Source organism: Electrophorus electricus, chromosome 9, assembly GCF_041902795.1.
Source record: "Electrophorus electricus isolate QZ-2024a chromosome 9, ASM4190279v1, whole genome shotgun sequence".
NCBI classification, from domain to species: domain Eukaryota; kingdom Metazoa; phylum Chordata; class Actinopteri; order Gymnotiformes; family Gymnotidae; genus Electrophorus; species Electrophorus electricus.
Genome location: NC_137505.1, coordinates 8,508,055 through 8,652,233, shown reverse-complemented (window position 1 = coordinate 8,652,233; position 144,179 = coordinate 8,508,055). Strand labels below are relative to the sequence as shown.

Genomic DNA, 144,179 nt, shown 5'->3' with positions numbered 1-144,179 from the left:
TCACACACACACACACTACATTCAGCATTTCACACACAATACAGTCAGTGCCTCACACAAACACACACACAAACTATAGTAAGCGTCTTACTCTCACACACACAAACACACACACACACACACACACACTACATTCAGCGTCTCACACACACTACAGCCAGCATCTCACACACACACTACAGCCAGTGTCTCACACACACACAAACTACAGTCAGCGTCTCACACACAAACAGACAATATAGTCAGCGTCTCACACATACAAGATGTTTAGCATCTCACACACACACAGACTACAGTAAGTATCTCAGACACAGACAAACTACAGTCAGCATCTCACACACAAACACAGACACACTACATTCAGCATCTCACTCACACACACACACTACAGTCCGTATCTCATTCACATACACTACAGTCAGCGTCTCTCACACACACAGACACACACACACACACACTACAGTCAGCGTCTCACTCACAAACACACACAATAGTCAGTATCTCATTCACACACACTACAGTCAGCTTCTCTCACACACACAGACACACACACACACTACAGTCAGCGTCTCACACACACAAACTACAGTCACTACAGTCAGCATCTCACTCACACACACACACACTACAGGCAACATCTCAATCACACACACACACAGACTACAGTCAGCGTCTCACACACACACACACACACACACACACTATATAGTCAGCGTCTCACGCACACACAAACTACAGTCAGCGTCTCACACACACAAAAACAATACATTCAGCATCTCACACACACTACAGTCAGTGTCTCAAACAAACACACACAAACTATAGTCATTACAGTCAGTGTCTCACTCACACACACACACTACAGTCAGCGTCTCACACAAACACTAAATTCAGTATCTCACACACACACACTACTGTCAGCGTCTCTCACACACACTACAGTCAGCGTCTCAAACACACACTCACATACTACAGTCAGCAACTTACACACACACACACACACACACACACTACATTCATTATCTCACACACACACTACAGTCAGCGTCTCACACACATACACAATATATTCAGCGTCTCACACAAACACACACATATTACACTCAGTGTCTCATGCACACACACACTACAGTCAACGTCTCAAACACACACACACACACACTACAGTCAGCGTCCCACTCACACACTACAGTCAGCGTCCCACTCACACTCTACAGTCAGCGTCTCACACACACACAAAAACACTACAGTCATCATCTCACACACACAGACTCTCTACAGTCAGCATCTCACACACACACACTACCTTCAGCATCTCACACACACACACACACTACAGTCAGTTTCTCACACACACACACATATTACACTCAGCGTCTCAAACACACACATTACAGTCAGCGTCTCACATATACAAGACATTCAGCGTGACACACACACACAGACTACAGTCAGCCTCTCACACACACACTACAGTCAGCATCTCATTCACACACACACACACACTACATTCATTATCTCACGCACACACACACTACAGTCAGTATCTCACACACACACACACACACTACAGTCAGCGTCTCACACACACTACAGTCAGCATCCCACACACACACAATACAGTCAGCATCTCACACACACACACACAAAACAGTCAGCATCTTACACACACACACATAATATAGTCAGCGTCTCACACAAACACACACACACACACTACAATCAGCGTCTTACACACTAGCTTCTCACTCACACACACACACACACACACTACAGTCAGCGTCTTACACACACCCTAGCGTCTCACACACTCACAAACACAGACTACAGTCAGCATCTCATTCACATACACACTACAATCAGCATCTCACACACACACACACACACTACAGTCAGCGTCTCACACACACACACACACACAAACACACAATACAGTCAGCATCTCACTCACACATACACACACACACACACTACATTCATTATCTCACACACACACTACAGTCAGCGTCTCACACACATACTCACACAATATAGTCAGCGTCTCACACAAACACACACATATTACACTCAGTGTCTCATGCACACACACACTACAGTCAGCGTCTCACACACACACACACACACTACAGTCAGCTTCCCACTCACACACTACAGTCAGCGTCCCACTCACACTTTACAGTCAGCGTCTCACACACACACAAAAACACTACAGTCATCATCTCACACACACAGAATCTCTACAGTCAGCATCTCACACAAACACACTACCTTCAGCATCTCACACACACACACACTACAGTCAGTTTCTCACACACACCCTAGCGTCTCACACACTCACAAACACAGACTACAGTCAGCATCTCATTCACATACACACTACAATCAGCATCTCACACACAAACACACACTACAGTCAGCGTCTCATTCACACACACACACACACACACACACACACACACACTACATTCATTATCTCAGGCAAACACACACACACTCCAGTCAGCGTCTCACACACAAACACACACTACAGTCAGCGTCTCACACACACACTACAGTCAACGTCCCACACACACATACTACAGTCAGCGTCTCACACACACACACAAACAAACACTAGTCAGCGTCTCACACACACACTACAATGAGCGTCTCACACACACACACACACTCACATACTAAAGTCAGTATCTTACACACACACACACTACAGTCAGCGTCTCACTTATACAAGACATTCAGCATCTCACACACACACACACACACACACTACAGTCAGCGTCTCACACACACACACACAAAACAGTCAGCATCTCACTCACACACACACACACACACACACACTACATTCATTATCTCACACACACTACAGTCAGCGTCTCACACACATACACAATATAGTCAGCGTCTCAGACATACAGGACGTTCAGCGTCTCACACAAACACACACATATTACACTCAGTGTCTCATGCACACACACACTACAGTCAGCGTCTCACACACACACGCACACACACACACACTCACACTACAGTTAGCTTCCCACTCACACACTACAGTCAGCATCTCACACACACACAAAAACACTACAGTCACCATCTCACACACACAGACTCTCTACAGTCAGCATCTCACACACACACACTACCTTCAGCATCTCACACACACACACACTACAGTCAGTTTCTCACACACACACACATATTACGCTCAGCGTCTCAAACACACACATTACAGTCAGCGTCTCACATATACAAGACATTCAGCGTGACACACACACACACAGACTACAGTCAGCCTCTCACACACACACTACATTCAGCGTCTCACACACACTACAGCCAGCATCTCACACACACACTACAGCCAGTGTCTCACACACAAACAGACAATATAGTCAGCATCTCACACATACAAGACGTTTAGCATCTCACACACACACAGACTACAGTCAGTATCTCACACACAGACAATCTACAGTCAGCATCTCACACACAAACACAGACACACTACATTCAGCATCTCACTCACACACACACACTACAGTCCGTATCTCATTCACATACACTACAGTCAGCGTCTCTCACACACACACACACACACACACACACACACTACAGTCAGCGTCTCACTCACACACACACACAATAGTCAGTATCTCATTCACACACACTACAGTCAGCGTCTCTCACACACACACACACACACACTACAGTCAGCATCTCACTCACACACACAATATAGTCAGCGTCTCACACATACAAGACGTTCAGCATCTTACACACGCACAGATGACAGTCAGCGCCTCACACACACATAAAAACAATACATTCAGCATCTCACACACACTACAGTCAGTGTCTCAAACAAACACACACACACACACACTAAAGTCAGCGTCTCACACACACACAAAAAACAGTCACTACAGTCAGCGTCTCACACACACACACACACACACTACAGTCAGCGTCTCTCACACACACACACACACACACACTATATAGTCAGCGTCTCACGCACACACAAACTACAGTCAGCGTCTCACACACACAAAAACAATACAATCAGCATCTCACACACACTACAGTCAGTGTCTCAAATAAACACACACAAACTATAGTCAGCGTCTCAATCACATACACACACACTACAGTCAGCATCTCACACACACACAAACTACAGTCATTACAGTCAGTGTCTCACTCACACACACACACTACAGGCAACATCTCATTCACACACACACACTACAGTCAGCGTCTCACACAAACACTAAATTCAGTATCTCACACACACACACTACTGTCAGCGTCTCTCACACACACACACTATATTCAGCATCTCACACACACTACAGTCAGCGTCTCAAACACACACTTACATACTATAGTGAGCATCTTACACACACACACACTACAGTCAGTGTCTCACTTATACAAGACATTCAGCATCTCACACACACACACACACTACAGTCAGCGTCTCTCACACACACACACACACACACACACAATACAGTCAGCATCTCACTCACACATACACACACATACACACTACATTCATTATCTCACACACACACTACAGTCAGCGTCTCACACACATACTCACACAATATAGTCAGCGTCTCACACAAACACACACATATTACACTCAGTGTCTCATGCACACACACACTACAGTCAGCGTCTCACACACACACACTACAGTCAGCTTCCCACTCACACACTACAGTCAGCGTCCCACTCACACTTTACAGTCAGCGTCTCACACACACACAAAAACACTACAGTCATCATCTCACACACACAGAATCTCTACAGTCAGCATCTCACACACACACACTACCTTCAGCATCTCACACACACACACACTACAGTCAGTTTCTCACACACACCCTAGCGTCTCACACACTCACAAACACACACTACAGTCAGCGTCTCATTCACACACACACACACACACACACACACACACACACACACTACATTCATTATCTCACGCAAACACACACACACTCCAGTCAGCGTCTCACACACAAACACACACTACAGTCAGCGTCTCACACACACACTACAGTCAGCGTCACACACACACATACTACAGTCAGCGTCTCACACACACACACAAACAAACACTACAGTCAGCGTCTCACACACACACTACAATGAGCGTCACACACACACACACTCACATACTACAGTCAGTATCTTACACACACACACACTACTGTCAGCGTCTCACTTATACAAGACATTCAGCATCTCACACACACACACACACACTACAGTCAGCGTCTCACACACACACACACAATACAGTCAGCATCTCACTCACACACACACACACACACACTACATTCATTATCTCACACACACTACAGTCAGCGTCTCACACACATACTCACACAATATAGTCAGCGTCTCAGACATACAGGACGTATAGTGTCTCACACAAACACACACATATTACACTCAGTGTCTCATGCGCACACACACACTACAGTCAGCGTCTCACACACACACACACACACACACACACACACACACACACACACACACACTACAGTTAGCGTCCCACTCACACACTACAGTCAGCATCTCACACACACACAAAAACACTACAGTCACCATCTCACACACACAGACTCTCTACAGTCAGCATCTCACACACACACACTACCTTCAGCATCTCACACACACACACACTACAGTCAGTTTCTCACACACACACACATATTACGCTCAGCGTCTCAAACACACACATTAGAGTCAGCGTCTCACATATACAAGACATTCAGCGTGACACACACACACACAGACTACAGTCAGCCTCTCACACACACACTACAGTCAGCATCTCACACACACACACACACTACATTCAGCGTCTCACACACACTACAGCCAGCATCTCACACACACACTACAGCCAGTGTCTCACACACAAACAGACAATATAGTCAGCATCTCACACATACAAGACGTTTAGCATCTCACACACACACAGACTACAGTCAGTATCTCACACACAGACAAACTACAGTCAGCATCTCACACACAAACACAGACACACTACATTCAGCATCTCACTCACACACACACACTACAGTCCGTATCTCATTCACATACACTACAGTCAGCGTCTCTCACACACACACACACACACACACACACACACACACTACAGTCAGCGTCTCACTCACACACACACACAATAGTCAGTATCTCATTCACACACACTACAGTCAGCGTCTCTCACACACACACACACACACACTAGTCAGCATCTCACTCACACACACACACTACAGTCAGCATCTCACTCACACACACAATATAGTCAGCGTCTCACACATACAAGACGTTCAGCATCTTACACATGCACAGACGACAGTCAGCGCCTCACACACACACAAAAACAATACATTCAGCATCTCACACACACTACAGTCAGTGTCTCAAACAAACACACACACACACTACAGTCAGCGTCTCACACACACACAAACTACAGTCACTACAGTCAGCGTCTCACTCACACACACACACTACAGGCAACATCTCAATCACACACACACACAGACTACAGTCAGCGTCTCACACACACACAAAAACAATACATTCCGCATCTCACACACACTACAGTCAGTGTCTCAAACAAACACACACACACACTACAGTCAGCATCTCACACACACACAAAATACAGTCACTACAGTCAGCGTCTCACACACACACACACACACTACAGTCAGCGTCTCTCACACACACACACTATATATTCAGCGTCTCACGCACACACAAACTACAGTCAGCGTCTCACAAATACAAAAACAATACATTCAGCATCTCACACACACTACAGTCAGTGTCTCAAACAAACACACACAAACTATAGTCAGCGTCTCAATCACACATACACACACACTACAGTCAGCATCTCACACACACACAAACTACAGTCATTACAGTCAGTGTCTCACTCACACACAAACACTACAGGCAACATCTCATTCACACACACACACTACAGTCAGCGTCTCACACAAACACTAAATTCAGTATCTCACACACACACACTACTGTCAGCGTCTCTCACACACACACACTATATTCAGCATCTCACACACACTACAGTCAGTGTCTCAAACACTCACTCACATACTATAGTCAGCATCTTACACACACACACACACACTACAGTCAGCGTCTCACTTATACAAGACATTCAGCATCTCACACACACACACACACACTACAGTCAGCGTCTCACACACACACACACACACACACAATACAGTCAGCATCTCACTCACACACACACACACACAAACTACATTCAGTATCTCACACACACACTACAGTCAGCGTCTCACACACATACTCACACAATATAGTCAGTGTCTCACACATACAGGACGTTCAGTGTCTCACACAAACACACACATATTACACTAAGTCTCATGCACACACACACTACAGTCAGCGTCTCACACACACACACACACACACTACAGTTAGCGTCCCACTCACACACTACAGTCAGCGTCCCACTCACACTCTACAGTCAGCGTCTCACACACAAAAACACTACAGTCATCATCTCACACACACAGACTCTCTACAGTCAGCATCTCACACACACACACTACCTTCAGCATCTCACACACACACACACTACAGTCAGCTTCTCACACACACACACATATTACACTCAGCGTCTCAAACACACACATTAGAGTCAGCGTCTCACATATACAAGACATTCAGCGTGACACACACACACACAGACTACAGTCAGCCTCTCACACACACACTACAGTCAGCATCTCACACACACACACACACTACATTCAGCGTCTCACACACACTACAGCCAGCATCTCACACACACACTACAGCCAGTGTCTCACACACAAACAGACAATATAGTCAGCATCTCACACATACAAGACGTTTAGCATCTCACACACACACAGACTACAGTCAGTATCTCACACACAGACAAACTACAGTCAGCATCTCACACACAAACACAGACACACTACATTCAGCATCTCACTCACACACACACACTACAGTCCGTATCTCATTCACATACACTACAGTCAGCGTCTCTCACACACACACACACACACACACACACACACACACTACAGTCAGCGTCTCACTCACACACACACACAATAGTCAGTATCTCATTCACACACACTACAGTCAGCGTCTCTCACACACACACACACACACACTAGTCAGCATCTCACTCACACACACACACTACAGTCAGCATCTCACTCACACACACAATATAGTCAGCGTCTCACACATACAAGACGTTCAGCATCTTACACATGCACAGACGACAGTCAGCGCCTCACACACACACAAAAACAATACATTCAGCATCTCACACACACTACAGTCAGTGTCTCAAACAAACACACACACACACTACAGTCAGCGTCTCACACACACACAAACTACAGTCACTACAGTCAGCGTCTCACTCACACACACACACTACAGGCAACATCTCAATCACACACACACACAGACTACAGTCAGCGTCTCACACACACACAAAAACAATACATTCCGCATCTCACACACACTACAGTCAGTGTCTCAAACAAACACACACACACACTACAGTCAGCATCTCACACACACACAAAATACAGTCACTACAGTCAGCGTCTCACACACACACACACACACTACAGTCAGCGTCTCTCACACACACACACTATATATTCAGCGTCTCACGCACACACAAACTACAGTCAGCGTCTCACAAATACAAAAACAATACATTCAGCATCTCACACACACTACAGTCAGTGTCTCAAACAAACACACACAAACTATAGTCAGCGTCTCAATCACACATACACACACACTACAGTCAGCATCTCACACACACACAAACTACAGTCATTACAGTCAGTGTCTCACTCACACACAAACACTACAGGCAACATCTCATTCACACACACACACTACAGTCAGCGTCTCACACAAACACTAAATTCAGTATCTCACACACACACACTACTGTCAGCGTCTCTCACACACACACACTATATTCAGCATCTCACACACACTACAGTCAGTGTCTCAAACACTCACTCACATACTATAGTCAGCATCTTACACACACACACACACACTACAGTCAGCGTCTCACTTATACAAGACATTCAGCATCTCACACACACACACACACACTACAGTCAGCGTCTCACACACACACACACACACACACAATACAGTCAGCATCTCACTCACACACACACACACACAAACTACATTCAGTATCTCACACACACACTACAGTCAGCGTCTCACAAACATACTCACACAATATAGTCAGTGTCTCACACATACAGGACGTTCAGTGTCTCACACAAACACACACATATTACACTAAGACTCATGCACACACACACTACAGTCAGCGTCTCACACACACACACACACACACTACAGTTAGCGTCCCACTCACACACTACAGTCAGCGTCCCACTCACACTCTACAGTCAGCGTCTCACACACAAAAACACTACAGTCATCATCTCACACACACAGACTCTCTACAGTCAGCATCTCACACACACACACTACCTTCAGCATCTCACACACACACACACTACAGTCAGCTTCTCACACACACACACATATTACACTCAGCGTCTCAAACACACACATTACAGTCAGCGTCTCACATATACAAGACATTCAGCGTGACACACACACACAGACTACAGTCAGCCTCTCAAACACACACTACAGTCAGCATCTCATTCACACACACACACACTACATTCATTATCTCACGCACACACACACTACAGTCAGTATCTCACACACACACACTACAGTCTGCGTCTCACACACACTACAGTCAGCATCCCACACACACACAATACAGTCAGCATCTCACACACACACACACACACACACACACACAAAAGAGTCAGCATCTTAAACACACACACAGAATATAGTCAGCGTCTCACACAAACACACACACACAAACTACAGTCAGCGTCTCACACACAGACACACACACACACACACACACTACAATCAGCGTCTTACACACTAGCGTCTCACTCACACACACACACTACAGTCAGCATCCCACACACACACAATACAGTCAGCATCTCACACACACACACACAAACACACACACAAAACAGTCAGCATCTTAAACACACACACAGAATATAGTCAGCGTCTCACACAAACACACACACACAAACTACAGTCAGCGTCTCACACACAGACACACACACACACACACTACAATCAGCGTCTTACACACTAGCGTCTCACTCACACACACACACTACAGTCAGCATATCATTGACATACACACTACAATCAGCATCTCACACACACACACACTACAGTCAGCATCTCATTCACACACACACACACACACACACACACACACTACATTCATTATCTCACGCAAACACACACACACTACAGTCAGCGTCCCACACACACATACTACAGTCAGCGTCTCACACACACACACAAACAAACACTACAGTCAGCATCTCACACACACACACTACAATGAGCGTCACACACACACACACTACAGTCAGAGTATCACACACACACTCACATACTACAGTCAGTATCTTACACACACACACACTAAAGTCAGCGTCTTACACACACACTAGCGTCTCACACACTCATAAACACAGACTACAGTCAGCATCTCATTCACACACACACTACAATGAGCATCTCACACACAAACACTACAGTCAGCGTCTCATTCACACACAAACACACACACACACACACTACATTCATTATCTCACGCAAACACACACACACTCCAGTCAACGTCTCACACACACACTACAGTCAGCGTCCCCCACACACACTAGTCAGCGTCCCACACACACATACTACAGTCAGTGTCTCACACACACACACAAACAAACACTACAGTCAGCGTCTCACACACACACATTACAATGAGCGTCACACACACACACTACAGTCAGAGTATCACACACACACACTACAGTCAGCGTCTGACACACAAACACTACAGTCAGCATCTCACACACACATACTACAGTCAGCCTCCCACTCACACACTACAGTCAGCGTCTCACCCACACACACAAACTACAGTCAGCATCTCACACACACACTCTCTACAGTCAGCATCTCACACACACACACAAACTACAGTCTCACACAAACACACACAATATTGTCAGTGTCTCACACATACAGTACGTTCAAGATGTGACACACGCACAGACAACAATCAGCGTCTCACACACACACACAAAAACACTACATTCAGCATCTCACACACACACACACACACACTACAATCAGTGTCTCACACAAACACACACACACACAAACTATAGTCAGCGTCTCAATCACACATACACACACTACAGTCAGCATCTCACACACACACACACACACAGAACAGTCAGCATCTTACACACACACAGAATATAGTCAGCGTCTCACACAAACACACACACACAAACTACAGTCAGCGTCTCACACACAGACACACACACACACACACTACAATCAGCGTCTTACACACTAGCATCTCACTCACACACACACACTACAGTCAGCGTCTTACACACACCCTAGCGTCTCACACACTCACAAACACAGACTACAGTCAGCATCTCATTCACATACACACTACAATCAGCATCTCACACACACACACACACTACAGTCAGCGTCTCATTCACACACACACACACACACACACACACACACACACACACACACACAGACACACACACACACACTACATTCATTATCTCACGCAAACACACACACACTCCAGTCAGCGTCTCACACACAAACACACACTACAGTCAGCGTCTCACACACACACTACAGTCAGCGTCTCACAAACACATACTACAGTCAGCGTCTCACACACACACACAAACAAACACTACAGTCAGCGTCTCATACACACACACACACACACACACACACTACAATCAGCGTCTTACACACACACTAGCATCTCACTCACACACACACACTACATTTAGCATCTTACACACACACTAGCGTCACACACACACACACTCACACATACACTACAGTCAGGATCTCACACACACTGCAGTCAGCGTCCCACACACACACACGCACACTACCGTCAGCGTCTCACACACACACATTACAATGAGCGTCACACACACACACTACAGTCAGAGTATCACACACACACACTACAGTCAGCGTCTGACACACAAACACTACAGTCAGCATCTCACACACACATACTACAGTCAGCCTCCCACTCACACACTACAGTCAGCGTCTCACCCACACACACAAACTACAGTCAGCATCTCACACACACACTCTCTACAGTCAGCATCTCACACACACACACAAACTACAGTCTCACACAAACACACACAATATTGTCAGTGTCTCACACATACAGTACGTTCAAGATGTGACACACGCACAGACAACAATCAGCGTCTCACACACACACAAAAACACTACATTCAGCATCTCACACACACACACACACACACTACAATCAGTGTCTCACACAAACACACACACACACAAACTATAGTCAGCGTCTCAATCACACATACACACACTACAGTCAGCATCTCACACACACACACACACACAGAACAGTCAGCATCTTACACACACACAGAATATAGTCAGCGTCTCACACAAACACACACACACAAACTACAGTCAGCGTCTCACACACAGACACACACACACACACACTACAATCAGCGTCTTACACACTAGCATCTCACTCACACACACACACTACAGTCAGCGTCTTACACACACCCTAGCGTCTCACACACTCACAAACACAGACTACAGTCAGCATCTCATTCACATACACACTACAATCAGCATCTCACACACACACACACACTACAGTCAGCGTCTCATTCACACACACACACACACACACACACACACACACACACACACACACACACACACAGACACACACACACACACTACATTCATTATCTCACGCAAACACACACACACTCCAGTCAGCGTCTCACACACAAACACACACTACAGTCAGCGTCTCACACACACACTACAGTCAGCGTCTCACAAACACATACTACAGTCAGCGTCTCACACACACACACAAACAAACACTACAGTCAGCGTCTCATACACACACACACACACACTACAATCAGCGTCTTACACACACACTAGCATCTCACTCACACACACACACTACATTTAGCATCTTACACACACACTAGCGTCACACACACACACACTCACACATACACTACAGTCAGGATCTCACACACACTGCAGTCAGCGTCCCACACACACACACGCACACTACCGTCAGCGTCTCACACACACACACACACACAATACAGTCAGCATCTCACTCACACACACACACACACACACACACTAGTCAGTATCTCATTCACACACATTACAGACAGCATCTCTCTCACACACACACACTACAGTCAGCCTCTCACTTGCATACACATACTACAGTCAGCATCTCACTCACACACAGAAACTACAGTCAGTGTCTCACACACACACACACAATATAGTCAGCATCTCACACACACACACACTACCTTCAGCATCTCACACACACACACACTACAGTCAGTTTCTCACACACACATATTACACTCAGCGTCTCAAACACACACATTACAGTCAGCGTCTCACATATACAAGACATTCAGCGTGACACACACACACAGACTACAGTCAGCCTCTCAAACACACACTACAGTCAGCATCTCATTCACACACACACACACTACATTCATTATCTCACGCACACACACACTACAGTCAGTATCTCACACACACACACTACAGTCTGCGTCTCACACACACTACAGTCAGCATCCCACACACACACAATACAGTCAGCATCTCACACACACACACACACACACACACACACAAAAGAGTCAGCATCTTAAACACACACACAGAATATAGTCAGCGTCTCACACAAACACACACACACAAACTAGTCAGTATCTCATTCACACACATTACAGACAGCATCTCTCTCACACACACACACTACAGTCAGCCTCTCACTTGCATACACATACTACAGTCAGCATCTCACTCACACACAGAAACTACAGTCAGTGTCTCACACACACACACACAATATAGTCAGCATCTCACACACACACACACTACCTTCAGCATCTCACACACACACACACTACAGTCAGTTTCTCACACACACATATTACACTCAGCGTCTCAAACACACACACTACAGTCAGCGTCTCACACACACACACTACAGTCAGCTTCCCACTCACACACTACAGTCAGCGTCCCACTCACACTTTACAGTCAGCGTCTCACACACACACAAAAACACTACAGTCATCATCTCACACACACAGAATCTCTACAGTCAGCATCTCACACACACACACTACCTTCAGCATCTCACACACACACACACTACAGTCAGTTTCTCACACACACCCTAGCGTCTCACACACTCACAAACACACACTACAGTCAGCGTCTCATTCACACACACACACACACACACACACACACACACACACACTACATTCATTATCTCACGCAAACACACACACACTCCAGTCAGCGTCTCACACACAAACACACACTACAGTCAGCGTCTCACACACACACTACAGTCAGCGTCACACACACACATACTACAGTCAGCGTCTCACACACACACACAAACAAACACTACAGTCAGCGTCTCACACACACACTACAATGAGCGTCACACACACACACACTCACATACTACAGTCAGTATCTTACACACACACACACTACTGTCAGCGTCTCACTTATACAAGACATTCAGCATCTCACACACACACACACACACTACAGTCAGCGTCTCACACACACACACACAATACAGTCAGCATCTCACTCACACACACACACACACACACTACATTCATTATCTCACACACACTACAGTCAGCGTCTCACACACATACTCACACAATATAGTCAGCGTCTCAGACATACAGGACGTATAGTGTCTCACACAAACACACACATATTACACTCAGTGTCTCATGCGCACACACACACTACAGTCAGCGTCTCACACACACACACACACACACACACACACACACACACACACACACACTACAGTTAGCGTCCCACTCACACACTACAGTCAGCATCTCACACACACACAAAAACACTACAGTCACCATCTCACACACACAGACTCTCTACAGTCAGCATCTCACACACACACACTACCTTCAGCATCTCACACACACACACACTACAGTCAGTTTCTCACACACACACACATATTACGCTCAGCGTCTCAAACACACACATTAGAGTCAGCGTCTCACATATACAAGACATTCAGCGTGACACACACACACACAGACTACAGTCAGCCTCTCACACACACACTACAGTCAGCATCTCTCACACACACACACACTACATTCAGCGTCTCACACACACTACAGCCAGCATCTCACACACACACTACAGCCAGTGTCTCACACACAAACAGACAATATAGTCAGCATCTCACACATACAAGACGTTTAGCATCTCACACACACACAGACTACAGTCAGTATCTCACACACAGACAAACTACAGTCAGCATCTCACACACAAACACAGACACACTACATTCAGCATCTCACTCACACACACACACTACAGTCCGTATCTCATTCACATACACTACAGTCAGCGTCTCTCACACACACACACACACACACACACACACACACACTACAGTCAGCGTCTCACTCACACACACACACAATAGTCAGTATCTCATTCACACACACTACAGTCAGCGTCTCTCACACACACACACACACACACTAGTCAGCATCTCACTCACACACACACACTACAGTCAGCATCTCACTCACACACACAATATAGTCAGCGTCTCACACATACAAGACGTTCAGCATCTTACACATGCACAGACGACAGTCAGCGCCTCACACACACACAAAAACAATACATTCAGCATCTCACACACACTACAGTCAGTGTCTCAAACAAACACACACACACACTACAGTCAGCGTCTCACACACACACAAACTACAGTCACTACAGTCAGCGTCTCACTCACACACACACACTACAGGCAACATCTCAATCACACACACACACAGACTACAGTCAGCGTCTCACACACACACAAAAACAATACATTCCGCATCTCACACACACTACAGTCAGTGTCTCAAACAAACACACACACACACTACAGTCAGCATCTCACACACACACAAAATACAGTCACTACAGTCAGCGTCTCACACACACACACACACACTACAGTCAGCGTCTCTCACACACACACACTATATATTCAGCGTCTCACGCACACACAAACTACAGTCAGCGTCTCACAAATACAAAAACAATACATTCAGCATCTCACACACACTACAGTCAGTGTCTCAAACAAACACACACAAACTATAGTCAGCGTCTCAATCACACATACACACACACTACAGTCAGCATCTCACACACACACAAACTACAGTCATTACAGTCAGTGTCTCACTCACACACAAACACTACAGGCAACATCTCATTCACACACACACACTACAGTCAGCGTCTCACACAAACACTAAATTCAGTATCTCACACACACACACTACTGTCAGCGTCTCTCACACACACACACTATATTCAGCATCTCACACACACTACAGTCAGTGTCTCAAACACTCACTCACATACTATAGTCAGCATCTTACACACACACACACACACTACAGTCAGCGTCTCACTTATACAAGACATTCAGCATCTCACACACACACACACACACTACAGTCAGCGTCTCACACACACACACACACACACACAATACAGTCAGCATCTCACTCACACACACACACACACAAACTACATTCAGTATCTCACACACACACTACAGTCAGCGTCTCACACACATACTCACACAATATAGTCAGTGTCTCACACATACAGGACGTTCAGTGTCTCACACAAACACACACATATTACACTAAGTCTCATGCACACACACACTACAGTCAGCGTCTCACACACACACACACACACACTACAGTTAGCGTCCCACTCACACACTACAGTCAGCGTCCCACTCACACTCTACAGTCAGCGTCTCACACACAAAAACACTACAGTCATCATCTCACACACACAGACTCTCTACAGTCAGCATCTCACACACACACACTACCTTCAGCATCTCACACACACACACACTACAGTCAGCTTCTCACACACACACACATATTACACTCAGCGTCTCAAACACACACATTAGAGTCAGCGTCTCACATATACAAGACATTCAGCGTGACACACACACACACAGACTACAGTCAGCCTCTCACACACACACTACAGTCAGCATCTCACACACACACACACACTACATTCAGCGTCTCACACACACTACAGCCAGCATCTCACACACACACTACAGCCAGTGTCTCACACACAAACAGACAATATAGTCAGCATCTCACACATACAAGACGTTTAGCATCTCACACACACACAGACTACAGTCAGTATCTCACACACAGACAAACTACAGTCAGCATCTCACACACAAACACAGACACACTACATTCAGCATCTCACTCACACACACACACTACAGTCCGTATCTCATTCACATACACTACAGTCAGCGTCTCTCACACACACACACACACACACACACACACACACACTACAGTCAGCGTCTCACTCACACACACACACAATAGTCAGTATCTCATTCACACACACTACAGTCAGCGTCTCTCACACACACACACACACACACTAGTCAGCATCTCACTCACACACACACACTACAGTCAGCATCTCACTCACACACACAATATAGTCAGCGTCTCACACATACAAGACGTTCAGCATCTTACACATGCACAGACGACAGTCAGCGCCTCACACACACACAAAAACAATACATTCAGCATCTCACACACACTACAGTCAGTGTCTCAAACAAACACACACACACACTACAGTCAGCGTCTCACACACACACAAACTACAGTCACTACAGTCAGCGTCTCACTCACACACACACACTACAGGCAACATCTCAATCACACACACACACAGACTACAGTCAGCGTCTCACACACACACAAAAACAATACATTCCGCATCTCACACACACTACAGTCAGTGTCTCAAACAAACACACACACACACTACAGTCAGCATCTCACACACACACAAAATACAGTCACTACAGTCAGCGTCTCACACACACACACACACACTACAGTCAGCGTCTCTCACACACACACACTATATATTCAGCGTCTCACGCACACACAAACTACAGTCAGCGTCTCACAAATACAAAAACAATACATTCAGCATCTCACACACACTACAGTCAGTGTCTCAAACAAACACACACAAACTATAGTCAGCGTCTCAATCACACATACACACACACTACAGTCAGCATCTCACACACACACAAACTACAGTCATTACAGTCAGTGTCTCACTCACACACAAACACTACAGGCAACATCTCATTCACACACACACACTACAGTCAGCGTCTCACACAAACACTAAATTCAGTATCTCACACACACACACTACTGTCAGCGTCTCTCACACACACACACTATATTCAGCATCTCACACACACTACAGTCAGTGTCTCAAACACTCACTCACATACTATAGTCAGCATCTTACACACACACACACACACTACAGTCAGCGTCTCACTTATACAAGACATTCAGCATCTCACACACACACACACACACTACAGTCAGCGTCTCACACACACACACACACACACACAATACAGTCAGCATCTCACTCACACACACACACACACAAACTACATTCAGTATCTCACACACACACTACAGTCAGCGTCTCACACACATACTCACACAATATAGTCAGTGTCTCACACATACAGGACGTTCAGTGTCTCACACAAACACACACATATTACACTAAGTCTCATGCACACACACACTACAGTCAGCGTCTCACACACACACACACACACACTACAGTTAGCGTCCCACTCACACACTACAGTCAGCGTCCCACTCACACTCTACAGTCAGCGTCTCACACACAAAAACACTACAGTCATCATCTCACACACACAGACTCTCTACAGTCAGCATCTCACACACACACACTACCTTCAGCATCTCACACACACACACACTACAGTCAGCTTCTCACACACACACACATATTACACTCAGCGTCTCAAACACACACATTACAGTCAGCGTCTCACATATACAAGACATTCAGCGTGACACACACACACAGACTACAGTCAGCCTCTCAAACACACACTACAGTCAGCATCTCATTCACACACACACACACTACATTCATTATCTCACGCACACACACACTACAGTCAGTATCTCACACACACACACTACAGTCTGCGTCTCACACACACTACAGTCAGCATCCCACACACACACAATACAGTCAGCATCTCACACACACACACACACACACACACACACAAAAGAGTCAGCATCTTAAACACACACACAGAATATAGTCAGCGTCTCACACAAACACACACACACAAACTACAGTCAGCGTCTCACACACAGACACACACACACACACACACACTACAATCAGCGTCTTACACACTAGCGTCTCACTCACACACACACACTACAGTCAGCATCCCACACACACACAATACAGTCAGCATCTCACACACACACACACAAACACACACACAAAACAGTCAGCATCTTAAACACACACACAGAATATAGTCAGCGTCTCACACAAACACACACACACAAACTACAGTCAGCGTCTCACACACAGACACACACACACACACACTACAATCAGCGTCTTACACACTAGCGTCTCACTCACACACACACACTACAGTCAGCATATCATTGACATACACACTACAATCAGCATCTCACACACACACACACTACAGTCAGCATCTCATTCACACACACACACACACACACACACACACACTACATTCATTATCTCACGCAAACACACACACACTACAGTCAGCGTCCCACACACACATACTACAGTCAGCGTCTCACACACACACACAAACAAACACTACAGTCAGCATCTCACACACACACACTACAATGAGCGTCACACACACACACACTACAGTCAGAGTATCACACACACACTCACATACTACAGTCAGTATCTTACACACACACACACTAAAGTCAGCGTCTTACACACACACTAGCGTCTCACACACTCATAAACACAGACTACAGTCAGCATCTCATTCACACACACACTACAATGAGCATCTCACACACACACACTACAGTCAGCGTCTCATTCACACACAAACACACACACACACACACTACATTCATTATCTCACGCAAACACACACACACTCCAGTCAACGTCTCACACACACACTACAGTCAGCGTCCCCCACACACACTAGTCAGCGTCCCACACACACATACTACAGTCAGTGTCTCACACACACACACAAACAAACACTACAGTCAGCGTCTCACACACACACATTACAATGAGCGTCACACACACACACTACAGTCAGAGTATCACACACACACACTACAGTCAGCGTCTGACACACAAACACTACAGTCAGCATCTCACACACACATACTACAGTCAGCCTCCCACTCACACACTACAGTCAGCGTCTCACCCACACACACAAACTACAGTCAGCATCTCACACACACACTCTCTACAGTCAGCATCTCACACACACACACAAACTACAGTCTCACACAAACACACACAATATTGTCAGTGTCTCACACATACAGTACGTTCAAGATGTGACACACGCACAGACAACAATCAGCGTCTCACACACACACACAAAAACACTACATTCAGCATCTCACACACACACACACACACACTACAATCAGTGTCTCACACAAACACACACACACACAAACTATAGTCAGCGTCTCAATCACACATACACACACTACAGTCAGCATCTCACACACACACACACACACAGAACAGTCAGCATCTTACACACACACAGAATATAGTCAGCGTCTCACACAAACACACACACACAAACTACAGTCAGCGTCTCACACACAGACACACACACACACACACTACAATCAGCGTCTTACACACTAGCATCTCACTCACACACACACACTACAGTCAGCGTCTTACACACACCCTAGCGTCTCACACACTCACAAACACAGACTACAGTCAGCATCTCATTCACATACACACTACAATCAGCATCTCACACACACACACACACTACAGTCAGCGTCTCATTCACACACACACACACACACACACACACACACACACACACACACACACACAGACACACACACACACACTACATTCATTATCTCACGCAAACACACACACACTCCAGTCAGCGTCTCACACACAAACACACACTACAGTCAGCGTCTCACACACACACTACAGTCAGCGTCTCACAAACACATACTACAGTCAGCGTCTCACACACACACACAAACAAACACTACAGTCAGCGTCTCATACACACACACACACACACACACACACTACAATCAGCGTCTTACACACACACTAGCATCTCACTCACACACACACACTACATTTAGCATCTTACACACACACTAGCGTCACACACACACACACTCACACATACACTACAGTCAGGATCTCACACACACTGCAGTCAGCGTCCCACACACACACACGCACACTACCGTCAGCGTCTCACACACACACATTACAATGAGCGTCACACACACACACTACAGTCAGAGTATCACACACACACACTACAGTCAGCGTCTGACACACAAACACTACAGTCAGCATCTCACACACACATACTACAGTCAGCCTCCCACTCACACACTACAGTCAGCGTCTCACCCACACACACAAACTACAGTCAGCATCTCACACACACACTCTCTACAGTCAGCATCTCACACACACACACAAACTACAGTCTCACACAAACACACACAATATTGTCAGTGTCTCACACATACAGTACGTTCAAGATGTGACACACGCACAGACAACAATCAGCGTCTCACACACACACAAAAACACTACATTCAGCATCTCACACACACACACACACACACTACAATCAGTGTCTCACACAAACACACACACACACAAACTATAGTCAGCGTCTCAATCACACATACACACACTACAGTCAGCATCTCACACACACACACACACACAGAACAGTCAGCATCTTACACACACACAGAATATAGTCAGCGTCTCACACAAACACACACACACAAACTACAGTCAGCGTCTCACACACAGACACACACACACACACACTACAATCAGCGTCTTACACACTAGCATCTCACTCACACACACACACTACAGTCAGCGTCTTACACACACCCTAGCGTCTCACACACTCACAAACACAGACTACAGTCAGCATCTCATTCACATACACACTACAATCAGCATCTCACACACACACACACACTACAGTCAGCGTCTCATTCACACACACACACACACACACACACACACACACACACACACACACACACACACACACAGACACACACACACACACTACATTCATTATCTCACGCAAACACACACACACTCCAGTCAGCGTCTCACACACAAACACACACTACAGTCAGCGTCTCACACACACACTACAGTCAGCGTCTCACAAACACATACTACAGTCAGCGTCTCACACACACACACAAACAAACACTACAGTCAGCGTCTCATACACACACACACACACACTACAATCAGCGTCTTACACACACACTAGCATCTCACTCACACACACACACTACATTTAGCATCTTACACACACACTAGCGTCACACACACACACACTCACACATACACTACAGTCAGGATCTCACACACACTGCAGTCAGCGTCCCACACACACACACGCACACTACCGTCAGCGTCTCACACACACACACACACACAATACAGTCAGCATCTCACTCACACACACACACACACACACACACTAGTCAGTATCTCATTCACACACATTACAGACAGCATCTCTCTCACACACACACACTACAGTCAGCCTCTCACTTGCATACACATACTACAGTCAGCATCTCACTCACACACAGAAACTACAGTCAGTGTCTCACACACACACACACAATATAGTCAGCATCTCACACACACACACACTACCTTCAGCATCTCACACACACACACACTACAGTCAGTTTCTCACACACACATATTACACTCAGCGTCTCAAACACACACATTACAGTCAGCGTCTCACATATACAAGACATTCAGCGTGACACACACACACAGACTACAGTCAGCCTCTCAAACACACACTACAGTCAGCATCTCATTCACACACACACACACTACATTCATTATCTCACGCACACACACACTACAGTCAGTATCTCACACACACACACTACAGTCTGCGTCTCACACACACTACAGTCAGCATCCCACACACACACAATACAGTCAGCATCTCACACACACACACACACACACACACACACAAAAGAGTCAGCATCTTAAACACACACACAGAATATAGTCAGCGTCTCACACAAACACACACACACAAACTAGTCAGTATCTCATTCACACACATTACAGACAGCATCTCTCTCACACACACACACTACAGTCAGCCTCTCACTTGCATACACATACTACAGTCAGCATCTCACTCACACACAGAAACTACAGTCAGTGTCTCACACACACACACACAATATAGTCAGCATCTCACACACACACACACTACCTTCAGCATCTCACACACACACACACTACAGTCAGTTTCTCACACACACATATTACACTCAGCGTCTCAAACACACACATTACAGTCAGCGTCTCACATATACAAGACATTCAGCGTGACACACACACACAGACTACAGTCAGCCTCTCAAACACACACTACAGTCAGCATCTCATTCACACACACACACACTACATTCATTATCTCACGCACACACACACTACAGTCAGTATCTCACACACACACACTACAGTCTGCGTCTCACACACACTACAGTCAGCATCCCACACACACACAATACAGTCAGCATCTCACACACACACACACACACACACACACACAAAAGAGTCAGCATCTTAAACACACACACAGAATATAGTCAGCGTCTCACACAAACACACACACACAAACTAGTCAGTATCTCATTCACACACATTACAGACAGCATCTCTCTCACACACACACACTACAGTCAGCCTCTCACTTGCATACACATACTACAGTCAGCATCTCACTCACACACAGAAACTACAGTCAGTGTCTCACACACACACACAATATAGTCAGCATCTCACACACACACACACTACCTTCAGCATCTCACACACACACACACACTACAGTCAGTTTCTCACACACACATATTACACTCAGCGTCTCAAACACACACATTACAGTCAGCGTCTCACATATACAAGACATTCAGCGTGACACACACACACAGACTACAGTCAGCCTCTCACACACACACTACAGTCAGCATCTCATTCACAAACACACATACACTACATTCATTATCTCACGCACACACACACTACAGTCAGCATCTCACACACACACACACACTACATTCAGCATCTCACACACACTACAGCCAGCATCTCACACACACACTACAGCCAGTGTCTCACACACACACAAACTACAGTCAGCGTCTCACACACAAACTGACAATATAGTCAGCATCTCACACATACAAGACGTTTAGCATCTCACACACACACAGACTACAGTCAGTATCTCACACACAGACAAACTACAGTCAGCATCTCACACACACACACACACACACTACAGTTAGCGTCCCACTCACACACTACAGTCAGCGTCCCACTCACACTCTACAGTCAGCGTCTCACACACAAAAACACTACAGTCATCATCTCACACACACAGACTCTCTACAGTCAGCATCTCACACACACTACCTTCAGCATCTCACACACACACACACACTACAGTCAGCTTCTCACACACACACACATATTACACTCAGCGTCTCAAACACACACATTACAGTCAGCGTCTCACATATACAAGACATTCAGCGTGAAACACACACACAGACTACAGTCAGCCTCTCAAACACACACTACATTCATTATCTCACGCACACACACACTACAGTCAGTATCTCACACACACACACTACAGTCTGCGTCTCACACACACTACAGTCAGCATCCCACACACACACAATACAGTCAGCATCTCACACACACACACACACACACACACACACACACACAAAACAGTCAGCATCTTAAACACACACACAGAATATAGTCAGCGTCTCACACAAACACACACACACAAACTACAGTCAGCGTCTCACACACAGACACACACACACACTACAATCAGCATCTTACACAGTAGCGTCTCACTCACACACACACACTACAGTCAGCATATCATTGACATACACACTACAATCAGCATCTCACACACACACACACTACAGTCAGCATCTCATTCACACACACACACACACACACTACATTCATTATCTCACGCAAACACACACACACTAGTCAGCGTCCCACACACACATACTAGTCAGCGTCTCATACACACACACAAACAAACACTACAGTCAGCATCTCACACACACACACTACAATGAGCGTCACACACACACACACTACAGTCAGAGTATCACACACACACTCACATACTACAGTCAGTATCTTACACACACACACACTACAGTCAGCGTCTTACACACACACTAGCGTCTCACACACTCATAAACACAGACTACAGTCAGCATCTCATTCACACACACACTACAATCAGCATCTCACACACACACACACACTACAGTCAGCGTCTCATTCACACACACACACACTACATTCATTATCTCACGCAAACACACACACACTCCAGTCAGAGTATCACACACACACACTACAGTCAGCGTCTGACACACAAACACTACAGTCAGCATCTCACACACACATACTACAGTCAGCCTCCCACTCACACACTACAGTCAGCGTCTCACCCACACACACAAACTACAGTCAGCATCTCACACACACACTCTCTACAGTCAGCATCTCACACACACACACAAACTACAGTCTCACACACACACACACAATATTGTCAGTGTCTCACACATACAGTACGTTCAAGATGTGACACACACACAGACAACAATCAGCGTCTCACACACACACAAAAACACTACATTCAGCATCTCACACACACACACACTACAATCAGTGTCTCACACAAACACACACACACACAAACTATAGTCAGCGTCTCAATCACACATACACACACTACAGTCAGCATCTCACACACACACACACACACACACAGAACAGTCAGCATCTTACACAGACACACAGAATATAGTCAGCGTCTCACACAAACACACACACAAAAACTACAGTCAGCGTCTCACACACAGACACACACACACACACACTACAATCAGCGTCTTACACACTAGCATCTCACTCACACACACACACTACAGTCAGCGTCTTACATACACCCTAGCGTCTCACACACTCACAAACACAGACTACAGTCAGCATCTCATTCACATACACACTACAATCAGCATCTCACACACACACACACACTACAGTCAGCGTCTCATTCACACACACACACACACACACACACACACACACACACACACACAGACACACACACACACACTACATTCATTATCTCACGCAAACACACACACACTCCAGTCAGCGTCTCACACACACACTACAGTCAGCGTCTCACAAACACATACTACAGTCAGCGTCTCACACACACACACAAACAAACACTACAGTCAGCGTCTCATACACACACACACACACACACACTACAATCAGCGTCTTACACACACACTAGCATCTCACTCACACACACACACTACATTTAGCATCTTACACACACACTAGCGTCACACACACACACACTCACACATACACTACAGTCAGGATCTCACACACACTGCAGTCAGCGTCCCACACACACACACGCACACTACCGTCAGCGTCTCACACACACACACACAATACAGTCAGCATCTCACTCACACACACACACACACACACTAGTCAGTATCTCATTCACACACATTACAGACAGCATCTCTCTCACACACACACACTACAGTCAGCCTCTCACTTGCATACACATACTACAGTCAGCATCTCACTCACACACAGAAACTACAGTCAGTGTCTCACACACACACACAATATAGTCAGCATCTCACACACACACACTACCTTCAGCATCTCACACACACACACACTACAGTCAGTTTCTCACACACACATATTACACTCAGCGTCTCAAACACACACATTACAGTCAGCGTCTCACATATACAAGACATTCAGCGTGACACACACACACACAGACTACAGTCAGCCTCTCACACACACACTACAGTCAGCATCTCATTCACACACACACATACACTACATTCATTATCTCACGCACACACACACTACAGTCAGCATCTCACACACACACACACACTACATTCAGCATCTCACACACACTACAGCCAGCATCTCACACACACACTACAGCCAGTGTCTCACACACACACAAACTACAGTCAGCGTCTCACACACAAACTGACAATATAGTCAGCATCTCACACATACAAGACGTTTAGCATCTCACACACACACAGACTACAGTCAGTATCTCACACACAGACAAACTACAGTCAGCATCTCACACACACACAGACTCACTACATTCAGCATCTCACTCACACACACACACTACAGTCCGTATCTCATTCACATACACTACAGTCAGCGTCTCACACACACACACACACACACACACACACACACACACACTACATTCAGCATCTCACACACACTACAGCCAGCATCTCACACACACACTACAGCCAGTGTCTCACACACACACAAACTACAGTCAGCGTCTCACACACAAACTGACAATATAGTCAGCATCTCACACATACAAGACGTTTAGCATCTCACACACACACAGACTACAGTCAGTATCTCACACACAGACAAACTACAGTCAGCATCTCACACACACACAGACTCACTACAGTCAGCGTCTCACTCACACACACACAATAGTCAGTATCTCATTCACACACACTACAGTCAGCGTCTCTCACACACACACACACACACACACTAGTCAGCATCTCACTCACACACACACTACAGTCAGTTTCTCACACACACATATTACACTCAGCGTCTCAAACACACACATTACAGTCAGCGTCTCACATATACAAGACATTCAGCGTGACACACACACACACAGACTACAGTCAGCCTCTCACACACACACTACAGTCAGCATCTCACTCACACACACAATATAGTCAGCGTCTCACACATACAAGACGTTCAGCATCTTACACACGCACAGACGACAGTCAGCGCCTCACACACACACAAAAACAATACATTCAGCATCTCACACACACTACAGTCAGTGTCTCAAACAAACACACACACACACACTACAGTCAGCGTCTCACACACACACAAAATACAGTCACTACAGTCAGCGTCTGACACACACACACACACTACAGTCAGCGTCTCTCACACACACACACACACACACACACTATATAGTCAGCGTCTCACGCACACACAAACTACAGTCAGCGTCTCACACACACAAAAACAATACATTCAGCATCTCACACACACTACAGTCAGTGTCTCAAACAAACACACACAAACTATAGTCAGCGTCTCAATCACACATACACACACACTACAGTCAGCATCTCACACACACACAAACTACAGTCATTACAGTCAGTGTCTCACTCACACACACACACTACATGCAACATCTCATTCACACACACACACTACAGTCAGCGTCTCACACAAACACTAAATTCAGTATCTCACACACACACACACTACAGTCAGCGTCTCTCACACACACACACAATATATTCAGCATCTCACACACACTACATTCAGCGTCTCAAACACACACTCACATACTATAGTCAGCATCTTACACACACACACACTACAGTCAGCGTCTCACTTATACAAGACATTCAGCATCTCACACACACACACACACACACACTACAGTCAGCGTCTCACACACACACACATACACACTACAGTCAGCGTCCCACTCACACATTGCAGTCAGCGTCCCACTCAAACTCTACAGTCAGCGTCTCACACACACACACAAAAACACTACATTCATTATCTCACACACACACTACAGTCAGCGTCTCACACACATACTCACACAATATAGACAGCGTCTCAGACATACAGGACGTTCAGCGTCTCACACAAACACACACATATTACACTCAGTGTCTCATGCATACACACACTACAGTCAGCGTCTCTCACACACACACACACACACACACACACACACACACTACAGTTAGCGTCCCACTCACACACTACAGTCAGCATCTCACACACACAAAAAAACACTACAGTCATCATCTCACACACACAGACTCTCTACAGTCAGCATCTCACACACACACACTACCTTCAGCATCTCACACACACACACACACACTACAGTCAGTTTCTCACACACACACACATATTACACTCAGCGTCTCAAACACACACATTACAGTCAGCGTCTCACATATACAAGACATTCAGCGTGACACACACACACACAGACTACAGTCAGCCTCTCACACACACACTACAGTCAGCATCTCATTCACACACACACATACACTACATTCATTATCTCACGCACACACACACTACAGTCAGCATCTCACACACACACACACACTACATTCAGCATCTCACACACACTACAGCCAGCATCTCACACACACACTACAGCCAGTGTCTCACACACACACAAACTACAGTCAGCGTCTCACACACAAACTGACAATATAGTCAGCATCTCACACATACAAGACGTTTAGCATCTCACACACACACAGACTACAGTCAGTATCTCACACACAGACAAACTACAGTCAGCATCTCACACACACACAGACTCACTACATTCAGCATCTCACTCACACACACACACTACAGTCCGTATCTCATTCACATACACTACAGTCAGCGTCTCACACACACACACACACACACACACACACACACTACAGTCAGCGTCTCACTCACACACACACAATAGTCAGTATCTCATTCACACACACTACAGTCAGCGTCTCTCTCACACACACACACACACACACACTAGTCAGCATCTCACTCACACACACACTACAGTCAGTTTCTCACACACACATATTACACTCAGCGTCTCAAACACACACATTACAGTCAGCGTCTCACATATACAAGACATTCAGCGTGACACACACACACACAGACTACAGTCAGCCTCTCACACACACACTACAGTCAGCATCTCACTCACACACACAATATAGTCAGCGTCTCACACATACAAGACGTTCAGCATCTTACACACGCACAGACGACAGTCAGCGCCTCACACACACACAAAAACAATACATTCAGCATCTCACACACACTACAGTCAGTGTCTCAAACAAACACACACACACACACTACAGTCAGCGTCTCACACACACACAAAATACAGTCACTACAGTCAGCGTCTGACACACACACACACACTACAGTCAGCGTCTCTCACACACACACACACACACACACACTATATAGTCAGCGTCTCACGCACACACAAACTACAGTCAGCGTCTCACACACACAAAAACAATACATTCAGCATCTCACACACACTACAGTCAGTGTCTCAAACAAACACACACAAACTATAGTCAGCGTCTCAATCACACATACACACACACTACAGTCAGCATCTCACACACACACAAACTACAGTCATTACAGTCAGTGTCTCACTCACACACACACACTACATGCAACATCTCATTCACACACACACACTACAGTCAGCGTCTCACACAAACACTAAATTCAGTATCTCACACACACACACACTACAGTCAGCGTCTCTCACACACACACACAATATATTCAGCATCTCACACACACTACATTCAGCGTCTCAAACACACACTCACATACTATAGTCAGCATCTTACACACACACACACTACAGTCAGCGTCTCACTTATACAAGACATTCAGCATCTCACACACACACACACACACACACTACAGTCAGCGTCTCACACACACACACATACACACTACAGTCAGCGTCCCACTCACACATTGCAGTCAGCGTCCCACTCAAACTCTACAGTCAGCGTCTCACACACACACACAAAAACACTACATTCATTATCTCACACACACACTACAGTCAGCGTCTCACACACATACTCACACAATATAGACAGCGTCTCAGACATACAGGACGTTCAGCGTCTCACACAAACACACACATATTACACTCAGTGTCTCATGCATACACACACTACAGTCAGCGTCTCTCACACACACACACACACACACACACACACTACAGTTAGCGTCCCACTCACACACTACAGTCAGCATCTCACACACACAAAAAAACACTACAGTCATCATCTCACACACACAGACTCTCTACAGTCAGCATCTCACACACACACACTACCTTCAGCATCTCACACACACACACACACACTACAGTCAGTTTCTCACACACACACACATATTACACTCAGCGTCTCAAACACACACATTACAGTCAGCGTCTCACATATACAAGACATTCAGCGTGACACACACACACAGACTACAGTCAGCCTCTCACACACACACTACAGTCAGCATCTCATTCACACACACACACTACATTCATTATCTCACGCACACACACACACTACAGTCAGCATCTCACACACACACACACACTACAGTCAGCGTCTCACACACACTACAGTCAGCACCCCACACACACACAATACAGTCAGCATCTCACACACACACACACACACACACAACACAGTCAGTATCTTACACACACACACAAAATATAGTCAGCGTCTCACACAAACACACACACACAAACTACAGTCAGCGTCTCACACACAAACACACACACACACACTACAATCAGCGTCTTACACACTAGCGTCTCACTCACACACACACTACAGTCAGCGTCTTACACACACACTAGTGTCTCACACACTCACAAACACAGACTACAGTCAGCATCTCATTCACACACACACTACAATCAGCATCTCACACACACACACACTACAGTCAGCGTCTCATTCACACACACACACACACACACACACACACACACACACACACACACTACATTCATTATCTCACGCAAACACACACACACTACAGTCAGCATCCCACACACACATACTACAGTCAGCGTCTCACACACACACACACACAAACAAACACTACAGTCAGAGTATCACACACACACTACAGTCAGCGTCTGACACACAAACACTACAGTCAGCATCTCACACACACATACTACAGTCAGCCTCCCACTCACACACTACAGTCAGCGTCTCACCCACACACACAAACTACAGTCAGCATCTCACACACACACTCTCTACAGTCAGCATCTCACACACACACACACAAACTACAGTCAGCGTCTCACACACACACACACACACACACACACACAATATAGTCAGTGTCTCACACATACAATACGTTCAAGATGTGACACACGCACAGACAACAATCAGCGTCTCACACACACACAAAAACACTACATTCAGCATCTCACACACACACACACACACTACAGTCAGTGTCTCACACAAACACACACACACACAAACTATAGTCAGCATCTCAATCACACATACACACACTACAGTCAGCGTCTCATACACACACACACACACACTACAATCAGCGTCTTACACACACACTAGCATCTCACTCACACACACACACTACATTTAGCATCTTACACACACACTAGCGTCACACACACACACACACTCACACATACACTACAGTCAGCGTCTCACACACACTGCAGTCAGCGTCCCACACACACACACGCACACTATCGTCAGCGTCTCACACACACACACACACACACACACACACACATACACAACACAGTCAGCATCTCAGACACACACACACACACAATACAGTCAGCATCTCACTCACACACACACACACACACACACACACTAGTCAGTATCTCATTCACACACATTACAGACAGCGTCTCTCTCACACACACACACTACAGTCAGCCTCTCACTTACACACACACACTACAGTTAGCATCTCACTCACACACAGAAACTACAGTCAGTGTCTCACACACACACACAATATAGTCAGCATCTCACACATACAATACGTTCAGGATGTGACACACGCACAGATTACAATCAGCGTCTCACACACACACAACACACACAACACAGTCAGCATCTCACTCACACACACACACACACACACACACACACACACACACACACTAGTCAGCGTTTTAAGAGAAAACTGTTCTGGAGAAACAGATCTGATTAAATGTCTTTGATTGGTCTTGTCGTTGACTGGGTGATGAACAGACTGCTGGCTACTGTAGTCAGCATGGGATCTGGTGTCATGACAGTAACACTAATAATCAGCGTATATGTAACACTAATAATCAGCGTATATGTAACACTAATAATCAGCGTATATGTAACACTATCACTGGACAACAGCAAAAATGCTTTTGAGTTAATAAGGTGCAATTCTTAATGATTTCAATGTCCTAAACGCATATATATCATTGTCAGGGCTGGAAACTACAAGGAATTGGTTAAAGACATGTTGTCAATGTATCACAAACTTGGACTGAAATGTCCTTAAAGATCCATTTCCTTCATTCCCATTTGGAATTTTTTCCTGAAAACTGCAGCATGGTAAGCAACGAGCACGGCGAACGCTATCACCAGGACATTTCAGCATTTAAGAAAAGATACCAAAGGAAGTGGTCCACTACTTTGTAGGCTGATTACTCTTGGACGCTAGTCAGAGATGATCCTGAGCAGGTCCACAAACGACAGGCAAAGCAAAGTCACAAATAGACAGGACTTCTGTTACAGTATGTGTTATTTCTAACAATAGCCTGTTTTGTATAGGCTGGCTAGCTGACCACTCCGTGAAATTAAATGTGATTGCTGAGCTTTTGCAGGTGGGTCAATTTATTTTGAGTATATGAGTGAATGTTACTATGTAAATGTATAAGAATATGTAGATAAGTTTATTATGAGATTATTAGTTATAATCAAATGACTACACTACATGACCACAGCTTCCTTTTATTTATATATTTTATTATAATGTTGTTATGGAAGAAGTTGTAACATTTACTGGCAGGTGAATGGCAGAGTGAGACATACCTGCTGTGAGCTTGTTTGCTGACCCCGCAGTGAAATTAAATGTGGTTGCTGAACTTGTTATAGTGTGGAAAATAAAAGGAAACCCCTTTCATCCACAACCTGATGTGCATCATTGAGTGGGACAGAACACAGAGGTCACACTAGCTACTATTTTACAATCCCATTCAACCTGTATAATCAACTATGGTTTCTAGCTAAATACCTAGAGTTAGAGTATTTATTTCAAATCACATTTTGTATGCATGTATATAAAACTGAAAAATTGAAAAAGGTTCTCGCGTCCTTATGTTGAACACAGCCAAAACAAACGTATGTCTATAGCCACTTATAGCAACACACACATACTGTTAGATTTACTCTTTGAGCAAGTAGAGTAAGTAGTATACTGGTTTAATTACATCAGTGGTTTTATACACTAAAGTAGCCTGCACAGAACATGACCTTTGAGAGGTTGGTTACTAGATCACTCAGTTATGCTGCACAAAACAGTACCTTTGACAATAGGAGATGTATTAACTTACTAATATTTCACCTGTGCCATGAGATAGTCCACAGTCTTCATCTGTAGATATAGACAGTGCAGATTTAGCCTCTTCTAAAAACTACATTACACCCACAAGAGCTGCAAACAGAAAGGAACAGAAAGGATAAAACATTGTGATCTGAAAACAGAAGAAAATGGAAATATAATGCTCTGTAAGTGTATGTAATATTTTTTATATGAAAGTACGCTGACCAAACATGCTGCAATGAACAGGTGATGCCTTTAGGATATGCAAATTGTAGGGACATTCTCCTTCATGAATTCTGTTTTCTTTAAATACCTAAATTATTTTATTACTTTTCTATTATTTTTTTTGCACTGTTAGAATAGATCTGTATATATCGATGGTAAACTGTGGACCTCAGTAACAGGCATGCTACAGCCATAGCTACAAAATCCAGCTAATTTGCTGGTATCAGATGATCTAATCTGGTCAATGATGGTCAAAATAGTCGAAAAGCTGGACATCCAGGCAATAGATGTACTTTATGCTGTTAAACCATCTGATTAAACTGGTAGACTAGCAAAGGCTATGTTTTGTTTCAAGTTTGATGTTTTAGCTACAATTTCCAACTGGACAGCAGGTGCAGCAGCATAAACAACTTGACCAAGCTATTCAACCAGTATGATCGAGCACCAGGGTCATACTGGTCAAATCTCAGTCTGATTATACTGGGCGACCAGTTTGGTCATTGACCATGCTGGTCAACTATCTTGTTCTTATCTTATCTGAAGTGTGATGCTTATAGATACATGCATAGAAAACACTCTAACTGTAGGTATTTATCCAGAAACCAGAGTTGTATTATGCAGCATCTCATTAGGTTGAATACTATTCTGTAAAATAGTAGCCAGGTATTTAGACAGAACCTGAACTGTGTTAAATGGGAGTTTTATCAGCATTTTTAAGGATGCAATATGTACAGCCTAGCATAAATAAATACGCAAGAATGTATAGCACGAATAGCCAGCCATGATAAAACCATGGTAACCTAAAAACTCACTTTTCACTTTGTTGTTGCTGCTTCACGCTAGTCTCATTGAAGTCCACCTCGCTGCGTGTCCTCCGGAAACAGCACTTCTGTTGTGTTGTGAATGGATTTGAAGCGTTTCTGAAGTTGCACTGGGTTGTGTTGTCATTTTGATGAATGTGCTTTATGTATTTGAAGTGCGATGGGTCTTCCCTGCAACCGTAGTGGGTGTGGAGTGTGAATCAAGCTCCAACTTTGAAATGAAAATGTAAATAAAATATTTCTCTCTTGGGCTTTATGTATGTTCTTTAGAAAGGCTCTTCGTTCGCCACATTTTCGATTAAGCGCGCGTACTTGAGCACAAATTTCTGTAGCGATGACTTCTTGGAAATGTAATTGAAGTCCAACGGAAACGCATGCTTTATCCTATTTTATATAAAGCAGAACTGATTTGCGGATTGATGCCTGTGTTTTCCAGTGTCAGATCATGTTCTCCATAGTTCAATGCAGGAACATGGTTGAATATTTTCATGAATGGTTTGCATATCCGTGAATGCTGTATTTATGTCTGCCATAAGCTACATGACGATTTTAAAGCTACGTTTACCAAAGTCTGTACCGTTTTCCCCAACTAATGCGTATATGTAATACTATTTGCTATTTGCTATTACAAGTTTGCAGTATATGACCTTTGTTTTTTTTCTTTTTCTTTTCTTTTATTCTCTTCCCTTAGATGTATAGTTTTGTTGATGCTACATTACGGGCTGGTTAAGAAGGTGTTGTCCTTCACAGTCAAACATGTCCTCTTACTAAGCTTGGGTGCTGTGTGTGCTAAGTGTTGAGCAAAACCTGGCTGATCACTGGAGGTGTGGACAGAGAAGGCGAGTGACCTGAGTTTGATCCCAGTGATGAGTCCCTGTCGGGCCTGCGGGGCTGTCTGTAACCCTGGCCCTCATCTATCTGTGCTCGGGAGCTCTGCTGCAGGTGTGGACAGTGCAAGGCAGATGAGCCAGCACTGTAGCAGTGGAGCCGCATAGCCATGTGCACATATCTGTTATGTACATTCAAGTACTTTACAGAGACAGTGTGCTGCAAATGCTTTCATAAACATCAGCACTCATTGCATCATGCAGAAAAAGGAGAGGGATGTTCAGGCACTACATGCTGCGGTCGTTTGTCATAGAGGCACTTGCACAAAATTGCTACATCATTTAAACTTTAGACTGTATGTGTGTGTATGTGTGTTTGACTTTGTGCATGGCACCTACTCCTCTGGATGGGTTTTTATGTGGGCCGGTGCAACACCTATTGCTGGCAGATGTGCAGTGAAAGTGAAAGTTTGGATTGATTGTGTATATAATCATAATATACATACATTGTACATACATTGTTAATATATTTTTGTACATACATAGAATATATATATTTATCTGTATATATATTTTTTTCTCTATGCACCCCTGGTTCTCTTCCTCAGTTTGGACAGAGCACTCTCCACCATTTCACTGCGTGTTGTACTGTGTATGACTATGTATGTGACAAATAAACCAAACTTGAACTTGAAGTGACATGTCGGAGAACGTCAGTCAGCCAACCTCACACTCCAATGTCATATGAGAAACAGGAGGCCAAACTAACACACTAGGCTTAGTGCACCTAATGCTACTGTTCAATTACACATACTGTCAAGGCCACCACACAGAGCATGGTACACCTGGACTTCAGATGACAGTTTGGATGTTGTGCTTACTAATCCTAACTGCAGCAGTTATTTAGGTCATTATATATGGTTTATTAGATGGTTGTTTTTGTTGTGCCCCACACTTAAAAATTCCACACTGTTCATCAGGATGGATGTCACGTTACTGAGACAGTGTTCTGCAAATATCTTTTCATCAAATCAGCACTCATTGCATCACACAGCCAACAGAAAATGGAGGGAATGCTGCAGTCATTTGTCATAGAGAGAAATGTGAACTAAGGCAGTGTACAATGGCACTGAGTAAAGGGACTGATGGACATGATGGAGAGAGAACTGGTCTAAAACATTACAACAGGTAATAAACAAATATCATAGAGCGAAACATTTTATTTGCCAACATATTAAAATAATGTCATTCTTTGTTCAGAATCTAAAGCACTGTGACCACCTAAAACACAACTCTCTACCTCCCATTAAGCCAACCACAGGTGTATGGAGAGAGACACGCACCCTTAATCACTAAGAATGGGAGAGTAAAGTAAAAGGCCCCTACAGGGCAGTACACGTCTCTCGTCTCCCCATAATACATCGCTCTAAAGCCCTTAAATAGATAACCTGTTCCATCTCTAGACCCTAAACCTAAGACCTGACCCCTGACCCCAACCAAAGACAGTTCCCTAACATCAGAAAATGCATCACTTTAACATCCCATCTACATTCCTTTACTTACAAACAACCCCACACCTGCTCCACCTTCTAGCTTGTCAAATGAGAGTAGGGAGGATGGGTAGGTGAGCAGAAAGTGCCCAGACAGGCATGGGTGGTGTCCCGCAAAACCTGGTGGTGCACCTACTCCTTCTGCAAACCTAAAAGCCGCCCTGAAATCATATGATGAGCCACCCCAGCCTTTAAATTCTGTCTCGAGATACCCTAACATAAAATCGATTCTGGTTGAGTCCAAAATGAGAAACCCCAAAACCAGTGGCAATGCTTAACAAGTGCCTTTGACCTTGCTATTCAACCATGCCATCTGATGGACAGCGGCGGGGAAGTCATTTTACATTCTCAAAACCTAACCCCAACAACATATACAATGTGTCGTTGCAGTGCTATTGAAAATCTTGGGATTATGAGTGAGTGAGCTCTCACAGAGCTCCTAAAATTATCCAGTTCAAGGGTGCACTGTGACCTGATCCCGAACTCAAATCAACAAACAGGTAACAGGGTCAGCATGGTCTACTTTGATGCCAGTTCGCTGTGTGTTATCATACTAACTACCTGACCACAGAATGACATTTAGGCAAATCCAGTCTGGTTCAATGATTATTTACTTAGGACCCACTTCCCTTTCAGGAGTCCCAGTTTAGTGTTCCAAAATCCATGGCAGTTCCCTTTTGGCTCTATTTAGTTGTTAATAATTTTTTTTCACTTTCTAGTTTTGTGGTAGCTCAGGGATTAAGATACTTGAATTGTAATTGGTAGATTGTGGGTTCAAGCGCCCCCGCTGCCAAGTTGCCACTGTTGGGCCCCTGAGCAAGACCCTTAACCCGCAATTGCTCAAGTTGTACTCAGTCATAATTGTAAGTCACTTTGGATATAAGCATCTACAAAATGCAAATGTTATTTGTGGTTTTTCTACAACAATTACTATACCTATAGCTTCATTTTAGTTGGTTCCATATACTCAAGCCCTGTTTATTTACTATAAATGTTTATTAACATTTAATTTACCATATAATGCATGATTCACTTTCATTTTTATAATCCCTGTATACGTGATTAGGACTCTGACTAATCATAACTATAACCTGAGTGAGACTGAATTAATATAAAGCTTTTTTAAGCAATTACACTTCAATTATAATTAACACATTTCCCTACATTTAGGATGGTGCCCTGGTTAAAGGTATTTTGACAAATTTAAAACATACATTGCTACTATTTCAATCCACTATCAAAAAACTTGATCGTCTTAGGGAGGACAAGATGCAATATTTTCTATCAAATGTTTCCTGATGATGAGAGTGTTTACAGTGAAATGCATCATACCTTGTGCAGTAGAAATATTAGACTTTATTTGAAATTTGCCTGTTTTGCCATAGACTTCCCATGTTGTTCATGTGTCACTACTGTCAAATGAAACATTTGTAATAATGTATATATGAATTATATTGCGGGATGACTATGAACTTGACTTGGCATGAAAAACTAAAAGCACTGTTAATATTTACTGTAAATGTTTAGGGTTCATCCACATATAAGAAATCATACATTTATTATAAAATAGAATGTTACTCAGCAATATGAATGATGAGGGTTTCATTTTAGGTGCCAGTTGTTGAGCCAGATAATTGAGTTACATGTGAATGTGTTGGTCACGTGTGATGAACTTTGAAATCCAGGTTGCACCAGTGCCTGTGAATTTTTAAATAGTATTTTGCCAATATTATTCCAACCTTGAATGTTAATACTACCCTTACATGTTGAAAGTGAATGCATTATGCGAAGCGGTTCACTGCGCTGAGCTTATGGGGAGAGGGGCTCAATGTGAAGCCCACAGCTGGTGTGAGGTCCAACTGTTCCTCAGACACGCCGGGTGGAGGAGTGAAGCGAAAGTGCTGCAGAAGAGTGGTGAAGAAGAGGAACAGCTCCATCCTGGCCAGACTCTCTCCCAGACACACCCTACGCCCTTAACAGAGACACACAGACAAACATTTAAAGCACAACATGAAATCTGGAGCACCAGATCGATGACAGAAAATGATTTCAGTGCACCTCCAGAGAAGGGCATAAAGGCATCTCTCTTAATGAAGTGTCCCTGCTCATCGAGGAAGTGTCCTGGATTAAAAGTGTAAGGGCTCTCCCACTCATTCTCATCCTTCAACACGGATGTCAAAAGAGGAAATACACAGGTTCCCTGCAAAGAATCACAGTTTTACCTTAAGCAGGAGGCTAGTGACAGCTTTCTCTGGTATGACAACAGTGCAAAATTTTTATTTACATAGCCATTTTGTCATGTCTTTATAAACTATAAAATATTTATAAACCAGTCAGTTTCAGCTCTCAGTCTGCTACGTACATTTAATAAATTTTATTCTATGCATGCTTTTGTTGTATTGCTTTTAGACTCTTCTCAGTTAATCTAACAGCCTGACCTTCTTGATGAAGAAGCCTTGGAAGTTAACATCACAGGTAGTGGTGTGAGGGAGATTCATGGGTACTATGTCTGCCAGTCTCTGTGTCTCATGGATGACTGCATCTGTGTAAGGCAGGTTCTTGCGGTCATCCAGCACTGGCTGGCGGCCTCCAACCACTCTGTCAATCTCCTGTTGCACCTGATCTGGAGCACAACAGAAGATATTGTCTTGTCTTTTTAAAAAGACAATAGCAATCAACTCTTTCAATATTACAATATAAACAAATACAAGAAGCAACCATGGTAAACCCTCAAGCACCTCTTTGTCTTCCTCATTGGAGAAATGTCTTGGACGCTGGATATTCATATTGCAGTTGGAATTCTTACCTTGTATGTGGGGGTACTTGGCCATTAGCAGAATGCCCCAGCGGAGCGTTGTGCTAGTTGTCTCAGTACCAGCAGCAAACAGGTTGGAAATTATGTGAAGGAGATTCTGTTCATGGAACAATGAGTTCTTTTCTCCAGCCTCCTGACCAACAATCAGAAGATCAATTAGTCAGCCAACATAAGAGACCACTTTCTTCCATCAGAGTACAACTGAGTAATACCAGGTACCATACAGAGAGATGTTTGAAAACCATCAAAACAACTTTTTCCATACCAAGACTAATCAGCTGACCTAACAGTGAACCATTTCAACAAGCATGAAAAGGTTTTCTTAATAAGTCCCATTTTATTTATATTTTTAAGGAACCAGTTTTGCTGTGCTAAAACCTATAAAGAAGCTTAAAATCATAGAGTTCCATTTATGCTTGCCAACTTAAGCCAATGTTCATTTGTATGGTGGCCAGGAAGACCCAACATGCTGCAACTACACTAAACACATTCATCAAAACACATGCGCTACATTTCAGAAACATGATGCAAATTCATGAATGTTATACAAATTCCAAACACATTTTATTCAAAATGACAACACATGCTACATTTCAGAAATGCAGTGCAAATTCAAAAAACACATGCTACTTCAGAAATGCTAGAAATCTAGTCACAACACAATGAAAGTGTTGTTTCAGGGGGACACAAAAAGGGGATATTCAACCAAACAGCCAGTGAAAAGTAATTTATATATGTAATTTCCAAGGTTTTGTCACTGGTGGTACAGAATGAACAATTGGCCTATTTGTGCTTTGCATTCTTGCACATTTGGTTGTAAAGAATGCAGCCTTAAAGAACACTGATAAAACAAAATCCCAACTAACACAAATATAAACCTGATCCTGCCAGTTAATAACTAGCTAGATGCATTCAGAGTGTGTTATTATTTTACACTCCAGTTCAACCTAAAGAGATTCTGTCTAATACATCCAAGTTTCTGTCCATATACCTACATTTAGAGCCTCATTGATTTCAAACCATATTTTGTATGTATGTAAAAACAACACATTTGAGATTAACTCGTAAGAATAAGACAATTGACCAGATGGTCACTGTAGCAGACCAGTTAAACTATCAAACCTAAACAAAAACATAGTGTATCCTGTAAATTAGTAACACACTCTGAAGGTAGCTAGCTAGCTAACTAACTACGTATTAAGCCAGAAATGTAGTCGTGTTAAATGGGATTTCTTTTTAAATCAGCACTTTTTAAAGCTGCATTAAAACCTAGCAGAATTAAATATGCAAAACTGCTGAGCATGAATAGATCAGTTCATTCTGTATCAACATAATCCATAACAAACGATATAACCATGGTAATCACAAATATAAATATTTTTCATTAGCTACTCGGTCACCACTGGTCTCATAGGAGTCCATCCCCTCTGCATGTCCTCGGAAACATGTCCGTTGTGTTGTAGCTGTTATTTGCAGGGTTTCTGAAGTTGCATGTGTTTTTTGAATTTGCATCACGTTTCATTTGCAGCACAATGGGTCTTCACAGTCATCGTACATTTGTGTTATTTTTAATGTTATTTTCTGCAATCTGAACAGCGTTACATTTACCTTTCTACTGAATTAAGAGTGTCAATCAAGGACACTGCCAATTGTAAATGCAATGTGTAGAAATACTGCTATTATCAATGTTTAAACACCAGTTAAAGAGGTGTATACCAAGCTTGAAACAGGTGATTGACACGACTGAACTTGCTTTGGAGCAAGGGAAAGACATTCCTTTCTCCCATGAATATTGCCCCTATCTGCATTGTGAATTGTGTGATTTTTGTGTGCTTGGTTTTGTCCCACACAGAGCATCACGCACACATGGACAATGTTCCAGGCCCCATAATAAGAGGTGATAATGGCCTTTTCAAAGCCAATTTTGATGTTGTCATTCTTGTGACATAGGGAATAGGGAATTCCTTTACACAGTGTGACAATCAGGCTTCCGACACTCCTTGTGCAAGTATAGTTAATTAAGCAAAACATGCTAATTTTGTTAGTGTTTCCACTACTGCAGTACTAGCAATTAAACTTCAGATCTAGTAGTTTTCTAGGTAATGCTGTCGGTTATTAGGGATTCCTTTATGACCTTTATTCTCATTTATCCTGTCTGTTATATATATAAACATATAAAAATTGTATTACCTATATGAATCAATACATTATTTCCTTTAGAATTGGTGATTAATTGCTAAACATCCTATCGATTGTTGATCAAACTCACAATCTCCCACTGAGATGCAAACGAGAGTTTTCTGTTTCACCATTTGGCAGCCAGATAGTGCTACTGAAGCACTTTGAATTGCCACAGTGTATGAAAAGTGCTATATAAATTAACTTAAGTTGCCTATTGATTAAACTTCCGATTGAGTCATCTTCTAGTTAGTCCTGTAGATTACTTTTGTTTTCTAAACAAATATTCTCATTTGTTTTATCTGGTTTCTCTCTTTATTCCCTCTATTCTTCAATGTATTATACACTATGTGATTGCTGATTAGTTCAACGTTCCATTAGCTGTCAAGTTTGTGGCTTCACTGGTGACATTTCTAACCTGTTATGGATGATCACGAGTTAGTCAACTTGCGACTTTCAGTTGAGACTGATAGAAATATTTCCATATGCGATGGTGCCCCATTAATTTATTAGAACTATAACAAATTTAATGAGTGCAGAACTCTGAATTAGGAGTTCATACCACTACAGAGGTTATATGGATACTCCAAAATATGAGTGGTTGTATATGCACTATGTACAAGATAAAACGTGACACATTAAGCATTTCTGTATACAAAAAGGACATACCATTTTTTGTTTGCATGCTAGAAAACAGTCAATAATGCCTCTGCACTCCTGAGGGTTCAGGGTCTCCTGGAGGCTGTGCACTATCTGCATTATATCCTTCAGAGTTTTTTCACGGTTTGTCATGATCGTTTTCCTGTCCTTTAGCCAGAGCCCAAACCAGGGGAACATATTGTAAAGCTACAAACACACAGATTAACATTTTGTTATGTGCTTCCTACATTCATCCGTACATCATCCTATCTTTGTGTCTCTTGCTAATTCAAAAACATAGCAGGGTACCTGTATAGAAGCTGAACCAGTGATCCTGATATTCTCATTGCTTCGGTTGACCATCTTTTGGAACTGAGGATCACTGTATTCAAACCTGCTTCCACATACAATGGCTGAGATGATATTTGAGACAGCATAATTCAGGGGCTGTGTGGTATCAAAGGGTTTTCCTGTAAAAAAAAAAATAAAAAAAAAAAAAAATAAAAATAAAAATTATTTATTTATATATATATAGAGAGAGAGAGACAGAACAGGGAAAGTGTACTTTCTAAGTAGTACATTGAAATTTCTCTTTGTCACTGGATTTTCAGAAAGGCATTATATAATGATCTGAATCAGAATCAGGATTTAGTGCCAAGTATGCTCACACACAGAAGGAATTTGTTCTTGGTTACAGTTGCTCTGAACAGTTGTTTGTACACAGTACAGACATTTCCACCACACTCACAACACACACATACAGTCGCACACACACACACACACACACACACACACACACACACACACACATATGCAGTCATACTTAGAACCTTACATGTGCAACAAATGTTAAAATTGTTGAGTGCAGAGCTTGGGAGATGCTGTAGTAGAATGATAAAGTAAGATGAATAAAATAAATAAATATATTTGCAGGTAAAAGGTAGAGCAGAAACGTGCAGATAAAGGATGATATGTTTAGGTGTGTAATTCTGTGTGCTATGGGGAGTTTATATGCATTAAGGTATTCAACTGTTCATGAGTTTGATGGCATATGGAAAATGCTTCTGTCACCGGGTTGTCGTGATGAACGTTTGACTAACGCACCAGCCTGAGGGAAGATCCTGGATCAGGTGATGTCTGGGGTGTGATGGGTCTGTAGTGATTGTTTCCACACACCTACTGATCCTGGATCAGGTGATGACTGGGGTGTAATGGGTTTGCTGTGATTGTCTCCACACGCCTACTGATCCTGGAACAGGTGATGACCCGGGTGAGATGGGTCTGCAGCGATTGTCTCCACACACCTACTGATTCTGGAAGTGAGCAGATCTAGCAGTGTGGGTAGCTTAACACCATTGGTCTCTGCAGACCTGATAATGCGCTGCAGTCTGTGGATGTCATGCTTGGGCACTGAGCTGACCCAGAATGTAATGAACGTAGTGATGACCAGTTCTATGATGGTAGTGTAGAACTGGACCATCAGCTCCTGGGGCAGAGTGAACTTCCTCAGCTGGCACAGGAAGTACATCCTCTGCTGGGTTCTCTTGGTCATGGAGCTGATGTTACTGTCCCACGTCAGGTCCTTGGTGGTTGTGGTACCTGGGAACTTGAAGGACTGCACTGCTGACACAGTTCTGTTAAATATGGTGACTGTTGGCAGGGTCAGGGGACTTCTCCTGAAGTCCATTCTCATCTCCACTGTTTTCGCTGAGTTCAGCTCCAGGTTGTTGTAGATGGTCCAGAGGACAACCTGGTCCACCCTCCATCTGTAAGCAGACTCATCACCTTCATGTATGAGACCGATGACTTTGGTATCATCTGCAAATTTCAGGATGTTGGCTGAGGGGTCCATGGAGGTGCAGTTGTTTGTGTTCACTGAGAAGAGCAGTAGGGAGAGTACAAAACCTTGTGGGGTACCCATACTGATGCTCTGGGTTCTTTATGTGAACTTTCCCAACCTCACCAGCTGCTTTCTGCTAGTGAGGAAGCTGGTGATCAACGGGCAGGTCAAGGCTGGCACACTGCATTTGATGGGTTTGCTGTGTAGTAAAGTATTAAATAGACAAGATTTTGGGTGATGAAGGTGCTGAAGGATTAGATGAAGCCCCATGTTCACTGTATCTACCAACCTGTTGGCCCAGTATGCAAATTGTAAGTGGCCCAGCATGGTGGTTGTGATGTCCTTCAGAGGAGCCAATACCAGTTTTCATGACCACAGAGGACAGGGCGATAGGTCTGTAGTCGTTTAACCTTGTTTTGGTAGCTTTTTTGCATATAGGTATTATTCTGGAGCGTTTGAAACAGTAGGGCACTTCACACAGCTCCAGTGACATGTTGGCGATCTTTGTAAAGACAAGCTGGTCCACACAGGTTCAACGACAAGAGGGTAAAAATCCATCATGGCCAGGTGCCTTCTTCGCTTTTTATTTTTTTGAAGTGTCGGCATCTTCCTCTCAGATTTTCAGGTCAGGCTGAATGGGTAGCTGGGTGTTGATGAGGTGTGTGGATTGTAGTTTAATAAGTGTGTGGTACTGGGCTTTTCAAACCAGCAGTAGAACATGTTAAGTTCATTAGCCAGCTGATGGGAGGTGGCCTTTTGTAGCTGGTGATGTCCTGCAACCTTTTCCAGATGGTTGATGGCTCGTTGGTGGACATAATTCTGCACAGTTTGAGTCATTTTTCTTGGTCACTTTGATTTTTCTTTGGCCGCTTTTGTTCAGAGAATTCCTTGATTGACTGTACAATGACCGATCCCCACTTTTATATGCTTCCTCCTTGGATCGGCGCGACTGTTTCAGCTTGTCATTAAACCAGGGCTTGTGATCGTTGCCCTGGTGATAGATGTCCTCGCAAAAACTGATACAGGATGTCACACTGTCCATGTATTCATCCAGGCTGCTTGTAGCATCGTCAGACACATCCCAATCTGTTAATTCCATGCAGTCTCTGAGTCTGTCTTTAGCCTCATTAGTCAACTTCTTCACAGTACTGACTACAGGTTTGGTGAATTTGATCTTTGGGAGAAGATGGACTACACAGTGGTCAGAGAGGCCCTAAGCAGCACAGGGGACAGAGCGATATGTACCTTTTAATAAAATGTTATTCCCCCTGATGGGGCAGGTCACGTGCTGTATTTGGGCAGTTCGGTGCAAGTTTGGCTCTATTGAAGTCCCCCAAAATTATGAAAGCTGAGTCTGGATGTTTGTTTTTGCCGCTCATGAGCTGCTCTGCTAGCGCTTGCAGCACCTTTCGCACTTATGCATGAGGTGGAACGTAAACTCCTACCAGCACAACAGAGGAGAATTCCCCTGGAGAGTAGAATGGTTTACAGATTATGAAACATGAGTAAGTAAGGGTTGCGTGATTCCGTTAAGCGTGACCTCCATACCCCAACATCTGTTGATGTAAAAACAGACTCCTCCTCCTCCTCTTGTTTTCCCTGAGAGCTCTGTAGAACGGTCTGGTGTGTATATATGCAAACCGTGGAGCTGGAGCACGCCGTCTGAGATAAACTCACTCAGCCAGGTCTGGGTGAAGCACAGCAGAGCCGAGCGAGAAGAGTTCTGGCAGTGAAAGAGTCTATTTTGTTCCCTATAGAGCAAAGGATCATCATGCAGATGCTGCCAGAGTTTAATGAGCGATCCAGCGCGCTTTTCCCATCTGTGTTTCCACCTACATCTGCGTCTGCTGAGTAGAGCAGCTGCCTCCCTGACTAAAATGTCAAGAAAACTAAAAATTAAAAATCAGGAGCAATGCCTTGTGGCATGGACTGCACGATATTTAACAAAACTTCTGCACTGTATGCGAATTTGTTCGGTGCACACGTGACAACACAAATACAGAAAAACAAACAAAACACAAAGGAGCTCCTCAGGAGTGTGGCCAAATATAGTGCCATCTATAAAAATAATAATAGTAATAATAATAATAATAATAATAGTTATTATTATTATACAAAAGTTAATTCATTTCTCGAGGAAGGGGAATGTTACTGGGTTAAGTAGTTCACGTCAAAGAATTTAGGGTTATAAATATATTAATATATAAACATAAAACAGTTACATAGATATAGTCAACATATATATTCTTAAACATGTTCTATACAACATGTATATTCTTGTCACAGAGCTGTTTGGTTTAGAACAAGATAAATTCCAGGTACATTCCACATTTTTATTTTTAACATTTATACAATAACCAATAACAGGACGTTAAATGTTCCCATATATTACATTTTGGATAAATGGATAATTACATTATGGATAATCTGGATAATTACATTTTTGGCTCAACTACAAAAAAAAAAAAGAGTTACTCCTGGTAAGAGTAAAACAGAAAATATATACTGATGTCTCTTACCCTTAAAGTTCTCCACCACTTCCCTTAAATACCACGTCTCTTCTATGATTCTCTCTTCACTCCCTCTCTTGCCCATCCCAAGGTCCCGCAGGGTGCTAAGGGCAAAGCGCCTCATCTCTTTCCAGTTCTCACCATTAGAAAACAGAATTCCTTGATCATAAACAGAAATCATTAAACCTTTGTTGTTAAACAGCTAAATGTCAGCGAAATGCCGTAAATGTAAATGTAAACACAAAATGCAGATTTGTTTTTTCATCTTAACTGTGAGACAACTGCATGTTTTTACAATATTTACATAAAACAGGTATTCATGATGAAACACACATTGGGAAACTGCTTATGATCTATTCCAGTGCAAAACCAAAACAACCACGATTAATAAGGAAAATAACATAAGATAATAATTTTCTTCAGAAAATGGCCTTTTATGAAGAACAGTGCTGGCCTGGCTTCCGTCTGGCTGTTTCACAACAGTTTCCCCGTTTCCCCTAATTCTTCTCTTACACTTTAGTCGTGCTCTTTCACCATGAATCTTGTTCGATTAATGTTTCCTTTGTTGGTGTTGTTTGGCTGTTAAGTAGATTATCCAGTCGGTCATTCCCACAGGTTGCTTTCCTTTTTGTTCTTTCTATTTTCTTTATTAGCCTAGTTACAAACCTTTATTCCTAACAAATCATTCATGTAAATTTTCACTTGGTTGCATTGCTATGATTGTTATTATAGTAATCTGGTTCTGGTGCACTGCAGAATAATTGCACTGGTGAGAGCGCCAAGAAAACTGCAGATTTTCGTGTTTTATCATCTTATTTCTTAGTGTTTTTGCACATACTGCTATTATTCGTTATGATCGACAATCATTTAAACATCTGTTCATCGTTCACGATGAACTACAACACAAACATGTTCAGACACGTGCGGCTCCCCCTTTGCGGTTTCTCTGCCTCTTTGTTTATTAACCTGCACATGCTGGTAGAGCAGGAAGAGGAGCAAGAGAGGCAGACGAGCTGGGACTTTATTTAGGGTTAAGTTAGGTTAGGGTTAGGTTAGGTTAAGTTAGGGTTAGGTTAAGTTAGGTTAGGGTTAAGTTAGGGTTAGGTTAAGTTAGGGTTAGGTTAAGTTAGGGTTAGGTTAAGTTAGGGTTAGGTTAAGTTAGGGTTAGGTTAAGTTAGGGTTAGGTTAAGTTAGGGTTAGGTTAAGTTAGGGTAGGGGTAGGGTAGGGGTAGGGTTAGGTTAGGGTTAGGTTAGGGTTAGGGTTAAGGTTAGGGTTAGGTTAGGGTTAGGGGGGTTAGGGTTAAGGTTAGGTTAGGGTTAGGGGGGTTAGGGTTAAGGTTAGGTTAGGGTTAGGTTAGGGGGGTAGGGTTAAGGTTAGGGTTAGGGTAGGGTTAGGGTTAGGTTAGGGTTAGGTTAGGGTTAGGTTAGGGTTAAGGTTAGGGTTAAGGTTAGGGTTAGGTTAGGGTTAGGGTTAGGTTAGGGTTAGGGGGGTTAGGGTTAGGGGGGTTAGGGTTAAGGTTAGGGTTAGGGGGGTTTAGGTTAGGGTTAGGTTAGGGTTAGGTTAGGAGAAGGCACCCCAACCTTCCACTCCCTAGGATTCTGCTCACAAATGTTCGATCACCGGAGAACAAAGTGGAGGAACTGATCGCTCAGATCAAGTTCCAGTGCGACAGTGTGACTCCTGCCTATTAGCGCTCATAGAGGCATGGCTGTCCGATGCAGTACCAGACGAAGGCATCACTCTGGGTGACTTCTCCTTCAGGATATAAACACCTCCCCTGCCCTTCTTTTGGAAAATCTGATCACACCTCCATCCTTCTGCCTGCATACAGACAAAGACTCAAACAGGAAAAAACAGTTCTCTGATCAGTCTATCAATGGAGCACAGAGGCCATCTTCACACTTCAGGACTGCTTTGAAACCACAGACTGGTGGATATTTTGTGACACAGCTGGCACTAACATCAATGAATACACAGACTCCATCTCGGGCTACATCAGTAAATGTACTGATGACATTGTCCCTAAAATCATTGTCAGATCCTTTTCAATCAGAAACTCTGGATCAATGCTGATGTTCAGGCCAAACTAAGAGCCAGAGCCACTGTCTACAAGTCTGGAGACCTGACAGAACACAGGAAGGCCAGACATGACGTTCAAAGGACGATCAGACTAGCCACAAGGGACTACAGAGACAGAGTGAAGGCCAACTACCTTGACTCCAATCTCAGACATATGTGGAACAGACTTCGCATGATCACTGACTACAAAGGAAGTTGGTACTGTGATAGGGGGTTGACCTCCTCACTTGCAGAGAAGCTAAATGCCCATTATGCTCGGTTTGAGGAAAACACCCCCCCGCTGCAATACTCCCAGTACATCAGGAGAGCTTTGTGTCTGAGGAGGTCAGATCCTTTAAGGCAGTTAACCCACGCGAGGCACCTGGTCCACAATTGGATACTGAACTACCTGATACGCAGACCCCAGGTGGTGAAAGTAGAAAACAGCTTCTCTTCAACACCGATTCTGAGCACAGGGGCTCCACAGGGTTGTGTGCTCAGCCCCCTCCTGTACTCCCCATTTACACATGACTGTGTAGCCAAACACACATCTAACATCATCTTCAGGTTTGCTGATAGCACAACCATCCTAGGCCTCATCACAGGGGGAGACGGGTCAGCCTACAGAGACGAGGTTAGTGCTCTATCAAAGTGTTGCTACAACAACATCCTCCAGCTCAACGTCAGCAAAATGAAGGGGATGATCATGGACTACAGAAATCTGCATTTGGGTGGTCACTCTCGCCTATACATCAATGTATCCAAAGGGGAAAGAGTCGGTTAAGTTTTTCGTTATACACCTCACAGATGACCTCACCTGGTCCCACCACACCAACACACTGGTGAGATCAGCCCAACAGCACCCCTTCTATCTATGAAGGATCAGGAGGTTTGGCCTGCCCCCTGACATTTTCACCACCTTTTATAGATCTAAAACAGAGAGCAAACCCACAGGTTGCATCACTGTCTGGTACTGAAGCTGCACTGCAAGTGACTGAAGGTCCTCCAGAGAGTAGTGAGGACTGCAGAATCCATCATAGGCCACAAACCTCCAGCCTTACAGGACATCCATCAGTCCTGCTGCTTGAGGAAAATCAAAATGATGCAGCTAGACAGTAGCCACCCAGCACACAGCCTGCTCACTGTCTGTCACGGGCATCGCGGTTCCCACGGCGACGTATTTACGTGCTTGGTTTGGTTTCTGTCCCTGGTATACTTGGCTCGGTTTTGTCATGCTCTTGTTTTGGTTTCGTTCTGTTCCACCCCCGAGCCTGTATCCCCAGCTGTAATTATGTTCACCCATGTCTGGAAATGTTTATCTGGATCTTCATCAGTCTTGGTTATTTAAGCCCTGTTTTGCTTTCCAGTTTGTCGGTTATTTTGGTTTGTTCAGTTGTGTTTAGATTTGGTGTTGCTGTTGCTGTCATCGTCTCTGTTACTTCCTGGTTCGTTACCTGAAGTCTACCTCCTTCTGTGCTGATGAACAGTTTCTACCCTCCTATAAGGCTCTTAAACAGGATGTGAAACAGTTAGTCCTTATTATTAGTTAACGGCGGCACACCACTACTTGAACATTTCCACATAGTCACTATTAACATACAGGGTGTAGTTTATCTACAGATTACCCTGGGCTAATATATTCAATCACAGGAGGCTCCTTATTAGGACCCTTCTGAAGTCTATTCACCATCTATACTGAAAAAAATAAAAACAAAAAAGTAAATAAATAATGAATGAAAAACAAATAATTTACCTATTTAAAAATTTAAATAGTACCATGATCAGCTCATGCACACATTCCATCCTAAGGAATCAATCTGAATTGGCTGAATGAGGTTTTCTGATGACTGATAAGTTGTAATTCTCTTACCAAATCCTTCGTTGAAGTCATAGAATATGGGATTGATGTCTCTGTCTCCAAATTCTTCTGCATGATTCACCAGTGCTTGTTTGACAGTTTGATATCCTGTCAGGACAACTACTTTCTTTGGACCAAAATACACAGTGAATATGGATCCATATTGTTTTGACATCTGCAAACACAAATTGGATGGGTAAAAGTTTTCTGTTAATACAATGTACTCTATACAATGGGTTGATGGATTTTTAATTTTTTTTATTTTAAGTAAAGACACTGCCATATTTATTTATTTAGTTAGGGTTTCAGAAGAAATAATCACATTATTGAATTTGTGAATTTATGAGTCAAGACTGATTTAACATAGTCCTTAAATAATAATTAATTCATTAATTTTCCCTGCTAACCAGAGTGGTGCGGTAACTTGCGGTGGCCGGGTGCCGTAGGACGAGGGGCTGGACGCACAGACTCCTCCGAACATTTATTCACATTTAACATGAAACACTAACGGCACTCACAAGAGTCACTCACGATTGACACAAACAAGAAATGATTAAACACATACGGTGAACACTAATACAATGAACATTGACTATGTTACATCCACACGTTATGTCTACAATAACCAACACCCTGCACACGGGTTTATATACACAGAGACGAACGAGGTGCAGGTGTGGTTACACACAAGTCAGTCCTCCCACTGCACGTGTGCGGCTCCCGACGCGCACCGCCAGGTGGCGTGTCAATAAAAAATATTGTGATATTGTTCTTAAATCCCCAGTCAGCTAGTTATAAAATTGAACATTCAAATATAAAAGCCTGCAGAGGCCTCTGCCCTGTATGCAAATCATTCTAAAAGGACAAAGACCCCCTATACTCCCTTATGTTTTACTTTATTAACCCCTATATGTCTTATGCAATGTTAGACCACTTTTGCCTGTTAACACTCTTTTATTACCTCAATATGTAAACACTTAGTGACACTAGTTTTTACTCTGAGATTTTGTGCAATATGATACCTTTTGAGGGTGTAATTGCTGCATGTCATTTTTGTCATTTGTATTGCAGAAAGAAAGGCTCTGAACATTTTCAACAGTACTATTAACTGCAACTGTAAGTTGGCAGGTTGTTTTTAAAAACAGACTATACTGGAGAGCATATAAATGGGACTAGAAATGGGATACTTGCTTATCCAGCTTATGTAAATATCTTGGTCTAATTTCATAGACAGCCTAAAACATGTAAACGTAGCATCAAACGTAAACGTGACATCTTCAGCCAAGAGCTTTGATTAGTGAATTTTAACTATATACTGCTTTTGGGTAGCTTGATGTTGCTGTAACAGGCAAGACTACGACACTGCTGGCAGAATCTTTTACAGTCTCAGACACAACACACCTTACAGTTTTAAAAAAAGGTTGAATTGCTATGGCTGAAAAAAACAATTCACAGCCTGAAACTTTCTACACTCACCCACCTCCTTACTCCTATTAAGCTATTAAATTAGCTTAAATACGTTCTATTACATATTTTCTGTGAAGAAAATTGACTATGGTGATTTCATGACAAGCTATATAGATGTACGCCCTAATACATGTCAATTAAGGTTTAGTCTCTGACCACGGAGGCTTTAGTGCATCATAGGTTAATTCATACTGCATGTTTACATCACAGTTATCTCGATGACATATACTAAGTGAGCAGAACAGTCTATACACTTACTGAACAAAGAGTCACGTAGGGTCTGCTGAGGTCTAGTTGCAAGAGATTTCCCAGGACAGGAAATGGTTTGGGCCCAGGAGGTTCCTTCCCAGTGTCAGTGTCAGAGTCAGAGGAGAAGAGATAAACAACAAGCAGCACCATTAGCACAGCACCGAGTAATATGCCAGTGCTGACAGGCTGCAGAAGAAGCTCTTCCACCAGAGTCATTGGAAGGTCAGTACAAATGAAAAAGTAGAATGAACAGTTTACTGCATGTTAGCAGGGTTGAGAAACAAGTTATAATCCTTAGCACAGTTGGTAAGGCGTGTCCAGAGTTCAGGGTGGAGCTATACTGAGAGAAACAATATCCACAGGGATGTCTTGTGCAATCTGGAGAGAGATTACACAATGCAAATTAAATGATTAACCCCTTATCCCCCAAATGGTGGGTTCAATCTCATTATTCACTATTATAGTTAAATACATTTTACATTAGTTTCAGGTTAGTTACTGAATGAATCAAGGAAGCATGTGACATTGTCAAGCCTCTTGTCGGGTAGGCCGGTCATCCAGCAGGAGGGACACGCCCATTCATTCCCACGCACACGCCACACTTGCGACGTCCCAATCACTTGCCCATTAGAATGCGCACACCTGTTTCTCATTTCATCCCCATTTTTTCCCTTATAGAAGCTCACAGGTTCCTACCGTTGGCTCTGCACATTGCCTGCCAGTCTACATTGAGCTGCCTTCGGTATCTGGATTCTGCATGAACTGTTTTATTACTCTGTTCTTCTCTGTTTATTTTCTTACCATTGCAAACAGACTCTTTTTTAGCCTGCGTGCTAAGCCTTATGCTACGTGTGCAGATAAATGTGTTCTTGTATCTGCAACTCGTCCCCCATCCTGCTTGAAGTGCCTCGTTACATGGTTATGGAGAGTAAAGACTCTTTAAATGCTATAGTTATGGGAAATAAACTTTCTCTCACTTCTTCCTCCATCTGTCACCTCCATAACATTTATCACAGCAATACTCAATATTGACACATTTCATATTGAAATGATCTCTGTACGTATTGTTGATCGTGCACTTATCATTGTATGATGTAGAGCTTATACTTGTTGCACTTCTCCTGGACATCAGCATTGATACCTTTATTTCAGCAACATTCCAGTTCATTGGTATCTTGAACACTAATCTTCTGAACTGCATTGGACACATTCTGTGAGTAAGTGACAGCACTTTTGTAAGTCGCTCTGGATAAGAGCACCTGCTAAAAGACGAAAATGTAAATGTAAAATGTATATGTATGTTTAAATATATTTCAGGTATTCATGTAGGAAAAATAACGTGGCAAATTAAAAAGTGTCTGGGGGAGATGAAACTAAAAAAAAACATTTGGAGGATTGCAATCTCAATTCAGTTAATATTATTTATTTGTATATAAATGCAATTACAATAATTTATTCCATCATTAAAAAATGACTCCATCTTCTCTAATTTTGGTTTCAAAATGTCTAATTATTTCCAATTCTAACATTGTAACCAATTGTAACTTAATTTCCATGCTTTTATAATGATCTTGTATCTCACTTTTACCTGTTTCATGCATAATAGAAGTACTATATTGTACAAATATTAATATGTTTCACTTAAAATCTCTTTTAGTAATCAGAAGGTTGCCAGTTCAAGACTCACTACTGCCAAGGTACTGCGGTTGGGACCCTGAGCAAGGTCCTTAACCCTCAATTGCTAAAAATTGTAATTTGCTTTCTTTAAAGATGACAGCTAAATGCTGGAAATGTAATGTAAAAAGTCAAAAGAGTTAGTTAATGTACTGAATAGTAAGACTCAGTAAGACTTTCCTACTGAAGTGTGATGTTTGGATGTGTGCAATACACCAACAAGGCAGCACAGAGAACTTAACCAAGGCTGTCAGGGGAAAGGGTTTACAAACTCAAACTACTTAAAACAACCTTCCCAAATACCTCTGATTATTGTTATGGCCACTAGGCCATCTTCAGCCACCAGAGGGAGGCATAGAGCGCCCTGTTCAAGTATTAAATAGGCTAGTACACATACATTTAAGATTTAGAAATTAATAATCATTGGACAAGAGACTGATGGGTATGTTAACATCTGGTAAAAAAAATGTGTGAACAGCCCAGCCAGGCGCTGTCCACTAGGCCATTACCAGATGTTAACATACCCATCAGTCTCTTGTCCAATGATTATTAATTTCTAAATCTTAAATGTATGTGTAGTCTACTAGCCTATTTAATACTTGAGTAATTGAGGAATATATTGCCGGAATATATATATATATATATATATATATATATATATATATATATATATATATATTTAGTTTAGTTTAGTTTGCTTGTATTTGTTTATTGGTTGGTTTTTGTTTCTTTATAGAAATTTTTCTTGCTGGTTTAAATGCCAGTGTGCCACATCTACTCTTTGAGGGTCAGGTTTACTGCAGAGGTAATAATTGTGCAAGGCCTCATTCCAGAAATGAGTGAATCATCCCCTTGTTGAGCAGCTGTGCTAGCTGTAAACCTAGACTCTTGACATTAACTAAACAAATTTCAATTAATTTGTCTGTTACTTAGTTACTAAACTATGTTGGTACTGGAAAAGGTAATAGCATGGGTAAATTTGAAGGAACAGCTTTTGAATTTGTGAGGAACATAGAGGAGATTAGAAACTGGCAGTGTAGATCACATTTCTGCAATATGGACCTGAACTGCGAATGCCTAAACCAAGAACAGAGACAGAGAAGGCATGTTGGACTTTGAACTGGAGTGCGACTTCAGGTTTCAGTTGATCTCAACAGTGCACTGTTGCATGTTTGCAAGAGTGTGTGTGTGTGTGTGTGAAAGTTTGTGCTTCTCAGTAGTTACTTAACAAGATGTCTGAGCCACAACGGAAGCGTGATGGACAGGAACTGCACTCGGGAGCTGCAGTCTACTTCTCTAATCCTCTAATGAGTGGTGAGGGAGCTTGCATTCCACCTGTTAGAGCAGGTAGAGCAAGATACTAACAGCAGAGTTATGAGCTGATTCTCCTAATAGTTGTATGCAAGCTGCTCTGGATACGAGTGCCTGCCCTGTTCTGAAGTGGTAAATGCTCATGCATGCTTTTGATCAGATTTCTTCATATTACAACAATTTATAAACATTTAAATAAGTCTCATTCCAAACAGTGGTAAAGGTGAAAGTTTTTTTTCTGTTTTTTGTTGAAGATGCGGAGGCAGACTGGGCTGCGGTACATGATGCTGCTTTCAATGGGAGACTCTTGGTTTTGCACGGCCTTACCAGGCAGGTTAGTGTGCTTGCTTTCAGGACAGTGCTTGCTGCTAATCTTCCCCAGCACATTGGCCATTTTGTGAAACACATTCTGCCACATATTCTGTACTTGACATGCTGTGGCAGATATATTGGGAATGCTTCTCTTTTCATAGAGATGTCTGCTTCTCCAGAAAAAAAAAAGCAATGTTCAGTAAATGTGTGTGTGTGTGTGTGTGTGTGTGGACAGTGTGAGGTGGTAAATCTGACTACACTGGACGGTGTGACCCCTCTCCATGCGGCCTGCCAGCAGGGTCACCGTGCATGTGCAGGTCTGCTGATAGAGCATGGGGCCAGGGTTAGTTTGGGAGAACATGAAGTGCTGTTTACGAGGACTGTTTATTCATGTCCTTTGCCTACAGTAATGTCAGAGCCTCTCTGATTCTTTCTGTAGTAAAAACACATTATTAAAAACAGTTTTAAATCTCCAGCCCCCAACTGTTGTGTGTGTTTGTAGGTGAATGCCTCCACGATGAGTGGAAGTGCTCCTCTCTCTGAGGCCTCCAGCAAAGGCCATGTGACCTGTGTTAACCTGCTGCGTCATCATGGAGCTACACATCAAACCCCTAACCCGTCAACAGAGGAAAAGTTCATCACCCCCAACAGAGGAACAGCTCCCCCCCCCCCCCCATTCTAGTAGCGGTAACCCTCCCACAATCTAGTGTTACCTTACTTTTGCCTGCAGTATAGTTCATCCTTCAGCTAGATAAGACTCATCTGCAGTATGAGTTCTGTTACAAGTAACAAATTTTAGCATCAAACAGAAAAAATAAACTACTGCCCAATGAGGAAATGTTCAGACAGGTATTATTATACTGTTAAGCACTTATAAATTTTACTTTAAAATATTTTTACATTTATTACTGCATTTATGTTGTGTTCTGGTGTGAAATATGTTTTATGTTATATGTTATCCCCCTAAATAGAAAGAAAGAACACAAAGAAGCCATTAGTCTTTCAGCGTCGATACTAACACGTGCAGGTCTTATTCACTTTATCGATCCGTTTGCTTAGTTTTCAGCGGCCTCTTATTTACTGTCCCCTGAAATCTGCTCAGCTCAACTTCAGCTTCCAGCCTGACGAGGAAACAGACTTAAGTGTTTTTATAGTAGATAAAACGAATTTTGAGTAGATGATGCTCACGTTTGCAATTACCGACTTTACGAGAAATTATTGGAAACAGAAATGAAAGTTGTCAGCACTTGTGCGGCAAATATCTCATCTGGTCTTTGTTCGTACTTGGGGGGTTTGGTTTCTAAACTGCTTTTAGTTCAGATTTAAAATCTAAAAACTATGGATCCTAAAGGTTTCTTACGGAGATCTAATGCACCACAGTGTACCTGAAAGAAAATGTTACAACCTGTAATGAGTATACAAGAGTGTCAAAAAATATAGTGATTTCATAACGATTTGATTTGTTTATCGTATAGAACTCAAAAGGTGGTGCATACGGAACCGAAGTTGACATTCCATTAAGTCCAATTCGTATCGTAAAAGTGACAATGTGGGAAATTGTTTTTCAAGAATGCAATGGAGTTATAACTAGTATAATATGGCTTTTACAAGTTCTAATAAAAGAATATTGAACATAAGAATACCATTTAACTAAAACAAATATTTATGTTTACCGTAATGCAGGATGTAGACACGCACAAAACGTTCAACGTCGTTACCGAGGTGTGTCGAAGTGCAGATAGTGTGACTGTGGTCCATTTTTAGGCCAAGCAACGGATCACTCGATCCATTTACCGTGAAATCGAAAGGCACTTGGGGCGCAAACCCCAGACTGCATATACAACGGATATGTCGGTATATACAATGGACGGAACATCACTGTTGACTCGCATTGTTAAATTTGGAAGCCGCCATCTTGGGCACGTTTGCGCAATAGATCAAAATTGCAGCCAGAGCGTGCAGGTAGTTTGACGCTGAGTGCTTCAGCGACGTTACGACAAACTAGCTGGTGAAATTGGGGACGTTAACATCCTCGGTATTTTAGCAAACGTACAAGAACTTCAGCCCAAGCATCGCCTTAATCATCACCCGGCTCCCTCATATGAATGACTGCTGATGTTCTGTGGAAGATGATGTGGCCTTACGCAGCAGCGACTATAACACACCCCCAGTCAGTAGATTCAGCGACCCAAATTCACATCATGACTTTGCAACAACTATTGGTACAGGTGGTTAGGTCACATACCTACAAGACAGGTCTTTATTCTGATTTGATCTGTACATTTGGCAGACGCTGTTATCCAGTGCCTGGGTAGCTTATCATGAGTTTGGTCGAAAAAGAATAAAAAAAATTCATTGTGTAATTTTGCACATACTCATAGGCTACACATTAAAGACGTTATTTAACACTCTTTTTTAATAAACACATTTGCATATTAATACAGTTGGGGGCATGTTTCTGCTGTGTTGCGTGAGATCTTGTTATAGATATTGCAGTCTATCCCTGTGCTGCTCTATGCCATCTCTGCTCGAACTCTCAACTCTAATTGCTCTGATATTTATGTATGCGTAATTAAAACAAGGATCGAAGGCAGTGCCACCAACCCATGGATGTTCTCGGGGAAAGAACATTTTAGTGAGATCTTTCCTAAAGATGTCAGTGTCCTCTTCAGCCCAGTTTACTTCATTGAAAAGACGTGAAAAGGCTACGAAACAGCGAGAACAGCTCATGGCCATACAGGTGATGCTGCAAGTGTGTTCAGGAAGCTGTGCCCAAAAATCACAGCATGTTAAAAAAAAAATACAATATTCACATGCAAATACATAGATATGTGTACATATACATATTCATATTTAAAACCTGTTTAGTCAGACCTGGATCCCCCTCTAAGCATGCATTTTCAACTTCTGCAAGGCCATATTCTCTAAATACCCTATTGGGAAAAACACTCAAAACCTCTCGACAGTCAACACGCATGTTGGCGTGTAAATGAGCTGTTGCCTAAATAACTTAATCTGCCAGTAATTGCACTGCCCTAGTCTCATCCATGACCGTTAGAAGTAGCTCTCACAGAAGACCTTCGAGCAAGAGTACTGCAGGGCTCAGGCAAACACAGACTTGTGCAAATATAATTTAATTTAAATATAATTTCCAGTGTTTTGCCTTACAGCAAAGGTGAAAAACAAATCAAGTCTATTTGAGAAAATGCAAGGGAACAGCAAAGCAATGCAGAATATGTGGACAGCTGCCTAATCCTAACCTTAACCCTACCTCTACTCCAACCCTAGACTATGTGGACAACTGCCTCAAACATAGTGCACAGTCATTTGTATCTGAGAAATTGCTAAACTAAAAATACTAAGCCTATTATAAATATTAATCTTAGTAAAAGTACTAACTACTGTTTATCTTTCAATAACAGAGTAACACTGCCAAGGCTGAAGATTTCTCTGTAGTTGGCATGGTAAGAAAGACATGTTATGTGCATCACCATTGTCTTGAGCAGGATTCTATGACAGTAAATTACACAGGGTGTGTTTCCACAGACACAAATGAAGCTTAAGCCCAGATGTAAAAGGAAGTGCATTATGCAATTATCCCAGCACTGGAGATAGCCTGAAGCATAAGGTAGCACCCAGAAGACAGAAATTAGACTCAGACATAGAAAACCTGCACTTGGGTTAGTGCCAGCCTCCTATGAAGCTGCTGTTAGTAACACACAACTACATGTGTGCCGGACAACTAAACTGAATATTTAGAAACTACATAGGCAACATTTTTTGCAATAACTAACCTATAAACACACATCAAGAGAGGCGTGATATTTATTAAAAAATTATGACATATTATATATATATATATATATATATATATATATATATATATATATATATATATATATATATATATATATATATACATATATATATACTAAAATGTTCAATGTTCATACAATTGATCACAAAGTATTTCTATTGTTAAATAATTACTATACAAGCTACATTACACCACTTATAAATTAAATGTCATTACTTCATGATGAGTAATAAAAATACATGATTAATCTTTAAATCACAGTCTGCTCGCCATGGTTAGATGCAAGAACAGGTGAGAGAAGGTTGCCTTATCCAGCATGCCTGGCGAACGTGGCACTGCTTGGGCAGGAATCGGCTCTTATGACGGTCTGTTTAGTAAGGCACACTGCCACAGCAGCAGACTGACCAGTGTTGCTGCACGGTAAGCTCTGATTGACTGAGCCTGATGGTCCTGCAGTTCTACTGAGGGTGGGGGGAAGAAATTATGATGTCCACAGTAAGTAGATGGTGGAGAAGCTGAAAGCCAGCAACACTGATGCCAGTAAGAGGAGAACCTTCTGCAACCATAAACACATGTCCACCTTCTGCTCCAGGCGGGAGTTACTGGCCATGACTCGCATTAACTAGAACATAGACAGCAAGACAAAACAAGGCTATACAATACAGGTTTGTCAAAGTCTTCATCTATTTACATCTGAAGATGTTACCATAACAAAAGAACCCTTTAAAACTTTTCTTTCCCAATGAGAGACTGCTACTGTCACAGTCAGTAACCTCTGGAGAATAATAAAGAATCCCTACAGAACAGTCTTAAGATTCAGCAGTACATGTTAGGTAATCTAGTGCTGGAAGCACGCCAGTCGAAGTGTCTGTCCACTTACTGTCATGTGGAGATCTTGGGTGTCAGTGGTAGGCGTGCCTAACGAAGTGTCACTCAGATTACTCAGAATAGACTTAGGACTCTCAAGAATATGACACCGAAGTCTGCAGGAAACAGTTTAACATGGTTATGAAGCAGGCTGCAAATCACAGACCTGTCAGCTTTCAGCTGCTCAGCAGTGGACAAGAAGAGCCTGAAATCAGGGAATTTCTACAGTGACCAAAATTCACACATCATCAACCCTCACTTAAACGTCGCAGTTTAGTGAAAGGTTACCCACTGAGATTCCAGACAATCTGAGGAAACCTCACCTGTGCTCCATGATCTTTGCTTTGGGAACTTCCTTCCAGAACTGGGCGAGATCCAGGGAGCCTGCACTTACATTTGCTTCCATCTCAGCAGCCATGACCAGGAAGCGGTCCTGAGGAGAGGCCTGGTAACCTAGGCAAAGCACAAACACGCACACAAACATCCACACACGTGGACAAACACACACGCACAAACACATAGCTACAGTCTCCCTACACTTCAAACCCAACTCTCATTGTCAAGACTGAAAATAGCCAGTAAACTACAACAGAAAGAGCACGCTTGGCACCAGCCATACTTTGAAATGGATTGAATGAATGATTAATAAATAAAATTACAGAGGTCTGAAGCATAACAATTCAGTACGTGGGAGTCTTGTCAGTTCCTGCATCAGAAGCCATGGGGGTTTATGCGAGTGTCTGGGGTTCCTACCTCCATGCAGAGAGACCACAATGTCAACATTGGCCCCTGTCTCACAGCTGCTACTGCTGGGCTTCACACGGTACTTCTCTGGAGCTGTCGTTCGCACCTGGACACAATTCAGCAGTCAACAAAAACTGCCTTAAAGCTACAATTTAATACTGATCTTAAACTTACAATTTTGCTCACCTAGAAGCATCAAGCCATAACCAAATCTGACTGAGGATCGATAATTCTAAACGTCTAGACGTCAGTGGTAATAGACTAGCTCTAACCATAACAGAATTACTCTGTCAAACACTAGTAACATGCCAAACACTAAATGAAAGCTTATCGGTCTATTGGCCTAATTCTGAACTTCATGGTGTCTTATATAGGATGCCTCTGTTTTGGTTTTAAATAAATGTAATGCTTTGGGACAAATTACTTAATTAATTAAGAAAACTTCAGCACACACTGACCGAGTCTGAGGTGAGTGCGTATAGCCACTCACCTTGAACGCCACATGGTTTTTGGTCACGTTGTGGAGGATGACCAGACATTTTCTCTCTGTATCTCTAGAACCAAAACTGAGTTCCTCAGATGGACTAAGAAAAAAAAAGTGAGGCAGAGATGTAAGCGAAGTAAGATGAGCAAATATAAACAAGAAAAGGAGTCAAAGGCATGACGTTAAAAAAGCAGAGTGCACTAGCAGCGTAATCACCAGACGTTTCATTATGCTCTTCATTCACATTCATGGTAAAGGGCTTTTCTGCCACTTTTGCAGTATTGATCTGCCTTAATTTACCAAAGGCCAGTCTCTCCAGAGGAACAGCTGGCTTCTGCTGTGCTTATAGTACCTGCAAGCTGCAATATGTTCCACACACTTTGCAGTACATGATTAAGCAAAGCACACGTGTTTTAGATTTATATGTAGTGAATCAGCAGCACTCTTGAGTCCAGAGTAGCGAGCTATCGGAAGTCAGCCAACACGAACATCATGGCAGTGACTGACCTGTGGTCTGGTTAGAGACCTCTGCAGCATATGGCCTCCACGGCACTGGTTTTATCACCAGTACAACACCAACGATAAGCTTTTTATCTTGCTCCCAAACAGAGGACTCAATGCAGTATGATAAAGACAGGGACTCGAGTTAAGAATCATTTAAGAACATCAAGAGTTGGTTGCTGGCATTTAAGTCAAGAATCTACAGGTCCACCTAATCAAATCAAGCATTAGAAAGTGGTTGCCTGGTTTTGTCTAAATGTATGAAATTACTGATTGTATATTGAATCATATATAAAGCACTTGGTCCGTCCGGTTGGGCTAGAACACATCATGTTGCTCTTTTTGGCATCCTTTTACTGGGACTCAGAACACTGAAACATCCTGCTGGTGCAGAAAGGGTAGATGTGACTGGTGACATGTTCAGTGAGGTTTATTAAATGGGGCTTTTCAATGTTTGAAATATATCATGGTATATAAAATCTGTTTGCAATATTGTACAATATTATCAATGCTGGTATAACTGTTAGCCCTTTCACTTAAGATAGAAAAAAATATGTATTTAACAAAAAAAAAAAAAATTATATACATATATATACACACACACACACACACACACACACACACACAAAATGTATGCAAGAATACAATCTGCAACTAAAAGAGAATGGGCTGATTGGAAAGATCTGCTGTTCATATGACTGTATGGTACCCTTCCTACATGAAGGCATACTGTGGCACACTGAACTGTTCTCCTGTCAGCACTCCCTTAACCCTTGACTGGGTCACAACAGCCTAAATAATGCGAACACTAACACAAAAGGTAACTCACTTTAAATAATCTTTTAAATGTAGAACACAATCTCAAACCTCATCCCTTTTTCTGAACACTTTGCATTACAATCTTGTCACATCTATAGCAAGCAGCCTATATAATTATTTATATGATAATTTCACAAATTATCCATCAATAGGCCCGTCAGCCTACTTCGTTAAAACTGGCAAATTGTATAAAGTTAATCCACTTTATTGATCATTATAATAACCTCACCAGCCATGCTGTAGCTATGAATACATACATACATTTAGACATGCCAATTAAACCACAATGTCATGTTTCTGTGAAATGTCAAAGTACTTTTATGCATAAACAAAGCATTATTGCAACAATGCCCCCAAACAAGAACATAATTTCAGCAGTCCTTTTCTATTATGAGAAGTTATTCAACTTCCTTAACTTGCAACCAAAACTACATCTCCATACCTCAACTCCATCCCTACACCCTTTAAAATACCCCTCCATCCTTACACCCTTTACACTATCCCTAAATCTTGTAGCCTACCCCTACATCCTTACACTCTTTACACTATCCCTAAATCTTGTAGCCTACCCCTACATCCTTACACTCTTTACACTATCCCTAAATCTTGTAGCCTACCCCTACATCCTTACACTCTTTACACTATCCCTAAATCTTGTAGCCTACCTCTTCATCCCTACACCCGTCAAACTCTCTCTCAATATCTAAACATTGCACACCACCTCTACTACTCTTAAGCCTGCACACTACCCCTACAGCACGTCTGTCTACACACAGTATCCTACCTGTTACTTGTATACAACACCTCTACCCTCAAGACACCCACTAGGCCTCTACCCTCTCCCAGGTGTGACCCTGAGCCTGGGTAGTGAGCGCAGTTCCTTACCTGACGTGCAGTAGTGTGCCCTTGAAGGTGGTCAAAGGTCTCCTGGCCCCTTTCTGCCTGTTCGAAATGTCTGCCCTATCTACATCATCTTGCTTTGCAACATCTTCCATGAAATTTACCTGCAACACAATGAGAGAGCTGTCTGACCGTCAGTCAGTCATAAAGCACTTGGAATGTGATCATATGCAGTGGTGCTTTAAGGCCTTCGATGGATTGACAAACTGCACGCATGACTCAAGCTGAGTCCAACGATTATGATACCCATGGGGCCACAGGCCACACCAGTACAGACCAATACTGACCACACCAGTACAAATTAGGTTTTTTTGGGTCCAGCTCCACAGCAAAGCATTGTCTCGCACAACATTCACAACACACGCGCGCACACACACACACACACACAGCTAAACAAAATGCTAAACCAAAATGGGAAATGCTAAACCAAAAGTGCAGAACAATTGTGTTATGCAGTGATTGCAGAAGTAATGCATAAGAAGATGAAGTAATGCTTGGACAATGAGATACAGCTCACACACACACACACATTCACAGGGATGTGGCACAATAAGTATGCCATAGGGGAAAGGTGAAAGGTCACCAGCAGTAATGAGTCAGCATTATAATAGAGTCTCTTTATAATAAGGGTTTATTCAAACAGAGGCACTTCAGGATCTGAAATGTCACGGATCTTTATTTAGCATTTGATTCCAGCCAAATGCCAGTATTAAATATAACACTGCACTTCAGTGGTCAAACACCAAGGAAAATAGCTACTGCTATACACAAATCACTAAAGATTAAGCTCTTAAAAAAATTTCAATTATATAAATTTAGTTCATTTTGAGAGTTGAGATTAAACATAGCATTAGTGATATACAAATCATGATTATAAAGTGTTTTCTGTAGTCTGTGGTAACATCAACAAGATGTCCTACAGAGACTGGGGTGTTCTTTATTAAATATGTTGTTTACTAAATATCGGCAGTCATTTCGCTTTTTTCTTACATTCAGATAAAAATGATAGTTACTGTAGAACCATTAATATCAGACTATTAATATCAGATTTTTTTATGTGCAAGTAACTTGAAAATATAAGCAGGAATGTTCTAAAATGTTATAAAACCTTAATTTAAAACAATCCTTCCATGACAGGTAGATTCCCAATGATTGCTTTTCCAATGAGAAGGTCAGTCATAAAAACATGCCAAGCTAAGATAGCTTCAGCACTAACTAGTTACATTAAAATCAGACATGAAAACGAGGACAAAGAACCTTAGTAAATGAAATCATCTGGACAAAATAATTACTTCATTAGAAAACTCTCCACGATTAAATAATAAATGTATTGATCCATAAACAATCATTAAGTCTTGAAATCTAGAACGCTTGTTGCATTCACTCGTCTTTAAAATCAGTCGTGCTGTGTTTAACCTGATTTTTTAAAAATGGTGCACAACAAACAAAACATGAATGGCAGACAGATGTCAACCTTTCCAGCAAGATCTGGTGAAAACGAGATGAAGACGAGGAGGATGAAGAAGGCACAAGTGATGAAGCATGCTTGTGACTCCGGGGGGCTTTACCAGTCCTTGTTTCAAAACAGAGACACAAAGCAATTAGAGAAGATGAACAACGTCTAGACCTCACTGACACGGAAACTTTTAGCTGAACTTCTAAACTTTAAAAGTGAACCCGCATTTGCACAAACTTTGACTACGATCACATAGCTTAATGAGAACAAAACTGGCTTCAAAAAAGAATAAGCTCTATGATGCGAAATCTAATGGGTTTTTTTGCATTATATATTATCTATCTATCTATCTATCTATCTATCTATCTATCTATCTATCTATCTATCTATCACATGCACTGTGTGTTCTAGGGATAGGCGATATAACAATAGTTATATCAATATATTTGGCTTCTGCAATCAAGAACTTTCATAAACTCATTCAGTGTGTGCACATAATTTGCATCTCAACAATCCAATTTCCAGTTCTAAAATAGACATTTTTATAAAATTCTGACTCATCCCTACTAACTCAAACTCACATATAGCAGTTATCTAAGATTCCATTCTCATGAAACATTTCCTAGAAACTGTTATGATATGCATCATAAACTAAAAGTAGTGCATGCCATAATGTATTGCATTATATTAACAGTCCATAACAAATGTTACTTTACAACTATGAAAGTAATCATACATGCTGTCATTAGAGATTATAGACTATGTAGTGTCATCTTATGTAGTTTCTTAATATCAAGACATTACAAAACAGAGTAAATCATTTTAACCCAACATTTACAAGTACACTGAATATTAGTAATTTTAATGATAAAAATGAGTGTAGTTGCCAAGTTTGACTCTTAGTACAAATTTATAAAGTATCACAAATCTAAAAAATATTAACACAAATTCTTAAGGAAAATCAGAGATCATGCCTTTGCCTGTTGAGAGAGCCAATGCACTGACCTAAACTATCTACTGATACACAATCTACCAATAAACAGTGTACTACAACAAGAACCAGAGCTTGGCATAAACAGAATGAATGATCCCTGCTTGTGCCAGTGGTGATGTAATGATGTGAGGAGTGTTTTCTTGACACTCTGGGCCCCCCCCCCCCAACATCAGTCGAGCATCGTTTGAATGGCACAGTCTGACCGTGTGTATCCCTTTATGTCCACAATTTAACTTATAATGACTTCTGGCACCATTTCACAAAACCGTATTTAGCCCAAACTGGATTCAGGACGAGGAGAGAACGCAGGAACTGGTCCAGTCATCTCCTAGTAATCCCGCTCAGGGTTTGACATGTTCAACCCAAAGACTATGGCTAAACACCCAACAAGAGAACATGACAACCTGACAAGGAGCAGTTTCACCACACAGAGGTCATAAAAACAGTATTTAAAAGAGCAGGATACACAAGGAAATCAGTTTTGAAACTTGATACTAAGATCAAAGCACTTGCACATGTCAACTGGGCACATACGAAAAATCACCACAGATTCAAATTAAGTTAGTTAGAATTTTCAAATTCTTTAGGAAGAAAAAAAATGTTTGACCACTTTAGAAATAAATATTGTGTAACAAAAATACACCAATGAGCATGTGTATGATCTGAACTGTGAGTTCTTTTTGCATTTAAACCAGTAAACATCTTGTCTGACAGCTTTATTATTTTTTAAGTGGCATGAATCAGTTTTAAGATATTTTACTATTTGTGATATTTAACTGTGTTTATATGCATGTGTGTTTGAAGTAAAGTCCCTAAAAGGACAGAAGAACCATTTGATACTTCAAGATCTCAGCATGTAAGTGGTTTCACTCACAAATATAGTTTTGTAAGATGTGTTACAGATTGAAAAAGGATCATCATACCTGCTGACACAGACAACATATTTCCTGTACATGTACTTTTAAAAAGAAACCGAGAATAGCATTACTGTCACTCTTCTAGTCTAACAACACACGATGTAGTCTTTAACTGAAGGCAACAACACAACATATCAGATAAGACTAGAATGACAGCATTTTGGCTAGAGAGGCACTCTAACCTGAAACTGAAGTAGGTAGGGCGTAAAAAGTGCATTCTAATACTAAAGTGCATTAGAACCAAAGTACATTCTAATACTAAAGTGCATTAGAACCAAAGTACATTCTAATACTAAAGTCTAAAGTGCATTCTAATACTAAAGTGCATTAGAACCAAAGTACATTCTAATACTAAAGTCTAAAGTGCATTCTAATACTAAAGTGCATTAGAACCAAAGTACATTCTAATACTAAAGTCTAAAGTGCATTCTAATACTAAAGTGCATTAGAACCAAATTACATTCTAATACTAAAGTCTAAAGTGCATTAGAACCAAAGTGCATTCTAATACTAAAGGCTAAAGTGCATTCTAATGTCAAGGCAAAAAAGTGCTAATGGAGGCAACAACGAGACAATGGAGGCAAAAATGAATGCAAGAATGTCAGCAGCATGTGTTATAATGTATACCAACACTGGCAGTTAGCACAGGCAACATTATGTGAGAAGTTTATGTGATATAAGCAGCTAGCAGAACATAGCGTTGGCATTACATAAACAAATGCATAAAGTTAGCACAATGGGAGCAAACGTCTGCAGTTAGCAAAATGTCAGCTAACGTCAGTAGTCAGTAAAATCTTTTTCTGACCTATTAATTGAAACCAAGCTAAATAAGTAAAAAAAACAAACCAACAGATTAAATTAAAGAGTAGAGCAGGCCTAAATACAGCAGTATAAATGTTTCAAGCTTAGATAAAAGGTACACTGTCTCCAGAGTTGGTGAGTGAAAGGACTTGTACCTTCTTGAGTCTGATGCCATGCTCTGTATTAAAACTCGACTCCAGGCTATCTCTACATTCTGACTCTGCCTCTTTCGCCTCACTCTCATCCTCGCTGACAATTGGTCCATTTTCACATATGGGAGATTGGAAGTCGTCATCAGGGAGGGGTGGGTAGCTGTATTTGAACTGGTCCTACAAAACAATGCAATGCAACATTATACCTGAAAGAATGAACTTACCTCTCTTCACTTGAATTACATATTAAGGAATATTCCATCAGAGCAGGTACTGCGGTTGGGACCCTGAGCAAGGTCCTTAACCCTCAATTGCTAAAAATTGTAATTTGCTTTCTTTAAAGATGACAGCTAAATGCTGGAAATGTAATGTAAAAAGTCAAAAGAGTTAGTTAATGTACTGAATAGTAAGACTCAGTAAGACTTTCCTACTGAAGTGTGATGTTTGGATGTGTGCAATACACCAACAAGGCAGCACAGAGAACTTAACCAAGGCTGTCAGGGGAAAGGGTTTACAAACTCAAACATGGAGAGCAAAAGGAAAACTCAAACTACTTAAAACAACCTTCCCAAATACCTCTGATTATTGTTATGGCCACTAGGCCATCTTCAGCCACCAGAGGGAGGCATAGAGCACCCTGTTCAAGTATTAAATAGGCTAGTACACATACATTTAAGATTTAGAAATTAATAATCATTGGACAAGAGACTGATGGGTATGTTAACATCTGGTAAAAAAAATGTGTGAACAGCCCAGCCAGGCGCTGTCCACTAGGCCATTACCAGATGTTAACATACCCATCAGTCTCTTGTCCAATGATTATTAATTTCTAAATCTTAAATGTATGTGTAGTCTACTAGCCTATTTAATACTTGAGTAATTGAGGAATATATTGCCGGAATATATATATATATATATATATATATATATATATATATTAGTTTAGTTTGCTTGTATTTGTTTATTGGTTGGTTTTTGTTTCTTTATAGAAATTTTTCTTGCTGGTTTAAATGCCAGTGTGCCACATCTACTCTTTGAGGGTCAGGTTTACTGCAGAGGTAATAATTGTGCAAGGCCTCATTCCAGAAATGAGTGAATCATCCCCTTGTTGAGCAGCTGTGCTAGCTGTAAACCTAGACTCTTGACATTAACTAAACAAATTTCAATTAATTTGTCTGTTACTTAGTTACTAAACTATGTTGGTACTGGAAAAGGTAATAGCATGGGTAAATTTGAAGGAACAGCTTTTGAATTTGTGAGGAACATAGAGGAGATTAGAAACTGGCAGTGTAGATCACATTTCTGCAATATGGACCTGAACTGCGAATGCCTAAACCAAGAACAGAGACAGAGAAGGCATGTTGGACTTTGAACTGGAGTGCGACTTCAGGTTTCAGTTGATCTCAACAGTGCACTGTTGCATGTTTGCAAGAGTGTGTGTGTGTGTGTGTGTGAAAGTTTGTGCTTCTCAGTAGTTACTTAACAAGATGTCTGAGCCACAACGGAAGCGTGATGGACAGGAACTGCACTCGGGAGCTGCAGTCTACTTCTCTAATCCTCTAATGAGTGGTGAGGGAGCTTGCATTCCACCTGTTAGAGCAGGTAGAGCAAGATACTAACAGCAGAGTTATGAGCTGATTCTCCTAATAGTTGTATGCAAGCTGCTCTGGATACGAGTGCCTGCCCTGTTCTGAAGTGGTAAATGCTCATGCATGCTTTTGATCAGATTTCTTCATATTACAACAATTTATAAACATTTAAATAAGTCTCATTCCAAACAGTGGTAAAGGTGAAAGTTTTTTTTCTGTTTTTTGTTGAAGATGCGGAGGCAGACTGGGCTGCGGTACATGATGCTGCTTTCAATGGGAGACTCTTGGTTTTGCACGGCCTTACCAGGCAGGTTAGTGTGCTTGCTTTCAGGACAGTGCTTGCTGCTAATCTTCCCCAGCACATTGGCCATTTTGTGAAACACATTCTGCCACATATTCTGTACTTGACATGCTGTGGCAGATATATTGGGAATGCTTCTCTTTTCATAGAGATGTCTGCTTCTCCAGAAAAAAAAAAGCAATGTTCAGTAAATGTGTGTGTGTGTGTGTGTGTGTGTGGACAGTGTGAGGTGGTAAATCTGACTACACTGGACGGTGTGACCCCTCTCCATGCGGCCTGCCAGCAGGGTCACCGTGCATGTGCAGGTCTGCTGATAGAGCATGGGGCCAGGGTTAGTTTGGGAGAACATGAAGTGCTGTTTACGAGGACTGTTTATTCATGTCCTTTGCCTACAGTAATGTCAGAGCCTCTCTGATTCTTTCTGTAGTAAAAACACATTATTAAAAACAGTTTTAAATCTCCAGCCCCCAACTGTTGTGTGTGTTTGTAGGTGAATGCCTCCACGATGAGTGGAAGTGCTCCTCTCTCTGAGGCCTCCAGCAAAGGCCATGTGACCTGTGTTAACCTGCTGCGTCATCATGGAGCTACACATCAAACCCCTAACCCGTCAACAGAGGAAAAGTTCATCACCCCCAACAGAGGAACAGCTCCCCCCCCCCCCCCCATTCTAGTAGCGGTAACCCTCCCACAATCTAGTGTTACCTTACTTTTGCCTGCAGTATAGTTCATCCTTCAGCTAGATAAGACTCATCTGCAGTATGAGTTCTGTTACAAGTAACAAATTTTAGCATCAAACAGAAAAAATAAACTACTGCCCAATGAGGAAATGTTCAGACAGGTATTATTATACTGTTAAGCACTTATAAATTTTACTTTAAAATATTTTTACATTTATTACTGCATTTATGTTGTGTTCTGGTGTGAAATATGTTTTATGTTATATGTTATCCCCCTAAATAGAAAGAAAGAACACAAAGAAGCCATTAGTCTTTCAGCGTCGATACTAACACGTGCAGGTCTTATTCACTTTATCGATCCGTTTGCTTAGTTTTCAGCGGCCTCTTATTTACTGTCCCCTGAAATCTGCTCAGCTCAACTTCAGCTTCCAGCCTGACGAGGAAACAGACTTAAGTGTTTTTATAGTAGATAAAACGAATTTTGAGTAGATGATGCTCACGTTTGCAATTACCGACTTTACGAGAAATTATTGGAAACAGAAATGAAAGTTGTCAGCACTTGTGCGGCAAATATCTCATCTGGTCTTTGTTCGTACTTGGGGGGTTTGGTTTCTAAACTGCTTTTAGTTCAGATTTAAAATCTAAAAACTATGGATCCTAAAGGTTTCTTACGGAGATCTAATGCACCACAGTGTACCTGAAAGAAAATGTTACAACCTGTAATGAGTATACAAGAGTGTCAAAAAATATAGTGATTTCATAACGATTTGATTTGTTTATCGTATAGAACTCAAAAGGTGGTGCATACGGAACCGAAGTTGACATTCCATTAAGTCCAATTCGTATCGTAAAAGTGACAATGTGGGAAATTGTTTTTCAAGAATGCAATGGAGTTATAACTAGTATAATATGGCTTTTACAAGTTCTAATAAAAGAATATTGAACATAAGAATACCATTTAACTAAAACAAATATTTATGTTTACCGTAATGCAGGATGTAGACACGCACAAAACGTTCAACGTCGTTACCGAGGTGTGTCGAAGTGCAGATAGTGTGACTGTGGTCCATTTTTAGGCCAAGCAACGGATCACTCGATCCATTTACCGTGAAATCGAAAGGCACTTGGGGCGCAAACCCCAGACTGCATATACAACGGATATGTCGGTAAATACAATGGACGGAACATCACTGTTGACTCGCATTGTTAAATTTGGAAGCCGCCATCTTGGGCACGTTTGCGCAATAGATCAAAATTGTAGCCAGAGCGTGCAGGTAGTTTGACGCTGAGTGCTTCAGCGACGTTACGACAAACTAGCTGGTGAAATTGGGGACGTTAACATCCTCGGTATTTTAGCAAACGTACAAGAACTTCAGCCCAAGCATCGCCTTAATCATCACCCGGCTCCCTCATATGAATGACTGCTGATGTTCTGTGGAAGATGATGTGGCCTTACGCAGCAGCGACTATAACACACCCCCAGTCAGTAGATTCAGCGACCCAAATTCACATCATGACTTTGCAACAACTATTGGTACAGGTGGTTAGGTCACATACCTACAAGACAGGTCTTTATTCTGATTTGATCTGTACATTTGGCAGACGCTGTTATCCAGTGCCTGGGTAGCTTATCATGAGTTTGGTCGAAAAAGAATAAAAAAAATTCATTGTGTAATTTTGCACATACTCATAGGCTACACATTAAAGACGTTATTTAACACTCTTTTTTAATAAACACATTTGCATATTAATACAGTTGGGGGCATGTTTCTGCTGTGTTGCGTGAGATCTTGTTATAGATATTGCAGTCTATCCCTGTGCTGCTCTATGCCATCTCTGCTCGAACTCTCAACTCTAATTGCTCTGATATTTATGTATGCGTAATTAAAACAAGGATCGAAGGCAGTGCCACCAACCCATGGATGTTCTCGGGGAAAGAACATTTTAGTGAGATCTTTCCTAAAGATGTCAGTGTCCTCTTCAGCCCAGTTTACTTCATTGAAAAGACGTGAAAAGGCTACGAAACAGCGAGAACAGCTCATGGCCATACAGGTGATGCTGCAAGTGTGTTCAGGAAGCTGTGCCCAAAAATCACAGCATGTTAAAAAAAAAATACAATATTCACATGCAAATACATAGATATGTGTACATATACATATTCATATTTAAAACCTGTTTAGTCAGACCTGGATCCCCCTCTAAGCATGCATTTTCAACTTCTGCAAGGCCATATTCTCTAAATACCCTATTGGGAAAAACACTCAAAACCTCTCGACAGTCAACACGCATGTTGGCGTGTAAATGAGCTGTTGCCTAAATAACTTAATCTGCCAGTAATTGCACTGCCCTAGTCTCATCCATGACCGTTAGAAGTAGCTCTCACAGAAGACCTTCGAGCAAGAGTACTGCAGGGCTCAGGCAAACACAGACTTGTGCAAATATAATTTAATTTAAATATAATTTCCAGTGTTTTGCCTTACAGCAAAGGTGAAAAACAAATCAAGTCTATTTGAGAAAATGCAAGGGAACAGCAAAGCAATGCAGAATATGTGGACAGCTGCCTAATCCTAACCTTAACCCTACCTCTACTCCAACCCTAGACTATGTGGACAACTGCCTCAAACATAGTGCACAGTCATTTGTATCTGAGAAATTGCTAAACTAAAAATACTAAGCCTATTATAAATATTAATCTTAGTAAAAGTACTAACTACTGTTTATCTTTCAATAACAGAGTAACACTGCCAAGGCTGAAGATTTCTCTGTAGTTGGCATGGTAAGAAAGACATGTTATGTGCATCACCATTGTCTTGAGCAGGATTCTATGACAGTAAATTACACAGGGTGTGTTTCCACAGACACAAATGAAGCTTAAGCCCAGATGTAAAAGGAAGTGCATTATGCAATTATCCCAGCACTGGAGATAGCCTGAAGCATAAGGTAGCACCCAGAAGACAGAAATTAGACTCAGACATAGAAAACCTGCACTTGGGTTAGTGCCAGCCTCCTATGAAGCTGCTGTTAGTAACACACAACTACATGTGTGCCGGACAACTAAACTGAATATTTAGAAACTACATAGGCAACATTTTTTGCAATAACTAACCTATAAACACACATCAAGAGAGGCGTGATATTTATTAAAAAATTATGACATATTATATATATATATATATATATATATATATATATATATATATATATATATATATATACATATATATATACTAAAATGTTCAATGTTCATACAATTGATCACAAAGTATTTCTATTGTTAAATAATTACTATACAAGCTACATTACACCACTTATAAATTAAATGTCATTACTTCATGATGAGTAATAAAAATACATGATTAATCTTTAAATCACAGTCTGCTCGCCATGGTTAGATGCAAGAACAGGTGAGAGAAGGTTGCCTTATCCAGCATGCCTGGCGAACGTGGCACTGCTTGGGCAGGAATCGGCTCTTATGACGGTCTGTTTAGTAAGGCACACTGCCACAGCAGCAGACTGACCAGTGTTGCTGCACGGTAAGCTCTGATTGACTGAGCCTGATGGTCCTGCAGTTCTACTGAGGGTGGGGGGAAGAAATTATGATGTCCACAGTAAGTAGATGGTGGAGAAGCTGAAAGCCAGCAACACTGATGCCAGTAAGAGGAGAACCTTCTGCAACCATAAACACATGTCCACCTTCTGCTCCAGGCGGGAGTTACTGGCCATGACTCGCATTAACTAGAACATAGACAGCAAGACAAAACAAGGCTATACAATACAGGTTTGTCAAAGTCTTCATCTATTTACATCTGAAGATGTTACCATAACAAAAGAACCCTTTAAAACTTTTCTTTCCCAATGAGAGACTGCTACTGTCACAGTCAGTAACCTCTGGAGAATAATAAAGAATCCCTACAGAACAGTCTTAAGATTCAGCAGTACATGTTAGGTAATCTAGTGCTGGAAGCACGCCAGTCGAAGTGTCTGTCCACTTACTGTCATGTGGAGATCTTGGGTGTCAGTGGTAGGCGTGCCTAACGAAGTGTCACTCAGATTACTCAGAATAGACTTAGGACTCTCAAGAATATGACACCGAAGTCTGCAGGAAACAGTTTAACATGGTTATGAAGCAGGCTGCAAATCACAGACCTGTCAGCTTTCAGCTGCTCAGCAGTGGACAAGAAGAGCCTGAAATCAGGGAATTTCTACAGTGACCAAAATTCACACATCATCAACCCTCACTTAAACGTCGCAGTTTAGTGAAAGGTTACCCACTGAGATTCCAGACAATCTGAGGAAACCTCACCTGTGCTCCATGATCTTTGCTTTGGGAACTTCCTTCCAGAACTGGGCGAGATCCAGGGAGCCTGCACTTACATTTGCTTCCATCTCAGCAGCCATGACCAGGAAGCGGTCCTGAGGAGAGGCCTGGTAACCTAGGCAAAGCACAAACACGCACACAAACATCCACACACGTGGACAAACACACACGCACAAACACATAGCTACAGTCTCCCTACACTTCAAACCCAACTCTCATTGTCAAGACTGAAAATAGCCAGTAAACTACAACAGAAAGAGCACGCTTGGCACCAGCCATACTTTGAAATGGATTGAATGAATGATTAATAAATAAAATTACAGAGGTCTGAAGCATAACAATTCAGTACGTGGGAGTCTTGTCAGTTCCTGCATCAGAAGCCATGGGGGTTTATGCGAGTGTCTGGGGTTCCTACCTCCATGCAGAGAGACCACAATGTCAACATTGGCCCCTGTCTCACAGCTGCTACTGCTGGGCTTCACACGGTACTTCTCTGGAGCTGTCGTTCGCACCTGGACACAATTCAGCAGTCAACAAAAACTGCCTTAAAGCTACAATTTAATACTGATCTTAAACTTACAATTTTGCTCACCTAGAAGCATCAAGCCATAACCAAATCTGACTGAGGATCGATAATTCTAAACGTCTAGACGTCAGTGGTAATAGACTAGCTCTAACCATAACAGAATTACTCTGTCAAACACTAGTAACATGCCAAACACTAAATGAAAGCTTATCGGTCTATTGGCCTAATTCTGAACTTCATGGTGTCTTATATAGGATGCCTCTGTTTTGGTTTTAAATAAATGTAATGCTTTGGGACAAATTACTTAATTAATTAAGAAAACTTCAGCACACACTGACCGAGTCTGAGGTGAGTGCGTATAGCCACTCACCTTGAACGCCACATGGTTTTTGGTCACGTTGTGGAGGATGACCAGACATTTTCTCTCTGTATCTCTAGAACCAAAACTGAGTTCCTCAGATGGACTAAGAAAAAAAAAGTGAGGCAGAGATGTAAGCGAAGTAAGATGAGCAAATATAAACAAGAAAAGGAGTCAAAGGCATGACGTTAAAAAAGCAGAGTGCACTAGCAGCGTAATCACCAGACGTTTCATTATGCTCTTCATTCACATTCATGGTAAAGGGCTTTTCTGCCACTTTTGCAGTATTGATCTGCCTTAATTTACCAAAGGCCAGTTTCACAGATTATCCATCAATAGGCCCGTCAGCCTACTTCGTTAAAACTGGCAAATTGTATAAAGTTAATCCACTTTATTGATCATTATAACCTCACCAGCCATGCTGTAGCTATGAATACATATATACATTTAGACATGCCAATTAAACCACAATGTCATGTTTCTGTGAAATGTCAAAGTACTTTTATGCATAAACAAAGCATTATTGCAACAATGCCCCCAAACAAGAACATAATTTCAGCAGTCCTTTTCTATTATGAGAAGTTATTCAACTTCCTTAACTTGCAACCAAAACTACATCTCCATACCTCAACTCCATCCCTACACCCTTTAAAATACCCCTCCATCCTTACACTCTTTACACTATCCCTAAATCTTGTAGCCTACCCCTACATCCTTACACTCTTTACACTATCCCTAAATCTTGTAGCCTACCCCTACATCCTTACACTCTTTACACTATCCCTAAATCTTGTAGCCTACCTCTTCATCCCTACACCCGTCAAACTCTCTCTCAATATCTAAACATTGCACACCACCTCTACTACTCTTAAGCCTGCACACTACCCCTACAGCACGTCTGTCTACACACAGTATCCTACCTGTTACTTGTATACAACACCTCTACCCTCAAGACACCCACTAGGCCTCTACCCTCTCCCAGGTGTGACCCTGAGCCTGGGTAGTGAGCGCAGTTCCTTACCTGACGTGCAGTAGTGTGCCCTTGAAGGTGGTCAAAGGTCTCCTGGCCCCTTTCTGCCTGTTCGAAATGTCTGCCCTATCTACATCATCTTGCTTTGCAACATCTTCCATGAAATTTACCTGCGTGTGTGTGTGTGTGTGTGTGTGTGTGTGTGTGTGTGTGTGGACAGTGTGAGGTGGTAAATCTGACTACACTGGACGGTGTGACCCCTCTCCATGCGGCCTGCCAGCAGGGTCACCGTGCATGTGCAGGTCTGCTGATAGAGCATGGGGCCAGGGTTAGTTTGGGAGAACATGAAGTGCTGTTTACGAGGACTGTTTATTCATGTCCTTTGCCTACAGTAATGTCAGAGCCTCTCTGATTCTTTCTGTAGTAAAAACACATTATTAAAAACAGTTTTAAATCTCCAGCCCCCAACTGTTGTGTGTGTTTGTAGGTGAATGCCTCCACGATGAGTGGAAGTGCTCCTCTCTCTGAGGCCTCCAGCAAAGGCCATGTGACCTGTGTTAACCTGCTGCTTCAGCATGGAGCTACACATCAAACCCCTAACCCGTCAACAGAGGAAAAGTTCATCACCCCCAACAGAGGAACAGCTCCCCCCCCCCCCCATTCTAGTAGCGGTAACCCTCCCACAATCTAGTGTTACCTTACTTTTGCCTGCAGTATAGTTCATCCTTCAGCTAGATAAGACTCATCTGCAGTATGAGTTCTGTTACAAGTAACAAATTTTAGCATCAAACAGAAAAAATAAACTACTGCCCAATGAGGAAATGTTCAGACAGGTATTATTATACTGTTAAGCACTTATAAATTTTACTTTAAAATATTTTTACATTTATTACTGCATTTATGTTGTGTTCTGGTGTGAAATATGTTTTATGTTATATGTTATCCCCCTAAATAGAAAGAAAGAACACAAAGAAGCCATTAGTCTTTCAGCGTCGATACTAACACGTGCAGGTCTTATTCACTTTATCGATCCGTTTGCTTAGTTTTCAGCGGCCTCTTATTTACTGTCCCCTGAAATCTGCTCAGCTCAACTTCAGCTTCCAGCCTGACGAGGAAACAGACTTAAGTGTTTTTATAGTAGATAAAACGAATTTTGAGTAGATGATGCTCACGTTTGCAATTACCGACTTTACGAGAAATTATTGGAAACAGAAATGAAAGTTGTCAGCACTTGTGCGGCAAATATCTCATCTGGTCTTTGTTCGTACTTGGGGGGTTTGGTTTCTAAACTGCTTTTAGTTCAGATTTAAAATCTAAAAACTATGGATCCTAAAGGTTTCTTACGGAGATCTAATGCACCACAGTGTACCTGAAAGAAAATGTTACAACCTGTAATGAGTATACAAGAGTGTCAAAAAATATAGTGATTTCATAACGATTTGATTTGTTTATCGTATAGAACTCAAAAGGTGGTGCATACGGAACCGAAGTTGACATTCCATTAAGTCCAATTCGTATCGTAAAAGTGACAATGTGGGAAATTGTTTTTCAAGAATGCAATGGAGTTATAACTAGTATAATATGGCTTTTACAAGTTCTAATAAAAGAATATTGAACATAAGAATACCATTTAACTAAAACAAATATTTATGTTTACCGTAATGCAGGATGTAGACACGCACAAAACGTTCAACGTCGTTACCGAGGTGTGTCGAAGTGCAGATAGTGTGACTGTGGTCCATTTTTAGGCCAAGCAACGGATCACTCGATCCATTTACCGTGAAATCGAAAGGCACTTGGGGCGCAAACCCCAGACTGCATATACAACGGATATGTCGGTAAATACAATGGACGGAACATCACTGTTGACTCGCATTGTTAAATTTGGAAGCCGCCATCTTGGGCACGTTTGCGCAATAGATCAAAATTGTAGCCAGAGCGTGCAGGTAGTTTGACGCTGAGTGCTTCAGCGACGTTACGACAAACTAGCTGGTGAAATTGGGGACGTTAACATCCTCGGTATTTTAGCAAACGTACAAGAACTTCAGCCCAAGCATCGCCTTAATCATCACCCGGCTCCCTCATATGAATGACTGCTGATGTTCTGTGGAAGATGATGTGGCCTTACGCAGCAGCGACTATAACACACCCCCAGTCAGTAGATTCAGCGACCCAAATTCACATCATGACTTTGCAACAACTATTGGTACAGGTGGTTAGGTCACATACCTACAAGACAGGTCTTTATTCTGATTTGATCTGTACATTTGGCAGACGCTGTTATCCAGTGCCTGGGTAGCTTATCATGAGTTTGGTCGAAAAAGAATAAAAAAAATTCATTGTGTAATTTTGCACATACTCATAGGCTACACATTAAAGACGTTATTTAACACTCTTTTTTAATAAACACATTTGCATATTAATACAGTTGGGGGCATGTTTCTGCTGTGTTGCGTGAGATCTTGTTATAGATATTGCAGTCTATCCCTGTGCTGCTCTATGCCATCTCTGCTCGAACTCTCAACTCTAATTGCTCTGATATTTATGTATGCGTAATTAAAACAAGGATCGAAGGCAGTGCCACCAACCCATGGATGTTCTCGGGGAAAGAACATTTTAGTGAGATCTTTCCTAAAGATGTCAGTGTCCTCTTCAGCCCAGTTTACTTCATTGAAAAGACGTGAAAAGGCTACGAAACAGCGAGAACAGCTCATGGCCATACAGGTGATGCTGCAAGTGTGTTCAGGAAGCTGTGCCCAAAAATCACAGCATGTTAAAAAAAAAATACAATATTCACATGCAAATACATAGATATGTGTACATATACATATTCATATTTAAAACCTGTTTAGTCAGACCTGGATCCCCCTCTAAGCATGCATTTTCAACTTCTGCAAGGCCATATTCTCTAAATACCCTATTGGGAAAAACACTCAAAACCTCTCGACAGTCAACACGCATGTTGGCGTGTAAATGAGCTGTTGCCTAAATAACTTAATCTGCCAGTAATTGCACTGCCCTAGTCTCATCCATGACCGTTAGAAGTAGCTCTCACAGAAGACCTTCGAGCAAGAGTACTGCAGGGCTCAGGCAAACACAGACTTGTGCAAATATAATTTAATTTAAATATAATTTCCAGTGTTTTGCCTTACAGCAAAGGTGAAAAACAAATCAAGTCTATTTGAGAAAATGCAAGGGAACAGCAAAGCAATGCAGAATATGTGGACAGCTGCCTAATCCTAACCTTAACCCTACCTCTACTCCAACCCTAGACTATGTGGACAACTGCCTCAAACATAGTGCACAGTCATTTGTATCTGAGAAATTGCTAAACTAAAAATACTAAGCCTATTATAAATATTAATCTTAGTAAAAGTACTAACTACTGTTTATCTTTCAATAACAGAGTAACACTGCCAAGGCTGAAGATTTCTCTGTAGTTGGCATGGTAAGAAAGACATGTTATGTGCATCACCATTGTCTTGAGCAGGATTCTATGACAGTAAATTACACAGGGTGTGTTTCCACAGACACAAATGAAGCTTAAGCCCAGATGTAAAAGGAAGTGCATTATGCAATTATCCCAGCACTGGAGATAGCCTGAAGCATAAGGTAGCACCCAGAAGACAGAAATTAGACTCAGACATAGAAAACCTGCACTTGGGTTAGTGCCAGCCTCCTATGAAGCTGCTGTTAGTAACACACAACTACATGTGTGCCGGACAACTAAACTGAATATTTAGAAACTACATAGGCAACATTTTTTGCAATAACTAACCTATAAACACACATCAAGAGAGGCGTGATATTTATTAAAAAATTATGACATATTATATATATATATATATATATATATATATATATATATATATATATATATATATATATATATATATATATATATACTAAAATGTTCAATGTTCATACAATTGATCACAAAGTATTTCTATTGTTAAATAATTACTATACAAGCTACATTACACCACTTATAAATTAAATGTCATTACTTCATGATGAGTAATAAAAATACATGATTAATCTTTAAATCACAGTCTGCTCGCCATGGTTAGATGCAAGAACAGGTGAGAGAAGGTTGCCTTATCCAGCATGCCTGGCGAACGTGGCACTGCTTGGGCAGGAATCGGCTCTTATGACGGTCTGTTTAGTAAGGCACACTGCCACAGCAGCAGACTGACCAGTGTTGCTGCACGGTAAGCTCTGATTGACTGAGCCTGATGGTCCTGCAGTTCTACTGAGGGTGGGGGGAAGAAATTATGATGTCCACAGTAAGTAGATGGTGGAGAAGCTGAAAGCCAGCAACACTGATGCCAGTAAGAGGAGAACCTTCTGCAACCATAAACACATGTCCACCTTCTGCTCCAGGCGGGAGTTACTGGCCATGACTCGCATTAACTAGAACATAGACAGCAAGACAAAACAAGGCTATACAATACAGGTTTGTCAAAGTCTTCATCTATTTACATCTGAAGATGTTACCATAACAAAAGAACCCTTTAAAACTTTTCTTTCCCAATGAGAGACTGCTACTGTCACAGTCAGTAACCTCTGGAGAATAATAAAGAATCCCTACAGAACAGTCTTAAGATTCAGCAGTACATGTTAGGTAATCTAGTGCTGGAAGCACGCCAGTCGAAGTGTCTGTCCACTTACTGTCATGTGGAGATCTTGGGTGTCAGTGGTAGGCGTGCCTAACGAAGTGTCACTCAGATTACTCAGAATAGACTTAGGACTCTCAAGAATATGACACCGAAGTCTGCAGGAAACAGTTTAACATGGTTATGAAGCAGGCTGCAAATCACAGACCTGTCAGCTTTCAGCTGCTCAGCAGTGGACAAGAAGAGCCTGAAATCAGGGAATTTCTACAGTGACCAAAATTCACACATCATCAACCCTCACTTAAACGTCGCAGTTTAGTGAAAGGTTACCCACTGAGATTCCAGACAATCTGAGGAAACCTCACCTGTGCTCCATGATCTTTGCTTTGGGAACTTCCTTCCAGAACTGGGCGAGATCCAGGGAGCCTGCACTTACATTTGCTTCCATCTCAGCAGCCATGACCAGGAAGCGGTCCTGAGGAGAGGCCTGGTAACCTAGGCAAAGCACAAACACGCACACAAACATCCACACACGTGGACAAACACACACGCACAAACACATAGCTACAGTCTCCCTACACTTCAAACCCAACTCTCATTGTCAAGACTGAAAATAGCCAGTAAACTACAACAGAAAGAGCACGCTTGGCACCAGCCATACTTTGAAATGGATTGAATGAATGATTAATAAATAAAATTACAGAGGTCTGAAGCATAACAATTCAGTACGTGGGAGTCTTGTCAGTTCCTGCATCAGAAGCCATGGGGGTTTATGCGAGTGTCTGGGGTTCCTACCTCCATGCAGAGAGACCACAATGTCAACATTGGCCCCTGTCTCACAGCTGCTACTGCTGGGCTTCACACGGTACTTCTCTGGAGCTGTCGTTCGCACCTGGACACAATTCAGCAGTCAACAAAAACTGCCTTAAAGCTACAATTTAATACTGATCTTAAACTTACAATTTTGCTCACCTAGAAGCATCAAGCCATAACCAAATCTGACTGAGGATCGATAATTCTAAACGTCTAGACGTCAGTGGTAATAGACTAGCTCTAACCATAACAGAATTACTCTGTCAAACACTAGTAACATGCCAAACACTAAATGAAAGCTTATCGGTCTATTGGCCTAATTCTGAACTTCATGGTGTCTTATATAGGATGCCTCTGTTTTGGTTTTAAATAAATGTAATGCTTTGGGACAAATTACTTAATTAATTAAGAAAACTTCAGCACACACTGACCGAGTCTGAGGTGAGTGCGTATAGCCACTCACCTTGAACGCCACATGGTTTTTGGTCACGTTGTGGAGGATGACCAGACATTTTCTCTCTGTATCTCTAGAACCAAAACTGAGTTCCTCAGATGGACTAAGAAAAAAAAAGTGAGGCAGAGATGTAAGCGAAGTAAGATGAGCAAATATAAACAAGAAAAGGAGTCAAAGGCATGACGTTAAAAAAGCAGAGTGCACTAGCAGCGTAATCACCAGACGTTTCATTATGCTCTTCATTCACATTCATGGTAAAGGGCTTTTCTGCCACTTTTGCAGTATTGATCTGCCTTAATTTACCAAAGGCCAGTCTCTCCAGAGGAACAGCTGGCTTCTGCTGTGCTTATAGTACCTGCAAGCTGCAATATGTTCCACACACTTTGCAGTACATGATTAAGCAAAGCACACGTGTTTTAGATTTATATGTAGTGAATCAGCAGCACTCTTGAGTCCAGAGTAGCGAGCTATCGGAAGTCAGCCAACACGAACATCATGGCAGTGACTGACCTGTGGTCTGGTTAGAGACCTCTGCAGCATATGGCCTCCACGGCACTGGTTTTATCACCAGTACAACACCAACGATAAGCTTTTTATCTTGCTCCCAAACAGAGGACTCAATGCAGTATGATAAAGACAGGGACTCGAGTTAAGAATCATTTAAGAACATCAAGAGTTGGTTGCTGGCATTTAAGTCAAGAATCTACAGGTCCACCTAATCAAATCAAGCATTAGAAAGTGGTTGCCTGGTTTTGTCTAAATGTATGAAATTACTGATTGTATATTGAATCATATATAAAGCACTTGGTCCGTCCGGTTGGGCTAGAACACATCATGTTGCTCTTTTTGGCATCCTTTTACTGGGACTCAGAACACTGAAACATCCTGCTGGTGCAGAAAGGGTAGATGTGACTGGTGACATGTTCAGTGAGGTTTATTAAATGGGGCTTTTCAATGTTTGAAATATATCATGGTATATAAAATCTGTTTGCAATATTGTACAATATTATCAATGCTGGTATAACTGTTAGCCCTTTCACTTAAGATAGAAAAAAATATGTATTTAACAAAAAAAAAAAAAATTATATACATATATATACACACACACACACACACACACACACACACACAAAATGTATGCAAGAATACAATCTGCAACTAAAAGAGAATGGGCTGATTGGAAAGATCTGCTGTTCATATGACTGTATGGTACCCTTCCTACATGAAGGCATACTGTGGCACACTGAACTGTTCTCCTGTCAGCACTCCCTTAACCCTTGACTGGGTCACAACAGCCTAAATAATGCGAACACTAACACAAAAGGTAACTCACTTTAAATAATCTTTTAAATGTAGAACACAATCTCAAACCTCATCCCTTTTTCTGAACACTTTGCATTACAATCTTGTCACATCTATAGCAAGCAGCCTATATAATTATTTATATGATAATTTCACAGATTATCCATCAATAGGCCCGTCAGCCTACTTCGTTAAAACTGGCAAATTGTATAAAGTTAATCCACTTTATTGATCATTATAACCTCACCAGCCATGCTGTAGCTATGAATACATACATACATTTAGACATGCCAATTAAACCACAATGTCATGTTTCTGTGAAATGTCAAAGTACTTTTATGCATAAACAAAGCATTATTGCAACAATGCCCCCAAACAAGAACATAATTTCAGCAGTCCTTTTCTATTATGAGAAGTTATTCAACTTCCTTAACTTGCAACCAAAACTACATCTCCATACCTCAACTCCATCCCTACACCCTTTAAAATACCCCTCCATCCTTACACTCTTTACACTATCCCTAAATCTTGTAGCCTACCCCTACATCCTTACACTCTTTACACTATCCCTAAATCTTGTAGCCTACCCCTACATCCTTACACTCTTTACACTATCCCTAAATCTTGTAGCCTACCTCTTCATCCCTACACCCGTCAAACTCTCTCTCAATATCTAAACATTGCACACCACCTCTACTACTCTTAAGCCTGCACACTACCCCTACAGCACGTCTGTCTACACACAGTATCCTACCTGTTACTTGTATACAACACCTCTACCCTCAAGACACCCACTAGGCCTCTACCCTCTCCCAGGTGTGACCCTGAGCCTGGGTAGTGAGCGCAGTTCCTTACCTGACGTGCAGTAGTGTGCCCTTGAAGGTGGTCAAAGGTCTCCTGGCCCCTTTCTGCCTGTTCGAAATGTCTGCCCTATCTACATCATCTTGCTTTGCAACATCTTCCATGAAATTTACCTGCAACACAATGAGAGAGCTGTCTGACCGTCAGTCAGTCATAAAGCACTTGGAATGTGATCATATGCAGTGGTGCTTTAAGGCCTTCGATGGATTGACAAACTGCACGCATGACTCAAGCTGAGTCCAACGATTATGATACCCATGGGGCCACAGGCCACACCAGTACAGACCAATACTGACCACACCAGTACAAATTAGGTTTTTTTGGGTCCAGCTCCACAGCAAAGCATTGTCTCACACAACATTCACAACACACGCGCACACACACACACAGCTAAACAAAATGCTAAACCAAAAGTGCAGAACAATTGTGTTATGCAGTGATTGCAGAAGTAATGCATAAGAAGATGAAGTAATGCTTGGACAATGAGATACAGCTCACACACACACACATTCACAGGGATGTGGCACAATAAGTATGCCATAAGGGAAAGGTGAAAGGTCACCAGCAGTAATGAGTCAGCATTATAATAGAGTCTCTTTATAATAAGGGTTTATTCAAACAGAGGCACTTCAGGATCTGAAATGTCACGGATCTTTATTTAGCATTTGATTCCAGCCAAATGCCAGTATTAAATATAACACTGCACTTCAGTGGTCAAACACCAAGGAAAATAGCTACTGCTATACACAAATCACTAAAGATTAAGCTCTTAAAAAAATTTCAATTATATAAATTTAGTTCATTTTGAGAGTTGAGATTAAACATAGCATTAGTGATATACAAATCATGATTATAAAGTGTTTTCTGTAGTCTGTGGTAACATCAACAAGATGTCCTACAGAGACTGGGGTGTTCTTTACTAAATATGTTGTTTACTAAATATCGGCAGTCATTTCGCTTTTTTCTTACATTCAGATAAAAATGATAGTTACTGTAGAACCATTAATATCAGACTATTAATATCAGATTTTTTTTTTTATGTGCAAGTAACTTGAAAATATAAGCAGGAATGTTCTAAAATGTTATAAAACCTTAATTTAAAACAATCCTTCCATGACAGGTAGATTCCCAATGATTGCTTTTCCAATGAGAAGGTCAGTCATAAAAACATGCCAAGCTAAGATAGCTTCAGCACTAACTAGTTACATTAAAATCAGACATGAAAACGAGGACAAAGAACCTTAGTAAATGAAATCATCTGGACAAAATAATTACTTCATTAGAAAACTCTCCACGATTAAATAATAAATGTATTGATCCATAAACAATCATTAAGTCTTGAAATCTAGAACGCTTGTTGCATTCACTCGTCTTTAAAATCAGTCGTGCTGTGTTTAACCTGATTTTTTAAAAATGGTGCACAACAAACAAAACATGAATGGCAGACAGATGTCAACCTTTCCAGCAAGATCTGGTGAAAACGAGATGAAGACGAGGAGGATGAAGAAGGCACAAGTGATGAAGCATGCTTGTGACTCCGGGGGGCTTTACCAGTCCTTGTTTCAAAACAGAGACACAAAGCAATTAGAGAAGATGAACAACGTCTAGACCTCACTGACACGGAAACTTTTAGCTGAACTTCTAAACTTTAAAAGTGAACCCGCATTTGCACAAACTTTGACTACGATCACATAGCTTAATGAGAACAAAACTGGCTTCAAAAAAGAATAAGCTCTATGATGCGAAATCTAATGGGTTTTTTTGCATTATATATTATCTATCTATCTATCTATCTATCTATCTATCTATCTATCTATCTATCTATCTATCTATCTATCTATCTATCTATCTATCTATCTATCTATCACATGCACTGTGTGTTCTAGGGATAGGCGATATAACAATAGTTATATCAATATATTTGGCTTCTGCAATCAAGAACTTTCATAAACTCATTCAGTGTGTGCACATAATTTGCATCTCAACAATCCAATTTCCAGTTCTAAAATAGACATTTTTATAAAATTCTGACTCATCCCTACTAACTCAAACTCACATATAGCAGTTATCTAAGATTCCATTCTCATGAAACATTTCCTAGAAACTGTTATGATATGCATCATAAACTAAAAGTAGTGCATGCCATAATGTATTGCATTATATTAACAGTCCATAACAAATGTTACTTTACAACTATGAAAGTAATCATACATGCTGTCATTAGAGATTATAGACTATGTAGTGTCATCTTATGTAGTTTCTTAATATCAAGACATTACAAAACAGAGTAAATCATTTTAACCCAACATTTACAAGTACACTGAATATTAGTAATTTTAATGATAAAAATGAGTGTAGTTGCCAAGTTTGACTCTTAGTACAAATTTATAAAGTATCACAAATCTAAAAAATATTAACACAAATTCTTAAGGAAAATCAGAGATCATGCCTTTGCCTGTTGAGAGAGCCAATGCACTGACCTAAACTATCTACTGATACACAATCTACCAATAAACAGTGTACTACAACAAGAACCAGAGCTTGGCATAAACAGAATGAATGATCCCTGCTTGTGCCAGTGGTGATGTAATGATGTGAGGAGTGTTTTCTTGACAGGAAAATCCGTTTTGAAACTTGATACTAAGATCAAAGCACTTGCACATGTCAACTGGGCACATACGAAAAATCACCACAGATTCAAATTAAGTTAGTTAGAATTTTCAAATTCTTTAGGAAGAAAAAAAATGTTTGACCACTTTAGAAATAAATATTGTGTAACAAAAATACACCAATGAGCATGTGTATGATCTGAACTGTGAGTTATTTTTGCATTTAAACCAGTAAACATCTTGTCTGACAGCTTTATTATTTTTTAAGTGGCATGAATCAGTTTTAAGATATTTTACTATTTGTGATATTTAACTGTGTTTATATGCATGTGTGTTTGAAGTAAAGTCCCTAAAAGGACAGAAGAACCATTTGATACTTCAAGATCTCAGCATGTAAGTGGTTTCACTCACAAATATAGTTTTGTAAGATGTGTTAGATTGAAAAAGTATCATACCTGCTGACACAGACAACATATTTCCTGTACATGTACTTTTAAAAAGAAACCGAGAGTAGCATTACTGTCACTCTTCTAGTCTAACAACACACGATGTAGTCTTTAACTGAAGGCAACAACACAACATATCAGATAAGACTAGAATGACAGCATTTTGGCTAGAGAGGCACTCTAACCTGAAACTGAAGTAGGTAGGGCGTAAAAAGTGCATTCTAATACTAAAGTGCATTAGAACCAAAGTACATTCTAATACTAAAGTCTAAAGTGCATTCTAATACTAAAGTGCATTAGAACCAAAGTACATTCTAATACTAAAGTCTAAAGTGCATTAGAACCAAAGTGCATTCTAATACTAAAGTCTAAAGTGCATTCTAATACTAAAGTGCATTAGAACCAAAGTACATTCTAATACTAAAGTCTAAAGTGCATTCTAATACTAAAGTGCATTAGAACCAAAGTGCATTCTAATACTAAAGTGCATTAGAACCAAAGTACATTCTAATACTAAAGTCTAAAGTGCATTAGAACCAAAGTGCATTCTAATACTAAAGTCTAAAGTGCATTCTAATACTAAAGTGCATTAGAACCAAAGTACATTCTAATACTAAAGTCTAAAGTGCATTCTAATACTAAAGTGCATTAGAACCAAAGTGCATTCTAATACTAAAGTGCATTAGAACCAAATTACATTCTAATACTAAAGTCTAAAGTGCATTAGAACCAAAGTGCATTCTAATACTAAAGGCTAAAGTGCATTCTAATGTCAAGGCAAAAAAGTGCTAATGGAGGCAACAACGAGACAATGGAGGCAAAAATGAATGCAAGAATGTCAGCAGCATGTGTTATAATGTATACCAACACTGGCAGTTAGCACAGGCAACATTATGTGAGAAGTTTATGTGATATAAGCAGCTAGCAGAACATAGCGTTGGCATTACATAAACAAATGCATAAAGTTAGCACAATGAGAGCAAACGTCTGCAGTTAGCAAAATGTCAGCTAACGTCAGTAGTCAGTAAAATCTTTTTCTGACCTATTAATTGAAACCAAGCTAAATAAGTAAAAAAAACAAACCAACAGATTAAATTAAAGAGTAGAGCAGGCCTAAATACAGCAGTATAAATGTTTCAAGCTTAGATAAAAGGTACACTGTCTCCAGAGTTGGTGAGTGAAAGGACTTGTACCTTCTTGAGTCTGATGCCATGCTCTGTATTAAAACTCGACTCCAGGCTATCTCTACATTCTGACTCTGCCTCTTTCGCCTCACTCTCATCCTCGCTGACAATTGGTCCATTTTCACATATGGGAGATTGGAAGTCGTCATCAGGGAGGGGTGGGTAGCTGTATTTGAACTGGTCCTACAAAACAATGCAATGCAACATTATACCTGAAAGAATGAACTTACCTCTCTTCACTTGAATTACATATTAAGGAATATTCCATCAGAGCAGTCTTCAGTTCCTTTTACAGTGCTGTGCTAACCAGTAAGATGCTTGGCTTTTGCTGCTCGCAAAGTTTGGAGAAACCATGATCTTATGGGTTTCAGTGGGTCGTCCTCATCAGGTAGCACCAAGGAGGTTTTACATAAACATTTTTTGTGCTTGTCAATCATTCTTTGCAATCCTTGCATCTTTGCACCCGAGTGCTCAGAGAGTTTTCATGCCTACAGAATCACCAATAACAAGCTAGCAAGCTGGGCATTTAACAAAACCATTAGAAGAGCAAATCCATTATCTAATTGAACTATAATGTATCATTTTAACAGTCATAATTGTCCATACACACAAAAACATGCATGCATACACTACACTGATAGATCATACCATGCCTCCCATTTGAGGGGGAAGGTGCTCAGGGCTGATGTACGTCTGAATATCACTTTTGGAAACAAACTTCAACTTGCTGATAGCTTCTGGGCCCAACCATGTCTTAACAATCTTCCAGGCAGCTGTCACAAACAGGAAAGATATTCTTCCAAATCAAAAGTACAGCACATTAAATGTAAAATATTAGCCATTCAAAAGATGTATCACCAGTGCTGGTGTTGATTTATTTAAACTTTAAAATAAGGAAAAACAGAGTAGCCTCACCATTCATAATCCAAGGCATCTCATACATGATCATTTTGGCTAAAATGAAAAGAATAAAAACATTAATTAACATAATAAGCATATCTATACATAAATAAAGCAGGGATTAACAACAATAGGTCCCAACTTCAAAGACTAATGAACATCTAAAGATTCATCAGTATCTGTAGTTCTTCTTTGATCATACTTTAAACCAAGCACTCTGACACTGCCACGCCACTATCTGAGTTCAGTTCCCAGTTGTATATATATGCTACCTGTAGCTGGGGATCTCAGTGAGGTGAACAGTTAAGATCCTTAGCGGATCCTTCCACTGCATATACTGGAAACCCTCATGAACACCAGAGGAAGGTATGTAAGAGCGTTCACCTTTGACCAAACAAGAACTCAGTAATAACAAGCAACTCTGAAATGGCCACATAATTCAATTTACACCTCCTTACTGAAAAACTTTGACCGAGCCATCATTTTGACAGCGCCATCATTTTTATAATGACTTATAACCAAGCCAAAAATATAATGAGCACAAATCCATGACCTTGTAGCAGTAAGAAAATGTGTATGTGCTCACGGGTCATGAGTTCATGGGTCAATGCTATATTCCTTTCTGATTTTGGACAGGATTATAACTTTTTTAATGAAAGCTACATGCAACCTTCAACCCAAACTGTCTGCTCTTAACTGCGACACTTTATAGCCGACCTGTTCTTGTAGAATGCTCCAGTTTATAGTTAAGAAGGAATACGTTTGTTCGTTTTTTTCTATCAATGACATTGCATCTCTTTATTAATGCCTCAAATTATTGTTTGATGCTTTTATTATTTTCATTTGCTTGGTACTTTCATGTTTATATCGTCTACTTAGAGCACCTCTATTAGTGTGAACAATGGCAGAATAGGACTGAGTAAAGGGATTGTGCTCTGGTTATATAAGCATGGAGGAGGAAAGGTGGCAAGGGCCAGTCCTTTTAAATATACAGCTGATTTATAAAGAAACATGAGTGTAGAAAAATAAGTGAATGCACTTACACAGAAACTTTGGATAGTACACTTTGAAGCAGCTAATGATATACTTCACAAAGTCCATGTCCTGTGGGGAAAAAGGGTGTATGAGAGAGAAAAGGAGGGGATGATTGCTACGTGCTAAGTGAGGTCTGAGAGTAATGAACAGGGTTTTTAACGGGCATCCAGTGAAGAGACTATTTATCCAAGGTGAGATTATTCAGTGCCTCGAGTAGTAAAAACAACCCCCTTCATCTCACCTAAGATTTTGTCAAGAGATCTTCTGAACTGCGCTACCACTGCTAATTCAGTGTTTCAGACGCAGTCTGAAAGTTTGGTTTTCAGTGTAAAAAGGAGTCAAAGGAAAATAAGTCAAAAATACCATGGACAGGACACACCATGCAGCAAATCTCAAGCACACACAACAGATTTTCACAAGGCCATTTATATCATGTGCTACTGCCAGCCCAAAGATCTTTCGTGGTTCTGGGTGAAAAGTGGCCTTGTACACTAATGCAAGGCCAGCTTTCCTGTCCAAACCTTAGCCTTAATCACCACGGGAGAGCTGGGAGCACAGGGTAAAAGAGCAAAACCAACCAGCCCACATTCAGAGTAGTCACTGGGGGCAATTGTGCAACTCTGCCATTCATAAATGACCTTGGCTTAATGTTGACACACAAACTTATTGTCCATATCATTGCCTCAGGAGATCCAACTCTTGGGTAAATAATATCTATTTTGTTCCTACAAAAGCAGGGTTTTAAATATCCAGTTTCAGGCATTAGATTGGTATATAGAAAATGTAGAAAGAGAAGAAAAACAGGAAAACAAATAATCTGAATTTGAACAGTCTGAAATAAAGGCTGTTTAAAGGCTGTTTTCAAGACTGTCATGCAACACCCGAGAAAACCCACAAAAATGTATTTCAATTACAGTGAAGGAATTACCTTTACAAATATCCTTAAAGTGAGATCCCCAGGAGACAAAGCAAAATATCATTGTCAACAAAGTAGGTAAGGCATCGTAATGAAAATAAAATGTTAAAATCTTAAAAAATAATTAGTCAAGACAAATTTATCACTAACTAATACTAATGAAAAGAGGCAAACTTTGTTTTAAGAAAAATGGAGGACCAATCTATTTCCATATAATGAAAGTAGATTAAAGAGTTTGCTAATCCCTTAATTTGTAGAAGTTTGATTAGGGTTATGGCTTTATCTGCTCTGTGCTATTAAATTGGTCCTATTCTCCTTGAGGCACCAGGAGCAAGCAGAGGAGCAATGTGACAACACAGAGGTCAGAGGAGCCAGTGACTAAGGATTTGGTCCATTAACTGGATTAACCAACAGGATTAGGAGGTTACTTTAATCTGAAAAGCATTAATGCTGAGCATCACCTAACCCTCAGTGTGTCAGCCACGGACAGCTAATAAAGTGAGGAGACATACTTTGGAACCTCAACTTCACATACAACATATACCACTGCAAAAAAGAGAGCGCAGATATGAAATATATTTTTTTCTACAAATGTGTCAATTTAAGTCAAAAAATACCCTTGCAAGTTTGTGACCCTAAGTAAGAAATGGTAATATATTGATATACGTTTTAAATGGACAAGACTAAAACGGACCTGATTCACAGAAACAATTTATAGTAATACTTAACCAGTCTTCTCATAGAAATTTGACATGGTTTCCCTTGAAATTCTACAACTATACAAAACTGTAAAGAAAGCTGCAAGTACCCTACCAAAAATGTAACAACCATATAATAGTAGTAGTTGTATTTAAAATAATTAATCAACATATACACCATGAGGCAACTATGTACATCAGTGGGTCCTTTTAAATATGGTTAAAAAAGGAGAAGTTGCTGAAAGGCGTGATGAGTACATGGGGCGCGGTTAGGGTGGAGGATGTGAAGATGAGTACATGGGGCGGGGTTAGGGTGGAGGATGTGAAGATGAGTACATGGGGCGCGGTTAGGGTGGAGGATGTGAAGATGAGTACATGGGGCGGGGTTAGGGTGGAGGATGTGATGATGAGTACATGGGGCGCGGCTAGGGTGGAGGATGTGTTGAGTACATGGGGCGCGGTTAGGGTGGAGGATGTGAAGATGAGTACATGGGGCGGGGTTAGGGTGGAGGATGTGATGATGAGTACATGGGGCGCGGTTAGGGTGGAGGATGTGAAGATGAGTACATGGGGCGCGGTTAGGGTGGAGGATGTGAAGATGAGTACATGGGGCGTGGTTAGGGTGGAGGATGTGATGATGAGTACATGGGGCGGGGTTAGGGTGGAGGATGTGTTGAGTACATGGGGCGGGGTTAGGGTGGAGGATGTGATGATGAGTACATGGGGCAGGGTTAGGGTGGAGGATGTGATGATGAGTACATGGGGCGGGGTTAGGGTGGATGATGTGAAGATGAGTACATGGGGCGGGGTTAGGGTGGAGGATGTGATGATTACATGGGGCGGGGTTAGGGTGTAGGATGTGATGATTACATGGGGCGGGGTTATGGTAGGGGATGTGTCTTATGATGTGCTCATGAGGCGGGGTTAGGGAGGGGATTTTGTGATGAACTCACTGGGGCAGGGTTAAGGTGGGGAATGTGACTTACAATGTTGCTGATGCCAGACTCAGACATGTCGAAGACAACGGTGAGGGGCGTGCCGGGCTCACGCTTAGCATACCGCTCCAACCAGAACGCCACGTACTTCTTTTTGTCCAAGATCGTCTTTGGGTCCTTGACGTGGAGTTTCACCTTGAACCAAACTGCAAGCAAAAAGCCACATATAAAAGCCCCTTATTTGCACATGCTCAGTTATATGCAGTTAAGTGCAATTTACTTATTGTTGCAACAGAACAAACTCACACTAGCACTAGCTCACCAAGCTTTTGTCTCTGTCAGAACATAGTGAATGAGATTATAAACTTCTGCTTTTGAGGCTCACTTCTAAAAGGCTGAGGAGGAAGTGTCATGTAGCCTGGCTTTGTTTAAAAGTGCAATAACCAGCGCTGTTTGACACTTCTCATGCTTTGTGCTTTACTGTGTGGTTTGTCATGTGTTCTTGTGCAAAGACAGGCAGTTATTTTTTTGTCCCCATTTCTCATTGCACAGCTTCAGATGTTGCCTACATTCAGATTACTGGAATGATTAATCCATTTAATATTTACCTATTATAAATTCTGGGTTTTAGCATAGTAACATAACACAAGAAAATTAGGCCAAATTATGTCTTATACTTTGGCCTGATTCAAACCTGCGTTGAGACTGAAATCAGCATAATGAAACTGCACAGTCAATGTCTAATAATGAACTCAGGCCCCACCAATGAAGTGCACTTAAGTCAAGAACCTCTTAGTGATATATACAAAACATTTTTATTTATATATATATATATATATATATATATATATATATATATATATATATATATATATAAATCAACCAACAGAACAAACAAAACAACAAAAACAGGCGCACACAACAACACAACAGCCCATATAAAAGCTCCTGAAATGTAATAACCACTTTCACATGTGCTCAAAGTGAAAACTTACACAGTTTGTGACCCTCTTTGTCGTAGCCATGAAGGTAGACTGCTCCTGTCTCAAATGTCCACCTTGGAATACTGTTCTCAGTGAGATCTGTGAGAACAACAGGATGCTTCAGTTTGGCACACATCCAAAACCACGGCACTTGGTTATTCCTCAACACCAACCTGAATGTCAACTGAAACAGACCATAATTACATCAGGGCCATCATTTCTCATTGTATTCATTAAGAGTTACAAGCCCAGCTTTGCATAGATCTTGTTGGAGAAAATCATTTTAGTTCAGTTTATTGCATAGCTGCCATTTGACATGTCTTGTAATGACTTCTCTTTAGTTAAAGCCATTTAAAATGATATAGATAAAACTGTGCTACTTTTTCAAGGAAAGTAATTAAGCACTGAACAATAGATGTGACTATCTACACCTCAGGGTGTATAAAGAATCTCACAGTACAAGAACAATAACTGTCTACATTAAGTTGAGACCAAAGAAATCATCCACTCAGGAAAACAAAAAAGCTCCTGATTAATCCTGCTTGCTGTTGCAGAAGAATTGGGCTCTTCATCTTGTCTGTGCCTGTATTAACGCTCCAGAGCAAGGAGTCCACATTCATAAGAAATTGTGTAAAAAGGCGAGATAACCAGAAAGCATCCCTAATCAGTGTTTGTGAAAGACTGCATTTTGTGCTCCATTTTTTACCATAGTATGCTATACGTGTACACAAAAATCCCCATATTTCAGAGGACACGATTTTATAGTAAATGTAAAAATGGAACACAGAACAGGGATCTGGCAAAGGAAAAAACTCTTTTAGCTAATAAATGAAACCTCATTCGCTACTATGTTTTTCTAATCCACCATCGCAGTTGCTAGTAAAACTAGCTTCACAGCCTGCACAGAGCTCTCTTCAAAGGGCTGCAAGGCTTCTGCTACGCCGTGGGGCTGACAGTGGCACAGGACGCGGCAGATGGAGTCGATATGAGCATGGAGTCATGCATATCGAAAGTAACATATGGCCATTACACTGTGATAGTAGTAGCACAGGAACAGATGTCATGCCAGACTAACTACAGCCAAATTGGTAGAAATAAGGAAGAGGAAACCGATAAAGCAGTGGTATTCAAATCTGGACCTCAAACCCTAATCTGGTCCTGGATTTTGTAATACCTTATAGTTGATTAAATGATTAATGTAACTGGTTAGCCACCTTGTCATCACAATTGTCTTCTATATAAAGGGAGGGCCTGGATGACTGAGATCTGAATACCTCTGCTATAAGGAAACACAGAAGTTAAACAAAAGATTTTGATATTAACGTAAATACCATTCACAGTATATTCCTTCCTCCACTGAAAGCTCTCGTCAATCATTTTCAGGGCATCCTCCACAACAAACAGTCTCCATGTTAGGTAGCACTCAACCAAAGCGTCGTCCTTGAAGAGTCTTTCCACATCTCTGGAGTCATATTTGTCAGAAGAATCTGAAATGTTTATTAGTAGTAGTATAACTGGTATGCATTATAGGGTTTTATGGTCAAAATGAATGCAAACTGGTTTCATTCACCTAATTAATTATTTTTAATACAAAATTTATATATCTAAAAATTTCATTCCTGGTATCCGATGGGGTGACTGCTCTAGATTAGGGATCACATCTACAAGATGCAAGACCGGAACAACCTTAATGTTAACCTTCTATGTTCTATTTCTTCTTTCAGTCCCTGTTATTTCTGAAACTTTTCATATTCCTTCCTTTGGATTTTTCCATCATCATTTGAATTTATAATGTGATTTGTATTTACATGATTTGTATTTATATGTACAATGTGTATTTGTTCCTCTGCTGCTTCGGAAGTGAATATCCCCTGAATTCTGAAAGAATGTAGAGGTAAAAAGGTAAAGATTCCATAAAATATGAATAAATCAGAATTCCGTTAATATTATACATGATATGGAGTTCGGCTTGCAAACCAACCCTGACCAATTCAAATACTGATCATACCAATAATGCACTCAGACTGAAGTAGTAGCCTACAGCCTACTTTAAGAAGTGCCAGTTAGTTTTGATGCATGTAGCCTTATCATTAGCATGGGAGAGTTTTCCTACTGTCATTGTGCTACTTTATTCTGTGAATCTGTAAAGGTACTGCGTTGTTATCAGTGCATAATATAAATCAACTATGTTAGATGTGCGTCACTGTCTGCTTGTCCAGTAACGTGAGGTGTGAAGCTGACAGAACTGACTTTTCACCCCTTTCACTGAACAATTTGTGGTGCAATGTTTTGTTAGTTTCAGAGTGGAAATGCTTAACGCTCTCATTCTCAGGACCACCCAATATTTGCATTACAATTAAATAAATATCCTACTTAATCTTGTAATTAATTGGCGTATACTGATTGTTTCGGAACGGAAAACCATGAAAACCTAAACAAAACTGTTACTGCATTTAGCCAAACATACATCTTAGGGAGAGCACAAATGATCTATAATGCTCCTAAACTTCCCCGTAATTATGGAAGTATAAACTAGCTAGCGAGCTAATTTCAGGTACCTAAATTACTTAGTTAGCTTTACGTCTTTCAAGTTAATTACACTTTTGACTAGCAAACTATCCCAGTTTACTATTCAAAAACCCGAGACTGTCTCCATCTGGATCTTAAAAAGTCATCCAGAGAACACTCAGACTAAACTGAAGATAGTGCGGATTCTTGCATAATTACAAACGCCGTTATTGAATACTTATGGCACTGATTATCCGATCTGCGCAGAGGCTACGTGATATAGATAGCGCAGCAAGCAGCTAACTGACACTAATCAATAGGGAAAGTTAGCAGGCTAACGTTAGTTAGCTACCGCTAGCTTACTGACAGCTCACCTTGAATGTATTCGTCCTTGAATCTTTGACGTGTTTCTTGGATCTTGCTGTAGATATCCTTTTAGAGATAATACTGAATTAAACGAAGGCTGACATTAAAAAAAACAAAAAACATTTAGTATATTTCAGTAATTCAAAGACCGCCAACCTGTTCTGCTTCCAGCTGTCCAGCGTCGGCCATGTTTGTACGAACTGACTCTTCACCCTAACAGTGAGCTTGTTTCCTGCACGTAACCGTCTACGGCTGGGAATTCTGTGCAACTGCTGTCCCATGTTCGCCATTTTGGCTCTCGGATGCAAAGGAAATTCAAAAGTACCTCATTGTAACTTTAAGAAACCCCATGACGCAATCTTTCATACGGGGCTTTCTCAGCGACAGGAAGGCGGGACAAACGGCTAGCGTGTAGGTTTTGTGTCAGATGTTACGCGCTTTGAGTTTATCTTCTTGGGGTTGGTCGTATTTCACAATTCCAGCTAGTTAGCTATCTGATTGTACAAACTGAAGACGAAGTTGACTAGCGAGCTTTTACCCTTTTACAACTGGGCTAGCTAACGTTAGCAAGCGTAGGTTAGCTAGCATAGCATATTTAAATAAGTGAAACGTCAGTTATCTTTGTCAATGTTAATAAATTCCTACAGGATTCATTTCTGAAGGCTAAAGTGTGTTATGCATTTCCTTAGCTAGCTTCATAATTTTTCTCAAACCTTACTCCATTGCTTTGCAGCACGTTAACTGAATATCCAGGCAGGTCCAGAGTTCGCAGTACTTGTGTCAATCGTCATCTTACATGCGTGGCGAAGATGGAATCGGAGCGGCATATACGAATAATGGCATGCCGTGGCGACCTTCTCCTCTTCCAGTGCAGACGTTCAAGTTCAACAGGCTCTGAGATTGCATTCTGGAAGATGTCTTTCGAACGAGATCTCGGCAGCTTCTTAAATAATGAGGACTGTAAAACAATCATGTATAAAAACAGCTCCAGAGAAGTTGACATAGTTCACTGCGCCTCTGCAGTGGATCTCAAAACGAGACAGAAGGTACCGTGTGTTTTACTGAGGTTGATCAAAAAGGGATCTCAAGGCTTTAAGTACATGCTTTACTCTTTAAACAATCTGAGCATTGCAAGTCTCCATGTAGAGCTCACGGTGCCTTATGAGATGGTAGATAACATCTCAGTACTGAGTGGGCCCACACTGGTATGGAGTCATGGAAAAACTATTTTCTACACATCCCCACAGACTGGTGGGATTAAGAACGTCCCTGTTCTTTTGAGTGCCATCTTGAGTGAAGAGCTACCACTTTGGAAAAGAGAATTAGTAGTTGTAGGTTCTGGAATGCATGCATCAGAGGACATGGGAAAGCAGGTGAATGTCACTGAAGGAAAAACTCTCCTGTGCTTCTTGGAGGATGGCAAAATGTTTAGTGGAGCATGTCTTTTGCCTGATGCTTACAGCTCACTCATCCAGTGCATGGTCTTGCTGTCAGCTGAAGATGTGGATGGCCTCATGCAATCTACTGTGCTGGCAGCAACTTGCAGGAAACAGTTGCTGTGTTTTGTGAACGGCCTACCAGAAGATATGTGTCTTCTCCCTTATGAAGAGCCTAAAAGCATTGAAATAGTTTACACTGGAGCCAGCAGATGTCTGCTTGCTGTCATTTTCAACCATGGCAATGTCTGCGTGGTGTGGAAAGATACATTTAAGGTACGCTATCTGTGTAAGACACCTTTTAAGGTACTTCTGTGTAGCACAGTTACATTAAAAAGTATTTTTATGGTGCCTGTCTGATATGCTAGGCTGTGGATTGTTTGTGGGTTTTGTTTAAAGCGATTTGGAACTCATAAATGTCATATATAATAAAACCATTGCCATAATTATATTAATACCATACTAACTTTATAACCATTTTCACACTTTACGTATATCTGCACATGGACGGACTGCTTTTAGTAGCTACATGCCTGATTTTTAGGTTTTGGAAAAGAATGACCCTAAACATCAAAAATATCAGTAACATCAATGAAGAAAACCATTCTTTTCTTTATGGCAAGGTTCATTTGAGTCTCTGGGTATTGTAGTGGCCCTGCTTTTTTTTGTCAACAGCCAGCTTGTGTCTGCTCTATTTCTCCATCAGCCCACATGTTGCATCATGCTGTTTGCTTACAATGAGCAGCATGTCCCCCCCCCCCCCCCTTTAAGTACACCCCCAGCATAGCACTGAAAACTCGACCTTTCTTTTTCAAGTCAATCGAGAGGATATTCTTGGTGCATTTGACCACAACGAGGGGGAAGTTTTCTTGGAAGCTGAGGAGTGCACCTTGGATGGAGTGCAGCATGATTGGGTTCTGTGTTGGTCGTGCAATCATCTGCTTGGTGTGTGTTGCCTTCGCTGTCCCCTGATGCTGTATTCTGTAGGAGAACTCTTCAGCTCTTAAGAGCAGCTGAGTGCTATTGCATGTCTGAAAGCTTTACTGTGCTTGTTTATTCCATGAAGATCCACTGAAGACAAACAATGGATCTGGGTTGGCAGTAGGTTAAGATATTGAAATACGACTATTAGCTCTAGAGCTGTTCCGTAATTCTTGTGAGACCTCCCTGTATCGATAGCTCACTGCACCTTTGAAAAAACCCTGATTATGAGGTTCGAATGTCCAAGAAACCTGCACAATGTCCTGGACAACTGACTGTCATTTTCTGCCCATGTTACTACCTTAAACCCACTACACTCTTGTAGCTGATCCATGTTTATGCACAACTCAGATTCACATACATCACTCCACTGCTGCTCTGTTCCCTCTTCTGGCTTCCTGTGCTCACTTGCATCAGATTTAAAATTTTGATGTTTGCCTACAAAGCCAAAAATGGACCTGTCCCTCGAAAGCACCTGTCTCACTGCATCATATCTCACACCCTTCATATTTCAAGTACAGGATGCCTTGGACCACGGTCCCTCAAGAAACAGAGAAGGCATGCCTGAAGACTCTTTTCTGTAGGAGCACTCAGATGTTGGAATGAACTATCATTAACTGTGAGGGTCACCGTGTCCCTTGTAGTCTTTAAATGTAGACCGAAGACCTGCCTCTTCCAGCAGCACTCCATTGTTCACTAGGTACTTGGCTAGGGTTAAGCACTTGATTCAAAATTGTGTGATTGGCAGGGTTCTGGCTAACATGAATCATTAGACTCTGACCTAATGCATTAGCATAAGGATTTTGTCCATGGAAACTACAGCATATACCCTAACCCCCTCATCCTAACAATACAGCATATACCCTAACCCCTAATCCTAACCTTAAACCAATACAGCACTATTGTAAGCCATTAAGGGTAATAATATCTATTAGGGTTACATCTATGTATTTATGAGTTTTTGGCTCTTTCAAGTGTGGTTTTTATGTTGGCAGCAGTGAGTTAAACCAATATGATTCTTTAAAAACATGTACAGTTAGTATGATTTCTAATCCTAATCACTTAAAGGAATCAATATAATTACTAACCTTAACCCTAACCAATATGATTCCTTAAACAAGTGGTTCACGCTGTGTTGTGTGTTTTATAAGACCAGGCTGTAGTGTACAGTTTGTGTCCATGCTGATATTTGAGCTCTACAGGTCGCTGCATGCTGGACAGGGGTCTCCTCACTGCTCGTGGACGACTTCGTGGGCTGTGGTTCAGATCAGATTCTGTTGCTGTTTGATGAGTGTGATTTGGTGGGAGAGTGCCCTGGAGAATTCCTTCTCACAGACCTCTGCGGCATCCATTACTCAGTTAGTCACCATCAGTCCTATTTGTTCAGGGTTAGGGTGACCCTAACAGTCCTCTATCTGCAGGGTTAGGGTGACCCTAACAAAGTCCTGTAGCTGCAGGAAAATCCTGTGCACAGTGTGCTGGAACAGCTAGGCCTGTGTGCTTTATCTGGCTTAATGTCATTTTATATGTGATAAAATATATGAAATATTACATTAATGCTACTCTCCTTATAATACCAAACATTATTCTCCCATTATATAAATATGTTAAATGCTCTGTGCTATATAATTCATAGTGATGTCCCATGATCTGCATAACACCAGCTGTTTTTCTTATAGTGCGGAAGAACAGATGAAGAAGCCATAAATCCGGGCAACCCATCCCAGGATAATGTCCTTCTCACTGTGCAAGCTTTAGACTCTAGACTGCAGGTAGCCTGAGTCCACATCTCTTACAGAAACTTATGAACCAATCTCTGACTGGCTTTGCCAAGGGAGAAAAGATTGAATGAAATGTCATTAAAAGGGTTGGAGTTAGACTAACCCATCCACTGTGAAGCGTGCCAACACCTGGAGAAAAAACTAGGCCATTAAAGTCAAGAAACCGAAAACAGTATGTGACATAGTCAGTGCTTAAGGATGATATGAAAATGTATATATATCAAACATGTATGTGGTCATATAGTACTCTACCTGGAGGCATGAGTTTTTCAGACCTGTTTGTACTTGACCTTTCAGAGTGGCCTGGCCTTCCTACAGGAGCTCCAGAGAGATCTGAGTGTTAAGGATCAGGTTCTCCAGCAGTCTATTAGAGCTCTTGCTGACCTGGTGTCGGACAGGGAACATCTCCCAAGCACTCCGCAGCAGGTCCTTGTGGTTGAAATCCTGCATCTTACATATTTTACATATCCTAAATGTCTTAAATATATAGTTTACCTACAGTCCATGGATAATAGCAGGGATTATTTTGGCCATGTATCTGGGAATGTGATGTCAGATACTATTAGAATACCAAGACCTGCTTCTCCTCAAATCTGCTTTGTGACAATTAAAATAATTACTACAAGTATAGACTTGAATGCTGCACACTCTTTAACTAAGTTTAGTTTACTTAGATCTTTACTGATAACGATCAGCCAGTATCACTGTCACTACTTGTCATCTTTAAATGTTTCTCAGGAGGGGCTGGTGTCTCTCTGGGATGAAGACGGTGAGGAAGAGATGCATGTTCTAAACAAGCAGATGCAGACTGTGGTGGAGGAATGTTCTCTGGTGCAGAGGGTGTGGTACAGAGTGGTTGGCAATAGCCTTGTCTTTGGGCTTCTTCTGACACCAGCTACTGACGTGTATGTTTCTCGTACTAAGAGACAAAATAAAATGGAATAATAAATATTTTGCACTCTCAGGCAGGTCTCTGGCAGTCTCAGCAACACAGCTAAACCAAAGAATGTAAAGTCCAACAGCTGACTGTCACAGTTACACCTTGCCTCAATTTTGAAAATATTGTGAATTCTTTTGGCAATTTGGCATATGCAGATGAAGTTATTTGGCTACTTTCTAGAAACTTGCTTTTAATATTTCATTTAAGTCATATAATGTGAGATTGTCAGGGGTTTTGGGTTCTGAGACTAGGTATGTTATAAATGTAGACTGTTGTAGCAGGCTGATGTGGTCCTGAAGGTAATGGATTACCCATTACTCATCCGAATTATGACAGCATACATTTTCACAGTGCCTGTCGCCTAGCATCTAGCCTTTAGACCTTTAGCTCGACTGTTGACTGGGTATTATTTGGGTGGTAAACCATTCTCATTCCAGCACTGGCAATGATTTGTGAAAACAGCGACACTACTGTTTCTGATACTTCAACTTGTTCAGCACTCAAGCCATTACAATGTCATTATTAATGTTGGGTTGAGAGAAATAATATGATTATAAACCAACCATGAGTGAACACATTACATCACACCCTCACATCTTCAGTTTCACTGCTTCGCCGTATCTTAACCCTAAGCCTAACCGTTACACAAATTATGTGCTGTACTAATTTATCTGGTCATGTGCATACCTCCCCTTAGCACCAATTGCTGTTGGTTTCACTTCTTCCTCAATGTTTTTAGGCACTTCTTTAAGGTTAGGGTTAAGATGGATATCCACTGGAACACTGCAATACTGCTCTGCTGTTTTTATTTGGTGGTGTGGTTTGTGTAGATGTGAACACTGGCCACAGATTTGCTACTAGGCAACTTTTTATACACAGTGACTGCTTGTTCAGATTATGTACTTAACTGAAATACAGGTCTTTTAGCCAAATGCTTTGTGAGGCGGGCTTTGTGTACCAATGTGCTTGTCAATGAGTTGCATTATGAGTTTTGAAAGTTATGCACTTTGTTTTCAATTCTGTTTCAGAAGTTTATCTTTAAAAAAACTTTCACAGTGGCATGCTAGCCTGGTTTCTATAGGAACGGACTCTAAAATAGCCTTTCCCCCAATCTCTCAGAAAGAGCATGTAACAACCCTTAGCTCTGCCATGCTTTATTTTAAACTATAGAACTAAAGTGCCTCAAACCTGTCATCCAAAAACAGAATGGTGTCCAGGAACAGCTTCCCTGTCCTGGCTGTTCTGCCATTGGAATTGTCACTATTTTCTCAAGTTGTGGGCACGTCCTTATTTAGGATCTTACTTTAGCATGGCCGTCACTCTTATGTCGTGTTCACTTTCGATCTGCTCTCCAGAGTGGAAAAGAAGGTGACTGGTTCCATTCTGTGGGAGCCGTGTGGTGGTGGAACGGCCCCTGCTGTAGTTCAGAGCTGGAGTAAGACCCTTTGGTACCCCCAGCCTTCCGCTCCCAGGGGGCCTCCAGCTGCTAAGAGAAGCAGGCCTCCTGGTGGACTGGATGCCCATCAGCCCCGGCAGCAGGTCCTGCTCACTGTCACTGAGGTCATCCCACTGCTCAACTTTGCTACAGTCACCTGCTCCATCTGGGTCCACTGTCCCTCCAGCGGAACAGAACATGCAGGGCACCCGTGTTACCTGGTGAATCTGGACATGAAGGAGGTGCTTCAGGGGAAGCTCCACCCATCACTTCTTAAGGACTGCAGTGCTGACTCGGGTAATGTGAAATTATACTGGCCTCAGATGACAATACTGTAAAACTCTGAATCAAAAGCAAACCAAAAATCCCTGGTGTCTTTGTTCAGATAAGGCCAGAGAAGATCTCATGTGCCTGCTGGCAGTGTTAGACTCCTGGCTTCTGGAGATCAACAGCTCTGGGCACACGGTCGTGGACGTGGGGGCGTGGCTGAAGGAGAGGCTCGGGGCCAAGCACGTGGAGGCCAATCCCCAGTATCTGCTGAACTGCTGCACAGGGTCCTCTGCTCCTAGACTTTTCCACTGGCAGGTCTGTGGGCCCTTCCAGGGGCTGCTGGGTATTCACTGCAGGTGAGGAAGTGGCATTAACCCATGTGCCACCCTAAGGGATTGCAGCCTGTGCCTCTGTCTGTACTACTTTGGACATTTTAACTAAATCAAATGCCATTTAGACCAAAAGAAGCTTTCTATTGTGTTTTATTTATACTAAAACCAAGGTTTTAATAACCATATCCAGTGTTTCTTATAGGAGAGCTTTTTCTTGGTTTGACAGATGCTACATTAATTGCCTTTGTGTTGCTTTTGTCTTTGCAGCGACAAGTTGAGCATGCTGCAGTTTTTGGACTCCCTCCGTAACTTTCTACCTGCCTCCCATCACATTGAGCTTCTTCCCACACCAGCTCCGCAAGGGACCGGCCAGGACCTTGTCCTCCGTCTGGATATGGAGATGCAGACAATAACAGACGGTGTGGCCTCTCTACTCCAGGAGGATGATGTGGAGGGATTTGATGGTGGGGGAAGGTGGGATCCCACCTGCCTGGAACAACTGCAAAGTCAGAGGGAGGAATGGCAGAGTGAGCGTGAGAGGAGCAGGAGGAGGCAGCGCCCCCTGGTGAACGCTGAGCACTACCGCAGCCTGGTGGAGAAGATGATTCAGTCACAACTGGATGGGGACATCAGTGCCCTGGTGCAGGCGCAGGCTGTCAGGGCTCAGTAAGCTAATGACCAGCTGGCACTGGGTAGAGAAGGTGCCACTTGCCTTGATTTGACTCAGTATGGTCACAGTTATGCTTATCTCTTCTGTTGCAGTCTGTAATCTTTTCACTGTATTTGTAGATTGTGCAGTTAATGTTTAATACAAGTACTATTACAATATATATTTTTTTAACTACAGAAAACTGGTAATCTGAATTTATAATTTTTTCAAAAAAGGTGTATTGACTAAGGTAATTTTTTCCTGATTTGTAAGTTTAATAAATAAGGACTATGCTATATTTCTGAAGTTTAAATAAATCATAAGCCTGCTATTTTGTCTTTATTAGTAATGGGAAATGCATTATTAAAATGCAGATCACCTACATTATTAAAATGTGATAATCTTGTCTGTCTCTAGGGCTGAATTTAGTGAGACAGAACGCAGCTCTTGTTTACCTTGGAGAGCTGTAAAGTCCAATCTTTTTGAATGGTTGTTTTGTCTTGTGTGCAGGGAGCATGTTTGTGAAGGCTGGGGTTGGGGGAGGGGAAGGAAAGCTTTGCTGTCTCCCCGGAGCTTCACAGGATATTTTGGTGTCGTTTTCCTTGAAAACACTTAAAGCTGCCCCTGGCCTGTGAGCAGGAGACCCTGTCAATTCGGCTTTTCTGTGTCAGGAGTGAACCGTTATGGTCAACCTCAGTGGTCGACTGCTTTACTGTGGTACAGATTAAGTTTTCTTTGTGAAAGGCTTGAAATGAGGCAGAGCAGAACTAGCACTTCTGAGTAACTCAATGCAACCTTAAAACAGTGCTGGCTGGAAAAGGCATCTAGTAGCTTTGGCCAAAGAAACCATCGGACAGGCTTCTGCATGCTTTGGTGGTAGAATTGACCTGGAGGATAGTTGAGGTGGGCGCTGAAGGAGGTATAGCTGTCCTGCAGGTAATTACTCTATTCTTCATTTTGCCCTCCTTTCTCTAGGATATGGCTGACTTAAAATTATACTTGGACTCCTCAGATGATTCATAACAGCCATTTCTCAAAGAAAGCCTACAACTGACAGCGATGTACAAACTCGGAGCGCTACAGAGCTACATCTGCCATGGCCATTTGGCAACTACTGACCAAGACTCCACAAGGCACCAACACATAAAAAACATGTATTTAAAGAGAAATTGATTTCCCTGTTGGCCAATGAGATCGCCCACATTGTATAGATGAGTCATATTTGCGCATCTCACTGGTTTCTTTCACAGCACCCTCATATGGGAAGCCTGTAAAACAAAACCTTGAAGCACAACAGCACAATTAACAAACTTGTAACATAACAAGGCTCGTGGGTGTTGGAATGCAAATGATACACAGTAGCTAGAAGACCTGCCTGCTTGTTTCAAATTAGCATTGTGCAAAAATGTCTGGTGAACAAACTACAACAGCAATGCACAGCAAGTGATGAATAGATGAGGTTGTTTATGCTTGCTGCATTTAGCAGACACTCTTAGCCAGAGTGACTTACAAAAGTGCTTTGTCATTTACCTATACAATACATCCTAGCCAGTAGAGAAGGTTAGAGTCCAGTATACCAATAAACTAGAATACTGTAGAAATATAAGTACAAAATACATCATCTTCGACAATTATAAGTGCAATTAACAATAAATACTGGGGTTTGTTAGTCAACATCAGTGTAACAAACAATACCCTACAATAAGTAATAGTTTCATGTGCAGAAACACACGAACAGGCTAACATATATTAAACAGCATCATGGGTGTCATTAGGCCTGTTTTAGCCCCACTTAAATGTTCTTTACCACCACCCCCACCACCCAATTAGCATGCATTATTCGTTTAAATCAATAGTTCCCATTCATTCCATCTTATTCAAGCATGCCGTGTGTGTCCAAAGTCACAATCAATTGATTGAAGGGGCACTAGGACCTGGGAGAGGTGCTGCTGCAGTACAACAGCCCTGAAACCTGAACCAGTTTTACTGAAAGATGTAATGTTTGAGCAATGTGACAGAATTATGGATAACTCTGTCTCAGTGTCAGAGAATGGTCCTGAAGACTGTATAACTTCGATATTAAAGAAATTACATAATCTAAATGTCTATTACAATTGTCCGAAATGAAACTAACGGAGGAACCCAACTGATTAATGTTACTTAAAAAGCAAACTAAAAACTACTTTTGCATTAAACAATGCAGCATTTAGGACAGGTGTTAATGGATGGTTATTTTTCATTTTTGCAATTTCCCAGCATACAACATTTGTATTTTGTACTTGTCAGTTTTGTAGCTGACTGTAGCTGGTCTTATGGTTTTTTTTGTTGTTCATCAGCCCTACATAAATCCATCACCTATGTGCTTAATGTACTAGAGGCTGTAACTTGCGCTACTGTCTCCAGAATCAATGTGAAGATTCCCAGCTTTATGCATGTGGTTTTATTGCTTTTTCCCCCATTGTTCAGAACTCATGCTTGTAAACCTGCGTGAACCAAACCATGGCTTCTGTGTACCATTTGTACACCAATTTGTGCAATTCAGCACCTGATATGTTATTTACTGATGGGGATGTGGGATCCCTCTGGAGTAAATAATTAATCATCTCCTTTCTTTAACTCTCCACTTTGCATGAGATTATTATTCGTATTTGGACCCTGTTGCATCTGTTATATTCTTTCTTTGTACTTTATTTTGTGAGATTTTACTTTTTTTAGTATTTGTCATTTAAAAAAACGTAAAATAATATTATCGATAACAATAATAACTTTGTAATTATATGTATTTATTTTTACTCTTATGCATGTTTCCTCACTGGCTGGTTGCTGGGGTGTTACCATGGAAACAGCAATATCTTCCAGACTATCCTGCCTTGAGGCCTAAATTATGAGGATTTTTATTTCTTTAAAAACAGTTCAGGCCAGTGTGCTGCCTTGTGCAGTGCTGATTATGCAGAAGGGGTTTTAAAAAGTAGAGATCAAACAAATGGTAGAGGCTACAGTGGTTTACTAATTGTTGTGGTTGTGTGTGTGTGTGTGTGGGTGTATTGAGGATGGTGGGCTGAGGGTTGTGTGTGTATGTGGAGTAGTGAAGATAAGGTAAGAGTTTTGCCTGTGTGGCCTAATGGGCTGTAAAGATGACAAATGGCCAAGCAGCAAGCTGCTTCCACAAGTAGAGAACAAGCAAAACAGCTTTGGGCCAAGTGTGAGAAAATATAACACCAGTGTGTTATAGCTCACCATCCTCAATACTCACACACACTCTCACACCAAACCATCAGCTCAGCACCCTCCATACACACATACACAATACCCAACCCTCAGCTCACCATCCTCAATACTCTCACTCACACACACACACACACACACACACACACACACACACACACACACACACACACACACACACACACTCACTCACACCCATCAGCTCAGCACCCTCCACACACACACACACACACACACACACACACACACTCACTCACACCCATCAGCTCAGCACCCTCCACACACACACACACACACACACACACACACACACACACACACCCAACCCTCAGCCCGGCACCCTCACTACACACACACACACACACAAAATCATCTTCCTATGAAATGCTTATCTGGCCTTATCACTGATGTATACCTAAAGAAAGTCATTCACAGTTCCTCTGATGTTTAACAGTAACATTTAAGACATGTTCAGGTCAATTGGTTGGTCACTGGGTAGGTATAAAATACTGAGTAAATGTAAATTTATTACCTTGTGTTATCCGTCTTACTAGGGATATTTTAATGCTCCAATCCACAAATGAACATCAAAGACAAATTTTTATTTGTGACCATAAGGTTTATTTTGAGTGTTTTTAAAGTACAAACACAAGCTGCAGCCATTTCTGTAAGCAGTAAAACAAGCTCATTGGACAGAAAAGTGAGGAAATAAAACTCTGTCCTACTGAGCACTGGCCTGTCTATGGGTCAAGGGATTCAACAATGATGATACTTCACTAGCAGCCCTGGATGTGGACTTCACACATTCCAAGGATTTAATATGTGAGCGGTCGCACCATAAAATATGTGTGTCATATTCTCAGTAGAATAAGAGGAAGAAGTTATGACTGAATCCATAGAAATCATCAGGAGTTGAAAGACAACAGTATAAAACTGATAATCATCCTTTGTAAGAAATCTCGTAAAAACTGGGCTTCCCTGGTGGTGTACAAATTGATGGAATGTTATTGTGTTTGAGGCTCATAGAAATATTGTGGCAGTACTGTCACATCAAGAAGAACTATGTTGTTCACTCTGGTTCATAAACAGTTGGAGAGCTTTGTGTTTTGGCTCTGTACTATAGCTAACTGGGTTTGAGTTAGAACAGCGACTATGGGATGATCAGAATGTCAGCTTTAAGAGTATTCGTGACCATATCACATGAGATGTGCAGGAACTACAGTCCTACAGTACATTCTAAACAGTCTGTTGCATTGTGGGAAGAAGCTTTCTGGACAGAATAACTGGTGTGGAAAGATTAAATTGTGTAGAGATTAAAAAAGGACCAGCAGGATGTCAGTTGTGAAGCCCGGTGACATGGACCTGCATTACTGCGAGTGGAACGACTGTAGAAGGGACAACGTTCAAACACACTGCTGTACTACCAATGCAGGTTTTCATGGCAAAAGTGCTGAATGTTATTAACTGGTTGAATCAATCATCCGACCCAAACCCCAGTGAACGTGGGATTCACTTATCGCAGTCAAGAGTAGGAAAAAAGAAAGAACGCTCCAAAAGAAGCTGGATCTGCAACTGCCATCATTACAGGCCTAGATGAGCATCACACAGAGCAAAACCAGCACTGGGTGATATCTGCCCATCACTGGCGCAAAGGATTTGTGGTCTAAGTGCCAGAGATGACATTTTTATTTCTGAAAATATTATGTGTCAAATTGATCCCATTAAGGGAAGGTGGAAATAAAATAATGCTACTAATCCTATATGGTTCACTTTGTATAGATGTAAGCAGTGTCAGGAACGCTTCCCCACCCTCAGTCACGTGGTACGGCCTGCCGTGCAAGGGGTTTGTTTGTTTGTAGCCACACCCTCCGTGAGGGCGCACACCTGTACAGGGTTTAGACGTTAAGTGTTTGTATGTCTATTTAAACCGCTGTCAGTGTGCACCTCGTTGCTCATTGTCAATGTTAATGTTAGTGTTGATGTTGTTTGCTTATGTTGCTATTGGTGTCGATGTTCCGTTTAAGTGTGTTTGTGCTGAATGTTAGCACTATGTGTGAGTGCCACCATTGTCTTTTATGTTTCATGTTAATAAATGTTTCACAGTGTCGAGGGAATCTGTGCGTTCTGTTCCGTGCCCTGCGGCACTCGGGCAAACGTTACAGCAGCTTATCTTTATAGTTATTGTGCCATTTCAAATCCGCTGTGATAGAGTACAGAGCCAAAACATAAAAAAATGTCACTAACCAATTACTTATGGTCTTCATTGTGCTTGTAATAAATAACCTTTCTAAATTATTCAACATGTTAAAATTCTCTGTACCTACAATGTACTGCCTGCATTTGTAACATACTGCACATCTATAATCTTCCATGAATTCTTTTCATGTTTTTTGTCCCTGATTGAAAACATGAAAGCTCCATAAAAATCGTCCAAGGAACTCAGCTCCCTCCCCCAATGAGCTGAAACTGTGGAGACCTCTGGCTCTTCTCGAAGAGCTCAAGGACAATGAAACTGCTAAACTTTGGCGACATTTTCATGTCGGATTATTTTGTATGTGACCCAGTAGAAGATGTTGAAAATAAGGAAGGCGAGTGGGAATGCTGCTCTGGAGATTGTGTCAATCCTCTTGGCTCTGTCCACAAACTTCTTCCGACTCCATTCCACGTCCCTCAGGATGGACGGCTGCTGGACCATGCCAGCTACAGGGCCCTTCGCTGCCATGCCGTCCTTTACACAGGAAGCCACGCCATAACCGGAAAAATGGAAACGACCCTCTCTCAGTTCCTCCTCCTGCACAGGAGGAACAAAACAGGCAACAGCAATACAACCATCATTCAGAACATGTTCACACTCACAGAACCATCATTCTGTCACGGTATGGCTCCTCCTCCCAAGTGTCTCCCCGTGTTTGTGTGTGTGTGTGTTCGTCCGTGTGGTCACTCCCTCCATATGTCACACCTGTTTGTAATTGCCTGTCATTTATGTATGTATATAAACCCTTATGGTTCTGTTGTGTGTTGTTGGTGTTTAATGTTACGTTAGCTTCATTGCTACATAGTACTTGTTTCTGTGTGAATAAACGTGTGTTTGTCTAACGTGCCTTGTCCCACATCCTGCTTAGCCTCCATTCGTTACTCATTCAGAACACATTCACACCTACAGAACCATCACTCAGAACGCACTCACACTCACACAGAACATTTGGCTGATGTTTAGTGGCAAAATGTGGCAGTTGCTCTGTCTTTTTTCAATTTGCCAGATTACTTCTCAGGTACTGTGCCTGGAACTGCCTGAAGCCTTTCATTTGTTATAACCCTAACCCTAACCCTGTCATTTAGCTATTATAACCTAACACTAACCCTTTCCTTTAGTTACTATAATCCTAGCCCTTTCATTTAGCTATTATAACCCTAACCCTGTCATTTAGTTATTAGTACCCTAACCCCAATTCTTTCATTTAGTTACTATAAACTAACCCTAACCCTTTCATTTAGTTACTATAACCTAACACTAACCCTTTCATTCAGTTACTATAACCTAACCCTAACCCTTTCATTTAGTTACTATAACCTAACCCTAACGCTTTCATTTAGTTACTATAACCTAACACTAACCCTTTCATTTAGTTACTATAACCTAACCCTTTCATTCAGTTACTATAACCTAACCCTTTCATTCAGTTACTATAACCTAACCCTTTCATTCAGTTACTATAACCTAACCCTAACCCTTTCATTTAGTTACTATAACCTAACCCTAACCCTTTCATTTAGTTACTATAACCTAACACTAACCCTTTCATTCAGTTACTATAACCTAACCCTTTCATTTAGTTACTATAACCTAACCCTAACCCTTTCATTTAGTTACTATAACGTAACACTAACCCTTTCATTTAGTTACTATAACCTAACCCTTTCATTCAGTTACTATAACCTAACCCTTTCATTCAGTTACTATAACCTAACCCTTTCATTCAGTTACTATAACCTAACCCTTTCATTCAGTTACTATAACCTAACCCTTTCATTTAGTTACTATAACCTAACCCTAACCCTTTCATTTAGTTACTATAACCTAACCCTTTCATTCAGTTACTATAACCTAACCCTAACCCTTTCATTTAGTTACTATAACCCAACCCTAACCCTTTCATTTAGTTATTATAACCCTAACAATCCTTTTCATTTATAGAGGTTTTCTTTAGCAGAAATACTCAGTGTTCACTCTTTTAATGCTGTTTATGGCTTTCCTAAGGTGAGGAATGTTTTATGTAGCATTAACGCCAGTGTCTGAGCAGCTGTCTCACTCTAAGCAGTAATCAAGTCTGTTGGGCATCTGCTGTTACAAAGAGGATTGTGGGAATGTGCATAGGTACATAAAAATCTTGGTTCCTTTTGGGTTTTCAAAAAGAAAACGAAACAGTTCTGTAAAGGGAATGGTTTCATTAGTGTACAGGTGAATGGTTTCATTAGTGTACAGGTGAATGGTTCCATTAGTGTACAGGTGAATGGTTCCATTAGTGTACAGGTGAATGGTTCCATTAGTGTACAGGTGAATGGTTCCATTAGTGTACAGGTGAATGGTTTCATTAGTGTACAGGTGAATGGTTTCATTAGTGTACAGGTGAATGGTTCCATTAGTGTACAGGTGAATGGTTCCATTAGTGTACAGGTGAATGGTTCCATTAGCGTACAGGTGAATGGTTTCATTAGCGTACAGGTGAATGGTTCCATTAGCGTACAGGTGAATGGTTCCATTAGCGTACAGGTGAATGGTTCCATTAGCGTACAGGTGAATGGTTTCATTAGCGTACAGGTGAATGGTTCCATTAGCGTACAGGTGAATGGTTCCATTAGCGTACAGGTGAATGGTTTCATTAGCGTACAGGTGAATGGTTTCATTAGCGTACAGGTGAATGGTTCCATTAGCGTACAGGTGAATGGTTCCATTAGCGTACAGGTGAATGGTTCCATTAGCGTACAGGTGAATGGTTCCATTAGCGTACAGGTGAATGGTTCCATTAGTGTACAGGTGAATGGTTCCATTAGTGTACAGGTGAATGGTTCCATTAGTGTACAGGTGAATGGTTTCATTAGTGTACAGGTGAATGGTTCCATTAGTGTACAGGTGAATGGTTCCATTAGTGTACAGGTGAATGGTTCCATTAGCGTACAGGTGAATGGTTCCATTAGCGTACAGGTGAATGGTTCCATTAGCGTACAGGTGAATGGTTCCATTAGCGTACAGGTGAATGGTTCCATTAGCGTACAGGTGAATGGTTCCATTAGCGTACAGGTGAATGGTTCCATTAGTGTACAGGTGAATGGTTTCATTAGTGTACAGGTGAATGGTTCCATTAGTGTACAGGTGAATGGTTCCATTAATGTCAAGGATATGGGTTTCTGTCTGTGAAGATAATGTTTATCCCTTTTAGCAGGCATGTGCATAATTTAGTTTCTGAACAGCAGCAGGTTGACTGACTGCACAATGATGGCTTCTTATATCATGTGAAAAAGCTTGCAGTATATGCTTCTGTGGCTTTCTGGGCTTCAGACAAAAGCTTATGAATATGCGATGTTTCATGCCGTTTCTAATTTTACACCTTGATTCTAATTGATTGTTTCCATATTCAAAATTCAATTACCCTTTCTAATCTATTTGTTAGGTCATCTCTTTGTTTCAAAATGTTGGACCGTGAGTGCAGACTACCTGAAGATTACGCCTTTGCCTTCGCTTCAGCCTGAGAAACTCTTTCTGTTGCCTGGATACAAAGTTCACTCCTGCATATTCGAGTAGCGCAGCGAAGACGAATAGGAGACAGACAGCCATCCAGATGTCTATGGCCTTCACGTATGAGACCTGCACAATGATAAACCACACATGCATTCGCTCACTGGATAATTTTGTACCACTACCAGGGCAGCAGGAGCTCAGTGGTTACGGTACTTGACTTGTATTAGGAAGGTTGCTGCTTCAAGTCCCACCGCTGCCACGTTGCCACTGTTGGGCCCCTGAGCAAGGCCCTTAACCCTCAATTGCTCAAGTTGTACTCAGTCATAATTGTAGGTTTGGATAAAAGCGCCAGATATATGTAAATGTATCCTTTGAGGCAGTGTTTTGATTCTGAATTCTTGTCCTCCTGAATGATGGTAAACTGGGGCACCTCTGTTACTAAACTTAGCTGGTGGTGTTGTGTTTTAACAGTGAATCATTACAGAGGTGTAGGGTCGGGGGTATAGGTGTGGGTGGGTGGAGGGGTGGAGGGGAATAGGTGTGGGTGGGTGGAGGTGTGGAGGGGAATAGGTGTGGGTGGGTGGAGGTGTGAGTGGAGGGTCAGGGGTATAGGTGTGGGTGGGTGGAGGTATGGCGGGGTGATGCCTTCTCTCCTGATCGGAACTGATCATCAATCTTTTGGTAAAACTTCACAGACTGCAAAACCTTAAAGTACACAATGCAAAATAACAGACACTGAGGTTTTAAACTGACATTTTTATATATGACTCCTTTTAAGTAAATTATTCTTCATGCTGTAAACAACAAGTCTTTGTTCTTATTATACGTGCTGCCTAAGGTATATAGTATACAATATATACAGAAGTGTGTTTTAAAAAGATTGTTCATTTGCTGTCAACTACCTAAATATCTGTATTGCTGCTTATAAAAATGTCAATTTTCTAAAAGCATGTTTTAAGCACACTGTGGTTTGCAGTCAGATAACTAGACTTTGGTTACCAAATTCCCTTATGCTTTGCTTGTCCAGATAGCTAAGCCTTCTGTTATGAAACATAATGCAATTGCTTGCACTGAATGTTGTGAATAAATGTTAATAATCCAGTTACTCATAATATAATGACCAAGTGTGTATTTAGGCCTTGAATTGAAACTGATGGTCACTTATCACTAATCATGTGCACCTGTCCAGCCTCAATTTCTTTCATTTTTAAGTATATTGGATTTTGCTTCTGAGCATGACTTTCATTTGGCTTGTCTGACAATTTGGATTCTACTAATTGGACATAATTACATAACTAATGTGATTGCAGTGGTACCAGTCCACCCTCACTCCTCCTCCTGCAGAGTCATGCTGCGTTTGAAGAAAATAACATGTTCACTTCACTAATTACGCAGATGCCTAATACACATCCCACTAATCTGCATATGGTCTAATACACGTCCCACTAATCTGCATATGGTCATAATACACGTCCCACTAATCTGCATACGGTCATAATACACGTCATAATACATGTCAAGCTCATAATTAAAGCTTGTGATGATTAAAGCATTACTTGCTGTGAAATAAGTGCCTTCATTTCCAAATTAGACAAATGGTTTGAAAATCAGATTAACATAATGACACATGCATTTATTACTGCAAATAGTTCTGAAATGCTACAACAAATGATGATTATCTCTTTGTCTGTGAAACAATATGGGAAAAGCACGCCCAGCCAAAACCCAGCCACAGGAGCGTCCTCTTCTGAATATTTGTCATTTTGATTACACTCCCTCGAAAACATGTTTATAAATGTTTATCAGAACTCATTCATCTGATGTGAATTTCTAAAGTAGTGTAGTACGCTTGTGCAGTCCACATTCTTCGCAATCGATTGATGACTCACTACTACTGACTGGCTCTCAGTCCACATTCTGATTGGTCACTGAGTGATGACTCACCGATACGGACCTATTGTTTTACTGTGTGTAAATGTAGATCCACACCTTGGGCAGCGAGGCTCTGGAGCCAGAGCTCTGCGTCGTCATGGTGAGCACCGTGGTGATGCCAAGGGCAACACGGGCAGGGGCGGCGTCCATGTTGATCCAGAAGGAGACCCAGGACAGGATGACAATGAGCAGGCTAGGGATGTACATCTGGATCAGGTAGTAGCCCATCTGCCTCTCCAGCTGGAATTTCACCTCTATACAGGTGAACTTACCTTTCCACAACACACACACAGCAGTGAACAGACTGGGGATGTACATCTGGATTAGCCAATATCTGCCTTTGCAGTTGGAACTTCAACTCCATGCAGGTGAATAGAACAAAATAAACTGCTGTGGGTTGTAGGTTTGACTGTAAACAAAACTTCCATCCTGCAATAAAAAGCTACCATGCTGTTAGCCTCTGATTTCGTACAAGCACTGTAGCCAGAAATACTGATATATTTACTTTCCAATTCAGTCACTATGCACTGTTGCACTAATGGAGTTTTTCCATAATGTTAAGTGAGAGGGAGAAAGTCAATGACTATGTGCTTGTAAAGAAACACAGCCAGCTCCAGACAACAGCCATTTGGGTGTTTGGGTGGCAGCAAAGACTGAAAGTTCAGGGTGTGTTCAGAAAGTCCAAACGAGTTGTCCACCTTCCACAATACAGGACATTTTTTTCCATTTAGTCTCATCAAGGATCCCTTTTTGTGTGTACTCTTAACAATACTTTGTGTTTTTTGGATTATCCTTATTAAAATCTGTTCCTTTGTAAACACTTGGGTCTCACTCTGTGTCTATCAAAATGTCCCACTGCAGCAAAATGTAAAGAAACAAAACATAAAGAACAGACAGTCTCAGGGTCCTTTAGGCCTGGCTGACAAACTCAGAAGTGATCAGATATAACAAGGTGCAGGTGTAGGTGATGATCAATAAGTGGGTGATTGGGAACGTAGAAGTGAAGAAGTGAGGTGATTGGTAGATGTGCTGGTGATTGATGGGTTAGAGGCTATAACGGGACAGACAGTCAGACCCTCAGAGATAAGAGGTTGAGGTTTCATTATAATCCATCAGCAGTCAGAGAACGAGCCGGGGTCAGAGCCAGAAAACCAAGATCAGGGATAATCACAATCATGGAGTAAAGACAGTCTGAGTCAAAAACCAAAAAAGTAATCCAAACACAGGCAGACTAATCTGAAGGGGCAGGAAGGAGAAGGTAGAGAGAAAATACAAAATACAAGATCTGATACACAAAAGGGCAGAACAGGAGAAACTGCTTGGTATGCACAGTGAAACTGGAGGCAATACTTCACAATGGTAATATGGACTATGCAATCTTACATACACTGGGAACAGAAGAACAAGTGATGTTAATCTGGTGATGATCATCTGTCTGTGATTGGCTGGGTTGTTAATCAGGTGATGAACAGCATGTTGGGAACTGTAGTGATCTTGGGACGTGGGTCGCATGACAGAGGTGCCTGACAGGCTGGGTAATGGGACTTGGCAATGTGTTGGTGGTTGGCTGGGTGTGGGCCAGAGCATGACATAATAATAATAATAATAATAATAATAATAATATAGTATAATAATAATAATAGCAATGATAATAATAGCAATAATAATAATAATAATAACATTAATACCAATAAAAGAAATAATAATAGCAATAATAGTAACAACAACACCAATAATAGTAATAATAATAATAGCAAGAATAATAATAGTAATAATAATAATAATGATTATTGCATACATATTATTGTTATATAATAATAATAATAATAATAATAATAATAATAATAAGCATATATGATCAATATGTATATCAGTATTTTTTTCAGGTAGTACATCAGATGTAAGAAAGCCTTAACTGACATTGTCTTCTGTTTACAAACATGTGATATTATCTGATATATTAAGGAATGTGATGTCTGATATTGGTGCCAAGCGTTCTGTGCTCACCTGTGTTGTAGTGTTTGGTGCAGTAGCCCAACTCTTTCTCCTGTCTCATGATGAACTGTGGTAAGGTCAGCCCCTCTGCCACCTGCACTGGCCCCTTATCTAACCACTCAAACACCAGGTCATTCATAGTGTAGCCAACTGCAGAGCAAACCAACACCCTGGCATTATGTCTCTCAGGGAATTAGCATTATGTCCAATGCACTTTGGATCAAAGGAGGTTAAACTTCAGTAAAAAAAACTTATTACACAAGTATCTGAGTGGCCTGTTCACACAGACGTACAATGTGTTACATCTAGTAAGCAAAGTTATTAATGTTTAATGTACATATAACCGGAGGGCGAGATTAAAGGGATAACATACAACTCTCAAGTTGCATCGTGCACGTCTGAACATCCATTGGGAAGTTCTTCAGATCCATTGGACAGGACAGGATTAATGTCAGCCTATAAAGAATGATCAATACTCACTTCAGTTTTAAATACACGGGTGAATGTGCAAATGTACCTGTGTATAATTTAGTAACAGCAGCTAAATCCACATTATCAGAAACATTTATTAGAAACACTTTGCAGATGTAGAGAGATAATCAGCTGTCACATCATCCTCCAGCCCTTTATTACTGCTCAGTTTCTCAGTTCTGCCGTGTGGGTGTTTATTACTGGTCAGTACTGCTGTATGGGTGTTTATTACTGGTCAGTTTCTCACCACTGCAGGGTGAGGGCATGGTGGTTTGGCAGTTAGCATATTTGCCTCTCAGCACTAGGATCTTGGGTTCAAGTTCCTGTCTGAGTGGAGTTTCCATGCTGTTTGTGTGGGTTGTCTCTGGTTTCTTTCCACAGTCCAAAAGCATGGAGGTTAGGTTGATTGGATACTCTAAACTGTCCTGTGTGTGTGTGTGAATGTATGTCCAGTGCTGGTTGGTGCTCTGTCCTGGCTTTAATCTCCTCCCTTTTCCCTGCATTCAGTGCAGTCCCCCAGGGGGGTGTAGGTTGAGAAAGGTGCTATATAAATGCAATTAATAATATTATTTATTACTGGTCAGTTTCTTCGTACTGCTGTGTGGGTAATTTTAGTGTCAGCAGTGACTCTTTTGTGTGCAAAAACTGCTGTGCATCATACACTCACACCAGAGATTAGCCTGAGATGGGTTATGTTATGATGTTTATCTCTGTATAAGCCTTTTGTGTTTCTTTGGTGGACTGTTAGCCAATGCAATGACAATGACCTTCTTTTGTTCTCGTTAGAGCAATTTATGTTCGTATGTTCGGTTTTGTTTTGTTACTGTCGTTAAACCCTTCAGGCGGAGACCTGCATGTGCTTCCTCCTCTTTTCCTGCACGTTCTACGCCTGTGACAGAAAATACTCGGCTCGTGGAAATTTGTTGTTTGGCCATACTGCTTGGCACGATAGTGGTCTGAAACACTGCCAGTTAATGGGCTAAATGTAATGTTACAGAGGTAATCACATTGTTATTTAATATTGTAATACATTAGGTTGGGTTACAGGCACATTTTTATAGATACATTTTAAAAGGTAATCAGTAAACTGTAATGGGATATATTTTTAAAGTAACCCAAACCTGCCTATATCCCTGTGCAATACAATAGGCAGAAAAGGTAGAAAACCTTGATCAACAAATACATAACCATTTTTCAGTAAAACTGTTTGCCTGGTTTTTTTTTTTATTGGTGTATTTTCATGAGTAACGGCTGTAACCTCTGTGGTGAGGTTTATTGTAGCTGTATTTTTAGTCTGCACTCTGTTTCTTGCCACTCTGACACAGTGCTTTTTGGGAAATATGTCCCCTTAAGCACAAGACATTTTTAATGTCAGAGTCACTTAAATAATTGCTTAACGAAATGCCTGATGAACCTTGTTCTCTCTCTAGACACTAACTGCCACTGAGCTCGATGAGATTTTGGCTCATTTCCTTGGATCCAATTATATTGTCCCATCTTTCAAAGCAGAGAGTCATTAAACAGCATTAATTGCTAATAAGTCCTTCTTTTTATGTTTGCATGTTGTACAGAACCTTAGCATAACAAGGGGGTGGTTATTGCTTGTGAGGAATTCTTATATAAGGCACCTGTTTCTCACAAGTACATGGAAAACTATTAAAAAGATCACAGCTTTTATTTTACTCTGATCAGTTTAACCAGATACTGTATGCATACATTTACCAGCCTCCTGCCTTGTTCCCATATTACACATTCGTATGTTTGCATTCGTTATAGGTTCAAGTGAAGTGAAGTGAGTTGTTGCCATGCATGTCGTGTTAGCCACGCTGTTCCCTGCTTATCACTTGTAGGTTTTTGACCACATGGCCACTGCTGACTTGATACTATTTGGGTGGCAGAGCATTCTCAACACCGTCATGGTAATGATTGTGGGTGTTGAGCTGGTAGAAGTTTGAAGTTTTTCAGGTACATTGTTGCAGGGGTTTTTATGTGTTAATGTATCTGCTCAGTTGAGAGTTTTTAGCCACCCAAAACTCTCTATCATGCTTTCCCAATGACCCAGTCCTCTACCATTTTATGATGGCTGCAGAATATTAAATGTATGCTGTTTGTGAAGGACAGCAATTATACCTGATGCTGTAGAGAACTGTTCCATCCTTGAAGATCCTCAGGAGCTTGTTGTCAGTAGTGACGTCGTGGAAGTTGGCACCCTTCTCATTGGCAAAGAACAAGTCGGGCTTCCAGATGGAGTCTAACATGGAGGGATCCAGGTCGAGTGAGGGGTCAGGGTACTCGCTGTAAGCAAGCCGAGGGTCATTCCACTTCTGCCTCAGGAAGATGTTTACTCTGTAGTCCTGCCCGGGTGCATGCAACAAACCGTTATCCCTTAAAGGGACATTTCTTAGAGGCTCTGTAAGATGTCTAGCACATGAAATACATATTTATCATGAAATATTTCTTCATCATTTTCTAAAACAAGCTCTATTTTTATCATGAAGGCAGGTTGATGCAATGTAAAGTCAAACAAACATTTAATTAGTGAAATGATTTAGTGACAACTACTGTTTTTTTTTTTTAAAGAATAAATATAATTTATCCCCATATATATAATATCATATAGTTTGTGAAGTAGAATAAATTACTTCACCAGAAATGAATTGGTGTTAATTTACAGAATGACATGGTAATGGTGTAAAGATTACCTAGTGATGACTGGATCAAGCAGCTCAACATAGTCCATCTGGATGTTATTCACATGCTTTATTAGGTACAGTACTAGAGCCATTTATCATAAAAATATATTTACAATGATTTTCTGGAAATGATTGCCCAGAAATGACTTAATTAATTTTGTAGTGCTACTAAGTAAAGCCCAGGCAATCATATTCCATTGACCATTTGACAACAAGTCAGCAAATCACTTTCTAAAATGTGCAAATATTTATGCTCAGTCTTCTTATCGCAGACACATAATCTAAACTCTTAAATATCCTATCAAGTGTTTGCCATTGGAGTGTTTGCTGACTGGGTTGCACAGCATGATTATGGTTCATTTCTTTGGGTTGTAGAATACAAAGAAGGTTAATTAGATTTCTGTGTCTGGAGTATGAGCAACATAATGCCAGTTGTTAGTCCTGCTGCTCACCTGGCATGCCCAGTTATGTATAACTATCTTGGCATCGTATTTTACTGGTGAACATGTGTACTTGTCAGATGTTTAGGGGAGGATGTTGTATGGCATGTTGCAGTTTATTTGGATTCTTAAATTTACAGCCCTTCAAGAAGTCTTATGCCTAAATAACTGTGCTAATTCCATAATGTACATTATGATATCTTGAAAATTATACATTTCATTCTTAGTATAAAAATATATTGGTGGTCCTTTTGGAATTTTTAGTAAAGTATTATATGCAAATGTGTGTAAACATTAAGTTGGCTTGCCAAAGGGCTAAATTAGGGGTTACGGTTGCAGTTCTTCATCTTAATAATAATAATAATAATAAGAAGAAGAAGAAGAAGAAGAAGAAGAAGAAGAATTATTATATTAGTGGTAGTAAAACCACCAAACGTGCTGTGAATGATCAGAAGGAAATCCAAATTTTTCATCCACTTTTCACACATCTATCACCCTTTTTACCCTTCTTTATCATTTTCATTCCATTTTAACTGCCTTCTAACTTTTATGCTGTACATGATATAAACACCCAAAATGAGTAAACATAGGAAGGCTTTTCATTTCTTCCACTCATTCTTTATTCTTTTTCCATCCCTCCATCCTCCCATAGAAATCCACTGATTTTGACACTCCTTCAGTTTTAAAATTTTAAAAATCGCTGCATTTGCTGTACCATATAAGCAACCAGGTCCAGTCACCAAACTCCTTCAATATCCAAGGAAATCAAAATAGTGAACCCCCACCACTTCACCCTGAGGGCACTCACCTATCTAACACTCATAACACTTCTATCCATTCATTCATCCCTTCATCCTGTCATAGGAATCCATAGATTTTATAATGAAATTTATTTTCAAGCTGTAACCAATAAACTTGGTACAAAGGTTCAGCATATCAAAGACTCAATAAAGATTCAAAACACTGATTTAACCAAATTAAAAATTGGTATTAAAATCCTGATATTAATATTGCTCTAACATTGGTGGGCCTGTGTGCCGAACACAGAGCTTGGGTCAGGTAAAACAAAATGAAAAACTAAAACAGGAGTAACGGGGAGGAACTTGAATGGCTAAGGGAAGCCTCCAGAGAGAGACAGACTTGAGAGGGAAAACTGGAGAGAGGAGGGGACGTGTAAAAACATGGACACCCACGCAGCACAGAAGTGAGCTGTAGCACGAGAGCTCATAGACCTCAGGTTACCGGCTAGCAGCTTGGCTCAGAACTTTGGCAAAGACCCAGCACTGAATGATTGGTTCACTGGGCTTATATAAAGGTCTAGCCCAGCTATTAGGTGTTAACCCCACCACTAATCATAATGCTATGTATTTCTCTTAATATACATAGCACTCACCTCAAGCCGTCTCTAACCCCGGACCCAAGATGGCCGAGGGAGATCCTAAGATCTCAGGGAAAACAAAGGACACGACGCAAGGAAAAGGCCTTGAGGGAAGCGAGCCGGCGTCAGGAACAGGCTGAGGGCTCAGGCACACCGAGCTCCCTTACCCAGCATCCTGCTACCCAATGTCCAGTCTCTGGACAACAAGCTCAACAACCTCCGGGCCAGGATAAAGTTCCAGAGGGACATTCGGGACTGCAATCTCCTCTGCTTCACCGAGTCGTGGCTGAACCCAGCAGTACCAAATCACGCCATCCAGTCAGCCGAGTTCTTCTCGGACAGGACGGCAGATTCGGGGAAGTCAAGAGGCGGTGGAGTGTGTGTGATGGTAAACAACAGCTGGTGCAACAATGCCAATGTTGTTACTCTCGCCCGCTCCTGCTCACCCAAACTGGAGCTGCTCGCCCTCAAGTTTCGTCCTTTCTACCTTCCCCAGGAGTTCACTTCGGTCATCATCAACACCGTGTAAATCCCACCTCAGGCCAACATGGAAACTGTGTGAACTTCATGAGGCTCTCACACAGTTTCAGGCACAGCACCGGGACGCTGCACTTATCGTGGTTGGGGATTTCAACAGCGCTAACCTCAAGCGTGCAGTGCCCAACCTTTACCAGCATGTAACCTTCCCCACCAGGGGAAATAGGACACTCGACCACTGCTACACCCCATACAAGGACAGCTACAAGGCACTAGCTCATCCACCGTTTGGTAAGTCAGCCCACGCTGCCGCCATCCTCCTACCAAAATATAAACAAAGGCTGAAATGGGAAGCTCCGGTTCAGAGGGAGGTCGCGCGCTGGACAGACCAATCGGTGGCCGCTCTGCAGGACGCTCTGGATGACGCAGATTGGGACATGTTCCAGCGCAGAACTGATGATGTCAGCGAGTTTACGGAGGCAGTAGTAGGGTTTATTGGGAAACTGGTGGACGACACGATTCCAAGACTCACCATCAAGAAGTTTCCCAACCAGAAGCCCTGGGTGGACCATCCGCGAGGCTCTGAACTACAACGTGGGGATCATCAGCCGGAACATGGACGAGTACAAGTCTGCGGCATACGGAGTGTGCAGGGCGGTGAGGGAGGCGACGCGACGCTACGGGAGGAAACTAGAGACACAGTTCCAGCAGAGTGGCTCTAGATCCCTGTGGCAGGGACTACGGACGATCACGGACTACAGGAGCCCACCCTCCAGACCGATGAGTGCGGATGAGTCTCTGGCGAATGAGCTGAATAGATTCTTCGCTCGCTTTGAGGCTACATCTAGCAGCGCTAATGCTAGCAATCGGTGGCCGCTCTGCAGGACGCTCTGGATGACGCAGACTGGGACATGTTCCAGCGCAGAACTGATGATGTCAGCGAGTTTACGGAGGCAGTAGTAGGGTTTATTGGGAAACTGGTGGATGACACGATTCCAAGACTCACCATCAAGAAGTTTCCCAACCAGAAGCCCTGGGTGGACCATCCGCGAGGCTCTGAACTACAACGTGGGGATCATCAGCCGGAACATGGACGAGTACAAGTCTGCGGCATACGGAGTGTGCAGGGCGGTGAGGGAGGCGACGCGATGCTACGGGAGGAAACTAGAGACACAGTTCCAGCAGAGTGGCTCTAGATCCCTGTGGCAGGGACTACGGACGATCACGGACTACAGGAGCCCACCCTCCAGACCGATGAGTGCGGATGAGTCTCTGGCGAACGAGCTGAATAGATTCTTCGCTCGCTTTGAGGCTACATCTAGCAGCGCTAATGCTAGCAGCGCCAATGCTAACAGCGCTAGTGCTAATGGTACTATCGGCGCAGCCAACGGTGCATGCGCAGAGCCCACCATAGAACAGCGCCCTCTCATCATCACGGAGAGTGACGTGAGGAGAGTGTTTAAAAGGGTGAATACCAGGAAGGCGGTGGGACCAGATGGTATCTGCGGGAGAGTCCTCAAAGCCTGTGCAGATCAGCTAGCCCCGGTGTTCACCGACATCTTCAATCTCTCCCTGATGCTCGGTATCGTCCCGTCCAGCTTCAAGCGATCCATCATCGTCCCCGTCCCGAAGAAACCTTGACCCTCCAGCATCAATGGCTACCGCCCTGTTGCCCTCACATCAGTCGTGATGAAGTTCTTTGAAAAGATAGTCAGAGACTTCATCACATCTTCACTGCCAGCCTCCATGGACCCACTGCAGTTTGCATACCGCCACAACCGCTCCACTGATGATGCAATTGCACATCTGCTCCACACCACACTGACCCACCTGGACAAAGGGAGGGGTAATTATGTTAAAATGCTGTTTGTCAACTACAGTTCAGCATTTAATACCCTCATCCCCTCCAGACTCACTACTAAGTTGGAGGATCTAGGACTGCATACATCCCTGTGCGACTGGATCTCCAACTTCCTAACAGACAGACCACAATCAGTATGGGTGGGCAACTGTGCCTCATCCACCCTCACCTTCAGCACTGGAGCTCCTCAGGGTTGTGTCCCAAGCCCCCTGCTCTACTCACTGTACACCTACAACTGCACAGCCACTTCCAGCTCCACCATCATTGTCAAGTTTGCTGACGACACCGTTGTCATGGGCTTGATCTCAGACAACGATAAGAAGGCCTACATGGAGGAGATTAAACACCTGGAAAACTGGTGCCAGGAAAATAATCTCCTCCTAAGCATCAGTAAGACAAAGGAGCTGATCGTGGATTGCAGCAAGAAGCAGGAGCGGCACTACCAACCTGTGAGGATCAGTGGAACCACGGTGGAGAGAGTAGATAGTTTCAGGTACCTTGGTGTTCACATCTCGCATGACCTGTCCTGGTCCCGCCATACCAACTCCCTGGCAAAGAAGGCTCGTCAGCGTCTTTACCACCTCAGACGCCTAAGAGACTTCAGACTGCCCTCCAAGGTACTGCGGAGCTTCTACACCTGCACTATCGAGAGCATCCTCACGGGGAACATCACAGTCTGGTTTGGGAATAGCACCAAGCAGGACAGACAAGCACTCTAAAGGGTAGTGCGTTCAGCAGAGCGCATCACTCACACGGAACTTCCTGACCTGCAGACCATCTATTACAAGCGGTGCCAGACCAAGGCCAGGAGGATTGTGAAGGACCCCAACCATCCCAACAATAGGCTCTTCTCTCTGTTGAGGTCAGGGAAGCACTTTCACTCCCTGAAGATCAAGACAGAGAGACTGAAGAGGAGCTACTTCCCACAGGCCATTCGGGCCCTGAATCAGGGAAACTGATAAACTGTGGGGACCACCACCACCATGTAACATAACTGTAAATATGTTCAATTATCACCATGTAACATAAAAACTGCAAATATGTCATCTACAAGATGGAACTGTACATTCTGTACATACATATATACATAACCATATACATTGTACACTGTGTATATAAACATAATATACATATATTGTACATACAATTGTTAATATATTTCTCTATGTACCCCTGTTTTCTTTTTCCTCAGTTTGGATGGAGCACTCAACCATTTCACTGTGAGTTATACTGTGTATGACCATGTATGTGACAAATAAACCAAACTTGAAACTTGAATCAGGCTTGACTTGAGGCTCCCTCTAGTGGCCAGAAGGGGCCTCGGCCTGGCGCCAACCCTTAAAAGTACCCCCCCCAGAAGGGCCAGCACCTGACATTCCAAGGCCAGCTGCACGACCCTGCTGAAAAGCCCAAATGAGATCACGGTCCAGGATGTGACGGGAGGGAACCCAGGACCGCTCCTCGGGCCCGTATCCCTCCCAGTCCACCAAATATTGGACTCCACCACGAACCCACCGGACATCCAAGAAATGCTTCACCGTGTACACTGGTGCCCCGTCTACCATGCACAGACCCAGCGGGTCGGAGGGGCCCACCGAACACAACACAGGCCTAAGGCAAGACACATGGAAAGTAGGGTGGACACAACCACAGGGGAAGGGCAAGGCAATAAGAAACAGGGTTTATGCGGCAAAGAACCTTGAACGGCCCGATGTAGCGAGGGGCAAGTTTGTGGGTATAACCATGCAAAGGCAGGTCCTTGGCCAAACCCGCTGTCCCGGCCGATAAATCGGCATAACGTTTTTGAGCAGCCATAGCAGATGAGAGCCCCGTGCACCCTCCGCCAGGCCAAGTGGAAGTGCCTGACTGTCTGCTCAGCAGACCAGACACCCATGTCAGCTTCCTGGTCGGCAAACAGGAGCGGAGCATAACCGTACTGGCACTCGAATGCCGACATGCCTAAGGAGGAGTGCCACAGAGTGTTGTGAATTCCACCCAAAAAAGGTGCTCAGACCAACAGGATGGGCAGGAAGAGGCCAGACATTGGAGGGTGTGCTCCAGATCCTGGTTAACTCTCTCGGTCTGGCCGTTGGAATTGGGGATGGAAGCTAAAGAATAAGCTGGCTTCTGCCCCCCAACAACCGACAAAAGGCCCCCCGAGAACCAGCTAGTGAATTGAGGCCTGTGGTCTGACACGATGCTGCTAGGTAGCCAATGAATATGGACAACTTGAGTAAGTAATAGTTTATCTGTCTCTTTCGCAGATGGCAATTTCGGCAGTGCAACGAAGTGGCCAGCCTTGGAGAACCTGTCGACGACCACCAAAATCACAGTGTTCACAAATGCTCAGACGACAACGGTCGAGGGTGGAGCAGAGGATGGCGAGGATTCCCACTGGCGGGAGAGGGTATCAGGTTTAATGTTCTTAGTGCCTGGCCTGTATGATAAGGTAAAATCAAACCGGGCAAAGAACAGTCCCCATCTGGCCTGGCGCGGATTAAGTCACTTGGCCTGTTGTATGTAGATATAGATCAATATGTCATCCAGGTAGACAAACAAGTGCCTGTCAAGGGCTTCCCTTAAGACCTCATTGATTTACCACTGGAAGATGGTGGGTGCGTTCATCAACCCAAACGGCATGACGAGGTATTCGTAGTGCCCAGAGGGGGTGATGAATGCCATCTTCCACTCATCCCCCTCCCGGATTCTCACCAAGTTGTAGGCACTGCGCAGGTCCAGTTTAGTAAAAACGGAGGCCTGCTGCAGTGTTTCGAATGCTGAGGTCATGAGAGGCAATGGATAGCAGTCCTTGACAGTTGTTGTGTTAAGGCCCTGGTAGTCTATACAGGGGTGTAGCCCACCATCTTTCTTCCTGACAAAGAAGAACCCCGTGCCAGCGGGGGAAGTAGACGGCTGGATGAACCCTAGGGCCAAGGACTCTTGTATATACTTGTCCATTGCTTGACGTTCAGGCCCCAAAAGGGAGAACAGGCAGCCTCTAGGGGTACTGGAGCCCAGAAGGAGGTTTATGGCTATGTCATATGGGCGGTGGGGAGGCAATAGTTGGGCCTTCTGTTTGCTAAATGCTTCCCCGAGGTCCCAGTATTCCTGCGGGACTCGAGACAGGTCCGAACAGCCGGAACAATGACCGGACCCAGACCAAGGCTTGGGGAGCTGCAACCAGGAGCTCCGACATGACAAACCCCAAGACAGCACTGACCGGCTTAGCCAGTCAACATGGGGATTATGTCGCTGAAGCCAGGGGTACCCCAAAATCAGTTGCAAGTCGGGAGCATGGATAATATACGGTGCAATCTGTTCAGTGTGTGGGCCGACTCGCAATGTGATTAGATGAGTCTGATGGCTAACAACCCCTGGCTCCAGGGACTGACCATCGATGGCAGCAATGGGTAAGGGTTTGTCCTCTGGGACTAGCGGCAGGGCTAACTTGTTGGGTAACCCAGCATCGAGAAAGTTGCCTGCCGCTCCGGAGTCCACGAATGCCTGGAGATGCGTTTCAGACGTTCCCCAGGCAATTGTGGTACTTAACAACCCCTGGGCTCAGAGAGGACTGGTTAAGTCCGTCAGAGGTCCTCCCTCCCCTGACGGACGTTGTCTTTTCCCTGGAGTTCAGGACAAGCTGGGCGGAGATGACCCGAGCTTCCACAGTACAGTCACCTCTCCTCCCACATCCGAGCGTCGTATTCACTCCGGGAAAGGCGTGTGTGTCCTAGCTGCATTGGTTGGGATCCGGACTCCCCGTGCTTGTCATGCACACGAACAAGGCTAAGGGGGCACGGAGCTCCGCGCGAACCTCGACTGATCTCTGGTCCCTGTGTTCTGCGCCTCTGCTGCACGCGATTGTCAATATTCAAGACCAGATCGATCAGGTCGTCGAGAGAGGCAGGAGTATCACGGTGGAGCATCTTTAAGGCCCAAGGCTCTGGTGGAAAGCAGCCATCAGCACTGTGGGGTTCCATCCACTCTCAGTGCAGAACTAATCGCATAACCAGCCACAGCTCTTTCCCCTTGACACATTAAGACGACAGGAAATCGTCCCCCTCCAGTGACTGGATGGTCAAAAGTTCACTTGAGGGCAGCGGTGAACTCCACTACAGTGGAACGAACATCTTTTTGGTGCTCCCAGACCAGGCTGGCCCATGCCAGAAGGGAGATGATGTACGTCACCTTTGCTCGCTCTGTGGGGAATGGAGATGGCTGCTGCTCAAAAGCCAGTGAGCACTGACGAAGGAACCCCCTACAACCTCCTGCCTCACCGGCATAGCGCTCAGGGGCAGGAAGCAACGGCTCTGAGCACGAGGTGGGCAGGATTTGGGCTGGGGCTGCTGCAGCCCCAGCTGCCTCCTGACTAGGGGCAGCCGGAGGCACTGGTGTTAGTGTCAGCGGTCCATCAGGGCCTGCAACTGAGAAAGAATCTGCTGCAGGGCCTGTTCATGTCAACCAACCGTCACCCCCTGATTAGTCAGAGCCACCTTTACCTGTTCCAGAACTAACTGTAGAGCTGGGTCCATGGCTGGGTCTTTCTGTAAGGTGGGCTCAAACCCAGGTCAGCTGGGTGATGATACCAACAGCCTACTGGGTGAGCAACCACACTAACAGTGGGCCCGTGTACCCAACACTTAGATCTTGGGTCAGGTAAAACAAAATGAAAAACTAAACACCACACTGAGTGTGGAAAAAAGGAAGAACAAAGGACGCCAGGGGAAGAAATGGCAACCCCGATGCACTGGGGAAAACTCGAACTAAAACTTCCCACACAAAACCAGAAAACGGGGAGGAACTTGAATGGCTAAGGGAAGCCTCCAGAGAGAGACAGACTTGAGAGGGAAAACTGGAGAGAGGAGGGGATGTTTGAAAACACGGACACCCTCGCAGCACAGAAGGTGTAGCATGAGAGCTCACAGACCTCAATACCTTAAGTTACCGGCTAGGAGCTTGGCTCAGAACTTTGGCAAAGACCCAGCACTGAGTGACTGGTTCACTGGGCTAATATAAGGTCTAGTCCAGCTGTTGGGTGTTAAGCCTGATTAGTGGTGTGGTTGACTCGAGGCCTCCCTCTGGTGGCCGGAAGGGGCCTCAGCCAAGCGCCAACCCTTACATATTGGTATTAAAACCCTGATATTAATATTGGTATTGAAATCCTGATATTAATATTGGTATTAAAACCCTGATATTAATATTGATATTCAAACCCTGATCTTAATATTGGTATTCAAACCCTGATATTAATATTGATATTCACACCCTGATATTAATATTGGTATTAAAACCCTGATCATAATATTGGTATTCAGAACCTGATCTTAATATTGGTATTCAAATCCTGATCTTAATATTGGTATTCACACCCTGATCTTCATACTTATGGAACACATCTGTTTACCTTCTATATTTATATTTACCTTCTTCTATATTTCAATCATACCTGCATCCCCCATAATAATTGCTTGATTTTATAATGCCCTTAATTATCAAACAATAGCCATCAAACTGGTTCAAAAGGCTTAACATAATCTTAACATAGTTATATTTGTCATGCTGTTACAATGGGCTTTGGCAAACCAACTCAAAGTTTGTCCACAAACTTTACTTTGGGTCACGCTTTTATCACATTTATTTGACCTGACTGAGGAAATGTCACACTGATTCACTGTTGTAACTGTATCTTAGAAAAGCATTATGTTGCTCTGACCTTGAGTCATTACACTACTTAATCTGTTTGAATGACATATCTTAAGACATAAAATTCTCAAAAATTCAGCTACAAAATGTATGTGAGTCATTTGCTATGAGTCACTGTGTGAATTAAGTAGCACAAAATAATGTAATGTATGTAGGAAGATGACAATCGCCCTAATTAGTCAGCCATACATGAGTGATCTGAGATACAGTGCCTTTGTGTTAGGCTCTATAAACAGACTGGTACAGTCTTGGTTATGTTGCATGAAACATGTTAAAAGCAATTATTATTTTTTTTTTTAAAGAATATGAATATTTTTAACAAATGTTCATAAGACAGAAGATGTTAGTGAAACGTTAGCAGATAGCAGATCTGAGGTGAGGGGTATAACACCTAACTCACCATGGTGGTTTCAGCTATAGAACCAAAGCTGTTGATAAATATGTTGCAGGTGACATTTACAGGGGGACCTGCAGGTAGGGCGATAAACCACATTGGCATCTGTTTTAGCAAATTCGGAAGAGGCAACAGCATGCCAGGCTTACCATAGTGGTTTCAGTCACGGACCCAAAGCTGTTGATAAAAATATTGCAAGTCACGTTTACAAGGGGACCTGAAAAATGGAATGAAAATGGAAAAAAGACAACAGGGCAGAGGCCAAACTGCACCAGTAAAAGCTCCAGGATTCTCCAGTGTAGCCTGTAGATTGCATGACCTTTGCATTGGATTTGAACACTATAAATGATTATAAAACAGTTTTCATTAAAATGGTTTCATCTAGCACCCATGAATCTTACCAAGAACACCATGAGAAATGTAAGTATATATTTTAAAATTAGCATCAATCACTTTTTTCTCTAGATAACTTAGCAGACATTCTTTTTATACTTTACAGTTTGTGTTTATCAGTAACAGATATCTACCTAAACAAATGGTGGCTAAAATCCATCCCTTGATGAATAATGATCGATCATCTTAGAAGCTGGCAGATTGATGACCTCATCTTTTGACATGTTAACCATGTCACAAACTGATTGATCTAAATGGAATTTGTTCTTGAACATTACTGCCTGAATCTAGAATTTTGAAAAACCCACCCATACACCAAACACTCTGGGCCTGCATGTACCAAGGATAACTTAGATAAACTGGCAAAAAGCATCTGACTAACTGGCACTAACCAAAACAGAAATTTGAAGAGGTTGTGCACAGTGCTGCAATTCTGCTCATGAAGGTTGCAATCAACACCAAGATTTCTTTGGTCCACTTTGAGGTGACAATCCTGCTGAGACAAGAGTGGTATCTCCTGGACCTCCTGGGCTTCTGTAGTGGCTTCATTAATATTACATACCACTCTGTATCAATATTCGCCTCAGCATGTACACAGGCAGTTTTGGAACAGAACGTGGTAAAATAAAACAGCTTGAGACTCAAAACTAGGTCATGCTTTGCAATTAGGCACCTGTGACGTGATGTTGGCCCTGTTATGTGGAGGAGTGACAGGGTTTTGATACTGGTTACTAATGGTTACTAATGGTCAAATTTGATGGTGTGGGTGATTATTGATTAGTGATTACTGGAACATGAACATCAAGTTTTTATTGGATTCTCTCTCTCTCACTCTCTCTCTCACACTCTCTCTCTCTCACTCTTTGTGTGTGTGTGTGTCTGTCTATAATATATATATATATATATATATATATATATATATATATATATATATATATATATATATAGAGAGAGAGAGAGAGAGAGAGAGAGAGAGAGAGAAAGTGTATATATAGAAGCAAGGAGCTTCTGAGCACTTTAAATATTAAATTTTGAATATCTCAATTTCATTTCAAATGAAAATATGTTCATTTGAATTTTCATATGAAAATTACCCTATAGAGGATAGTTTTGTCATGGTGTGGTTCCATCATTCACTAAAAGGTGAATAATAACACTGCATTGTGCTTTGGGTTTGGAAATAACATAAAGGTAAAGGAAGAATAGACTTTATTCTGGGTAGTGTAACATTCTCTCTTTCTGGGATCCAGACAGACTTAGAGACAGCCTTGTGGAGTTGGATCTACATCTGGATCTTGCCAGATCTAACAGGGACTGAGGTCTGTCTATTTAAATATGAAACTGGCACTCTGCTCTTAGCTAGCCCTCCTCTCTTGAGGGCTTGTGCATGTTTAGAAGCAAGGATACACTTACTGGAGAAAGATCAAAAGATGGGTTAAAGAAGCCACAGTCATTTTACATTTCACAGAATCAAATATGGAAGTGCTTCATTATAAATGTTCTGAAAAATGTGACATACTTTTTCATTCATTAAACTTACAAATATTAGGTCATTTAAAAGCAATGACTACAACAGCTTCAACCTTATTTGAGGTTGTTAAATGCAACCACAAAATGAGCACCATACCTTTGAAGTTAGGTCTTATACGTGCATCATAGCCTGATGTTTTTCCCATCAGTTTGTCCAGGAAATCAGAAGGTGACATAGTCAGTGATGAGCCTCTTGCTGGTGACCTCTCATGCTCTTTTGCAACCATTATCCTGGAGCACAGTGGGAGCACACATTCATTAAAACAACCAGCAAGCCATTCAGAAGAAAGAACCAATTTTTGCAAGGGACAACATTTTGCATGCTTGTGTAACGACGAGGGTAAGCTGGATTTAATGACAGGTTCACAAAGGGTTCATTTGCACAGCCACCCACACATTGGGAATCTGAGAATGTGACTGTTTTCTTATATGTATTGGTCAATGCCCACATAGAGCTGATGGGTCTCTCCTTATTCTCTGATGGGTCTCTATCTCTGTTTCTCTCTCACTGTCTCTTTCTTTTCTATGTCTCTCCCTCACTATTACTCTGGGTGAAAGAAGGAAAGATACAGGTGTAGGGGTGGCTGGATCTAAAGAGCTTGTACATTCTGGCAGCAGTTGGAGGAAGGCCAGACACATCAGAAGCAGGCAGATCAGAGCCAGACCAGACACATCAGAACCAGAACAAGCACATCAGAACCAGACCAGGCACATCAGAACTAGCAGCCTTCAGTCTGCTGGTCTGTACCCCACCTGGGATTTGAACCATGAACCTGTCTATGGAGCTGGACTACTGTGCCTGCGTGCTGGTATTGTTAGATTTTATACAGGTTCTATGGTAAATACATATACCTATGCATGTACTTATGTTTAATATGTACACAAACAGCTGGAAAACAGCTAGACACTGAATAATTATATGTAGTTACCCAGAACAGTGTATATTTTAGTCCGTCTTGAAATCTAATTTGAGAATAAATATAATTTTATAATAAATATAATATATAGTAGATATTAAATTTAAATCTGGAATACGCTTTTTAGAAGCCCCTATATAGTACCTATATATTTTCAGAAATACTTTTCGGCTTCACTTTCACGCGCTGTGAAAGATTCTTAAATAACCTTGAAACTGCGCTTTGCAGACGTTCAGTAATGGCTATTGGATGGTTCTCCCAAAATGTTGACTGGTAAACAACCAGTGCACATACCTGAGGTGATCCATTTCTATCATGCATGCAAATAAAGTTGTGAAGAGTTTTACAAATGGGCGAGTCATTCCTCTTAGTGTTATGGCTTTCCCGCCTCTCCACACGCGTCCATATGGAAATGTAGGGTCAGGCGCGCGGTACGAGCGCTTTCCTCCCAACCAAAACACAGATCAAAGGAAAACACACAACATGCGCTCCAGTCCTGGCTGTCATCGTTTAAAGGGACAGGTTTAGCAGTCCAACACACCGTAATTTTGGTTGATCTGCATCAATAAACATCCGCTGAGAGTTTCAGCAAACGGCAGGGAAATGGAAAAAAAAAAATATGGGACGGGTTAATACAATCTTCAAAGAAGGGATTGGACGTGACGATCCAAGTTGGCGTTGTGTTTAGGTGAAGGGTCTGCAGAGGTGAAGCGAACACAGGTGAAGCGATGCAACTGACGATCCAAGTTGGCGTTGTGTTTAGGTGAAGCGATGCAGTGCCTCACCAGAGAACGAGCACGAGTGCCAGACGCGCGCCACAGTCAGCAGCTGGACACGTCCAGGTTTAACTTCGCGCAAGCGCGAGCATTCCAAACCCCGGAGGACGTGAGTGGATTCCCAATATAACCTCATGACGGAAAAATAACATTCAAAAATAAATAAAGTTGTATTTTAGAGAAATGTTTAGAATTTCACAACTGGATATTTAAGTAGTCTTTTAAGGTAAAAAAAAAAAAAAAAAGAAAAGTCATATGCCCTCAACAAACAAATGACACATTTTTTTTTTAAACTTTCCGTAGCCTATATGTGTGAATATATACTTGTCTGTCTGATGTTAATGAGTCCCCTGTCACATAAGCTTTTGATTTTGATGCTTTGTGTTGTTTACAATAGGGAGGGACATTCCCACTAATGATTTAAGAAACGTTTATTAGACGCATTCACTGAATAGGCAGAAAGTCCATGTTATAAACATAACAGTACTCATTAATTCAGTAATGTCCTCTGACAAAATACAGTGAATTTGATACATAAACTGCTTTAACACGGTTGCATGGTGCAGTTTGTTTATGACGTATAAGTCAGAGGTAAAAGATTCAGATCATATTCTGAAAGGTGCAAAGTAAGCATTTTAAGAAAATTAGGACAAATGCACATTCATTAAATATGTGAACCACACTGCTGTCATGCATTACACCATGTCTGGTATTTTACACACAAACCAACAAAAGACACACCAGCAAAACGCTTTTGGGGGATTTATTGGGTACCACGGTTGCCCTGGAAACAGACTTACTAAGCACATGATTGGAAATGCTGAAAGGTTGGGCCCATGGCGTGCTGCAAGGGTGACCGAGAGACGATGTGTCTGCGTGAACTAACGGACGAAGTCAAACACCAGTACTGGGCATGTTCCTCCTCTCACACGCAGATGATTTCCTTTTGCATTAAAATGCTACATGCATCTAAATTCTTGAATATATACACAATACCATTCCCATTCTAGTGGTGGCAGTCTTGGGTTTAAATGAGCCCTTTAGGCTACAGCACATATGCTGTAGAGGAAGGAGATTCTATTACGTTCCCAGAGACTTAACTGCATCAATTCTACAGATGCATTATATCACATAGTGATAAAATTATAAACGATGTTGATAAAGGATAGTTGTTTAATCGAGGTGCTTCATAGCAAACTCTTCATACTGTCACAAACAACTAGGATTCCACAACCCTACAGGATATGTATATTTTTGGTATGTCTGTTTTGGCCATATACGTGGAGGAATTAGACAATGTGCCATGCCCCTCCTGACTTATGTTCTGGTATTAAACATTGTCAAAATACTGTGGGAGAGACAAGATGAAGATGAACCCTTCTGAATCTATGTGAGGGGCAGATCAAGGAGAAAGGTACAGAAGAAAACTCTCCAAGCCATCCAGGACATTAATAAGGAAAATTCATGAAAAGTAAAGTAAAATTTATCATTTGTCTCTAACCCTAATCCTACGCCTTACCTTAACCCACATCCTTACCCTGACCCTTAACTTAATCCATCCCCTAAACCATATTTCAATCTTCAAAAGCAGTAAGACAATGTTACAAAAAAGCTGTTTTCCATCAAAAGGACCACTGGATTATTTTGAGTTAGATGTGTCCTGCCTTAATGGTTCTCTTGCAACTTTCAAATCCAAACACTAAAGATATCTTACCTTTACCTTTTCTCATTAGCAGAGTATCAAATCTTAGCATCTTATGGTGTTGTGCCTCTGTTTTGCAGCCCAAGCAAAAACTGCTAATGTGGCAAAGGGTTCTTCCACTGACTGACATGCACGCGTCGCTGCGTGATGTGGAGTCAGACACACTGGACTTTTTTCGACTAGCAGCTCTTATTGGCTCAATGCACTGCGTTGGGCTCGAGGGGACACCTGAGAGGTCAGTGGGGTCACCTGAATGGTCAGTGGTCTGCGTGGCGTGCAGAGAGGACCGGACCCAGGTCACCCTCTTAACCACTGCATTATGGTTAGAGTTAGAGTTAGGGTTAGAGGTCACCCTCTCAACCACTGCACTGTGGTTAGAGTTAGAGTTAGAGTTAGAGGTCACCCTCTTAACCACTGCATTATGGTTAGAGTTAGAGTTAGGGTTAGAGGTCACCCTCTTAACCACTGCATTATGGTTAGAGTTAGAGTTAGGGCTAGAGGTCACCCTCTTAACCACTGCATTATGGTTAGAGTTAGAGTTAGGGTTAGAGGTCACCCTCTTAACCACTGCATTATGGTTAGAGTTAGAGTTAGGGTTAGAGGTCACCCTCTTAACCACTGCATTATGGTTAGAGTTAGAGTTAGGGTTAGAGGTCACCCTCTTAACCACTGCATTATGGTTAGAGTTAGAGTTAGGGTTAGAGGTCACCCTCTTAACCACTGCATTATGGTTAGAGTTAGAGTTAGGGTTAGAGGTCACCCTCTTAACCACTGCATTATGGTTAGAGTTAGAGTTAGGGTTAGAGGTCACCCTCTCAACCACTGCACTATGGTTAGAGTTAGAGTTAGGGTTAGAGGTCACCCTCTTAACCACTGCACTATGGTTAGAGTTAGAGTTAGGGTTAGAGGTCACCCTCTTAACCACTGCACTATGGTTAGAGTTGGACTTAGAGGTCAGCCTCTTAACCACTGCACTATGGTTAGAGTTAGAGTTAGGGTTAGAGGTCACCCTCTCAACCACTGCACTATGGTTAGAGTTAGAGTTAGGGTTTGAGGTCACCCTCTTAACCACTGCACTATGGTTAGAGTTAGGGTTAGAGGTCACCCTCTCAACCACTGCACTGTGGTTAGAGTTAGAGGTCACCCTCTTAACCACTGCATTATGGTTAGAGTTAGAGTTAGGGTTAGAGGTCACCCTCTTAACCACTGCATTATGGTTAGAGTTAGAGTTAGGGTTAGAGGTCACCCTCTTAACCACTGCATTATGGTTAGAGTTAGAGTTAGGGTTAGAGGTCACCCTCTTAACCACTGCATTATGGTTAGAGTTAGAGTTAGGGTTAGAGGTCACCCTCTTAACCACTGCATTATGGTTAGAGTTAGAGGTCACCCTCTTAACCACTGCACTATGGTTAGAGTTAGAGTTAGGGCTAGAGGTCACCCTCTTAACCACTGCATTATGGTTAGAGTTAGAGTTAGGGTTAGAGGTCACCCTCTTAACCACTGCATTATGGTTAGAGTTAGAGTTAGGGTTAGAGGTCACCCTCTCAACCACTGCACTATGGTTAGAGTTAGAGTTAGGGTTAGAGGTCACCCTCTTAACCACTGCACTATGGTTAGAGTTAGAGTTAGGGTTAGAGGTCACCCTCTTAACCACTGCACTATGGTTAGAGTTGGACTTAGAGGTCAGCCTCTTAACCACTGCACTATGGTTAGAGTTAGAGTTAGGGTTAGAGGTCACCCTCTCAACCACTGCACTATGGTTAGAGTTAGAGTTAGGGTTTGAGGTCACCCTCTTAACCACTGCACTATGGTTAGAGTTAGGGTTAGAGGTCACCCTCTCAACCACTGCACTATGGTTAGAGTTAGAGGTCACCCTCTTAACCACTGCATTATGGTTAGAGTTAGAGTTAGGGTTAGAGGTCACCCTCTCAACCACTGCACTATGGTTAGAGTTAGAGTTAGGGTTAGAGGTCACCCTCTCAACCACTGCACTATGGTTAGAGTTAGAGTTAGGGTTAGAGGTCACCCTCTCAACCACTGCACTATGGTTAGAGTTAGAATTAGGGTTAGAGGTCACCCTCTTAACCACTGCATTATGGTTAGAGTTAGAGTTAGGGTTAGAGGTCACCCTCTCAACCACTGCACTATGGTTAGAGTTAGAGGTCACCCTCTTAACCACTGCACTATGGTTAGAGTTAGAGTTAGGGTTAGAGGTCACCCTCTTAACCACTGCATTATGGTTAGAGTTAGAGTTAGGGTTAGAGGTCACCCTCTCAACCACTGCACTATGGTTAGAGTTAGAGGTCACCCTCTTAACCACTGCATTATGGTTAGAGTTAGAGTTAGGGTTAGAGGTCACCCTCTCAACCACTGCACTATGGTTAGAGTTAGAGTTAGGGTTAGAGGTCACCCTCTCAACCACTGCACTATGGTTAGAGTTAGAATTAGGGTTAGAGGTCACCCTCTTAACCACTGCATTATGGTTAGAGTTAGAGTTAGGGTTAGAGGTCACCCTCTTAACCACTGCATTATGGTTAGAGTTAGAGTTAGGGTTAGAGGTCACCCTCTCAACCACTGCACTATGGTTAGAGTTAGAGGTCACCCTCTTAACCACTGCACTATGGTTAGAGTTAGAGTTAGGGTTTGAGGTCACCCTCTTAACCACTGCACTATGGTTAGAGTTAGAGTTAGGGTTAGAGGTCACCCTCTTAACCACTGCACTATGGTTAGAGTTTGAGTTAGAGTTAGAAGTCACCCTCTTAACCACTGCACTATGGTTAGAGTTAGAGTTAGGGTTAGAGGTCACCCTCTTAACCACTGCACTATGGTTAGAGTTAGAGTTAGGGTTAGAGGTCACCCTCTTAACCACTGCACTATGGTTAGAGTTAGAGGTCACCCTCTTAACCACTGCACTATGGTTAGAGTTAGAGTTAGGGCTAGAGGTCACCCTCTTAACCACTGCACTATGGTTAGAGTTAGAATTAGGGTTAGAGTTCACCCTCTTAACCACTGCACTATGGTTAGAGTTACAGTTAGAGGTCACCCTCTTAACCACTGCACTATGGTTAGAGTTAGAGTTAGAGATCACCCTCTTAACCACTGCACTATGGTTAGAGTTAGAGGTCACCCTCTTAACCACTGCACTATGGTTAGAGTTAGAGTTAGGGCTAGAGGTCACCCTCTTAACCACTGCACTATGGTTAGAGTTAGAATTAGGGTTAGAGGTCACCCTCTTAACCACTGCACTATGGTTAGAGTTAGAGTTAGGGTTAGAGGTCACCCTCTTAACCACTGCACTGTGGTTAGAGTTAGAGTTAGAGTTAGGGTTAGAGGTCACCCTCTTTATGATTGTAGCCCTCTGCCTCGCACCCGAGCCAGAGTTCAGAGAGGAAATTGTCCATCAAGCCTGTAAGAAAAGCATATGAAAAAATGTAGACCTAATCTAAGAATTAAAGACATCACAAAGAGAGTTTCTGTTATTCTCTAGTGCCTAATTCTGAGTGACAGGGATTCCTGGACAGACTGTGATTTCATTAAAGAAGGGAATCGTTCCATAAATGACTCACATAGAATATTAAATACCTGCAGAGGTCAGTGAAGCAGTATGTACAGCTGTCTTTCTTTGTGGATGGCGCATGTCACCAGTTAGACATCCTTATGTTAATGCAACTCAGGAATGAAGACATCACTGTGGAACAGCTGGGACTTGTCCAGATTAATTATTTCCAATGTGTTGATATGTTACAGGCCAGGGTTAGACATTTTTGTCCACATAAAGCTTTGAGTACCTTGTAGGTTTTAATTCCGTGCAAACATGGCACATCTGTTGTTACTTGTTTTATCTTTCATCTGTGGTCAAGTCCTAAACAGTTATTCAGTTCTATTAGGTGTGCTCTTGGATGGAACAAAAACCCACAGCTATGTTGTCAGGGAACACTCGGCTCCCGTGAATCATGTGGTTTGGCCCGCCAACGTGCAGTGGGAGGATCTGTGTCCACGCCTGCACACACCTGCACCTCGTCTTGTCTAAATATATATAAACCCTGGTCAAAGTGTGCAGTGTGTTGGTCATTGTTGAAGTAGCGTGTTGTTTGTATTTATACATAACAGTCGAAACTATGTTTGTCTAGATCGTGTTAAGTGTTAAACATCGTGTTTAGTGTGTTTATGTTTATTGTTTGTATTATACTCAAGTGCCACTCTCGTCTTTATGTTTTATGTAAATAAATGTTTGTCCAAGTTGAGGGAGTCTGTGTGTCCTGCTCCACGCCCTCGGCACTCGGGCCGTACGTTACACGTCAGTCCTGTGCAGATACAACTGGGTTAGACTGCCTAGAACCTGAGATAGGCTGGGCTTCTACATTCCCTGAATTTCAGAGATTCCTTATCCTAGCCCAGATTTAGAAATAATACTTAATTTAGGACTTTTCTAAATAGCTGAATTTTTTTCTTAAAAGATTTTGGTTTAATGACTGTCAGCTTCAAGAACCAGAGATGCAAAGCCTTGAGATTAATCTTCAATGTGTTCAATGTGTGTGTGTGCAAGTGCATGCGTGTGCACACGTGTGTGCGTGTGTGTGTGCAAGTGCACATGTGTGTGTGTGCGTGCGTGTGTGTGTGCAAGTGCATGCGTGTGCACACGTGTGTGCGTGTGTGTGTGCGCGTGTGCACACGTGTGTGCGTGCATGTGTGTGTGCGCGTGCGCGTGTGCGTGCGTGTGTGTGTGCGTGTGTGTGTGTGTGTGTGTTTGTTTGTTAGGGTGAATGCACTCAGGAAATAATAAACCATTCCTTCTCTCTGTACCAGTGGGAGGCTGCATCATTGACTAATTGCAGCCTGCAGTGATCAGCTCCTGCCCTCATTAAGAATACCAGCTCCTACTTCCAGTCAATAGCACCTGCTCAGGAAATGATCCTGCTTGCTTCCTAAGTTACATTATTCATAGGATCTGTTAAGATGTGGCATTCGCGAGGTCATCGGTTTGGTTATGAACATATCTTGTCTGTAACTCCAACATGGCTTAATGAAAATGTTGTAAAGCACATTGAAGAAAGCCGATAGGTGGGTCTGATATCTAACATGTGTTCCTGGATTTTTTTATTCACACTGTTAGTTTCCTGTGTATATATGGCACGTGAGATATCTAGCCTCAGCTGTTGTCTTTGGCTTTATTTAGCCTGGCTGTGCTCTGTATCGAAACACTGTGCTCAGGAAGTCGTCTGTGGAGACTGGAATCCCACAAATGTCTGTATGTGTAACACAGATGTGCTCACACTGACGCTGCTGTCTGATGTAACACAGATGTGCTCACACTGACACTGCTTCTGATGGCAGAGTCTTGCTGAACCATCAAACCCGTCCCTTCCTCCACATTCATGGAGTTTGTCCACACACAAGCCAAGAGGGAAGGGTTGTTACAAACATTACTGGTCTGGCAACTCCAAATCGATCAGAGTGCTTCCTCTCCTTTGAAACTACACACTACTGGGATTCTGCTGTCACCTGTGTTTGTTCTAATGGCTCCCCAAGCTGCTGGGTCATG

General features: G+C 42.1%; 6 protein-coding genes and 1 long non-coding RNA gene across 21 annotated transcripts; 2 read left to right on the top strand and 5 right to left on the bottom strand.

The window, feature by feature from the left end:
• Positions 1 to 38,112: 38,112 nt before the first annotated feature.
• On the bottom strand, positions 38,113 to 54,397 carry LOC118240778 (cytochrome P450 2K1-like). 2 transcript variants are annotated; one of them, XM_035522806.2, is made up of 9 exons: positions 54,085 to 54,397; positions 52,372 to 52,534; positions 48,452 to 48,601; positions 44,402 to 44,562; positions 44,123 to 44,299; positions 41,267 to 41,408; positions 40,899 to 41,083; positions 40,519 to 40,660; positions 38,113 to 40,432 (listed from the first exon to the last, which is right to left on the bottom strand). In XM_035522806.2, exons 1-9 carry the CDS (start codon positions 54,289 to 54,291, stop codon positions 40,242 to 40,244), a joined length of 1,518 nt encoding a protein of 505 aa, XP_035378699.1. In that variant the 5' UTR covers positions 54,292 to 54,397; the 3' UTR covers positions 38,113 to 40,241. The 2 variants fall into 2 exon arrangements, with proteins under 2 accessions (XP_035378699.1, XP_035378700.1); XM_035522807.2 differs by lacking the exon at positions 54,085 to 54,397 and adding an exon at positions 52,767 to 54,055.
• A 343-nt stretch (positions 54,398 to 54,740) lies between these two features.
• Positions 54,741 to 72,596, top strand: LOC113569371 (ankyrin repeat and SOCS box protein 9-like). 8 transcript variants are annotated; one of them, XR_014125223.1, is made up of 6 exons: positions 54,741 to 54,817; positions 55,228 to 55,292; positions 55,733 to 55,772; positions 56,929 to 57,063; positions 57,315 to 57,394; positions 57,875 to 58,265. XR_014125223.1 is itself a non-coding variant. In XM_081720487.1 (6 exons), exons 3-6 carry the CDS (start codon positions 71,312 to 71,314, stop codon positions 72,243 to 72,245), a joined length of 285 nt encoding a protein of 94 aa, XP_081576613.1. In that variant the 5' UTR covers positions 54,779 to 55,292; positions 55,733 to 55,772; positions 71,257 to 71,311; the 3' UTR covers positions 72,246 to 72,596. The 8 variants fall into 8 exon arrangements, 2 of the variants coding, with proteins under 2 accessions (XP_081576613.1, XP_081576612.1); XM_081720487.1 differs by lacking the exons at positions 56,929 to 57,063; positions 57,315 to 57,394; positions 57,875 to 58,265 and adding exons at positions 71,257 to 71,393; positions 71,645 to 71,724; positions 71,938 to 72,019; positions 72,205 to 72,596 and having other exon boundaries at positions 54,779 to 55,292; XM_081720486.1 differs by adding an exon at positions 57,608 to 57,689 and having other exon boundaries at positions 54,779 to 55,292.
• LOC118240782 (motile sperm domain-containing protein 2-like) lies at positions 60,491 to 70,351 on the bottom strand. Its single transcript, XM_081720308.1, has 8 exons — positions 70,340 to 70,351; positions 69,828 to 70,001; positions 65,490 to 65,608; positions 63,291 to 63,384; positions 62,810 to 62,906; positions 62,380 to 62,509; positions 62,070 to 62,172; positions 60,491 to 61,811 (listed from the first exon to the last, which is right to left on the bottom strand). Exons 1-8 carry the CDS (start codon positions 70,349 to 70,351, stop codon positions 61,671 to 61,673), a joined length of 870 nt encoding a protein of 289 aa, XP_081576434.1. The 3' UTR covers positions 60,491 to 61,670.
• Positions 72,597 to 77,179: 4,583 nt separating the features above from the next.
• Positions 77,180 to 78,507, bottom strand: LOC118240806 (uncharacterized). The gene is made up of 3 exons (XR_014125227.1): positions 77,816 to 78,507; positions 77,606 to 77,699; positions 77,180 to 77,221 (listed from the first exon to the last, which is right to left on the bottom strand). It is a non-coding gene; the product is annotated as an uncharacterized LOC118240806 (long non-coding RNA).
• Positions 78,508 to 81,665: 3,158 nt separating this feature from the next.
• Positions 81,666 to 99,488, bottom strand: mospd2 (motile sperm domain containing 2). Of its 4 annotated transcripts, XM_081720483.1 has the most exons (16): positions 99,346 to 99,485; positions 99,198 to 99,255; positions 98,124 to 98,193; positions 97,647 to 97,802; positions 96,328 to 96,414; positions 95,384 to 95,538; positions 92,792 to 92,852; positions 91,764 to 91,802; positions 91,497 to 91,621; positions 90,858 to 91,031; positions 86,604 to 86,722; positions 84,456 to 84,549; positions 83,975 to 84,071; positions 83,545 to 83,674; positions 83,235 to 83,337; positions 81,666 to 82,976 (listed from the first exon to the last, which is right to left on the bottom strand). In XM_081720483.1, the coding sequence occupies exons 1-16, from the start codon at positions 99,477 to 99,479 to the stop codon at positions 82,836 to 82,838; spliced, it is 1,743 nt and encodes a 580-aa protein (XP_081576609.1). In that variant the 5' UTR covers positions 99,480 to 99,485; the 3' UTR covers positions 81,666 to 82,835. The 4 variants fall into 4 exon arrangements, 3 of the variants coding, with proteins under 3 accessions (XP_081576609.1, XP_035378934.1, XP_081576611.1); XM_035523041.2 differs by lacking the exon at positions 98,124 to 98,193 and having other exon boundaries at positions 99,346 to 99,479; XR_014125220.1 differs by lacking the exons at positions 81,666 to 82,976; positions 83,235 to 83,337 and having other exon boundaries at positions 84,424 to 84,549; positions 99,346 to 99,488.
• A 79-nt stretch (positions 99,489 to 99,567) lies between these two features.
• fancb (FA complementation group B) lies at positions 99,568 to 107,342 on the top strand. Of its 3 annotated transcripts, XM_035523040.2 has the most exons (9): positions 99,568 to 99,600; positions 99,923 to 100,901; positions 102,809 to 102,964; positions 103,286 to 103,378; positions 103,685 to 103,813; positions 104,126 to 104,292; positions 105,683 to 106,059; positions 106,148 to 106,388; positions 106,632 to 107,342. In XM_035523040.2, the coding sequence occupies exons 2-9, from the start codon at positions 99,999 to 100,001 to the stop codon at positions 107,032 to 107,034; spliced, it is 2,469 nt and encodes an 822-aa protein (XP_035378933.2). In that variant the 5' UTR covers positions 99,568 to 99,600; positions 99,923 to 99,998; the 3' UTR covers positions 107,035 to 107,342. The 3 variants fall into 3 exon arrangements, with proteins under 3 accessions (XP_035378933.2, XP_026884045.3, XP_081576608.1); XM_027028244.3 differs by having other exon boundaries at positions 103,685 to 104,292; XM_081720482.1 differs by lacking the exon at positions 99,568 to 99,600 and having other exon boundaries at positions 99,607 to 100,901; positions 103,685 to 104,292.
• A 3,509-nt stretch (positions 107,343 to 110,851) lies between these two features.
• On the bottom strand, positions 110,852 to 136,931 carry glra2 (glycine receptor, alpha 2). 2 transcript variants are annotated; one of them, XM_027028241.3, is made up of 9 exons: positions 136,454 to 136,931; positions 135,340 to 135,473; positions 133,326 to 133,393; positions 122,504 to 122,727; positions 120,276 to 120,358; positions 119,915 to 120,052; positions 117,965 to 118,179; positions 115,952 to 116,101; positions 110,852 to 113,029 (listed from the first exon to the last, which is right to left on the bottom strand). In XM_027028241.3, the coding sequence occupies exons 1-9, from the start codon at positions 136,519 to 136,521 to the stop codon at positions 112,754 to 112,756; spliced, it is 1,356 nt and encodes a 451-aa protein (XP_026884042.1). In that variant the 5' UTR covers positions 136,522 to 136,931; the 3' UTR covers positions 110,852 to 112,753. The 2 variants fall into 2 exon arrangements, with proteins under 2 accessions (XP_026884042.1, XP_081577026.1); XM_081720900.1 differs by lacking the exon at positions 115,952 to 116,101.
• Between the last annotated feature and the right edge of the window lie 7,248 nt (positions 136,932 to 144,179).

What these genes read in the sequence shown, in the direction of transcription:
- glra2 (XM_027028241.3), bottom strand. Translation starts at nt 136,521, where the DNA reads ATGACTCGCCCATTTGTAAAACTCTTCACAACTTTATTTGCATGCATG. An exon ending in CTATAGCTGAAACCACCATG is followed by an intron (nt 122,728 to 133,325) that starts GTGAGTTAGGTG and finishes GCACCCGGGCAG; the next exon opens with GACTACAGAGTAAACATCTT. An exon ending in GGCAAAGGCGTAATCTTCAG is followed by an intron (nt 113,030 to 115,951) that starts GTAGTCTGCACT and finishes CCTCCTGTGCAG; the next exon opens with GAGGAGGAACTGAGAGAGGG.
- LOC118240778 (XM_035522806.2), bottom strand. Translation starts at nt 54,291, where the DNA reads ATGACTCTGGTGGAAGAGCTTCTTCTGCAGCCTGTCAGCACTGGCATA. An exon ending in TAGCATGCAAACAAAAAATG is followed by an intron (nt 41,409 to 44,122) that starts GTATGTCCTTTT and finishes ATTGTTGGTCAG; the next exon opens with GAGGCTGGAGAAAAGAACTC. An exon ending in CAAGTACCCCCACATACAAG is followed by an intron (nt 41,084 to 41,266) that starts GTAAGAATTCCA and finishes GTTGTGCTCCAG; the next exon opens with ATCAGGTGCAACAGGAGATT.
- mospd2 (XM_081720483.1), bottom strand. Translation starts at nt 99,479, where the DNA reads ATGGCGAACATGGGACAGCAGTTGCACAGAATTCCCAGCCGTAGACGG. An exon ending in CAAAGAGGGTCACAAACTGT is followed by an intron (nt 95,539 to 96,327) that starts GTAAGTTTTCAC and finishes TTTTGCTTGCAG; the next exon opens with TTTGGTTCAAGGTGAAACTC. An exon ending in ATGGCATCAGACTCAAGAAG is followed by an intron (nt 86,723 to 90,857) that starts GTACAAGTCCTT and finishes ATTGTGTTGCAG; the next exon opens with GTAAATTTCATGGAAGATGT.
- fancb (XM_027028244.3), top strand. Translation starts at nt 99,999, where the DNA reads ATGGAATCGGAGCGGCATATACGAATAATGGCATGCCGTGGCGACCTT. An exon ending in TGTGGAAAGATACATTTAAG is followed by an intron (nt 100,902 to 102,808) that starts GTACGCTATCTG and finishes TGAGCTCTACAG; the next exon opens with GTCGCTGCATGCTGGACAGG. An exon ending in TCTGCGGCATCCATTACTCA is followed by an intron (nt 102,965 to 103,285) that starts GTTAGTCACCAT and finishes TTTTTCTTATAG; the next exon opens with TGCGGAAGAACAGATGAAGA.
- LOC113569371 (XM_081720487.1), top strand. Translation starts at nt 71,312, where the DNA reads ATGTCTGAGCCACAACGGAAGCGTGATGGACAGGAACTGCACTCGGGA. An exon ending in TGCACGGCCTTACCAGGCAG is followed by an intron (nt 71,725 to 71,937) that starts GTTAGTGTGCTT and finishes GTGTGTGGACAG; the next exon opens with TGTGAGGTGGTAAATCTGAC. An exon ending in GGGTCACCGTGCATGTGCAG is followed by an intron (nt 72,020 to 72,204) that starts GTCTGCTGATAG and finishes GTGTGTTTGTAG; the next exon opens with GTGAATGCCTCCACGATGAG.
- LOC118240782 (XM_081720308.1), bottom strand. An exon ending in AAAACCATGTGGCGTTCAAG is followed by an intron (nt 62,907 to 63,290) that starts GTGAGTGGCTAT and finishes AATTGTGTCCAG; the next exon opens with GTGCGAACGACAGCTCCAGA. An exon ending in TGTGGTCTCTCTGCATGGAG is followed by an intron (nt 62,510 to 62,809) that starts GTAGGAACCCCA and finishes TGCTTTGCCTAG; the next exon opens with GTTACCAGGCCTCTCCTCAG.